A 144179-nucleotide genomic window follows, 5' to 3' on the forward strand; every position below is an offset into this window, starting at 1 on the left:
AGAATTTTCAAATTAAACGGTTCCTAAAACAGTAAGGAAAATTTAAGTAACTTTAACTAATAGAATTAATAATTGGCTACTATCCAAGAATTATCCCAAATTCCTTACCCAAAATTGAGGTTGAAACTAATTCAATCTTTGATGGAAAAATTCCACCAATTGCTTCAAGAATTTGTCAACAAAAAAAAAAAAAAAAACCAAAATGGCTAAACTTTGCTCAACTGGTGGCTTGGCTAAATAAAAGGGAAGTCTGCTCGGGTTGACTGGAGATTAGCTCACACATAGCTTGGAAAAAGAGAGGTGACTTGGACAAATAGCTTCAGCTTGCGTTGGAGAGATCTCACCTCGGGTAGCAAATGATCACGACTCGGACTTTCGAAAAATGGTTTGCGAAGGCGTGCGGCGCTCAATTATTCATGGAGCTGGGCGTTTGGAGGGGGGAGGGGCTCAATGGATGGAAAGAAGACAGATGTCCTTATGCGGCGACATGGAGTACGATGGAGGTTACAGAAACGGAGAAGAGGAACTACTTGGAGAAACTTGAACTTTATGTGCGACGGTAACTACAACTGACGTGCTCGACAGAGAGATGACAGATGGATAGAGCTTCGCGGTAGAGAGACGGATTGCACCGGCTCCTCATCGAACAACCTAGTTCAGCAACTACGTTAGGTTTTCCCCGAAGAGGAAGAAGAATGGAGAAGATAAAGGAGTTGCACACTCACCTAGGGTTCTATTTAATTAAAAATGATAATAATAATAATAATAATATAATACTTCATTATTATTATTATTAATTACTATTTTTCCTTTTTTCGTTTTACAACATAATAAATCCCACTTCTCTTTCTTCAAAAATATTTTCCACGGTATCCTTAATAAATAAATAAATAAATAATATAAAAATATACATATTTATTCATTCTCTCTCCTCTTTTAACCCTCTTCTATCTCATCACTTTCTCTTCTTAAAATATCAATATCTTTTCCTTAATAATTATATTTTAACAAAGATAATTACCTTTTCCTTTTTCTATAACAATTTTATATATATATATATATATATATATATATATATATATATATATACACACATACATACATATACATATAATTATCAAATATCTAATAAAATTTTCACTCTTCAATTTAATTAAATAAACACTAAAAAATTTAAAATTTTAATAAAAATAAGACAAATAGGTTGAGAAAATCCTCAAGTTTTGGGGCGTTACATCTAATTATCTTAACTTTCTATAAAAAATAGCATAAACATAAACCAAGCAGTACCCATATGGTCGGTCACGAGTCCTTCTTGTCGCTCATCAGCTTTCCTTTTCCCTTACTTTTGCCTGAAAAATTAAACATGGAAAGAGTGAATATAAATAATATACCCAGTAAGGGACCCACTACTGGTCCCGTTAGGTGAATTGTTAACTTACTATTAGAAGGTACCCTGAGTCATATGAGTCTGATGGTCCCGTAGGAAGACACATTAGTCATAAAGTGAACCTAATGGTACACTTAGCAGTCAATCAGTCATCAATATCAGTCGAAAAGTGGTGATTCTGAGGGTTACCGTATATGTAGGGTACACTAGCCTATTAGTCAAAGCTAACAACCACCATCAATCCAAATGAACTTATTGTAGTCAAACATAGCCCAATAATAGGCATAAATATAACATGCAAACATCATCTAACAAACTCCATAGCTACATAATCAGTCACGTAAATAATTCAACACAATCCCAATCAACTCTCACCTAAGCCTATTGATGTATTTTAATTGTCTGCATAACTGTCAATCAATCCATACAATACAACTTTAATCTTAAATCGAAGGTTTGATAGTATAATCTCTTACCTTAAAATAGAAGTAGGCTCCTTTGCAAAATTTCTTGATACAAATTAAATCACAAATTAATCTAAACAAAAGGAAAATAATTTTAATTTTAGTTAATAAAATTATCAATTATTATGCCCAAACAGTAATCCATGTTAGACATGTAAACAATCATTATACTTTTCCCAGTAAGCATTCCCAAATAACCATATGTTACATAATTAATTGCCCTTTACACATTCCACAATAGGCTTAGACCAAACTAATGCTACCTTTCATAAATTATCAGTAACTCATAATTAAGCAAATAGTTATCCATCACAATTATTTTAATAACCCTTAGGCTATGCACATAACTCCCCTTAACAATTATCATAGCAAGCCATAAGCTAAGCAAATAATTCATCTCTATTGGACACGCAGTAAACCATCAAAGTCTAATTCACAACATACCATATCGGTAATCCATAATAGACATGTAAACAATCAAGCATAGGCAATTCCCACAGTAAACATTTGCCCATAATTATCCTTTACACCTTAGCCTAATCCAATGGTTACTCTTCACAGTTTAACAGTAAGCTTAGGCTATACAGATAATTCACCAAATAGTTTCTATAATCATTCTAAATGCGTAATAAGGACTTGATTAACACTGCGGAAGAACTTTGATTTGAAAATTTTGGAGTAACAAACACTACATTAGAATTTAACAACGATTACATTTGAGATAAGTACAAAGAGAGTTCTCATAAAATAAAAATATACAAGTTGTTTCCCAAAAACAAACACAAAGGAACTATGAGGCATAATAATGAAGCCTTATCGTATAAAATTGAAAGAAAACACAAAGAAAAATAGAGAATTTGATTAACTAGAGAATTGAAAGAACTTTATCCCTCTTTTATCACGTTTTATGTCTTATCACATGATATTAAGCAAAAAGAAGTAGAACTTGGTGACAGAAAGTCAGGCGAGGAGACGCCTCTGACCAACAAGGCGATGATCACAACAAGCTAGGTGATTTGCAACACTAGCAGACAAATTTGGTTGGTGTGGATGTCAGAAAAAAGACAAAAGGACATTTGTACGATGCTGATACAACTTTATCAGAAGCATTAATGAGGCATAGAATGTCCTATCAACATTACTCTCTGCCATTAAATAAAAGCACAAACTTTAGAACAAAGGGTGTGAAATTGGATCCCAGAGAGCAACCTCACTCTATCTTCCATTCTTTCTATCTTAAGTTTTAGGTGAGAGCTTAGAACAATAGAGAGAGCTTCTTCCTCCACCATTTATCCTCATCACAACAGGTAAAAATGAGAGCCGAAGAGTATGAGAAATCATATTTTAAGGCTCGATTCATTTCTATATAGCCCATTTTGTATTTTTAATGTATTAAGTTGTAATATGTACTCTATGGCCGAGAGGCCTAAAGTTATGTTTATAATATTGATGCATTTCTTCTATCATTCTCTCATTTCTCGTTTGCTATCCATTTTCAATGCATTTAATTAATTTCTGAATGATGTAATTTGTTATTTATATTAGAGAATCTGGATGTAAGTTTTGTTTAGGTAAACGCGAAAATCAAGCCTTGTTTCTTCGAGTGAAAAGGCATCGCATTGACTATAATCACTTGACAAGTAAGAACTCGTATTTAACTAAGTGTGCGACGAAGAAATTATAGCAATAGAATCTCATCACCGAATTCATCCTTCATATAAGTTGCAGAAATGTTAACGTGTGCTGCGAAAGCACCAAAAGAATGCTTGCCTTAAATTAGAATGAAGTACTTGCGATGCGTAAAACTGATTAGATACAAATCATAGATTAACTTTACGTAGTTGGATCCCAAGAGGTGAGCAAGTTTAGTGAAGGCACTGAAAGGACGCTCGCCTTAATTCAGAAGTTAATAGATGTGTGTATCTTCATAAAATATTAATGCACAAGACATTACGATTAGCTAATTAAATATTCTTTCATGTCATGTCTGCTACATGAGTTCACATTATCATACACTCATCACCATGATCATCTTGCACCACCAATTGCACCTTAGTGCATATAATGAGGATAAAAATATTGTACATACTGTATAGAGCATACTATATAGGATTAGTCGCACTATAGATTCAATATAAACATTAATTCCCTAACTTTGACCCTAAACTTACCAGTAAACCTCTCTTTTCGCTTATACTTGGGCGATACAAAGGAAACCTTGTAATTCATGCATATCATTAGGAATTAGCAACACATGGAAAGAACGCGCACCTTTTATCACATCATTCTAGTTTAGTCACCCTTTAAGTCGCTCACTTAGAGCTTAGTATGACACATCCACAAATGATTGTTTCATAAAATAAAATCTTCAAGCAGCAGTCTTAATGCAGCCAATTCCAGTCCGGTGTTAAAGCATAGTTTTAGGACGTGATCAGAGTCTCACATCACTATAATACATCAGGCATCAACTACAACATTTATGTTGAATAAGAAATTTTGGATCAATCACAAATTATCACGTCATTTACTAAGTTAACGACGAACAAAATACAAATAATTGAATTTTGAACTAATTAAAAGTTGAGATGTGTCCTAAATTAAAATTAAAGACATAAATTGACCAATTTTGATGATGCCACATGTTTTATTATGACCATTGGATCAAGTTAATTATTTTTTGTCCAATTAAATATTATTTACTTGGGCTAAAGTTCAATTGAGATCAAAGATAATTTTAATTTAGCCCAAATGTCAAATATGACCCAAATCCGTATGGTTGAGTCCATAGGTCTAGTTCATGGACCAACCAGGCCCCAGGCCCAAGCCTATAAAGTCCACCAGAGAGCTTTATAAATAGAGGAGTTCTCTTCATTTATGAGGGATAGAAATTTTGTACTCTAAAAGGTCTAGAGAGAATTCTCCCAAAAGCCAAAAGACTTATTAACTCCTGAAGCTAACCATCCTCGAAGATTGAAGTTCCTTCAAATATACAAGATTTTTTCCAAGACTCCAGCTTCAAAGAACGTCAGGTGTTCCGCTTCTTTAAACCAAGCATAGGCATCCAACCGAGAGAATTAATGGATTAAATAGTAGAGATTGAACCTCATCGCATCAAATCAAGATAAATACAACACTAACACAAGTTCAACTCCACAAATTAAATTTCTCTGAAAATCTCGCATGAACTAATTGGCACACCTAGTGGGACCTCTCTACCTCTCATCTCGTCATCCAAATCTACAAGCAAACCAATGGCACCAAAGAAAGCTACATCCATATTGCAAGTGACGCTTACACGGGACTTGTCACCCACAGTCATTCAAAAGAGATCATCCAGAAGTAGGACCAAGGTTTTGTCATCGAGCAAAACATCATTAAGCAATTGATAGAGTCTCATAAAGCTAGGATTCTACCTCTAGCAAGTCAAAGAGGGAAGCACATCCTGACATGATCTCTATCATGATGGCTGATATAACAGTCGATGCTGCCTTGGTGGAGATGGAGAGGAAAATTAATCTTCTAATGAAGGCTATTGAGTAGAGTCAAACTCCTATTGTCAAAGTTGGTGACAAAGGAAAGAATGTGGTGTAAGAAAACCAACCACAACAACAATCAGCTCCTGTGGCTTCCCTCTCAGTTTAATAACTACATGATATGATCACGAACTCCATCAGAGCTCAGTATGGAGGCTCATTCCATACCTCTTTCATGTACTCTAAGTTATACACCAAAAGAATCGAAAACTTGAGAATGTCGTTTTAAGTACCGGCCTCTAAAATTTCAGTAGTTTAATAAAAAGGGCAACCTAAAACAACACATCACCCACTTTTCAAAACATGTGAGAACACAGGATTAAGACGAGACCAACTAGTTAAGTAGTTTGTTTGAAACTTGAAAGAAAATGCTTTAAGTGGTATACCAATCTGGAGTTGAAAGTCATTGATAGCTAGGAACAGTTGGAAAAGGAGTTCCTCAACTGCTTATATAGCATTAGGAGTGTCGTCAACATGATGAAGTTAACAAACACCAAACAGTGGAAGTGAGAGTCAGTCATCGAAAACATTAATCAGTGGAGAGCTATAAGCCTAGATTGCAAAGACAAGCCCACAGAACTGTCTACAGTGGTGATGTGTACCCTTATTGTAAAGCTAAGAAGACAGGTAGCAGAGGGAAAGATAGGAAAAAGTTTATCTATTTCCTGACTCTAATATTGTAGACATGTTAGAGCAGTTGCTAAAAGAAACAACTTATTAGCTACCAAAATGTAAATGACCAAAATAAGCAGAAAAAGTAGATGATCCTAACTACTGTAAGTACCATTGGATCATTAGTCACCCTATTGAAAAGTGTTTCGTGTTGAAGAAGGTGACTTTAAAGTTGGCTTGTAAAAAGAAGATCGAGTTGAATATTGATGAAATAGCTCAGACAAATTATGTTCTAGTTGAGATGACTTCAAGTGTTCTACCACCGACACTGCTTTATGATAAAAAAAAGTTTGATTTGATTTGGGACTTTCGAACCTATAGTTGTTTAATTCTAAGAAAAGATCGTGACGACAGACTCTCAAAACAAAGAAGAGCCTGTTGAAGATAATGGTAAAGGATGGATAGTTGTGGTTCATCAAAAAGAGATATAAACAAATTTCATTCAAATGAAGTCACACTTCCATCAAAAGCATGCAATAGGAAACATCTCACATAAAAAGAAGGAAAAAAGAAACAAGAAGATGTGGAAGCCTAAGTCTGTCTAGGAAAAAGACGAGGACTTCCTTCGACATCAACGATCGAAAACTTTGACAAAATTCCTCTAATAAAACTTCATTGATGATCATCTAGAGGGTGTACTAGAAATCACTGCATATCATGCTTTCAGCATAGTAGAAGTCGACAACAATTATGCATCTTCTGAAGAAACTAAGCAAAGGACTTCTGTCTTTAATCGTATCAAGCCTTTAACTACTCGATCTTCAGCCTTTCAAAGATTGAGTATGAGACATGAAAGAAGAAGAAAAATCAATGTCCAACGTCTATTTTCACTTGAACTTCAGCTTTCAAAAGACTAAGTATCTCCATATCAAAGAAAGATTGACCTTCAACATCTGCTTTTGATCGTCTAAAGATGCCAAGCGATCAACATGAAAGAGAGATGAAAACTTTGAAGGCAAATCCATTTCATGAAGAAAACAACGACGATAAGATTCACAATCATGTCCCATCACGCATGAAGAGGAAGTTGCATATTGATATAAATACAGAAGGTTCATTGATGGTGAAGCCAAGACTTATTATATTCACCAATTTTATAAATGAAGAATGTAAACAAATCCTTGGTGAAAATATAAGCTGTTGTATACAAAGCTCCTTATTGCAAGAACCTAAGCTGAATGGTGCTTCTAGCCCACAAGAGTTTAAATTAAGCTACATTATGACTTGATCCCTATATTATAAAGGGTACGTAAGCAGCTTAAAGGAAACTTTAAGTTCAGTCTAGTACAAAAAAAATCAAGTTGAACTACATTATAACTTGGTCCCTAAAAGAGTACGTAGGTAACTTAAAATAAATCTTTAGTTTAGTCACACACAAACAAGAGGAGTGTCATGACCACGTAAAGCATGACACTAGGCAATTGATGGTGTTCATTCTGATTAAAGAATATTAACTTAAAGTTGAAGATGTCTTGTTGGGGATAATATAACAAATCAAAGAGATGTCGCACTCGGAGCTAGGTGCTACAAAGTTAAATGCTTATAGTGTTGGGTTTTATGTCCTAAAACTCATAAATAGTAAATATAATCCATTGACCGTTGTTAATAAAGTGTTAATTTTGTCTTAACAACTTAAATCCAATAAACTAACATCTTAAGTTGTTTGATGAGTCTTGAACAGTATGTAAAGACATACAAGGATCAATGTTCGAGATCAGCTTAAAGGGTCTATAGTATATAGATAAGGCTAGGTACCTTATCCTGGTAATACTATGGATATGACTCACTTTGTATTTGATACAAATGCAATTATCCAACGCGTTTGCGTAGGTGACATCTGAGTGATGGTATCCTATGCAATGAGTTTGCATAAGATCGGACCACGAAAGAATAACCATTAAATGTAATTCTGTTAACTAGTTAGGTTTCTATTTCATTAGGGTAACCTAGGTAACTTAGTCTTAATCCTAAATGTATTATGAACTCCTATTCGCGAAAGATTGTCATTTGATTTGTACATGTGAGAGTGGCCAGATTACCAACTCAATATGCTTATCATTTTGGGGACAAGACCGAGTGGGAAGCTGGAAACATAATCACACAAGATGGAATTCACTCATTCTCAACTTTAGGGTAAGTAGATGAGTATTCCTTTAAAAGGTGTCTCGGGGACCCTTCTCTATGGCCTGAGAGAGGTTTTTGCCTATTGGTTGAACCATAAACAGGTTGTTCATTAAAGGAGCACGAGTATTTAAGGACTAGAAGTAACCTAAGGAAAAAACTGTAATTTGACCCAGCTGGTGTTACCAACACTTGTGAATGACTAACTTATTGTTATTGGTCTATATCCGTGGACACATAAATATATCAACAATGAGAAGAGTTCAATTGTGCATCTTTAGTGAACTGTACACATAGTTGACGAATATTGATTAATGTGGTTAATGAGTTTAGCCAATTAATCTCATATCATTGTAGCTTCTGATCTGTAGGTACATTAGGTCCCATTGCTAGCTCGTAAAGGGTAATGAGATTTACCTGTATTGGTTGTAATTTGAAATGTTTAAATTTACTTTGGGAATTAATATAATGTATGATCATACATCATAATCTGAAGTTTATATTTTTAATTAAACTTTATTATATAAATTTAATTTTAGATTTGGTTTAAATTAACTTATGAGAGAATAAAATATTTGAATGAGTTCAAATATTAATTTAATGTGAATTAGATTCATATTAAAACTATAAGTTAAAATTTAATGTGTATATGATACCTATTAAAACTATATGTTATGAGAGAAATTTATATTTGAGTATGATTCAATTTGGGTTAAATTAAATATAATATATTTAATTTAGAAATGAATTAATTGGAGAATTAATTAATAGTTTAATTTAATTTATTTAATTTAAGGGGTCTTTTAAAAAATATAACAAAACGGCAAAATCTTTACACTGTATACAACAATTTCGAAAATGAAAAAAGTGATTAATTGACACCTAGAGCGCGTAATATATTTGGTAAACGATCGTTTGGATTTAGCTATTCTTTCCTACACGATCGTTTAGAGTTTATTATTTAGATTTGGCTACCCAAATCTAAATGATTTTTTTTTCAAGATTTGGCTATTCTTTGGTACACGATCGTTTATATCCAATCGTTTAAATTTGGGTAGCCAATTCTATACAATTTTTTTCAAGATTTTTTGGTACACATCATTTAGATTTGGTGTACGATCGTTTAAATTTGGGTAGCCAAATCTAAACGATTTTTTCAAAATATTTTGGTACACGATCATTTATATTTGGTACACGATCGTTTAGATTTGATCTTTTAAATTTGGGTAGTTAAATCTCAACGATTATTTTTTCATGATTTTTTGGTACACGATCGTTTACATTTAGTCGATTTTGTTTCAAGATTTTTTGGTACACGATCGTCACTATCGTTTATAATTTGGTACATTATCGTTTGCATTTGATCGTTTAAATTTGGCTACCTAAATCTAAACGATTTCTTAAAATTTCTTTGGTACACGATCGTTTAGATTTGACTATCTAATATCCCAACCATTTTTTTTCACGATCTTTGATATTCGGCACACAATCTTAAACAACCAAGTAACAGTTTGAATTTTTTTTAAAAAAAATATGGTCCACGATCTTGAACAAAATAATAGTTTGAAAAAAAAAATAAAAGAAAAATTGAAGAAGAAGAGAAAAAGATAATGGGAAGGAAAAAAAATTGCAGAAGATTGGATCAAATAATAGTTTGAAAAAAAATAAAAGAAAAATTGCAGAAGAAGAGAAAAAGACGATGGAAAGGAAAACAAAAATTGAAGAAAAAAGACGATGGAAAAGAAGGGCAAACAAAAATATTTTTAAAAAATTGTAATAGAAGAAGAGAAAAAACGATGGAAAGAAAACACAGAAAAAGAAGAAAGATGATAAAAAGGAAGGGTAAACCTGAAATATTTAAAAAAAAGGCCGCTTCATGGACTTTTTCATTTTGTTACACAAGCGGTAAATATTTAACTAGTTTTTATATTTATGAAAATTAACCTCAATTAAATTTGATTTAATTAAATTAATTAAGTTAAAACTATAAGTTATACGAAAGATATTAATTTAAATATGATTTAAATGGAGGAAAATTTCCATAAATATAACAAACCACTAAAATATCTATGACCCGTGTAACAAAGACCATGAAGTTAGTCATTTTTTAAATATTTTAGATTTTCCCTTCCATATTTCTTCTCTTTTTCGCTACGATTTCTTTCTATCGTTTTTCTTCTTTTCCTTTTTTTTCTACTGCGATTTCTTTACATCGTCTTTCTTCTTTTCCTCTTCTTTTTTTATGTCGTTTATATTTGGGTTTTGTTACGTCTTTCTTCTTTCTTCTTTACCCAAATCTAAACAAACCAAATCTAAATGATCGAGAATCGTGTATAAAGAATCTTGAAAAAATCGTTTAGATTGGAGTAGCTAAATTTAAACAATCGTGTAAAAAAAATAAATGATCATGTACAAAAGAATTAAAAAAAAAAAAACTGTTTAGCCAAACCTAAATGGTCATGTAGCAAAGAATCTTGACAAAATAAATGAGCGTGTACCAAAAGAATATTGAAAAAATAAACGATCATGTTCCAAAAGAATCTTGAAAAAAATTGTTTAACCAAATTTAAACGATCATGTAGCAAATTTTTAAAAAACATCGTTTATATTTGGCTACCCAAATCTAAACTATAGCGTAATCAAATCTAAATGATCGTGGCTATTCAAATCTAAATGATCTAATCTAAATGATCGTTTAACCAAATTAAACGATTATGTAACCAAATTAAAAAATAAATTGTTTAGATTTGGTCATATCTAAACAATTGTGTACCAAATAATAACCAAATCTAAATGATCGTGTACTAAATATATTAGGTACGTTGTTGACGGTGTGGTTGCGGTGTATTTTTTGTATTTTCATTGTGGGCCTGTGGGCTTTTTTCGTATTCGAAATTATTCTATACAGTGTAAATATTTTGTCGCTTTGTTATATTTTTTAAAAAATCCCTTAAAGGAAAGATTAACTAAACATGATTTAATTAACTATTAACTTAATTAATCAACTTTCGAGTACATAAGAAGGCAGAAGAGTGCTGGGGATTTTGGCCTACTCAATTTTTTCTCCCAGTTTTCTTCTCTTTATTTTTTCCCATTTCAATTTTGGTTCCACAAACCAAATCTCAGCTCAAAGAATAGGGAGGTCTCCAAGTGGTGGTGCCCTTGATAATTTGGCGTTTGGCAGATCCAAAGTCGTCAACGACATAAGTTCCTCTTTATTTCTTCTCTCTAATTTTATCAGAAGCATGTAGCCTTTAGGTTATAGAAATTTTTAAAAATTTAGCCTTTAGGTTATAGAAATTTCTTCTCTCTAATTTCTGCCTTTTGCCTTTTGCCAATGTACTGGTATTTTGAATTCCCAATTAAATTGAGTTAAGGTATCTATTAAATTTTCCGTTGCATAAAGTTCTTATCCCTTCAATTGGTATCAGAGACATCTCAATTTTTAATTGGAAATTTTAAAAATTTGCATTGGCTTGGTGGAATCTTGCATTATGAATGTAAATTTTCAATTGAATGTTTTATGTGATTTTGGCCATAGATTTATAGTTTTTTTATATGATTAAACTTGTAAGGTTCTCTACGTTTTTGGACATTTTTAATTTTAAATCTTGTAATTTAGAGTCCAAAATTAGAGTTGGGATGTGTTTTTATGAAAAACAGTTCTAAATTCACCCAAAACGGACAACTAGAAGGCCTCAAATTCAACTGCACAGAAACGAAGATGCGAAAAAAAAAGTTACGCATCGCATCTGAAAGAAGAAGAAGAACGGCTGACATCACGATCACATCAGCTTGAGGTCAGCAAGAACTAGAGAAGCGACTGACGGATCATACACGGCGCGACTGGTGGCTTGATTGAGACTCAGATTCGGTTCACATGGTTTGGCTTCAGTCAGATGTGGTTCATGTTGGTCAGCTTCGGTTTCACACTAGTTCAGCAGGTTGGCGTGGTTCGGTTTCGATTTTCCATCTAGCGCATGGTTTAGCATCGAGTCAATTAAACTTGGTTGGGGTCGGTTCTTCCATTTTTATGTTGGTTCAAGGTTTTTGTGCCCAGTTTGAAGCTTTTTGAAGGTTTTGAGACCGGATTTGGAGCTTTGGAAGCATTTTAGGATAATTTAAAGCTTAATTATTGTAACTTTTGTTTTATTTTATCCTAAGGGTCAATTTTACAGGTTCAATTGTTATTTAAATATTTTATAGATGTCATTTAAATAAGTCTCACCTTGGGTTAAGCATGTTTATGCATTTTTATATATTATAAGTGTTTTAATGTATGGTATTAATGCATGATTATGAATTTCATGAGTTATTTAAAGTATGTTGATATTTTAAATATATGAAATTGGATAAGCATGATGCATGACGTTACTTAGTTAAATATAATTTGTTGTGTTTAAATTAATGTTTGTGTATGCTTGATTGATAAATTAATGTTTGTGTATGCTTGATTGATTTTCATGTTTTTTTAATATAAATGTTATATTAATTAAGATAAAAATCAATTTGCATTGAGCATATTACATCCATAGTTTTAATATAATTGTTATATTAATGTAATGTTTTGCTTGTCACATGGTTTTATTTAATTATAATTTTTTTAATTAAACCATAGTATGCATATTATAGGGCTAATTAATTAATTTTATAATAGTTATAAAATTTGATAATTAGAAACCGTCAACTTATAATAAAAAGTTACATGCAAACATAGGATATTATGGTTAATTTGATTTAATTTTAAATTGTTTAAAATAAAATAGACCTAAGATCACATTAATTCTAATAGGATTAGAATTAAGTCTTATTTTAGTTTAATGAAACTAAGCAGGACAAATAGGATTTAAGGTTATAAGAGAACTCCACCAGTAAAGTTCAACCAAAGACTGGGGGTACTTAAGTAGACGGTTTCTAGAACACCTCTTACCTGAGAAGTGACTTGGAACTAACGTTGAACTAACCTTATTCCTATTAGCATAAGATGTCACTAGGTAAATTAAATGGTTTGATACACCTATAAACTTTAGAGTAAAGTTTTATTATAAGAGTTATAATAAGAATAGATTTAGTTGGATTCATTTAGCCAGAATTTAGCTAAGTAAACAAACCTTAAATTAAAGAACATTTTAGTGGGAGAAAAATGGTATATATGATATATCAATTTTTAGCTCTCATGTTCTTAAGAGTTCACACGTGAGATCCATACTTGGCTCATGTCGCCTTGGACACGGCCTCCCTTCAGAAAGTGTTTGTATAGATCAATAACAAGGTGAATAAGAAAAATGTTCATAGTAGGTGGGAGAAGGACGCGTGTCATCATATCGTACAACCTCCTCCATTAGATTGCACTGTGAGATTTCTATGATCCGCCTGCATGTCGTCCTAAAGCAACCATTCCTTCTAAGGGCTTAATCATAGAAGTTGGAACAACACAAACTTCAGAAATGGATAAGGTTTCTTAGGTTAATCTTCAACAGTTGTCTTTTCTAACGGTAGCGTATTGAAGCATACCTCTGGTATCTGAAAATGGTAGGGTTACACTTATGGGATAAATTAAGTTAGTTAATGAATCCTTGATCGAACAACGATAACTAAGAACTATAGGAATAAGTGTTATTCTGGTATTAGTAATTAGCTTAGATAGTCTCAATTCATGAGAGGAGTAATCGATCACCCTTCGGTAACTGTTGCTCTAAACTTCTGAAGCATCGTTGCAAAAACTAAACCATTTGTTTGATTTTCTTTGATTGTTTGTTTTTGCTAAATTGATTGGATTATTTTTTGTAATGGGTTAAGACAAAGATAACTAATACGATCAATTGTTTGTTATTTCAGCATGTCTTTCTCATTAATTGCACAACTTGAAAATAAAAAATTAACCGATGAAAATTATGCGATGTGGAAGTCAAACCTAAATACAATTGTTTAGGCTTATGACATGTTCTTGATAAGAAGTCTAACTTATAGGGTTTATCACGTTAGTTGAGCTTAATCCCATAGTTTGGCCAATGTTTGTTGCCAATTACTCGAGAGATTAAGTAGCAAGGACATAGCAAATGCGCGCAAGAGGAAGTTTGGAGACTAACTCCACCTTGGTAATTAAACATCCATCATTTGTGTCCCGAAAGGAGAACAAGTGTGGTAACTTGGAGTTGAGAGGTTGTCACCCTTAAAAGAGAGGCAACATGAGTCTTATAAGCAATAATTTCTAAATAACTATCGCTTAATTAATCTCTATAATTTGCATCCCGAGAGGGGAGGAAGTGTGGCTTTTAAGGCACTAGGAGGTGTCTGCCTTAATTAGAAGATGATTAATTGATCTCTATCGCATCAAGACTTATCACGTAGCTTACCACGTATAATGTGGAGACCTTCCTTCATACTTTTTTAACACAAGTTAGTTCACGTTCCACTCTTATCCCACTTCTTGCCACCTTTACAGAATCTCTAGTATAGATATCAAATTTAGTACTTATACATACTTTTACTTTATACTATATAGAGTTGGTATACCGTCTAGGTGAGAAGTAAACTTTATAACTAAGATTTGATAGAAATTCCTTGTGTTCGACTTTGGACTTACCAAGAAACCTCTCTTCGCTTATGTATGGCCCTGATCGTGTACTGTCAACACGATAAAGACCATGTGACAAGGATACTAAACAAAGAGATTTCTGACCATAGAATATATTCTACGAAAGGAGTATGTGTGAGGTCTTGTCCGAAGAAAGGAAGTTCGGGTAGAGAGGATCCTTACTAAGTAGTCATTTCGAAAAGGAGTATGGGACATCCCGCAAGGGAACATGAAAAAGGTAAGAAGGCGACACAAAGAGAAATGCTTGTCTAAGTTATATCGTGTAAATGTAAGCGATGCAGTAAGAGTAAGTAGCGAGGAAGAGGCTTGTGTTGAACACCAAAAGTACCTATTCCTAAGAGAGTTTGGCGAGAAGTAGGTGTCCTGTTGACAAGAATAGACGACTTTATGAAGAAATAAATGTTTGTTGTTTCCTAAGAAGATAAAAAGGGTTAGGGACTTTAAAGAGTTTGGCTTTCCAAGTAGATAAGGTTGATGTCTCAAGGGAATGTACAATCATTGTTGGCATTTTAGCCTATGTGTCGAGTCCGAGTTGGTTGCATGGTGTGGTGAATCGGTAAAGGAGACATGTGTAAAGTGTTGAAGCGATCCTTGGATGTGAGAGGTCACTATAAAAAGGGTCAAAGGCCAAAAAGGAAAAGAGAGATTTTTCCTCAGAAGAGTTAGATTTTCGGATGAAAATGAAAAAGGGAAATTTTGAATGCTAAACAGCTGGTTGGAGGAATTGCTAAGCGAGAAGAAAAATCTAAAAGCAGAGAAGGAAGAAGTTGAGGCTGAGTATATTCGTGAGTGATAAAATAAGATTCAACGTGATTGCTAAGCTATCATTTATTGTTGTTTCTTTTATGTGATTGTTTATGAGTTATGAATGAATGTTGCGAGTAGTTCGTCCTAAACAAAATGAGTATCTTTGTAATAATGTTTGTTTTTTAGTATCCCTCATAAGTAGAATATATGTGAATCTTCCATCAAGGCTTATGAATGACTTCCATAATTAGTTAAAGATGTGTTTGTAAACTTGATACGTGAAAAAGGTATTCTGTTGATGAAAGTACCCTATCGTCGATTCTTATTGTATGATATTGTTTCTATTGAAATATTATGTAATGAAAGTAAGCCAGGCACCTAACCTTTTTGTTTACTGTTTGTAATGGTTATCTATCGAGAGAAAATGAGTTCTACCACAAGACGCTAATGTAAATCCTAGGTAACTCGCGAGATGCTGGTTGAGTGCTAATTCCAGGTCTAAACGAGGAGAGAATCCCAGGTCTAGGCAAGTTTATAATTAATGAGACGTTGATTGAATGTGAATCCCAGGTTAAGAAAGCTTAAATGTGATGGGACGCTCGTGAAAATCCCAAATAACTCGCATGACACTGGTTGAATGTGAATCCCAAGTCCAGGCAAGGGAAGAATCCTAGGTCCTGATGATGAGTTGGAACGCGTGTTAGCTTGAACACGTGGAATTTATTTGTGCTTGTGGTGATGTGTAACGTCCCAAAATAAGGTAATTTTTAATTTTAATTATCTTAAGTTTAATTTTAACCATGTTGAAATTATTTTGGGTGTTACTTGAGTTAATTGTTGAAATTGTTTGATTTTGTGGGAAGTAGGATTAATTAAATATTTTGGAAATATTTAGTTAGTTTAGAGATTTGGAATTTTTGGTGTTATGAAAGATTTGTTTTAAATGAATTGTGATTGATTAATTTATATTTGGTGAAGTTGAGAGAATTATGATTAATTATATATATGATTATATAATTAATTTAATTATGAAGTTTAGATAATTATATTATGAAGATAATATAATATTTTGAAAAGATAAAAGTGGATGTGATTGGGAAGAGAGAAATATTCGATATTATTCTTGGAATTAAGAAAAAGAAGATAAAAAGGAGATTGGATTAGTATTAAATCAAGAGAGAGAAGAATTGAGTTTTGTTTTGGGAAAAGAATAAGGAAAAAGAAAAGAAAAATAATAATAATTATATTATTACTTTTTTCCTTAAATAAGACCTCGTGAAGCATGAAGTTACTATTCACCTTCTTTATCCTCAAGAAACCCTAGTCGCCACTTTATCTTCGCCGACCCTCTCTCCGGTCGACAGTCACCATGAAGTCGAGCCTTCATTTTCCCTTTCCTTCATCGTCAGCCGTCAGTCGAGTGTCTTCAACTGTCGTCGGACGCACTTCCGTCGCAAGCTTCATCGTAGCCAGTCGTTCATGCCGCGTCGTCTTCTACCGTGCAATAGCATCGTTGATGAGCCCTCATTGGTTGTCAATCGTCGCTTGGGTCCGAGCCGTCCTATACCAAATAACAACCCTAGTCGATTCTTCATTGCACAACCAAATGTCGAGTCGAGCCGTGGAGAAACCAGATGCCCGAGCCGCTACTCCCTACAAGTCATCCTAAGCCGCATGCAAGTCATTCTCCGTCCTTGAGCTGCTCGCGCCTAGTTATTTTCTGCCTCCAACCGAGCCGTTTCCTCTAAGCCACAGGCCTAAGCCGTTTTCCCCCATCTTGCAAGCTGTCAAGCCATTTTTCCCCTCTTTTCACCTATTTTGGATTAATTTGGTATGTTTTGGGTAAGTTTTTAGTGGGTTTTGGTTAATATCCAAGAGATAGTAATTTTAGGCCGTAAATAATTTAATTTTGGATTTTTAAGATGGAATCTCCTTTAAATTGGATTATATTGTTTTGAAGGCTTGGTTAAAGTTTATTGGAGGAATTGAGAGCTTGACTTTTTCCAATTCCAATTCAACCTTATGGTAAGTTGAACTAAATGGTTTTTGGATCTTTAAACAACTGCTAAGTTATTGAACTTAATTATTTTTTTCTCCTTACCGTTTAGGATTTATTCTTGGGAAGCTTGACTATTGCTGTTAGGATTATAATTTGGTTAAGTTAATCTCTAGGTAAGAGATTCTCCCACTAGACCCTCGTACTAAAGTAGTTTGCATGTGATTTTTCTATTATGCATTGATGAGCTAAAAGGCATAATGTATAGAGATGACTGATAGTATGACTGAGTTATGTTGATGATGAATGCATGAAACATTAATATCATGATTAAGAACATTATGATTAATTTTCATGTCATGTTTATGATGTTATAATGTGCTACATGCTATGAATATGGTGTTTTGTTAACTTTATCTATTAGAGTCGAACCCACATGGGTGTCTCTCGAGATCACCACCTTTTTATGACTGTGTGGTCTGGTGAGATCACAAATCTCATGAGATTTATGTATATGAGTGGTCCGACGGGGTCACTTACAGGCCAATTGTCCTAAGTGTTTCTTTGGGTTCACTGAAGTTCAGTTTATTCTAAGTGTTCTCTCGCGATCACTGAAGACCAATTTTGTCCTAGGTGTTTCTTTGGGTTCACGAAAGACCAGAGATGTTCCAATGGGATCATTAGATTGTGTGTGTTCGGGAACGCGTCAGTTTAGAGGTTCCTCTTTACAGGACTCTAATGGAAAATTAACAAACACCTAGCGGAACTAGTAGTAGGTCCCTTACTGAGTATATGTTTATACTCACTCTTTTTATGTTTAATCTTTCAAGCAGAGTAGAGGTAAGGGCAGAGAAAAACTAGCGAATGATAAAAAGTGACCATGACATGCCACAGGGAAACTTTTTGCTTCTGCTTTTACTTTGCAGTTATGATTTCAGTTTTTTTTTTTTTTTGTATTATTTGACTATTTTCTTTAAAAATAGATAGGATCTAAATTATGAGTTTATTTTAGATTTATTTCTACATTATTTATTTATTTATGATTTTAATGAGTATTTGAGGTTTCCAGTAAAAGATAGTTTTATTTTCCATTTTCTTCAGAGAGTTTTTACTTTCCTTTAAGTAGTAATGACCTCACCTCAGTATAAAAAGTTGGGTCGTTACATGATGGTTGTTGTGATTTGATGCGATGAGAATTTTTTGTTTGTGATCTGATCTTGTTATTATTTATTATCTGAATCTCATTGTTTTTTCCAAAAAGTTTTTCTTAAACCCATCACTCATTAAGTCCATTTGACCTATGTTTTAAGTTTTCGCTCTTCAGGTTGTCAGGCGTTGAGACCATTTGAATGTTATTTCTGAGGCTGTATAGCCAAGCTAAGGAGGGAAGACAGAGTATCTCTGTAGTCTTACATGGCATGCTAGTCATGGCATCTCGTTATGCGTTCAAGGAGGCATTTGGTAAGGTTATTGCTCCTTAATGCTCAAACTTTGGTTAAGTCTTGTAAGGAAAAACCTAAGTTTTGTTTGTAATTTATTGTAAAGTGTTAAGTTAATAAAGAAAGAGAAGTTTGTACTCATTTCGCTGCATTACCTTGTATCTATCGCGTAAGTAGTTAAAAGGTGTTGTTAAGCTAAGTGTTAAAGGTGCAGCAATAAGGCTACGCTAATGAAAGTTAAAGTTGTTGTTTTTGCTGTGTTATGTTAAGAAAGCTTTGTGTTTAAACTCTGCATTGAGGTTGTAAAAGAGAAGTTATTCCACTTACTAGGCGTTCGGCGTTTACCACGTGTGTGTTGAACATTTCTACGGGTGAAAGTGTTGAATGGGTTGAGTCTGTATAATGTAAATATTTATATGGATGAAAGTGTTGAACATGTCTTAGTGACATACTTGTTAAGTTGCTTTTTGTCTAAGGATTACATATAGTTGGTTTGTAATGTTAACAATGTTTTGTCTCTGCATCAAATCATAGACTTGTACTAGTGACTTGTTAAATCTATAAATTACTGTTGTGAGCAGTAACAACCCACTAATTAGATTATGGAGATTAGTAAAGTTGCATATAAGACTTAGTTGTTCACTTAAGATCGGGTTGACAAATGTCGTCGATAGCTAGAGACGAGATTTGTTGGCTTCACATTGCCTCTTAGGCCGATAGTAGGTAGTCTGGGAGGAGGTGTGACAAAATTGCACATGACTAGTTTGAAACTTGGAAATTTAGGCCTAGGTATGCAAATGGTAGATACCAAAAGTATTGATGCAGGCACATTGAATCTGGTGTTACAGTCGCATCAGATAGAAATCTGCATACTGTAAAAAATCAGCATAAAAGCTCATATAATCAACCTAAATCCCTCTAAATCAACTTTATACAATTCAAAGGCATGTGTTTGCTCATTTTACACAACTTAGGCCATCTCAAAGTCGAAATATCAAATAAAGTTATACTTTTTCTTAAGAATATACCAAATAATAGTGTAAAAACGTGCACTTTGTGACATGAATTATTATGTTTTTCCAACTCCCTTTTCTATATCGCCCTCGAGATGGTGGACGCATTGAGTTACATGACTTGAGCCACTCTCATCCATATAAATTAAAGGACGACACTTGTGAGTAGAATTTTGTATAAAATCAAATAACAAAATATATAATCTCTCTTTATAATTAATACTATTGACCGAATAAACTAACATTTCATAGGATCACCATTGGTAACTCAACTTCAATCTTGGTGAGTAATGAACTCATGTCCTTAAGGGCATTCCTTTGTTTTGTATGGGTGAGACTAAAACGTCTGTGGTTTAAATCTCCCACACCTCTTTTTATACTAAAAAATGATCGAAGAAGAAAAAAAACCCTTTTCCATAGAAGAATCCAATAATCTGAGCTGAAATTTATGAAGGGTTTTAAAGACCATTTGTTTTTTTTTTTTTTTTTTATAAATGTGGATAACCGTAATATATGGATATTTAGAACTATATATGTCTACATCATTAATTAACCATTTATGTTTTATCGGTATATTTTGACAACTATGTTTGTTTGGTAAGATTTTTATCCAAAAATACCTAATATTTATATAATGTTTGAAAGACATTCTTATATCTATTAATTTATGATTTTAATAAATCATTCAATAACGTATCAAATTATGAATATGAATACCGAAAATACTAGTAGACAGTTCAAGATGAAGAGGATGGAATTGACCCTAAATTTAAGTTGAAAGAAAAAGATGTGTGAAGGTGTAGGATAAATGGAGTGGGGTGCGAAGGATAGGGCTAAGCATAGCAGCAATAGGCGCGAGGCAGTCGATCTATGCCTTTGCCTCTCAGTTTCTGATTCCCTTCTCTTCCATTTTCGCTCTCTCTCTCTCTCCTCTCTCCATTTCTATCTCTCAGGCAAGCTTTCTTCGATTTAATTTAATTTCCTTTTTCTTTTTGCTTCCTACTTTGAACATGCTATGAGCACAATAACAACAACGAGCTCTTTTTCTTTCATCTTCATGTTTATTTCTTGCTAGGATTTCTGAGTCGAGGAAGTAGTCTAGGGTTTCTTGATCTTTGGGTGCTCCTTTCTTTTTTTCCTTTTTGCTTCGTTTGCTTTGACATTCGTTTTTGTTAGGTTCAATTGTGAACTCTTTGTTATACTCCGAATTGGGGTTTTCTTAAATTTTCTTGTTTTCGGCTTCTGCTTTGTGATTGGTCAATTTCTCTATTGTCTGGGTTTTAAGCGTGCATTGCAATAGGACATTCGCTGTTCTCCTTCATTTAATTTAATCTCAGATAACTTTTACTTCGGAAAGCTGGGATTTTTCGTCTCTCTTTGGAATTTAAGCTGAAATTCTTTGCGTTCATTTGGAATGGACGAGTTGCTCTTGTAAGCCTCTGGAAATCTTAACTTGGGTTTCGTTCTTTTTGTTTTTTGGTTTATTTTTTTTTTTTTGCTGCAAGCAGTTTAGGATGACTGAACCATCAAAAGTTATTCACGTCCGAAATGTTGGCCATGAAATATCGGAGGTCAAGTTTCTCTCTTTATCTCCCTCTCAAGTTCAAATTCAATTTATAACTTTGAAATTTAAAATAATTTCTGCAAATGTATATTGTTGAATGAGCTGTGGTCATGCCACATGCCATGTTTGATGTCTTACGATTGTTTATTGAATTTTTCTTGGTGTGTGAAGTACTGATAACTTAGATAATGGCTGGTTCATGCTTCACTTAAGGCCAAGCCACCTTGTAAATATGATTAAACCAAGTCAACGTTTACGTTAAAAGCATTCTTATTTACTGCAATTTAATGCATACTAAAGTTCAGAACTTTTGATAGTTTTTCTTTTACACGTATCCATTTCGCCTTGACTTGGTGAAATGTACATTTTTCTACAGCACTGATAGTCTTTCTGCTCTTTTGACAAATTGGAGAAATCTTTTGTAACTCCTTTGGTTTGGACTTGTCGCCCTACTTCTGTATTAGAAAAAATTTAGGAGCACTGTATATTGTATTATACGTTTTTAATCTGCAAGAGCAATTTCATTTGTATTGTGATGCCACCAAGCATGGAATGAGAGAAATCTCCAAGAGCTCTCAACCTGTATTGTTACCAGTGTTTCCAAAGTATAGCCATGCAAGAGATTGACCCTCTATTTATAGATGCTTCAAGCCTACTTATTTAAGTTAACTAACTAACACAAATCAGCAATTTCAAAGGAATTTCTTAACTCCCCTAAGTGCTTTGAAAAGCCCCTCTTAGTATGCGATGGTGTGCACCTGAACATCTCAAAACTAACTTCCTACTCTCTTATTTAGATTTCCTAACTTTTAAGGAAGAAACACACAAATATGTTTTTAAAGATATTTATTCTTTCCCAAAAATCTCGAATAGAAGCTGTATTCTTTTAAATTCCATTTTTCGTATTTCGAAATCTATTCAATGGTGGCTCTCTATTGTGATATTGCAATTCGGTTTTTTTTTTTTTTTTTTTTTTTTTTTTTTTTTTTTTTGTATTATTAAAGAGTTAACGTATGTATCTCTGCACACCTCTCATATCTCCTGATCTTTCTTCAAAAAAATCTCTATACACTTTTTACCTTCTTGCAGAACGATTTGCTTCAGCTATTCCAGCCCTTTGGTGTCATAACTAAGCTTGTCATGCTTCGTGCTAAAAATCAGGTTTGACTTCTCTCTGATTCAGTGATATGTCTAAAATTTTCTTATATCTGAGCTAAAGTGGAGTATTTACTGTTTTGTCATTGTGTGATGAATTCAGGCACTTATGCAGATGCAAGATGTTCCCTCAGCAGTTAATGCTTTGCAGTTCTTTGCTAATCTTCAACCAAGCATTAGGTATTCTTATGCCATTAAAACTTATCCTTCCGAATTTGATGGCCTTTTTTCTGTAGGTATTATCATAATACTCAGTGGTATTAGCATGAAGAATGGAGGGTGGATCTGTAATCTGTTAAATAGTTAGGATGCTAAAAGTTGTGGGTCTTGATGTTATTCTGTAACTGAGAGTGTTCAAGTAAGTGTGCGATCTATTACCTAGGAAGGAGGACTATGGTAGAGAGAGGAGTTGCTTAGATCTCACCTTAGAGGAGAGTCTGGGATCTCTTGAATCACCCCCTTGAATTTTTAGGTTTGTTGCTCCAGTCAACAACATAAGTTCTAGGTAGTGTTTTCATTATTTGTTTATTTAGTTTTTTCAGATTAGTGTTTATTCAAGTTTATTGGCTTTTGTGTTATTTCACCAGTTTTTGGTTATATATTGGTACTCTTTTAATAAATTTTCATTTCATCAATGAAAAATTCCATGTCCTTAAGTAAGGGAGGGAACAAGATTAGATAAACTCGAAGAGAATATAGTAGAATTATATGAATCAATTGGGAGAACTTGAATCAGTTGTTTAAAGAAGGAAGGGTATGAGGTCAACTAACAAGCAGAAGAAAGATTAAGAGTATAGGGTCAACTAACAAGTACCTCGAACAATTGATTAATTTATATTAGGAACTTTGAGAGCCTATAATTAGGCTCTTTTAGTCAAACGGTTGTGGCATTTTTATCAGAATAGAATGTAGGATAAGGTGATTGGGATTAAGTTTTGTTTGTACCCTTTTGAATGGATATGGATTGGGGTTAGTGGCAGTTCCAGGTTCCTGTGGAGAGGGATTGCAGGGGAGTTCCCCCGTTGGGCTTAATTCATTCGTTATTGAATCGGGATGGAGGGATTCTCTTGTCTGAGAAGATTGGTGGTTGGTGTCCCTTTTGTTTTACTTCTCCAATATCCCCATTTTACCATTGTCTTCCTTGAAAAACACCTCAGTGGTTATTGTTCTAGCTCAGTCTGGCCCCACTTTGGGGTTCTGCTATCTATTAGAGAAATGACAATATTGTTGATCTTCTTTCATTGTTAGGGGAGTCTCAATGTTATGTGGGGAGAAGGGATGTTAACTATTGACGTAGACTCGGGTCTTTACTGCCATTCTTTTTTCCTATGTCTTGTCAACCTTTTTCCCTTGAGAGATTTAGTTTTTTCATTGACGTGAAGGATGAGAATTTCTAAGAAGGTGAAATTTTTTGTCTGGTAGGTTTTCCATAATAGGGTGAACACCTTGGACAGGGTATCAAGGAAGATGCCTAATTTGTTGGGGTTGTGGTATTTTATTGTGTACAAGGGTTGTTGAGGGTCTTGATCAAATCCTTTAGAGGTGCGACTATGCTTGTGTTGTGTGGACTGTGGACTTGTTTTTTCCTTTTAGGAGTCTGATTTTTAGTTGGCTAGATAGCACGATTGCATGAGATGATTGAGGAGTACCTTACTCATGCTTCCTTGAGGGAGAAAGGAAAGTTTCTTTGGCATGCGAGCGTGTGGGCGATTTTGTGGGGTCTTTGGGGAGAGTTAACAATAGAATCTTTAGAGGGAAGGAGTCTGAATTGGTCCCGTGTTAGATTTCATTTTCTTTCTGAGCTTTGGTTACAAAGCTGTTTTGTAATTATTCACTTAGTTTTATCAGGCTTGATTGGAGACCTTTCTTGTAGGTTGTTCCGTTTTTTTTTTTTTTTTTTTGTGGGCTTTCTTTTTTGAATGTGTTTGTATCATTTAATTTCTACTTGATGAAAGCTTGGTTATTCATAAAAAAAGAAGAAAATAGTGGGGTACTTATAATTTCCTTTCCATCCCTACCCAAAATTAATTTCAATTGGGTTGTGCATGTGGATGAATTCTAATTACCATTACCCATGGGCAAGAAAACGAGCTTTGGCCTATGGAGTAGATTTGTTCCTAGGGGAGCCCATAAAGGGTACGGGTATTTTCCAAGGTATAACAGTATGTCATCATCAGATCTCACCTTGGTCAAGGGCTTCTTGTTGCCCTTAATGGAGATTTGATGTAATAGTGGGAGTGCAGTAGTTCTCATCCTGGGTGCAATTAAGGTGGATTGATGGAAGTTGGAGATGGAGTTGCACATTGGTGAATGGTCACAATTTAGTGTTCTTTTAAGTTTTAAACTTTTAGTTATTTACAATAGGTGAAAAGTTACAAACCTCATGTGAGGGGTGAAAGGATGGAATGTAGGACAGCCAGACGCTATAATGTACCGCATCTATCCCATGGTATTGGTAGTGCTGGTGGCAAATGTGAAAGAATATCAGTTTTTTCTATTTCATATGGGATACCTGGCCTGGGCTGTTTAGTCTTTGTTCGAGAGAGGGGTAGTTGTGAATCCTTCAAAGTAGCTGCTATGGAACAATTCACTTTGAGGAATGAAATGCTGTATAGTTTTTGGCCTCAATGCAAATTACTGTGAGTTTGTTGCCAATAATGGTATCGTTACATTTCCTTTGGCTTAGCAGTTTATGAACAGACTTCAATTTGAATGAGGCTGCAGTTGTTTCCCAATTGTCATGGCCTGATAATACCAATATTTATCTGCACACTCCCTCAAATGAGGGAGGGAACCAACCACAATTTCCTAGTAGTTGCTTTATTACCTCAGGTCACATCTGATATGATTCAACATGCTGGCGCTGTGGATTGTCCCTATGGACATGAGAACCCTATCTCGATTTGTTGGGAAGATGTTTCATCTAAAACACAACTGGTGAGCATGCTTCAATTAACATGCAATTTTGGAGCGTGTGTCCTAACTTTCACCTTCATGACATGATGACTCTTTAGGGGTAGAATAAACACATTCTCTGATTGTGAAAGTACACAGTAGGAAGAGGGTTGCACCATGCTTTGCATGCGCATCTGTTAAGTAGTTAGGATACTGACATAAGTGGGGTTTATTCCAAGAATAATTGAGTGAAAAAGTAATCTCAGCTAAATATTAAGGGTGACTGCAGGAGATAGGGGGTGTCCTTTCGGCAGTTGCTTAGATATTGAGTCAGTAGGATTAGGGATCTCTACTATCATCCCATGGCAATGCCTATTTTTTCCTCTGGTAATAAATTGAGTTCTATAACTGCTTTTCATCCAAATTTAGTTTTACATGAAGCATTTGATGTTTGAATTCTTTTGTCCTTTCTTCAGGGGGAGGAATGTTTATGTCCAGTTTTCATCACATCAAGAGCTAACTACAGCAGATCAGAATGCTCAAGGACGAGGAGATGAGGTTTGTAACTATTTACCTGATTTTGAAGAAGGATAATGCCTTAGTAGTTATAATGATGGAACTCTGGAATGACCGAGGCAGGATTCGACCTCGAAAAATTTGCAATATAATGATTTTAAAGTAGGATGATGCACAGTTTTTTTTTGTTGAACACCCAGTACTCGTAATATCATATGCAGCTTTTCAGATTTGTACAAGCATGATAATTTTTTTTTTTCTTTCGGGGCGATCCTATTTCTAGCCCTTTTGGATTTTCATACTATCAATGAAATAAAGTTTGAATGTTTTTCATAAAAAAAGATCAATGTTTATTTTCAGCCTTCTATCATGCAGAAATCTCTCTTGCCTCCATGAATATGGTATTCTAAATATATTTTGGGATGATGCTTGTTGCCTTTAATCCCCTTCCTCTTTGGGTGTTTGTAGTTTATGTATTTTACCTTAGATTTGTTGAGGATTTTATTTTGATGAATTGAGTTTGGACTTACAACAATTCTCTATCCATGATCTAAAATTTATGAGATTTTAATGAAATATTCCTGGTGGGCCTGGTATATAATTTTATTTTATGGTTATTCCTATAACTTATGTGCATATTATTGGAATAAATGTCAAATTTTTTGTTGAAGACTTACTTCTACATTTGATTGTCTGACTGTAGGCATCCATTCCATTTTTTTTTTAAAATTCTGAGTATTATGTAAATGATTTAAATGGAACCTAATCAAATATGGTGATACGGGAAGCATGGTCCTAATGTCATACGCATGCACTATTATTTTTAACTCCCCATGTTAAATAATTGTTGGCAGCTTGACATGTTAGGCTTGTTAATTAGCCCACATACGAAATAGTGGAATAAAGGAAATAGTTGATTAAGTTCGTTTTGTTCAAACAGAAATCTTTTAGTATTATTAGAGGTAATGTATTTGCTACTGCTAATCAGTTACCATTACCCAACATCTTGCTGTGCGTCTTAGCCAGATTGCTGATACTCTATAATTTTAGAAGAACATGTATAATATTTTTGGATTTCTTTTTCTTCTCAATTTGTTTCCTTCTCTCTCATCCTTCTTCATGTGAATACTCTTGGTCACTCTCTGGAGCAGCCAAATCGAATACTCTTAGTCACAATCCATCACATGCTATATCCCATTACTGTGGAAGTGCTGCATCAAGTATTTTTCCCACATGGATTTGTGGAGAAGATCGTGACGTTTCAGAAGTCAGCTGGTTAGATTAAGTTCTCTCTCCTCCCCCCTTTCTCATATCATCACTTTATGCATGAATATGTTGAAATTCGGCTCTATTGGAATGTTTGCTCTTTCCTTTTTTCCCTTCTCGAGTTGAGGGTGAGCCTTTTTTTTGTGCCAGCAGTATAGGGTCCTCAAATCAAAATTAAGCCCTTCATCTAGTAGAACTGGTTGCTAAATACGTTGCTGCTTTCTACTTGAAGTGTTTATTCTTTTTAGAGTCTTCATACATGTGCATGAATATCTTAATTGCATTTATGTAGGTTTTCAGGCTCTCATTCAGTATCAAACTCGGCAATGTGCTGTTTCTGCTAGGACTGCACTACAGGTAAAATACTCTCTTTTCTGTTGGACCAGTCAGTTTGAACTTCATCCTTGTTTATTTGGCTAAACAATAGACCACTTGTGCTACTCTTGTAGGGACGTAATATATATGATGGTTGCTGTCAGCTAGACATTCAGTTCTCCAAGTAGGTTCTATAAGTAATCATGACATGCTTGTGACTTTTTCCATCTTTGCTTTATAATTAGAGATTATGGTTTCATTGTACAGTCTTGACGAATTACAGGTGAACTACAACAATGAACGTTCAAGGTTTGTAGCAAAGTGAATCTTCAATTAATTGGTTTTTTCATTATTTATTATTTATTTTTTTTATATCTTGGATTGCGTTAATACGTATATTTTTTCTTGATGTTTTTACAGGGATTTCACCAATCCTAGCCTGCCTTCTGAACCAAAAGGCCGGTCTTCTCAAGTATGTACCATCACATTTCTTATTATGTTTGCTCCTTTCCATCCTGAAATCTTAATTTCCTTATCTGGATGTGCGACAGCCTGGTTATGGTGATACGGGAGGAATGTATGCACTTCAAGCATCTGGAGCGAGACCAGGTGCTGTAGTTTTCTATCATATAATGGATATCTATATCTATATGTATATGTTACTTTGCTTGTTTATGTCTTTCATCATCATGCACCCTCTTTTTCGCAGAAGACAATATACTTATGTACACTTTTTTTTCTTCCTTTTTTTGGTTCCAGTTGGATTCTCACAGGTGTGTATTGTTCCTGTCAAACTATGGTTGAGATGATAGAAGAGTATAAGCACCTATTAGATCATTTGTCCGTTATCAGGGGTTTTTTCTTTCCTTTTGGAATAATATAGTAATCCTACACTATAATGATCGTACTTGCCATGAGATCCTTTAGCTTTGAGATCTGGGATTTTATTCTAAAGATGGATATAGTTGACCATATCAGGGAGTTCTTAAATTAATTTAAAATATAAAAATTTGTCTACAGACTCGAGCATTATAGTTGATTCCGTAATGGATCTTTTTTACTTGACTTTTAGATGGCCAATGCGGCCGCTGTTGCTGCTGCATTTGGAGGAGGTTTGCCGCCTGGTGTTAGTGGAACAAACGACAGGTGTACAGTTCTTGTGTCCAATCTGAATCCTGATGTGAGTAACATTTTTTTATTCTTTGTTACATTCCTGCTCAAGCTTTTATTATCATGGTTGTCCCCATCGTTAATTTTTCTTCTTTTCTTTTTTATTTACAGAGAATAGATGAAGACAAGCTTTTTAACCTTTTCTCCATTTACGGGAACATTGTAAGAATTAAGCTTCTCCGGAATAAACCTGATCATGCACTTGTGCAGATGGGAGATGGGTTCCAGGCAGAATTGGCTGTACACTTTTTGAAGGTTTGGTGTTATTACATTTCTCTCGTGCATGGGGGTTTATTTTCTGCTGACGTATGAGGTTTTATTTTATATTTGAGCTTAAAGAATTATGACAAGTTTAAACTATATTCATGAGACCATTCGCTAAATTGCAAGCATGAAGCAGACATATTGAGGAATAAATTACATAATAGGAATTTGAATATGTGAACGCCTATTTTGGTTTCTGCCTTTCTGGATAAGCTTCAATGTGACCCAAAAGCTTAAAACATGCAAAAGCATTGGTATATTGGTTTCTATAGTTTTATTTTTACGTTTATAAGAGTAGTATCATGGATGGAAGATTTTTGTTAGTAGTATTTGTAACAGAAAAGGGGGGAAAAACAAAATACAAATTAACAAGGGGATATAAATGCATCCCAATGAAGTAAAAAGTCGTTAAAAGTATAAATAGCAAACAAGGAAGGCAAAGAACACTAAAAGGAAGATTTAGTCTTGGTTAAATCAAAGCTTCCCCCTAAGGTAAGGGCAGAGATATTCCTTATTTTCAGCTACTTGTTTGGAAGGGTGTACTTTGTCTATTGAAGCTTTAATTTTGTTTAAGGGCTTTCGGTTTCTTGGGTGACAAGTGCATTAAGTACTTTTGAATTTTATGTAGGGAGCGATGTTGTTTGGCAAGAGATTGGAGGTCAACTTCTCAAAGCATCCTAACATTACACAAGGAGCTGATACTCATGAATATGCTAACTCGAACCTTAATCGTTTTAACCGAAATGCTGCAAAGAACTACCGCTACTGCTGCTCCCCGACAAAGATGATCCACATATCATCTCTATCTCAGGAAGTGACTGAAGAAGAGATAGTGAGTCTCCTTGAGGAGCATGGGCCGATTGTCAACAGCAAGCTCTTTGAGATGAACGGTAAGAAGCAGGCACTCATCATGTTTGACACTGAGGAGCAGGCGACTGAAGCTCTTGTTTGCAAGCATGCTAGTTTGCTTAGTGGGTCGATCATTCGCATTTCGTTTTCCCAGTTGCAGACTTTATGAGTTTAACAACGGCATTAAACAAGTAAGAAGTGATGGATTCTTAATGCTTAATTGGGGTTGAGGATTCATAATTTACGAGGATTTAAAAAAAAATGGAGATGATGGCGCATACTGTCTTAATTCGTGTAACAGTTAATTTGTCTTTGGATTTTTTTCGTGGGATTGTACTTCTTCTGCTTTGATGTTGTCTCAATTCTTCTCTTCTCATCTCTTCTCTTCTCTTGTTGCTCTTATGGAAATCATTCTTAAAACTTCTCGACGGAGTTAGATTTTCATTTTATGTTGTCAGTTTTGAAGAATAGGAAGAAAGAGGGAAAACTAACCTACCTTTTTTCAGTTGAGGATCTCCTTGTTAGGTGCAGTGCTATGTACATGTCTTGTCTTGTAATTTCTGGGAAATCAGGCCATTGGCTCTTGTAATTTCAGTTCATAGTACTCTTTTATCTCTTCTACCTAATTTATTGATGAACACTTTGTCCTTTGACAATTTTTTTGTCCAATTCTCTCCCTTAGCCTTTGACAGACAGATAAAGAAATAGCTGTTTAATGTATTTATTCTCCCTCCCTCTCCCTCTCCCTCTCTCTTTTCTCTCCCACAGTATTCTCTCTCTCATTCTCTCTTCCTTGCTTCTTCTTATCTTCTCTCTTTCTCCCACCTTATTCCCTCTCTATCCCACTTCCCCTTTGTTGTGGCTCTCTTTCTTCCTGTACTTGAATGAGCTAATATGTTAAGAGTTGAAATAATTAGCCTGAATTTAGTTCTTTAACTTTTTGGTGTTTCAGTTACTTGTTTTTACTTGTAGCATGTCAGTAACTCGTGTCTACTTGTAGCCTATTGTAACAACTCCAACTTAAATTTAGTTGAAGTCATTACTTAAATAAAACTAATATTTTTAAAATTAAAGTCATGCAAAAGTTTAGATTATTTTATAAAAGAATAAAAATGAAGGGAAGAAAACCTAAGTGTTAAAATAATTAAATAAAGGGAACTTACATAAATGTAACAAAACTGTAAACCATTTACGATCCGTACAACAAGTTCATTAAGGTAAAATTATTTTTTCAGAATTTCTTATTTGTCCTTAATCTTTTATAACGATTTTTCAAATCTAATGTTCTTCTCGATTTTTTTACGATCGTCGTTCTTTTATGTATCTTTCATTTTGATCATTCTTTGCCTTTTTCGTAATTCTCGACAACATATGCTCTCATATCCATCATCTTCAATAACATCGTTTCTCTTCTTGTCATCTTGGACAATTAAGATCGTCTATATTGCTCTGTTAATATCGTCTTATTCTTTTTTATTTGAACTATTTAGTTGATTGTAAATTTTCGTTCATAATTATATATTTCGGCGTGAAGATATAATGTTTAGAATATGTAGGTATTATTACTGTAAGACATCATGTATTTGGTTATGAAGATCGTTGAAGATTTTGATTATTTACGTCGATTTAAGAATTTATATTTTAGTATGAATGCTATTTTTATTCTTTGTTGTTTGTAAGAATTTAAAGTTTTTTCTTTCATTTTGAACTTTTAAGAATCACCGTAGGAATTGTGTATTTCATTATGAATATCGATAGTTTGAAGTTTTTCACGATATTTTTAATTGAATTACTTGATCATTTACCTCTATCAACATCATTGTTTAGCAATATACAGACGATCGTTTTGCTATATGAACATGACCGTTCATCTTTATAAACATAAAAATTTTCAATTTTTGTATGACCAGTGTCTTTAAATGATTGTGTATCAAAACCAATATGATGGTTTAAACGATCAGTGTCTTTAAACGATTGTGTATCAAATTCAATACGATGGTTTAAACAATTAGTGTCTTTAAACGATCGTCTATAACTTATTCTATACGATGATTTAATTTATTACATATGATCGCCTATTGGTGTTAAACGATTGTTTAGTATTTATTAACTTCTTTGCACGATCGTTTAGTATTCTCTTATTACATCTAAATACTTAATTATATTTTCTTTTTTTTCTAGATTAAAATGTCTATTCCTATTGTTGTTTTTTATGGAGGTCAATGGAATGACTGCAATTTTTGTGAGAATTACTCAGTGTCCGAAATTTTGGTAGATATGCGAGTCAACTTTAATTCTTTGGTTGCTTTGACATGTGAACAACTTGAATTGGATGAATAAGTAGAATTATCTATTTTACTTGATTTTGGTAAAAGTAATGTTCAAACTGTGGTGTCAATAAAGAAGAACAATGATGTTGCTGGGTATTTAGCAAAGCTAAAGATGCAACTAGTAGATATCCTTTAGTTGCCCATGTAAGTGTTAATTGTTTGGGAATGTCTTCTTCATCTAGTAGTGTACGGGAGAATGATGATATGTCACTGAATATAGGTTTTTCTTTCTTCTATTTCAAATGATGAAGTTATAAGAGACATCTCTTATTATTCTAATTTGAAGGAAAAAAGTTTGTTTTAAAACTAAAGAAGTGCTTTCGAAGTGCTTTTGCATAATAACAGTGAAGAAAAACTTTCAGTTTAGGACTACAGTATCAAATTTGAGGTCTCTTGAATTTAGATTTCTGCAAGAAGGCTGCAAATGGTATGTAAGGGCATCTCGTTATAAGAAGAGTGATTTGTGGATGCTACGAAAAATACACTTTTGACCATGATTGTTCATTGAGTACTAACCAAAGTTCTCACATGCACGCTTCTTCAGCTGTAATTGGCAATTGTTTGATAGATGATTTTAGATTCATGTCTATTAATCGTTCCATTCCTAAAGAGATTGTGCATAAGACTCGTACAAATCTTGAAATTAATATAAGTTACCAAAAAGCTTGGAGGGCGAAAGAACATATTGTAAAGATATTACATGGTGACACAGTTGAATCATATGCATTGATTCTAAGATTATTTGATAAATTGGTTGAATCTAACCCAGGTATGATCAGTTTTGTATATCAAATTTAAATTCATTTGCGGATAGATGTGGATAGACTAATATCACAGTCTATCTAGATAGACCAATATTAGCATCTTTCATATTCTTTCTATTCTTTTTTATTTGTGTTAATAGAAATGTGTTTGTAATTATTATAGGTACATGCATTGCTTTAGAAATGGATGATAGTGATCATTTCAAGTTTTGCTTTATGGCTTTTGGTGCATCAATTGAGAGGTGAAAATATTGTAGACCTATTATTTCTATTGATGGGACATTTTTTAAGTGTAAGTTTGGTGGCATCTTATTAACAGTCTCATCACAAGATGGTAACAATAAAATCTTCCCTCTTGCTTTTGCCATTGTAGATTTTAAAAATGATGTATCATGGACATTGTTTTTTTAGAAGATACGATGTAGTTTTTCAAAGCTGGCTAATTTATTCATTGTTTCTGATAGGCATCTTAGCATCCCCAAACGAGTTTTAAGAGTGTTTCTTGATGTTGAGTAATATGTGTGCACAAAACATCTTTTAAGTAACTTGAAACTCCATTTTAAGGATCCACTACTAGATAGTATTTCTTTAGTTGTGTTTATGCTTAGACTATTGAAGAATTTGAGTACCACATGAGATGCATGGAGTCTATTTGTCCAAATATCATAGATTATTTTAGTAGTGTTGGTTTTGAGAAGTGGTCTCGGGCATATTCACGTAGACAAAGGTATAGAATGATAATATCAAATTATGCAGAAAGTGTAAATTCAATGTTTAAAGATCTTAGAGAACTACCTATGGCTACGATGCTTTGTCCAATTAGGGATGTATTGCAAAAGTGGTTTTATGAACGAAGTAAAACTGCTTCTATAATGAAGAGTCATTTGACTTCCTTGGGCTGAGAACGTTCTGCGTTTAGAATATGAAAAGTCGAGAAGATTACTGGTAAGACTTTTTTTTTTTATCTCAGACAGTTAGAGATAAATTGCTATCTTTATCTACTTGATTTATCTGATCCTGTCTCAGATAGGCACTGATAGATTGATATCTATATATATCTGATGTATACAGAGATTGAAATCTATTTCTTATTATTTTATTCATTGTCCTTATTTGTATTAAGTATTAGGTTGATCCAATAAGTACGATTGAATACCAAGTAACAGATGGAAATCAATAGTTTATTATGAAGTTAAACGTGGGATATTGTAGTTGTCGAGTATGGGATGTTGAAGAAATTCCTTGTGCGCATGCTCTTGCTGTTCTACGAATGCTTAATTTAGGTACCTATTCTTATGTATATGAGTTTCATTATAGAGAAACACTATCAGCAACATACAATGGTTGTATTCAACTTGTTGGATCTCATTTTGATTGAAGAGTTGTAGATTATGTCATGAAAATATTACCTCCAGTTTTTAAACGGCAGGCTGGAAGACCAAGAAAACAAAGAATTTCATCTGTCGATGAATTTAGTAGTTCAACCAGATGTTCCAATTGTAATCGTAAAGGACATTAGGACTTGTAAGCAAGGTTTGAACAATTAATGAAAATGTGTACTCTCTCTCTTTCATTATTATGTATACATGTTTGATATTAAATTTAATGGAGAGTTAATATCGTTTAGACATTAGTGTGATACATATAAACGATGGCTTAATATTCTTCACATGTACGTTTAGGAAATCGGTTTGACTTAAGTGCATGGTGGTCCATGATATTTTACATGATCGTTTAGATTAATTGAAAAATTCGCGATCGTTTAGATATTAATGTGGTATATATAAACGATCGCTTAATATTGTTTATGTGTATTAAGAAAATCGTTTAGACTATACTAAATGATCGCTTAAAGATATATGTACGATCTTTTACATTAGTGTGATACATATAAACGATCACTTAATATTCTTCACGTTTAGAAAATCGGTTTGACTTAAGTGCATGGTAGTCCATGATATTTTACATGATTTTTTAGATTAATCGGAAAATTCGTGATCGTTTATATATTAATGTGGTATATATAAACGATCGCTTAATATTGTTTATGTGTATTAAGAAGATTGTTTAGACTTTACTAAATGATCGCTTAAAGATATATGCACGATCTTTTACATTTCTCTACACGAATGTTTTTATATCTTTATACAATTGTTTTGTGATATCTATCTAAACGAATAAAAACATTCAGTCAAAAGTTTATTATAATTTAAAAGTAAAAACTGGACATGTACATGAACCAAATATACATTTATTTACCAAAAGAATTTATTTGCCCAAAGTTCTAGTACATGTTGTTGTCTAAATAGTTTCATGTTATCCATATAGTCAGCATTTGTTAAAATGCATTCCAATAAATTTGGAACAAAAAATTCTGCAATCTAATGAACAACCTTAATGTAATATGATATTCGATCTCACTGCTGTCCAAGGGCCATATTACTAATGTTTTGAATGCACATATATTCCAATTTCAATTACCAGTGAGAGGATGGATCGTGCAAGCATTTCAAGAGCTGCATCAACAAGTTTTTGTTCCACATATTTTGGCATTGAGTCGAACAGATAGATCCTGCATTTTCTTATATCAGCTGCAACAACCAACCAGTGTTCTTTTATGTTGATGTAGTCAATCAGGTGGTTGACATCTCCCCACCCTTCTTTATCTTGGAATTCAACAACAGCTGAATTAAAATAGTAATCTAAATCTGGTTCTGTCCATAGTACTAAGTGTGTTGTACGTCCATTCAGCTTCCTTATTGTCTAATGTCAGCACATGATTATCAAAAGGTCGTTTCCTAACTATGTAGTGTTCTTTATTGATTCCAGTCTTGAAGAACAAGTAAAAAAATTTAGTCAAAATATAATTATGCAGGTTAACTTCTATAGAAAAAAATTAAAGAATAACAACTTACCATAAACGACGAATCTAGTACTGTAAAAGTATATTTGCAAAGTTGCTTGATATGCAACATTTGTTTTTTTTGCAAGTGGTACAATAATAAATCCATGGCCTACAAAAAAATTCAAATGATCGTTTAGTGAATAGAAGCGATAGTTTAAGCCATCATTTAGTAAAGACAAGTGATCGTTTACAACATTCTTTTCCTTACTAAGTGATTGTGTATTATATATAAACAATCTTTTAGTTAGATAAAGTATATTGTACTTGATCGTGTAGTTTTATATAGAAAATGAAATTTGGAAAGAATACTTACGTCTCCTAATATCCGTGTGTTTTCTTCAAGCTTTTTGAAAAATTCCTTATTTCTGGTTATGAACACTACTGTCCTCTCTTCATGAGTCATTTTTTAGATCTCTTCCAAGATAAGTATGTCTTCCACAATTTTGGATCCACTTGCCACACGGGGTCATATCTATCTACATCTCGCAATTTTACATCTGAGACATGTATTGTAGGTTGTAATATGACCTCAGTAGATGTTGTGGGTGGATTAACTTGTTGATCTTGATCAGGCACCTTTTTATCTGCTATTTTACATAGCTTCCTTCTTTTCATTGGTTTTTATTGTTCATTTATTTTCTATAATGCACAATGTTAACTAAGGAAAAAATAAAAAAAAATAATAATTGATGCAAAGTACTTCAGAGTTCTTTTATATACATACCAATATAGATTCTAAACCAATTGTAGAACTTTGTTTCTCCGTTATTGATTCGTTTTCAACTGAAGTAACTGCTTCATCATTTTTTTGAATCTCAACCTGTTGTTTTGGTCTTTCCTGTAATGTATGATATTAGACAAGTAAAAACTCTTAATTCAGAGGACTACACAGTTGTTTTGTATACATACCAATTGATATTCTTCATTTACAATTGAAATTGATGGTGACATTTCGTGAATTTGTAAAATTTGTTCCAATGAAGCTATTGCAAGATGTTTGAGAGTACTTGATGATGGTAGTATCTCACAAAGTGGAAGAGGTTGGCTCATAAATGGAAGGGTAGTAATCATTTCTGGCAGGTCTTTTTCTTTCTGACTTTGAGCATTTATATTATCCGATATATCTCTTATAGTCAATAGCAAGTCTGCATCCCTCCCATCTATGCTAATATCACTATCTGATTCCTCTTGATGTTCAAGTGAAGTAGTTTTTTGTTCCCTAAACAAAATGAGAAAAAAAATGAGAATACGAAAAAAATACAATTGTTACTTATTTAGAAAGTAAGCAATTTTCAACAATATAAAGCAGTAAACAATGAATGGAATGTTAAGCATCGGGTTTCCACGTTAAGTTCTTGAGTATGTTGTTCTTCAACGTATGGATGGTCATTGTTGATTATATCTTCTCTATTCTGATGATCATCATTTTTCTCCATATTGTTATGATTAAAATCATCATGAAGATCATCTTGGAAGTGATGAGTATTATCATTCCCTTGATTTTGATTTTGATTCTAATAAATAAATAAAAATTAAAAAAATTAAAAAAACCGATTGCTAAACGATCGTGTATATAAAAGTAAACGATGATGTATCCTATCTAAACGATCATGTAACTGTGATAAAAGATCGTTGAAATTTGATTGGCGATTGGATATTTTAGTTAAATGATCGTTTATTTAAACAACAGATAAACGAAATACTATTTGAAAACTAAAATTAAATAAAAATGAAAATAAAATTAAATGATCGTGTATGTAAAAGTAAACGATGATGTATCCTATCTAAACAATCGTTGAAATTTGATAAGTGATCGAATATTTTAGTTAGATGATCGTTTATTTAAACAACTGATAAACGAAATACTTTTTGAAAATAAAGTTTACCTGGACCAATCTCTCCAGCATGTGCTTCATTTCAGACAACTCCAATGACTGCTTTCTAATTGCGTTATCCACCTACAGACTATAGATGTTAATGTGGATAAATCCTTACGAACTTCTTTTATGTCATTTTTCAGTTTTTTGTAGGATTTTGAATGACTTTGTTGTTCTTTGTCATTGGATCCACAATGTTTCTTGTTGGTTATTGGATGCATTTCAGACTTGTCAGCTACTGTTTGTCTTTGTTTCCTTCGTGTTGACAGTTGTGGAGATGAGGTTGATTGCAAGTTATTGTTATCCAATGATTGATTGTTCATTGTATCATCAGGAGTATTGGTATCACCGCTGTTAATATCTGGCATGGATTCATCATCCTCCATTTACATGTTTCATCTCCTCGAATTCGACTCTCCATGAAACCTTTCTCTCGGGTTGATAGCTTCAGTTTAGATTGACCAACAGTCTGCAATGTTACAATCAAAGAATTGTTAATACGTTGTATATCAAACTAAGCTACCAAACATTCGTTTATAAAATAATTTGATACTCGATATGATATTCAATATAAATGATATTGCATTAAGCTAAACTATCGTATATGTTCAAATGTAAACGATTGTGCAATTATTTTAAACGATCGCTGACAAGTTTTACTTACATTTTTGGTATCGAATATGTTCTTCTGTAACATGTTGTAAGATGAGCTTGTGTACAATTCCATCTTAATATTCTAGGGATTGATCCCTTACTATTTTTCTGTGGCCAGGTGCTCACTTGTAGTTGAGAGTATATCATAAGCCCACACCTAAAACATTTAAACAAATATGTTAAAGTTTGATGTTTAGTTTGTATCTAATTGAAGTGTATAAACAAATAAAAATCACTTGAAAAGCAAGTACGTAGCTTTTGATGTTGTAGTATGCCACTGCTTTGGAACTTCTTGCCTTCTTTAACTCGTATGCTTCTTTTTTCCCTTGTAAAATTGTCTTCAAACTGTTGAGCAAACGAGTATAGAAGAAAGTTGACCAATCAAAGTTCTTAAAAACTTCATCATCAACTCTTCCCAAAATATCCATATGAAACTGCGTTTTTTATCCTTCTCGACGATCAATGTTTCAATAAAAAGGGCCAAGGCAACCTTCACAGCATCATCATCGTTTGTAAAATTAAAATTTTTGAAAATTTCCTCAACTTCCAAGCACGTTATCATTTTCTTGTTTTCTGATCTGAATAGAAGGCTTTGTAGGCACTTATTATCATAATTTTTCTCCAATTTTTCATTGGTTGGTCACAACCCGGTTATGATGTTGAATTCATCTTTGTTGGAATTTATGTCCTAAAACTCGTAGTTTGTAGTTAAATTATATTCTATTCAATAAAGTAGTTATTGAGAACTTATTAATGAAAATAGAATACTATAATCTTGAATCAAATAACTAATGTCCCGAGGCTATCTAGTGTAGACTTGAATTTTACGTAGAGACATAAATGTGGGTCAAGTTCGAGTTTATAGCTCAAATGGTCCATAGTGTATGAATAAGGTTGGACGCCTTATTTTGGGAACACTATGGATGCGACCCGCTCTGTAGTTAGTACAAACGATGTGATCCTGAATCGTTCATGTAGAGACATGGGAGTGGGGGCATCCTATGCTAAAAGTTTGCATAAGACTAGAACCATGAAATAGTCACTTTTCAGTTGTAACACCATTGACTATATAAACTGACTATTTTGATTATGATGACCTAGGTAACTTAATCTTAATCCTAAGCTAACTATGAACTTCTGTTCAACCGGTATTATCCTTAGATCTGCATAGGTGAGGGTAGCTCAATGGTGCTGGCCCAATAAGCCTCCCATTTCAGGGGTAAGATCGGGTGGATGGCTAGGAACATAGGGTTCGGGTTGGTGTCCTATTAATCCTATGTTCTTGCATCTTTCAACAAAATGAGAAATGTGTTGCTTCGGATTGCTCTTTCCATCAAATTATTGGAACTTTCAAGATTAGTACCCAATTGCCATTCGCAGGTCATTGATTTTCTTGGTATATGGCTTGGAGTACATAAAAGAAGTTTGTGGCAGTCCTCCACACTGAACTCTTATGGAGCTTGTGATCATATCCTACAACTGTTGGACTGACAAGGAGGTGATGGAGACGTACTGTTGCGTCTAGTTTTCTTGTAACAAAGCTTTTCCTTTATCGTCAGCTTTGACAACATAAGTTTTACTCGAGTCAGCAGCTTCACAATCCTTCATTTGATCTTTCAAAGCAGTGATCTCATGACCTCGCTCTTCGACGGCTTTCATTAGGAAATTTATTTTTCTCTCCATCTCTGCCATTGGTGCCTTAGTTGTTATATTTACCATCTTGAGAGACACTGCTTCAAGGTGTGGTTCTTCCTCTAATAGACTAGAACCAGAAGTAGAGTTATCGAACAAAGGATTCTCTTTGATGATGATCCCACTTTTAGGAGATTCCATCAGTTGTTCCCAACTTTTCTTTGTGAGGACAAAACTTTGTTCTTGTTCTTGCATGTCCTCTTTGAATGACTCTGAGTGACAAGTCTAGTGTAAATGTCGTTTGTGATAGTAGCTTTTAATGCAACTTTCCTTAGTGCCATTAGTTGGTTTTTTTATTTGAGTGTTGAGAGAGAGATGAGAGGTAGAGATGTCCTACTGGACATGCCAATTTTTCACATGATATTTCCAAAGAAATGTAATTCGTGGAGTTAAACTTGTACTGATATTATATTTATGTTGATTTTATGCGATGTAGTTCCATCTATAGTATTTGATCCTCTTATTCTTTCTCGATTAAATGTCTACGCTTGATTTAAGGAAGTGGAGCACATGATGTTCTTGAATTTGGAGTCTTAGAAGAAAGCTTGTATCTTCAAAGGAACTTCAATCTTCGGGGACTCTTGGAAGAATTCTCTCTAGACTTTCTAGAGTCACATTTGAGAGAATTCCATGAAAGTGGAAGAAAGTGAAGATTTACATATTCTGGTTGTGCCCTGTTTTTACAACATAGACATGATAACTTTGTGAAAAATCACTAAATGTTTATTTACTAACTTTTTGAATTTTGTAAAATATTCATTAGCATCAATATTTTATTTTAGGGGTCTTTTAAAAAATATAACAAAACGGCAAAATATTTACACTGTATAGAACAATTTCAAAAACGGAAAAAGCCCACAGGCTCACAATGGAAAATACCAAAAATGTCCTATCAACAACGCACGTACTATATTTGGTACATGATCGTTTAGATTTGGTCGTTTAAATTTGGATAGCCAAATTTAAACGATTTATTTTTTCAATTCTATCGTTTAATTTGGTACACGATCGTTTGATTTGGTTAAACTAATTTTTTCAAGATTCTTTTGGTACACGATCGTTTAGATTTGTTTACACAATCATTTATTTTTCAAGATTCTTTGGTATACGATCGTTTATTTTTTTTACACGATCATTTAGATTTGGCTACTCCAATCTAAACGATTTTTCAAGATTCTTTATACATGATCATTTAGATTTCGTTACCTTAATCTAAACGATATTAAAAAAAAAAGGAAAAGAAGAGAGACGATGGAAAGAAATCGAAACGAAAAAAAAAAGAGAAAAAGAAGAAAGACGATAGAAAGAAATCATATTTGGTTACCCAAATCTAAACGACGTAAAAAAAAAAAAAAAAGAAGAAAGACAATGGAAAGAAATCGTAGTGAAAAAAAAAAAGAGGAAATGAAGAAAGACGATAGAAGGAAATCGCAGTAAAGAGAAGAAGAAAAATGGAAGGGCAAACTTGGAATATTAAAAAAGGCTAACTTTATAGGATTTGTCACGTGGACGGTAAATATTTTAGTAGTTTGTTATATTTATGAAAATTGTCCTTAATTTTATCTTACAAAAATGATTTCCATAAAATTAACACCTCCATATTTTCCTTGACATCAATATCGTAAATAAGGGGAAAATAATGTTTTAATTACTTTCATGTTTATTTTAAATTTTTATTTATTACTTTAAATTATCATTGAGGGTATTTCTTAAAGAAAAACAATCACCGAGTGTATATTAATAACTTTGTCAAGCTAGAGTTTTCCTGGTTACATTAGAATAAATATTGGAGTCGATTTTCCTTTAAACTCACTTCAGTTCGTTAAGCATTATAGTTAGGAGTGATTAACAGTTGATCGGAGTCGGTTTTTTGACCAAACAGACTATAACCGACCTCAAATTGGTATGGAAAAATCCAAACCGCTTCTAACTGTCTTTCACAACAAAAATCGACCAACTAAAATGTTAGTCAGTCGGTTTGGCAGTATTTTCCATTTTAAATTTTTTTCTCTACTTTTTATTTTATCTTTTGACGAAAAAAACTTATCAACTTTCTTTTTTTTTTTTTTCTTTTTCTTCTTGTTGTCCCTCTCTATTTAATATTTTCACCCAAATGAAAAGCTTACTCTATTTCTTAAGAAAGTAAAAAGTAAAAGTAATCCCATAAATTTGTAATTGCTATGAAAAATGGCTAGATTTTGTTATAAATTATTATTGTAAATTTGTAATACAATTTAAGTTGAATGTGAGAAATTAAGTTTTATGATTTAACTTTAAGTAAGAGTAATCTAACTTTTAACATTTTATTGTCTTAAAAAGAGCTTTCATTTTTTTCCTTGGAAAACAAAGCTAATATAAGAGTGTCTACTTCAATCTGTTTGCATTTTGTATTATCAAATATTCAAATTTTCAAACATTACAACTTACAATAAAGAAAGAAGGATATAAACCTCACTTAGATGTCTAAACTACTAAATGCATGTTTGGGGCTATTACAATAAAGAAAGAAGCACAATATAATCCGTTCACTTAAATGTCTAAAAGTCTAAGCTATATTTGGGGCTAGAAGTGGAGTAGAGTGGGTGGGCTATAATCCTTCACTTCTTGTTTGGAGCAATGTCTAGTTTTAGTTGTAGATTAGGATTAAGATTTAAAGGGTCCATTTGGTAACATTTATGTTCCCTGTTTTCTGTTTCTTGTTCCCTGTTTCCTGTTTTTTTTTTTTTTTTCAGAACAAGAAACAGGAATGTATTTGATAACTATTTCTGTTTCTTGTTTCTTAAAAAAAAAACAGAAATAGAAAATATGTTTGGTAACTGTTTCTTGTTTCCTGTTTTTATTATTTCTTGTAGATGCTGTTCAACTCACATCTAATTCAATTATATCATTCTACACAAATAAAAAGAATAACATAAACATAAAATTGTATCTATCCTTCAAATGTTGCCCAAATTTGATTCGCAATATCATCTCTCACTCGGGTCATTTCTCGTAGATGTTGTCGATTCACATCTAATTCAATTATATCATTTTGCAAATTGGCCGACAAATTATGTGTATCTTTAACGATCATTAATTCATTGCTAAAGTCATTGAAAAGATCATCTTAACGATCATTCGATCTAATATAATTGTGAACTGTTCAACATGCTATCGGTATATATTTTTGTGTCTTGATCGGGTAAGGAGGCATTTGCTTAAAAATAGGAAATCGAGCCTTCAGCACACCAAAACAACATTCAATGACATTTCGCAGTGAAGAATGTCATTAAAGACTTCTTCTTTACCTCGAGGGCGGTGTCTCCTTTCTTTAAAATCTCGTAAATGATATCTTTGACCTCGAAATGGTGCTAAAAATCCTGGCATATTTGAATATCCTAAATCGACAAGATCGTATTGATCTGCATATAATAAAGTAAATAAAAAATTATCATAAAGTCAAATATGGAATTAAAGTTCTAAAAAACACATAATTATTTACCTCTCTTAGGCATAGGAAATTTATTCTTGGAATTCTTGATACATTCTAGAAGTATGCGAAATCATTTGCTGATCCTTCCCAACCAGACATGGCATACGTGAATAACATATCAAATGAACAAACACACAATATATTCCATGTCCTGCTAGTTTTTCTTCCACAAAACGGTATTTGTTCATTTTGAGGAATACTTGCAGCGACATGAGTGCTATCAATAACACCAATACAATCCTAAAGGATAATAAAAAACACAAATATATTTTAAAACATTATATTTCTGAAAATAAATCAAAACATTAACACATTACCTTAAAGAAAGGGTAATATTTTGAATTTGATACGATCTCCATTGGTACAGTGTCCATATTGGGTGGGCGAATAATTTCTCTACCACGCTTGCAAACTTTCTTCGAAACAAGGTTAAAAGCTAGAGAAATAGTATGGCCCGAATGTTGAAATCGTTTCCATTTAACAACTCAATCATATAATCATGTCCTCTCAGTGCAGAGGTTCTATATGATTGTTTTGAAAATTGTATCCTGTCCAAGCTCATGTAGAATAGAGTAAAAAGGATGAAGATATCATCGTCATCATCGTCAGAATCAAAATCGTCATCAGAATGATTATCTTGAATCAAGTCCATATCAATTCACCAGTATATCCCTAAATCAAACACAAAAAAGGTACAAATCCATCTGAGTACATAAAACGTAGTCATGTTAAATATATTTGGTACACGATCGTTTAGATTTGGTTATTTTTTCATTTCTATCTTTAATTTTGTTACACGATCGTTTAATTTGGTTACATTTAAATTTGGTTACACAATCGTTTAGATTTGGACCCGAATCTAAACGATTTTTTTTCAAAATATGGTACACGATCGTTTAGATTTGACTCAAAATTTGGTACACGATCGTTTAGATTTGGTTCAAAATTTGGTACACGATTGTTTAGATTTATTTTTTTAATTCTTTTGGTACACGATCGTTTGGATTTGTCTACATGATAATTTTTTTTACACGATCGTTTACTTTTTTTTACACGTTCGTTTACATTTGGCTACTTCAATCTAAATAATACACGATGAACCAAATAACAATTTAAAAAAAAGAAAAGAAAAGAAAAGAAACAAACGAAGATGAAAGAAAAGAAAATTTATGTAACTTTCCCAAACCATAATATCAAACATACAAAATCCATGTTCAAGTCTAATATTAAAAAGTAGATGACATAATCCTAAAACAATCCCTAAGTGACATCTAAAGACTATTTATGAAATCTCTCTTTCTTGAATCGGGCATGCGCAAAAATAGCTTTCTCCAAGCAAGATCTCCATGCAAGAGTTTCAATATTTTGGAATAAGTCTTTCCATCAACATCCTCCATTGTATTTAAAACGTCTAACATTCCATCAACTCTTCATGGAGATCATCTTTTTTGCTTGATGTTTGGCTCTCATCAACTTCACTAGATGTACAACCAAAAGATCTTTTCTCAATGATATCATTCTTTCTCTTTGCATTCTCCGCATATACATCTAAGAATGATGAGAAGAAACTACCAAATTCGTCTCTATTTCTTCGAACTCTTTTTTTTCTTTTTCCTTTATCATTTTCTTCAACACCAACGTTTGTGTTGCTTGCAACATCATTTTCGAGCCCGTTTCGTAATGTTCCCATTTCCCGTTTTCCGTTTCTGTTTCTAATTTTTTAAGAAACAGATGTGTTTGGTAACGTTCTTGTTTCTTGTTACTAAGATAATTAGGAAACGTTTCTGGTTTAATAAGAAATTTGTGGAAATGATAAAAAAGGGTTTCTCCTCGTTCCGTTCCTATTCTTTCCTTCCGTTTCTCCTCTTCATTCTCGGGCTTTCTTCTCTGGCGATTCTTCTTCTCTCTTTATTCTCCGTTTATTCTCCATCTCTCTTCATGCCTTGTTTCTTCTTCGTTCTCCGGTTAAAGGTATGACTCTCAATCCCTCTTTCTCTTGTTGATTTTACTGATGGATTTTTCTTTCAGATCTTTTTTTTTTTTTTTTTTTTGTTGAGAATGACCAGAGGCGTTTGTTGTATTTTTGTGTGTTTTTTTTATGGCTCTCAATCTCTCTTTCTCCTACAAGATTGTTTTCCCTTTTTGTGTTCTATGTTAAGTGAAATTGAGAAATCCATGGTTTTAAAAGGGGATGTTAGAAATCCATGGTTTTAAAAGGCTTTCAATCCCTCTTTCTCCTGATGGGTTTTTTTTTCAGATCTGTTCTTTTTTTTTTCCTGGTGTTGTGTTTCTATGTTTTTTTATGGCTCTCAATCCATAATTACTATTACGTTCTAGATGTCACAAAAATCAACTGAACAACTTTGTGTCGATGACGTTGTTGAGATTGATGGATTAAAAGGTGAGGAACCATGGTCAAATAAGAGTAAAGCTTTGTTTGTAGTCTTAATGGATGAAGAGGTTGTAAAAGGAAATCGACCAACTACAACATTTACAAAGACTAGTTGGAATTATATGAGAAGCCAACTAAATGCTAGTACAGGATATAATTATTCTCATCATCAATTGAAAAATAAGTTCAACAAATTAAGACAAATTTACAAAGACTTCAAAAAGATATTGAGTGATATGATAGAAAATGGTTGGGATCCATTATTAGGTACCATCAATCTTGAAGAAGAGCAATGGAACGAGCTTTTTAAGGTATAATAGTTGTATTTTTTTTTCCATTTCTAATCATCTATAGGCGAATAAGAGAGCTAAAAAGTTCTCATTTTCTATAGGTGAATAATCGAGCTAAAAAGTTTAGAAAAAGTGGTTACCCACATTATGAAAAGCTCATAAGGATTTTTGGAGATACTACTACAACAGGTGTAAAGCTTGCCCGTCAATAAGACTTATTTTAGATTCTGAAGATGAAAATGTCCTACATTCTTTAACCCTAGAGGTATTTGTTTCAAGAGTTAGAAAGTTCGTCAATCAACTTTCGAACACCATCTTCGGTGATGTCGCCGGCCAATCTCCGACCATTACCTCCAATGAGTCATCGACAAACTTTCGATGCCAAATTCGACAACCGTTGCCACCAATCAACCTTGAAAAATTTTAATAGAATTTTTAAGGATTAGGCCAATCTCCGGTGATCGTCATCGACCAATCTCTGACCACTACCTCCAGTGGCCCCACTAGTGAACTTCTGAAAACCAACTCTAGCGACTGTTGTCAACCAACCTTTGGTTGCTACAGATCAACCTTGAAAACTTTTAATAAAAACATTTTTAGGGTTTAGGCCAATGTCCAGTAATTGTCATTGGCCAATCTCAGACTACCACTCCGATGACTCCATCGACAAACTTTTGATAACTAACTCCGGTGACCATTGTCAACCAACCTCCCGTCGCCACTGATCAATCTTGAAATTTTTTTAATAAATACATTTTTAGTATATATATAACAAACAAAAGAATCTTGTATATATAAATACCTTTAAAAATAAAGTTTTAAAACACATTTGTATTTTTATTTTAAGAAGTTTTTATCAAAAGTGTTTAAATAAAAATGAATTTTTGAAAAAAAAATTCTAAGTCATTTAAAATACAGTTTTAGTTTAACTGTAATAATATTTTTTAAAATACACTTTCTCATGTTTCTTTTTTTCTCCTTTGAGGTTTCTTTTTCTAATTTATTATTATTATTAGGTTATCTTTTTTAAAATTATCTCTTTTTTCCTTTTTTGTTTAAAATTAATGCTTCCTTTATTTTAAGGAATAATGCTAGTATATATATAGCGTTGTATATATATCAACTAAAGTTCACATACATGCTTCTTTTAGTACTAATATATATACTTACATGCTTCTTTTAGTACTAATATATAGATATATATGGGGTATTTTCAAAAGTATAACAAAGCGGCAAAATATTTATACTGTATAGAACAATTCCAAAAACAGAAAAAGCTCACAGACTCACAATGGAAAATACCAAAAATGTCCCGTCAACAATGCGCGTAATATATTTGGTACACGATCGTTTAGATTTAGATAATCAAATCTAAACGATTTATTTTTTCAATTCTTATCGTTTAATTTGGTTACATGATCGTGTATATTTGGTTACAGTATCGTTTAGATTTGGCCGCTTAGATTTGGCTATATGATCGTTTAGATTTGGCTAGACGAAAATTTTCAAGATTCTTTTGGTACACGATCATTTATTTTTCAAGATACTTTGGTATACAATTGTTTAGATTTGGCTAAACGATTTTTTTAATTCTTTTGGTACGCGATCGTTTATTTTTTTTACACGACCGTTTAGATTTGGCTACTTCAATCTAAACGATTTTTTCAAGCTTCTTTATACACGATGTTTTAGTTTTTGTTACCATAATCTAAAAGACGTAAAAAAAATAGAAGGGAAAGAAGAAAGAAGATGGAAAGAAACGAAACGAAAAAAGAAAGAGAAAAAAATGACGATAGAAAGAAATTAGATTTGGTTACCCAAATCTAAACGACATAAGAAAAAAAGAAGAAAAGAAGAAAGACGATGAAAATAAATCGCAGTGGAAAAAAAAAAGAAGAAAGCAAGAAGGACGATAGAAAAAATTGCAACGAATGGGAGAAGAAAGACAGAAGGGCAAACTTGGAATATTTAAAAAATAGCTAACTTTATGGGATTTGTTACACAGACCGTAAATATTTTAGTAGTTTGTTATATTTATTAAAATTTATCTTTATATATATATATACACTTATTTATGTTATATGTATAGAAATCCCTAATTTAGTTTAATAACATTTTTTTTTGTTAGTCAATTTAACTAACTTGAAGATAGAAAATTATCTTTTACTTAAAACACAAAAAAATTTGTGGCCAAATAAATATAAACATTTAAAATTTTATGATATTTTTATTCATCAAATATAATTTGATAAAAAAAATTATAATTTTCTAATAATTTAATTCAAGATTAAAATACTAGTTTATTTCAATTTGAATTTAGTATATTATGATTTAAAAAAAAACATTTCCTTTTTCAAATTAGTTGAAGTGACAAAGGTTTATGATTTTTTTTTTTCAAAATCTAGAGTAAAATCTAAATATCATACAGGGGAATTGTCATGAATAGCAAAATTTTAAAACCGTTTACAAGAGGAAACAAAAACCTTAAATAGACTATAGAGAGTTTGATGAATTTTGTTATATTTTGTAAATAGTTTTTATATTTTGTTATTTTTGAAAAGGTTAATTTTCATAAATATAACAAAATACCAAAATATTTACCGTCCGTGTAACAAAATAAAAAAGCCCATGAAGCCGATAGAAATTTTTCATAAATTTCATATTTGCTCTTAATATTGCGGACAATTCGTCACTTCACTTTCTTTTTCTTCTTTGCGTTTTATTCATTTTCTCTTACAGATTTCTTTAGCTCTTTCTTCTTTTATTTTTATTTTTATTTTTATTCCAGGTTTCTTCGACTCCTCCATTCATCTTCTTTTGGGTAAATAAAATACACATTTCTTCCAAGATTTTCTTTCTTCTATTTTTATTCTTCTTTTTCTTTCTTTCTTTCTTTCTTTCGTACAGATTATCTTCCAGAATATCAAGATCATTTAAATATCACTTTGATTTGATACGATCTAAACGATCGTTTAGATTTTAAGCATTTTCTACACGATCGTGCACCATTTCTTACACGATTGCGTATCTTGATCGTTTAGAAGAAGAATTACACAAAACATTTTTCTCATTGTTGAAAAAAACTAAACGATCATGTATCATTTCCTAAACAATCGTGTATCATTTCCTACATGATCGCGTATCATGATTGCTTAGAATAAAAATTACACGAAGCATTTTTCCCATCGTTAAAAAGAAATACACGATCATGTATCATTTCCTAGACAATCGTGTATCATTTTCTGCACCATTGCGTATCATGATCATTTAGAAGAAGAATTACACGAGTGCGTGTGGTCGATTAATCGCGTGTTGACTTGACATTTTTAGTATTTCACATCGTGGGCCTGTGGGTTTTTTTCGTTTTCAAAATTATTCTATATTGTGTAAATATTTTACTGGTTTGTTATATTTAAAAAAAAACCTTTTGAAAATGTCCTTAATCATTTATATAGATAATACTAAATTTATTAAATAAACAACATAATTAATAAGATTTAATAAAATCATTTATCAACTTTTATAAAAGAGACTATATTCTAGAATTGTGTACAAGTGTATCTCACGTAGTAATAAACTAGTTTGTATATAAATCGGTGGAATGTATAGTTTGAACTATGTTTTCCAAAAATAGTATTTCATGTACCTAAATAAATGTATGACAAAATAAATAATAATACAAAAAAAAAATAACCTAAGATAATCAATATTTATTTTACAGACTACTATAATTTGGACTATAATAATTTATACCCAAATATAGATGATAATAACTTGTACTATAATACTCTATACCCAAAACACAAACTATTATAACCCACAAACTATAATAACTATAGACTATAATAATCTACTCTATACCCTAAGCGCCCGCTAAATGTATCAATTAGCACAAAAAAAAAACAACTTAAATAAAGATAAATAGTACAAATCTTAACCATATATATGAACAAATAATAGAAGTCTTGGTCAACATTAGTTCATAGTCACAAATGCAACCAAAGCATCAAACACTTCGATACGAATATTATAAGTCTTGGTTAACATTACTCAGTAGTTGGTAAATGACATCTTTGCAAAATCTAGAAGGTCTCCAACCTATTTTTTCATTATCAATAACCACTATCAAAATCCTATAAAATCAAAAACAAGAATAAAAAGAGAAAGACACCATCATTAAGAGTTTAAGATGTCAATAAGCTTACACGTTACAACTACAAAATGCACATCATTAAAAAATATGAATAAAACATTCTTTAAATATTAAAGCCTCATCCAATTTATGTTGAACTTCAAGATCTATTGGATTAAAATTTAGTCAATTTTAAATATATATGAGAGCTTCCATTGTTTTGGGAGTCGATGAGCAATGTGATAAATCAACAACACATCCTTCGGTACTAAAAGTCAACTTGAATGCTATAGTAGAAACTGAAATTGCTAAAATATCTCTAGTCATATATGACTAAGAACCTCAAATCGATCATTATTCATCTTCCACCACTATAGTATGTTGAAATCACCTTCATTCCTAACATTGGCTTCCAACAAATAAATATATGTGAGACCCTAATCGTGTCCTAAGTTATGGGATAAAGAGTTATCAACTAGAAGTGTTTCTCGCAATTTGACGCGTTGAGGCGTTTCAATCAAGCTTTAAGGAAGTTCATATGTGTTCTGGTAATAGGCGGCCTAAGATTCCTTAACCACATTCCTTATATATCAGAATTTGGACGTTGAGAGCTACGTGGCAGAAGGCAATTTGTTGAAACTAACCGTCGGATAGAAGTAATCTTTCCGACAAGAAAATTCTCACAAAAAAAGTGTATAAATTGAAGAGTTTCGGGCAAGTTTTAGAGCTTAATTAAAACTGTGAGTTAAGTAAGCACTAGAGAATTTACAAGGAATTGAGAAGGCTTTTCAAAGCTATCACATGTTTGAGGTTGACAAGGAGTTTGGGCTAAGTGTTTAGGCCAAAAGAAAATCTTATCTAAAGTGTGAGTCGTTTTTAAAATGTTTTGGGAACTAAAATAATTTTCAAATTATATTTGGACTCTCGAGTATTGATGTTTATTTAATATTGCCATTTGATTTATAAATGGGTATGCTTTAGAAAAGGATGATGATTTATGCTTGTGAAATGTTTTGGTATCCTATGCAATGAATGACTCATACTTTCTTTGTGATCTGGTATAGAAAAACACTCTATACAAGCATGGTAAGTGGTTATACTTGCTGATGAGTTGAGGCTACTCCATACAGTCATAACTCGATAATGAGAATGTATGAATGACATCTCAACCAAGATGATAGGTACATTTGTGATAAGTTGTTTATTTGTGCCTTATGATATATGTTGAAATAATTTACGCGAGGAAAAGGTGAATTTCTAAAGAAAATCTTTGTTAACTAAACATTGTGATTTCAAATGTTTGATATAACTTATGACACTATAATGGTTTTCAAATTTGAAACGCATATTTTGATAAGTCGCATTGAGCTTACAAAATGAATTTCAAGTGTATGATTTATGCATTGCATCTGTGAGAAAACCATTTATTAGAATGAAAATGTTGGAATTTATATTCTAAAACTTGTAATTTATAAATTATATTCAATAATTTGATTATTGAATTATTTATTAGTGAAATAGAATACTATTATCTTGAATCCAATAAACTAAGGTCTCAAGACTATCTTATAGACTTGAATTTATGTAGAAACATAAATGTGAATTAAGTTTGAGTTCATAGTCTAAACGGTTTATAGTATATGAATAAGGTTGAGCGCCTTATTCTGGTAACATAATGGATGCAACATGCTTTGTAGTTAATGAGTACAAACAATGTGATCTTAAAACATTCATATAAAGACATAAAAGTGAGGGCATCCTATGTAAATAATTTGCATAACACCGAACCATTAAATAGTCACTTTTATGTTATAACACCGTTGGTATTTTAAAACTGACTATTTCTTTTAATTTAATGACCTAGGTAACTTAACGTTAATCTTGAGCTAATTATGAACTCCTGTTCACACATGATTATCCTTAGATTTGGCCCTCCACCGGCCATTTTACGTGACTAGAAGGAGGCATGCTACCTAGACGCCCAATGCGTACCTCTCCGTGAGACAACGAGTTGAACGACTAGTAAGCGAAACTTCTCTTGTCAATCTCCAACGTAGAGCTCCACTTTGAACTCAGGAAATCTTTACAACTCAGTGCAGAGGAAAACACTTAAACTACCAACTTAGCTTTATTGCCTAACCTTCAACGCTTAAACTCTTTAGCATTAAGCGATAAGCACAACAAAAATACATAACCCAACACAAAGGGAAGAAAATAGAAACATAACTCCGCTTTTATTATTTCATCCAATATTTTACAATTAAATTTCTTTTCTCTTAAGTCACAAAATAAAACCTAAGATCTAAGCTCCCCGCCTTCCTTCATCCACTAGATTGCTACTCTCCATGTTAAGGTGTTCAGAAGTATAAGAAACCCTTTCTTATCCTTCTCCTTGATCGCCTAGCAATCCATCTTGAAGACAAGACTCATCCGACACACAAAACTAGGATGCATCTCTCCCTACATGTAATAACTTTAAACCATCCAAAGATAGATAACTGAATCAGCTTTCCTGTGTCACAATTCATCTTACCTTTCTTTACTTGGCCCCAATGCTTCAACACCTGGGAAACGAAAACTTAAACACGTAAGTCAAATACTTAGTGGGTGAAGATTTTGTAAAACCTTTTTGGGAATACAAGTTAAGCATAAAAACTCAGTTTCATTTCTTAAACGCGTCCTCTAACTCCTCATTTCATAAATCACAAAAATTTCACATTAGTTTCTCTTATTCCTTTCTACCAAGAACATGAATCCTCCCACTCACCAAGCCTATTGCGATTCGCTTTCACCAGCATCTTACGATTGAGCTACTGTGATGTTCATTCCATCCATAGCATCTGAGAAGTTTCCTAATTCATTTCTTGTTGCACCAGTCGTTTACATGATGCCATTCACATTATGTGCACACCACATAATCACTACTTATTTGATAGGAACAAAACTAATGGTTTGCATGTATTCATCCCAATCAGCACATAAAAAGCATGAGTTTTCTCTTTTTAAACAACAACAACAACATTGATAATAATAATGCGGAGAGATACAGAACATGTTATGCATAACTCATACTTAGAAGGAATCTATTAAGAAAATCCCCGAACGCCTCTCCTCACCTAGTACTTCTTCAACACAACTCAACTCCTTGCACTCTCTTAGCAAAACCTCCAAATAACAGCACTTCACTTAAGGTCTCCACCCCTATTTATACTAATTAATCCTTTGGACTGGTTATTTTCTTTACCTGTCAGTTCCAAATTACCATTTTACACGTGTCACCTTACCGCCTTGCTATACCATGCAACCAAATCCAAATTGGACACGTAAGCTTGAAAATCTACTCTAAATTAGATATTCCCTTGAGACACAAACCTTATCTTCTTAGGAAGCCAGACTCTTACTCACCTACTCCTTCTCGAGAAGCCAAATTATTTTTCTTGTCTTTTCCTTTCTTGCCTTCTCTTGCTCGCGATAGACCACAATCACCCACTTCTTTTCTGACTTTGCTTCGCGTTACTTCACCAGAATGCCTAACTCTCCTCGCAGTAGAACTCTTTCACCGCAACATTCTTCCTCCATCGCCTTTTTTCAAACACAACTTCCTTCCTTCGAACTTTATCTTTAAAATAATCATTCCTTTCATTTTAGAAGAATCATCCCACTCCTTGATGTCTCTCTTCTTCAATAGGATTCCCTATTTCGGATTTGAGCCTCACACTAAATAAGTGAGGGCAGCTCATTATCGTTGGTTCAATATGCCTCCCATTTTAGGGTAAGACCGGGTGGATAACGAAGACATCGGGTGCAAGATGGAATTCAATCTTGACCTTTTTAGAGTTAGTAAATAGGTTGTTCCCTTATGCACTAAATCCATGTCTTGAATAAGGGGTCCCACCCTCTCATTGGTCTGAAAGGGATTCAGTTTATAGGATGGATCTTAAACCAGTTGTTCATTAGAGGATTAGTGGTACTTAAGGAACAAGAAGTAATCTGAAGAGCAAAATAATAAATTGACCTAGTTGAGATTACAAATAACCTGTGAATGGTTAACTTACTAATCATGGTTATATCAGATGAACATAAATATATATATAGTGAGTGGAGTGCAACTACGAGACTTTAGTGGAATGACCCGTTAGTTAATGAACGTTGATTAGCTTGGTCTAAAAGAGTTTAGTTAGTTAATCTCAGACCGTTAGAGTCCATGATCTATAGGTCCACTAGATCCCTTTACTAGTTCATTATGGTAATAAAATTTAGAACATGGTGATCGAAAATTCAAAATAGTTCAAATTAATTTCGTTAAAAATATTGTTTTTTTAACGAGTTAATTTTAAGAAATAAAATATACTTAATTAAATAAGATTTCAATATCGAAAAAATCGAATAGAGATTTGAATTGATTCAATTGGATTAATCGAAATTTGATATTCTTATTTTATTAATATTAGTTACTTAGATTAATCAATATTAAATAATTAAATAATTAAATTTGAGAAATTCAATATTAAAATAAAAATCAAATTCAATTCCAAATTGAATTGTATTCTTAAAAAAAGGTGAGAATTTTTCAACTTTTCCACCTCTTCCACCAATTCTTCGATTAATTGTCAATTTCATGTAAGTTGTTTTTGCATGAAAATTCAAATACATATACATATATATATATATATATATATATATATATATTACTTAATTGAGTAATAGAAGAGAAAAATTGGAAGAGTTCATATTTTTCCATTTTCTCTAAAAACACATAAAATTGATTACCGATTCGATCCTACAGTCACGTTCTAAAGTCAGAGAGTAGTAGAGAAGACTTTTGTGGTTATCTACGGCTTGAAATCAATGAAAATGATCAAAAACAATAGGAGAATTTCAAATTCAAAGGTCAGTGTTCTTGAAATTATATTTTTACTTAATTTTCAATATCATGTTAATTAAATGAAATTGGAGTGTTCCTTCTCAATTCTCTTCCGCTGTCATGCTCGTATTTCCATCAGAAAAATGTATGATTTATGCATTGCATCAATGGTTTTACTTGTAGTATTGCCTTTATGATTCTCAATTGGATAAAATCTAAGTATTCTCTTATGTAATTTCCAATCAGAATCTACGAATTGGTAGTTAGACAATGTAATTTATATTTTATCATGAGATCCAACAATTAGTGGTAAGAGAAACTCTATACTTCTTCATAAACATGTTTTTCAAATGATTCTTCTCATTAACATGGGGAGGAAGCCAGAATGGGGATGCTAGAGAGTTAGAGACTGATGGCTGGATGGATATTGTTAACGACCCTGGATGGAGATTTGAATGACGTTTGAGGGAATTGGGAAGTTAGACACTGATATCGATTGTCGATGCCGAGTGAAGACAGAGTAGTTGCCAATGTCGAGTCCTAAACATAGTTGAAAATGGGAAGCTGGATGCCGAAGACTTGGAGATAGACAAAGGAAAGATGCGAGCCGTTGGGGGATTCTAAGAGTTAAAAAGAAAACATAAAATCAATTGATCGGTTAACTCTCAACCCATTAACTTCCTTCGGCTGACATCTGATCGATTTTATATTTACAAAAACCATCTCTGATCGACGTTACACCTTCCTCTAACTGATTTGACTTCGATTTGGTTAGGGGATTGGTTTTTGTAAACCTAAAATGTAATTAGGGGATTGGTTGTTTTAGTTTTTCGACCTAAACATGCTCACTCCTAATTACATTCATCGAATCCATTGCCATTATTATACTTAAAAAACTTTAGAAGATAAACTGGAAAAATATTGTTGTGTTACACACCTTAATTAATGATCATAGTATTAAATTGCTCTCTAGCATATTGTTGATATTTTAATCAACATTTATATGCATGTATTCATATATATGTTTATGTATATATGTATCATGTATGTATCCATTTCCATTAACAAATCCTTCAAATTAAAACCGATTTCTTCTAAAATTCTAAATCTCCCTATTAAATTTTCAAAACCCTAAAATCTTAGATGAAAATAAATCTAAATATCTAAACTTCATATCAAATGACCTTTCAAACTATCTTTATTTGGGCTCTAAATAAAATCAAGCTAATTAATTAAAGAGATATTGACACTACATGAAAAGAGGTATCTCCTGACGCACAAAATTGTCGGGAGATAAACAAAAAAGTATCGAAAAAGGATCTACCGATACATAAACGCTCGTCGGAATCGAAGTCAGGCAAAATGTGTCGAGAGTGGATCTTCTGACATACAAGATTACGACATCGGGAGATGTGGTAGGATATCCTGACACTAAATCTTGTGCGTCGGGAGATCCTATATTTTTTTTTTAAAAAAAAATACCTTCCATTTGGAAGGTATTATGTATCGATGAAGGGCCTAATTACGTGAAAAAAATTTCGGAATTAGTATTACTTTCAAAAAATTCATTCAAAGTTAAAAATTTCAAAAACTGAATCGACCTTACAATTTTTACCCGTAAACTGAAGCATAATAGAATAAAATAGGAACCAAAATGCAGATTCATCATAAAAATTTCATCATAAAATCACAAAATAAAGAAGAAACAATACAAAGTTAAATGAAAAATAAACAAACAAGAGAAATCTACCCATTTGGCCTGGTTAGTCATCGCGGTTTGCACGATTGGTGACCACTACGACATCCCCGGTGTCCTCTTTCCATTCTTCTATCTGTGAAGAAAGAGAGATCAAAAGAAGAAAAATAAGGATAAAAGGAGAAGGAAAAGGAAGAAGAGAAAAAAATGAAGAAAAGAAAATAAAAGAAAAGAGAAGGAGAAGGAGAAGGAAGAAGAGAAGAAGGGAAGGGAATGGTAGGGAAGGGAGAGAGACGTCTGACCAAAAAAGAGAAGAAAAGAAAGAACGGAGAGAATATTTGATGTTCTTGGGATTTAAAAGGATAATTCCTAATTTCGCTCAACCGTGCGTCGGCAGTTCCTCTTTATCTCCCGAAGCATTAAGTAATGTGTCGACAACTCTCTTTCATCTCCCGATCATTAAATAATGCATCAGCAGTTCTCTCACATCTCTACTCTTCAAATGGGTGCGTCAGAAGATGTCTTATCTCCCGAACGTGATCTCTCTCAATTTTATAAATCGACGTTGGGAGATCCAGATTTTCTTGTAATGTGAAACTCATTAGATAATTGATTTGTAATTACTGAAACGTTATGTGTAACTAATGTAAATTTTATATAATCAAATGGTTCCATAAAATTAACACCTTCATATTGTAAAAAGGGGAGAACAAGATGTTTTAATTACTTTCATGTTTATTTTACAATTTTATTTATTAATTTAATTTATCATTGAAGGTATTTTTTTTTTTCAAAAAGAAAAAAAAGATAAAGAATATTTATGACATTTTAGTAACTTTATAAAGCTAGGGTCTTCATTGTTGCATATAGTAAATATGGGAGTTGCTCTTTCTCTTAACCCTCTAGTGTCTTGAAGAATTTTAGAAAATAAATTGAAAAATTACATCTTAACGAGTGATCATTACATATCGATATTTCCATCAATATTTATACGTTTTCATGAGTTCAAATTTGATAATCATTATTGCTATTATATTACAAAACAATTAACAACACATAAAAAATAGACAACAAAATACAACTAATGTAAATATAATATAAAGAATATACACAACAAGCTTTTGAAAAACCATTTAAATGTTCAATTTTTTTAATCTTTAAAAATATTCATCAAACATCAAAATTTTATTTATATGTTGTCGTGTTTCCCCCATTTTTTTCTTTTCTATGAAAAGTGATTTTCATAAAATTAACATTTGATATTTTCGTAGACGACATAGAAAAGAAGGAGCAACACGATGCTTTGATTACTTTTATGTTTACTTTAAAATTTATTTATTAACTTAATTTATAGTCGAGGGTATTGTAGTAATTTAGTAACCTAGGGTTTTCATGCATAAATATTAGAGTCTTCTTCCTAACCCTCTTCAGTTGCAGTCGCCGAAGAGCTCCAAATCCTCTTTTCATTCACTTCATCGATCCCCAGATTCCGCCATGGCGACCGGAGCTGCACCGCCGCGTCAACTCTCACAGAAGGAGGCCGACATTCAGATGATGTTGGCTGCCGAAGTTCATCTTGGCACAAAAAATTGCGATTTTCAAATGGAACGATACGTTTTTAAGCGCCGAAATGATGGTATGTTTCCTTTAGATCTTCCTTGGTTTGCTGCTCCAAGTTTTGCTTTCTTTTTTTTTCCTTTTTATTGGCGATTTTTGCTTTGACTGAAATTTAAAGTTCTAATGGGCGTGTTGCTATTGTTTTTAAGTTTCTTTTTCAAGAATTTCTCGACTTTATTGTGATTGGAATCATATTTACTTTTAGTTGTGAAGTTCCAGTCTTTGGCTATTCTTCTGTTTATCTCTTTAAATTTTTCTTCATTTTCTGAGGAATTTTCTCTAAATTCTCAAAACTGCATTAAGTACTTTTGATGCTGTTTTGAGTTTTGTCGCTTAATGTTCATTAACAAGATTTCGAATGCTTTGCTTAAAAGGAGGGCTCAATGGGGATTGTCTATACAATATGTTGATGTTAGGTTATTTAAATTGTTGAGTTATGGTTGTGTATGATTTTTCTTTGTAAAAAGTCTTATTTTGTCGTTAGGAATCTACATCATTAACCTTGGTAAAACGTGGGAGAAACTTCAGCTGGCTGCAAGAGTTATTGTGGGTATTGAGAATCCTCAGGATATCATTGTTCAGTCTGCTCGACCCTATGGTCAGAGGGCTGTTTTGAAGTTTGCTCAGCACACTGGTGCTCATGCTATTGCTGGAAGGCACACTCCTGGAACATTCACCAATCAGCTTCAGACATCATTCAACGAGCCACGCCTTCTTATACTTACTGATCCTAGAACTGATCATCAGGTGTTCAATTTAGAAATCAAGAATAGTTCATGGTTTTAAATTTAGCTCCAAGAAGAATGGTGGCTTTATATTGTCAATTATGATTCGTTCATGCCTGTTCCATAGATTTATTTGTGTTTGAATTCACTTGATGCTTTTATTTATTGATGTCGCCTTGTTGATTCTGATTTGCAGCCCATTAAGGAAGCTGCACTTGGTAACATTCCCACAATAGCCTTTTGTGACACTGATTCTCCAATGCGGTATGTTGATATTGGAATCCCGGCTAACAACAAGGGGAAACATAGCATAGGATGTTTGTTCTGGCTTTTGGCAAGGATGGTCCTACAAATGCGTGGGACAATTCGTGCTGGCCACAAATGGGATGTGATGGTAAAAGATCTTATTGAACTTTTCTACTAGTACTTTAGAAACAACACCTGGACTTAGTTTTCGATTAACAATTATTTGTGGGAATTGTTTACTTGCACAGGTGGATTTGTTTTTCTATCGTGAACCTGAGGAGGCTAAGGAGCCAGAAGAGGAAGAGGCTCTTCCACCCGCAGATTTTGGCATTGCTGACTATAGTGCTGCTCCACTTGCCTCAGATCAATGGACTTCGCAAATTCCCGATGCCCAATGGGGTGCTGCAGATGCACTTCCTCCTCCAGCTGCTGTTGTACCTGCTTCCGGTGCCGAATGGGCTCCAGAGCCAGGTTGAATATAAGCTTTTGTTTCTAATTGTTTATTTGAATAGAGCTATCTGCCCTTTGATATGTTTATTCATGTAAACTTGTTTTGGTCTCTTTGTAATCCTGTTCTTTGCATTACATCGTTTTTGCATCTTATGCATCCTTGACCAGGAGTTTTAAGATGCTACTGATTAGTTATGTTGTGATTGTCTGAGGTGAACCAGAAAATGATTGTGTTTTTAGATTCAAGACTATAATTCTTAGACAATATTTGAGTCATTAAACATGGTAAGAGTGGTTTTAAATGGTTAAAAGTATTCCTGAACCCAACTAATACTTGAAACCCAACTAATGCTTGATACTTCAACAATTTAGTTCCTCCATAAAAGCAATTGATAGGTTGCTTAGTTAAGTGCTTTTGGGTTCTTTCTCAACACATCATTCTTTTATCTCTTGTAATACTTCCTATGTGTATTTGTAATCACTTTTTCACCATTGTTTTCCTTTGTCGCCAGTTGCTTTGACAGCCGATGGATGGGATGCTGCAGCACCACCTCCACCGCCGGCAGCTTCTGCGGACGGCACGGCACCTGCCTCCGCCAGTTGGTTTTGAGAGAGAAAAAGTTTAAAATTCCGTAACGACTTGTACTCAAATGGATTAATTATTATGAGTTTTCTTGTTTATTTAGGAATGACATCCGTCTTTTTTGGTTGGAAAATTTACTCGATTATTATTTTTTTTATAGTCCAGTTTTAGATTTAAAGATTGAATTTTCCGACTTACATTACATATCTAAAGGTGCAATTTTTTATTATTATTATTATTATTGGTTTTTGAGATATATAAGAAATTAAGTCCCAACAAATAATATATTAATTTTGGATTGCTTAAGGTGGCATATTTTCTTTGAAAATTTTGAAGTGAGCATAACAAGTAGAGTTAGTTAATGGTTGGTTTCTTTTTACGGGGATTTTTTAACCTGAATATTTGATGTGTGTTTTGTTGTACGGATAATGTTAGAGTTCAATTTCTCAATGGGATTGGTCCCGTGGGCATGAACATCAAACTACTTAGATGGCTTGTTTTTTCATAAATAATGCATAAAAGTTTACCATATTCTATTAATTTTTCTTTTTATTAAAAAAATAGAAATCACAACTAGGTAAATATATATATATATATATATATATATATTTATATGTAGTCTTTTCAAGAATTTCAAATTTTCATCAAAAAGTAAATTTCAAGAGATTTTAATTCTTTCGCAACTTTTTTGGATTTCGACTTTAACACAATTATAATATCAAATTCTGTGTTTTCTATTTCAGTGGATTGCTTTTTAATGCATCAGATCTTTGTTTCTAAATACTTATTAGATTTATTTGTAATATATATCATTTTATTTTTAATATATATAAGGTTTATTACATTTGGACCAAATACAAATTTAATGTTATATAATATATAAATTAAAGGATAAAATAATACATATTAAAGCATAACTTCAAATATTAATTATCTGATATAAATGAAAAAAAATACGAAGATTATCATATATTTTAAATTTCAAATATTTTAGTTTAATGTGATAAATATTTTTGAATCGAATGTCTAAATTAGAAATATATATATATATATATATATATATATATATATATATATATATATATATATATATATATATATATATATATAATACATCAACAGTTTTGGTTTTCTCCTCATCAATAGTTTTATAAGGCAAAGAGACAATAGCGGCACTTGGCATTTTCGGGTGAGAAAAGGAAGCTTCCTCTTCTGGAGGATACTCGGAGAGAATTTCCTTTCCAGTTGTAGTTCTCCAAGTAAGAGACTTGTTAATAATACGAACACTAGCCTCTTTAGCCTTTTCATTGACTCTGGCTATGAACTCGGGTTTTGATAGAAATTTGGGCCTGTTCTCCCAATCTTTCTGCTTGATATATTGATCAACATATTTGTCCTAATATTGATCGTATAGAGCTTTATCTTCGAGAGTTATTGTATTTATCTAGTTATATATATCTCCAGATCTTCTTTCCATGTCAGTTTGAGTAGGCGACAAGGATCCCTCAGACTTCTCATTTTTGTACGTCTGGAATGGATTGTTCAAAATCCACTACCATTCTCATTGAAGTAGATCTGGGAAATGGTCTCTCCCTAGTGGCTGGTTGGTATTCTGAAACACTAGAAAGTCCACTATATATTTCTCTAATTGGGGGTTGATGGGATTCTTCTTGAAATTGGACTTCGACATGCCCATCATCATATTCGGTTATTTGAGCCGTACTACTTTGCCTTGTTCTAGGGGCAGTTGCGTGCTCGATTGACCAGACCGGATTGCGAGTTAGCTCGCTCTAGTCTAAGAGCTTGGGGACCGTCATGGAAGATCGTTCTAGATTAACCTCCATTAGCATATTGTAATTTTTTGGAGATACACCTAAAGCTTTGGGAGAAGCATTGGTATACATCATTTTGTAATATAGGACATATATAACTGAGAACGGGTATGATCCATTTTTCAACTGTAACCCTTTTACTAGAACAACCAGGCATAAAACGTCGTAAATGTTCTTGCATGTCTTGAAGAGCAACTGTAAATCCAGGCTTACAAGTGAAGTAGACTGGACCATTGTCGAGGTTTGATTGAACGATTCCTAGTAAAGAACTAGAAAAGTTTAGGTGGCTTTTGTCTCTTAAGGCAACATAGATTGGTACATCCAATCCTGTCCTAAAGAGCGGTTCTATGGCTACTTGGATGCATCCTATGTGCAGATATCTATAGTTATGTCTGCGACATAGTTCAATATTTTCATTTGCAAGAAGACGGTATTCTAAAAAGTCTTCACTTACCGAAATATTATCTTCTGAAATCCTTACTACATCCTTTTCTCTAAAATTGTAGAAAGGATGAGCGTAGATTTCTTTGGGTTCAAGCCTTGGAATAGACCAATTTTGAAGTCTACTCTCAATGCGAGACAATTGATTTCCCAACCCTACTATATTTGGATAGAGTTTCTTCTAAATTCTCGGAATTTATTCCAGAATTATTTGAAGAGGAAGAAGAAGTTTCGATTACAGGTGGGTTAAGAGACAATTTTTTTTTTAGTTTAGACAACATAAGAAAAGAAGAAGAATCCCGGAATTCTAATAGTTTCTTTCTAACATAATTCTAAAAATTCTTTGTCTAGGTTAATCTTTTTTTTTTTTTTTTTATCATGGTTCATCATCATTTATATCATTCAATCCAATTTAAGAAATCGTTGTCAAAACTTCTTTTCTACATTTATATTCAAGTTGACCAAGCCATACTCGTATTCGTATGAATGATGAATATAAACATTAAGGAATAATAATGAAAACATTTCGCAAATCAGAGAGATAACCATGATGAAGAATTTTGAGAAAGAAAAGATTAGAACTGGAGAAAGAACTAAAAAAATATTATTAGAAATTAACTATCATCCTCCCCGATACAAAGAAGGAGTTTACTCCATGAAGGGAGAAAGAGGATAGAGAAGATAGACTGAAGGCTCTGATACCATTCAAGATTGAGGGACGTGCCCTTATATAGATAAATACATCTCCCACAGAGATATCATTTATCCATATAGGTTGTTACACGTGTCAACAATAATTTACAAAAGTAAAAAGATAAAAAAGTGGCCGACAAGACAGGACCCTTGTCTGGCATCTTATCTTTCTTTTTGAAAAAGTAAAAGATTACGATAAGATTTGGGTGGGACAAGACCCCCACTTATCCTTATCTTCTCGTAATCTAAAAACGTACTTAATAATGACTAAAGTACGAACAAGAAAAGCAAGATTGACAAACAAACAAAATATAATTATGCAAATTAAAGAAAAGCTGAAAAGATATGTCTGCCAATGTCTTCAAGCCTCTTTTGGTAATTTCTTCTTTAAGGAAGATGACGTCACCCAACTTTTCCTAAAAGGCCTGGATTGATCTGACCATGCGACTACTGCCGATTCTCTGGGATAGGATGCATCCAGGGACTTACTCTCGGCTTCCCTGCCATCAATTGCCTAAGCATTCTATCCTCGTTGATTATGTTGGTTGCGGTAAGAATTTCTAACCGGAAACAATCCTTGCTAACTGCACTGGCCTGCAGTTGGTCACGCCACTTCATCACCTGTCATCTCCATCACCTCTCATTCAATCGGAGATTATCCAAATCAACGATTACATTGTTAGACTGGAAAATGGAAGACAAATTTTATTTATGTATTTTTTTATAATAATTTACAATGGTAATAACCTATTTTTCATCCTAGTTGGGAATCCAAATAGGGATCAAATATTTCGAAATTGTAATAAGGATCATTTGCAAAATCGATATCATTGACAGATGAATCTGAGAGATAAGTGATGTCTTCAGGGTCATCTTGTTTGTTGTCGTCGAAATTATTGTTGACGACTGTTTCCATGACTGTCTGGAGGTCTGCTTCAGACTTTGCTCCAACAATTGACGTCATGATTGAGTTCTTTGCGAGAAGAAACTGATCTTCTTCTCGAGAGAGAGGTGAGCGTTGGTTTTAAACCATTTTGCTATTTGCTCTTCATTCAAGCGGGAATAGTCGTACTTATCCCACCATTTGACATGCAAAATCTTTCCTAAGAGAATTTGGCTCTAGATGAAAGTTGGTGACTCCAACAAAAAATCCAAGGCACTTGAAAATAAAGAGAGAATCTATACGTTAGCAAAAGTGCAGACAAATAGATGCTTGATGAAAAATGGTGGCAGGCTCGTTGGACTTCAACAGGGAAGATCTCCGGGGTTAGGCCGAAATAGCTCCGCCATTTTTGAAACCAATTTGGAAAATTAGTTTTGTAAGATTTCTTACAAAACGTAATAAACTAGGAGTGGTTGTGCGATTCGTGCCATAATACTTTGTACCAAGCTTCCATGTAGTCTCGGTACGTGTATAATTGAGGATTGAATGATTTTGAAAATTTCTGGGGAACATACATCCCTTAAGGCCAGTGGGATGATGTTAGAACCCTAAAATTTTTTAACTTGGAATAGCACTAGTAGAAAAAAGGCCTACAATGATAGTTAAATGCTGTCATTAAAGGTTTTCATGACAGTTTTTTACAATCATTGGTGCGGCAGTCATGGAAAGTATTTTATGACAGGTGTATAAAACTGTCACGAAATGTGGTTTCCATGACACATAATAACTGTCACGAATGAAATATTTTATGACAAATTATAACTGTCATTATTTAGTTATGATGACAGTTAATAACTATCACAGTTTATGTTTATGATAGAGTATAACTGTCATTGTTTATATTTCATGACAGCTTATAACTATCATGTTTACATTTTATGACAAAGGATAACTGTCATTGTTAATATTCTATGACTGATATTAAATGTCATTATTTATCATTTATGACAATTTTTAACTATCATCATTTTTCTTATCATGATTTTAATTAACTGTTGATAAAACTTTTTTTATGACAGTTTTATCTTTCAATTTAAATGTCATAGTTGTGTTTTTAGTCACTGTTTTCAACAGCCCTTTCTTATTGAATCCTGTATTTCTTGTTGCCTTGCCATTACACATACCATTACAGACCAATACAATCACACATGGAAAAACGGTGAACGCTTTAATAGAAAGAAACACACTTGGTAATATTGCTTTAATTGTTGATACATATGTGTTTTGGTACGAACAAACTATTTAAATAACTACATTTAAACAAAAAAATTTCTACCAAACCTACAAAAAAGCCTATACATCAACTAATTGGCATAAATATGGCTTCATTGCTCCAATGGATTGTGGCAAAACCTAATAAGAAAAGAAAAGGAAAAAAAAAATGATTCAACAAGACAACACATTCACCCACATAAATACATCACATTCACTTCATGATGAACAACACACTTCAACAACATAGAGCACATACACACTTCAAGAATAATAACTTCTAAGCTTAGCTAAATTCAGCCCATAAACTAAGCTAAATTACATACACACTTCAACAACACTTCATGATCAAATGGGCATACTAAAAACAACTAAAAATAAAATGATCCCATAACCCACCCATCTTCTAAAGAAAGTATCTTTTTGCAATGCTTGATCAATATTATATTGTGCCTAAAAACCAAAACATGAAATGAAACAACTTATGGGTAAAACTAAAATAATTTGCCTATTCAACCATAGCATGATTGAGTACATACCTTATAGAATGCCATAAGATTCCCTTTTTTCCTTGTTAAGACCTTTGTCAACCTAGCAAAAACAAAAATAAAAGATATTGGACTTCCACTCACCAAGTACCAAACTCCAAGTACGACCATTGGTATTAAGTGAAGTAGAATTTCATTCTAACAAAATTATACTTTCATTCACTTGATAAAGAGAGATTTTTTCATTACCATTTAAACAATATTTATATAAAAAACCAAGTAAAATCCAGAAAACCACATCACAACTATAAGAAGAGCGCAAAAACTCATCTTCCAACTACACAAAAGTATCAATCCAACGCTCAAATTTTGATGCAATTGTGCATTTGATGACATCAACAATCAATCACAAATTTGGTAAACTAAATCAGACAAACAATAAAGAGTGAAGAATATAAAGATAGATTCAATAACTAAGAGAACATACTTAATTACATGTTCCATGCAAGCTACTGTGTTATTGACGAATATGATCCTCCTAAAACTCCAATAACACATATCAAAAAATCAAAGTGAAAGGATCTATATACACAAGCAAACTACACTGCTAAAAGTAATTGCAATTGGGAGTACAACCATTTGCTTCCATCTTTTGAATCAAAGCATTTGCCTTATCTACTAGTCCCTCTCTAAAAAGGTAAAGAAATTTTTGTCTCATTTTCAAAATACACATTTGGCATCAGTTCCATACGAGAAATTCTTGCTCTTCATTTTTGCCTACCAATTAGTAAAAGAAAATGGTAATGTAAATCTAATTTTCTTGAATACAATCTTGGAGAATTCTTGTTTTAATTATTTTTTTTAATAATACCTTTTATAAACTAAGGACCCTTATCTTTAACTAACAACAAATAATGAAAGCACAAAATAAAAATAGAATAACAGACATTTTAAAACAGAAACAGAAGCTCTACTTATCAACTAACTGATTAACATCAAATATATGATGAGTATTTTTAGTAATCAAATATGACCCTGTGTTAGAGAAAAGATTGGAAATAGAAATAAAAAAAATACGGGAGGAAATTTGCCTTGATGATTCTTGATCATTCCTGCTCTAAAGATGGTCATACTCTTTCCCTAGTAGCAAAAACTATTCATGTCATTCCTTGTTATAACAAAACCATGGCAGGTTATACATACATTACGAAGCAAATATAGCATGGAGTACACTCTAGAGAATCAATGCATCTAACTACAAATTCTTCAACTTAAAGGATATCTAGCATGAAGGTTAACGATCATTACCTAAGAAATTTGAATGTAACAGGATCACTCGAATTAAACCAGAAACTTTGAAATTCTATCATAGTTCAGCATTTCTAAAAGGGTATCATTCAACTTATCTAAACCCAATCAAACCACCAAACTCAACAAAATTTCATTACTTCACGAAAAAGAATCAAACAAACAGTTTTAACCAAAACAAGAAACAACAGTTCAAGTAGAGGAACTAACAAAGAACTCACTTCTTCAGCATCACCAAAAGCTCATCCAACACAGAAGAATCCACATTAGCCAACTCAACTGAATCATTCGAGGCCGGACCAGGCCTCGAGCCAGTCCAATTAAGCTTCAATTGAAATAAAACAAAATAATAGCAATAACACTATACCAAACTGCCAAAAAAATGTGTAGCAATACAATAAAAAATAAATAAGAAACGGGAAAGAAACCCTTTTTTTCCTTCTTCTTCTCAGGGTCTTCCATTTAAAGTTTTTTGTCCTAAAAATCAAATGAACCAATCCCGTGAAGAAACCAAGCACCAATTATGGACTCTTAGGGAGGAAATCTATATCTCAAAAGATTAGCCCAAATAAATAATAAAATTGGTAAGAAAAGATAAAAACAAACAGACCATAATAACATAAAAACAATCAAAATTCTGAAACGTATCGTAAACTTATAGTAGAGATAGTTTGATCGTGCAAAATCTTTCATAAAAAATAATACTAAACCTACAAGTAATGTTATTACATTAGCACCATGGACTAAAAATAGCAAATCCAAATGTACGGGAGGATACTAACCTCCAAGATCCAAAAGGATTAACACCACTGAGAATAATATTTTACTAACCCAATATGCAAAATAACATTAATTTAACAAAATCCTACAAAATGTCAACATTTTTGTGCCCCAAATTTTTTTATCAAGTCATTCTACATTAATTTCCATTGGATCAAAAACAAAATGTATCTTCCATGATTCCCTTCTATGCTTCCTTGTTATTATCGGATTTGAATTATGGAATGAATATGCACCATAGCATATTTTAACATAAAACTCTACAGAAAAGTCAATATGATTCTTGATACACATGAATAAAGGTAATATTTGTTTAATTCAGAACTCAAACTGGACCATGGATGTTTGAAAATATGAAAAAAAATATGACCCTCTTTTTAAGTATAACATGCTTTGTTTACTCTGTCAATAAAACTATCGATATATCAATATTTCCTCCACATCATTGTTGAATAAGAAATTTTGGAACCAATCACAAATTGCCACATCATTTACTAAAATAATTTATATTTGAGATTAACTAAAAATTGGCATGTGTCCCAAATTAAATTTAAAGACAAATTGGACAATTCTAATGATGTCATGTTTGTTTATTATGACAATTGGGTCAAATTAATTATTTTGGTTCAATTAAATATTATTTAGTTAGACTAAAATTCAATTGAGCCCAAAAATAAGCTTAATTTAGCCTAAAATAAAATATGACCCAAATCCATGTGATTGAGCCCATGGGTATGGTCCATTGACCAGAACAGGCTCAAGTCCATAAAAGCCCACCAGGAAACTCTATAAATAGAGGAGTTCTCTTCATTTGTGGAGGTTGGAAATTTTTGACTCCAGAAGGTCTAGAGAGAATTCTCCCAAGAGATAGAAGCCTCCTCAACTCCTGAAGTCAACCAACCTCGAAGATTGAAACTCCGACCACCGAAGATTGAAGCTTCTTTGAAGATACAAACTTTCTTCTAAGACTCCAACTTCAAGAACACCCTCGAAGATTGAAGCTTCTTTGAAGATACAAACTTTCTTCCAAGACTCCAACTTCAAGATTGAAGCTCCTTTGAAGATACAAACTTTCTTCCAAAACTTCAACTTCAAGAACACCCTCAAAGATTGAAGCTTCTTTGAAGATACAAACTTTCTTCCAAGACTCCAACTTCAAGAACACACTCAAAGATTGAAGCTTCTTCGAAGATACAAACTTTCTTCCAAGACTTCAACTTCAAGAACACCCTCGAAGACTGAAGCTTCTTTGAAGATACAAACTTTCTTCCAAGACTCCAATTTCAAGAACACCTTCGAAGATTGAAGCTCCTTTGAAGATCCAAGCTTTCTTCCAAGTCTTCAACTTCAAGAACACCCTCGAAGATTGAAACTTCTTTAAAGATACAAGCTTTCTTCCAAGACTCCAACTTCAAGAACATCACATGCTTCGCTTCCTCAAATCAAGCGTAAGCATCCAGCCGAGAGAGAATCAGAGGATCAAATTCTAGAGATCGAACCACATCACATCGAATCAACATAAATACAACATCAACACAAGTTCAACTCCACGAATCAAATTTCTCCGAAAATCTCGTGTGAACAATCATAATTATCTGAAAATCTCAACTTGGCTTGGTTTGGATTTCTCTATAATTGCCTTTGCTGCAGAATGCAGAGACCTATTTTATTTTATGCCTTCAACTATCATATGTCCTCCTACTATGGTATAACGGTATAACTCATCAGGTGTCAAAACAAAACGTGCAGCAATTGATAAAGCATATTATGAAGATTTTAAGCTCCTAGAAGAATAAAACAAGAGATATTGACTGAAACATGCATGATTACCAAAATTGAAATGGTCATTAACAGATGTCAATTGGTTATACAAGCTATCGAGAAATTGCACAATATCCTATTTGCAAAAAACGAAGTAAAACCAAGCCATGAAACAACTAATTTTGGATCAGAACGTCTTCAGTAATCGATAATGACTGAGTGAGAAGTGCAAGTACCTTGACAGGAACTGATCGAGCCCATCTTTTCTTGACAGTAGCAGGGGCAATCTGATGTTTGTTTTTAGTTCTATAACTAGCCTCGTTGTCTCCCGACTCTCCCATTGGCTACTAGTCACATTAACTGGCCAACCACAAATTTCATTCCACTTGCCCCTCCATGCCTTTTCATTGAAAAAATGCACCGAATTCATTTCAGTTCCAAAGAGTAACATTCAGTTACAGCCTTACAGAAAAAAAAAAAAAAAAAAAAGAAAAGAAAAGAACCTCCAACGAATCAAAACACGAGCATTCACTGATATCGCACAGACCATAACACAAATACGCACGCACGCACAAACAAGTAAATAACAATCACACACATACATCCGCAATATAAACAAGCCAATTTTCAGAAGAAAAAAAAAACAAATTCAAGAACTAACATCTCATCTACTTATCAAATCAATAAAGGAAAACAACGTCCAAAAGAATATACAAAAATTTCTAGTATCACAACTTGCATCATACAAACGCGCGCTCAAAGAAGTAAATAAGAATCATGTACATACATGATTACATACATCGTAATCAAGCCAAACCAATATTCAGAAAAGAAAATGTAAAAGTGCAACAAGTAAAAGAAAATGAGGAGTGAAGAGATTGAAGGAAAGGGGAAATGGGGAATGGATTTTACCTGCTTTGGCTTGAGTTGAAGAGTTAGTTGGTGTAGAGGAGGGAAAGACGATGAGTTTTTGTTATTAGTTGGTGTAGAGGAGGGAAAGGCGATGAGTTTTTGTTATTAGTTGGTGTAGAGGAGGGAAAGACGATGAGTTTTTGTTATGAATTGCTGTGTTTAGTCAGTCTTTTCCCTGAATTTTATTTCCATTTTGTTCTCTTCTTATGATCAGTCCTTTCATCTTACATATTGAAATCATTTTTTAGATACTATAAAGAAGAAGGCTCTAGGAAGCTAATAAATGAAAGCACGTATGAACTATTGGTTTGTCTTTGAAGGCTTAAAAATTGTGGGAGAATATAGTAGTAGAGAGAAGAATTTTTACTTTAACTTACTTATAAGGCTATACAATAAATAATAATGTTAATAATAAACTTACTTCATGGCCACTTCCAATGGGGGATTTCTTCAAACTGATTCATCTACTCCACCACCATCTCTTCCTCCTTGGCTTTCCAACTCCAACGGTGTCGTAGTTACCACCAAAGCCGGAAAAGCAAATTAAAGGTAACGTTTAAGACCTGCAAGCCATCGGAATACAATAATTACTACATATGTATGCGTTGAACCGTGGGCGGAGGTGGAATCGTCGGCGGAAGTCGAATCGGGGCGAAAGTCGTACCTGGGCGGAAGTCGAACATGGGTCGAACTCGAACCTGGGCAGAAGTCGAACGGTGGCCGGAGTCGAATACTCGTCGGACGAAGAAGAAGACAGAGGGGGTTACGAAGCGCAGCGGACGTGAGACATTTGGAGTTTGAGAAATTAGGGATTTCCAGAGGACGCAAATGGGAGAAATTTTTTTGGGACTTTTTATTTTAATAAATTTGGGTATTTTTTATTTTAATAAACCCTGAACTCTTTTATGACACCTAATAACTCTCATGAAAAATAATTTTCGAAAACAATGTCTTTTCCCGTCAAAAAAGCGCATTTTGACATATTATGACAATTATTTATTCTCTCCTCTCAATTTTTCTTATATTGAAGTGTCATAGAAGACCACTTTTCTTGTAGTGTAGACAACTTTTTCCGAATTGTTTCGGTTTGGAATATGAGTGATTTCGACAGAAACAGTGTCTACTAAAATGAACTCATAGAATTGCCTTGTTTTCTTAATATCTTCCGGGAAGAAATTGAACCCATGGGGGTAAATTTGGGAGCAAATTTCTGGAATGGAAGGTCCGTCAAATTTTGGTTCGATGACTACATCTTCCAGAGTTGTTTTCGTTTGGTATCCTGTGATCGGTGGCCTTGGCATAAACACTGCTGATTCTTCAGGATAGGATGAATCCAGGAACTTACTCTCGGCTTTCCCCGCCATTAATTGCCCAAACATTCTATCCTCGTTGATTCTGTTGGTCGCAGTAAAAATTCCTGACTGGAAACAATCCTCGCTAACTGCACTGGCCTGCGGTTGGTCACGCCGCTAAATACAAATTTAATGTTATATAATATATACTTCATATTAAAATTCTGGTCTCAGATGTATATTTTACTTACTTTGTCGCATGTATTATTTGATTATTTTGCAAATATATACTTCGATATAATACTAATGATGAGATAAATCGTAAAATCCAATGAATTTAGATAAATATCATATAAATTAAAGGATAAAATAATACATATTAAAGCATAACTTCAAATATTAATTATCTGATATAAATGAAAAAAAATATGAAGATTATTATATATTTTAAATTTCAAATATTTTAGTTTAATGTGATAAATATTTTTGAATCGAAGATCTAAATTGGAAAACTATGAAATTTGGAACACCTCTAATGCTATTATGCACTAATTGTTAGGCACTTACCTATCATAGTTTTGGTCAGAAAACAATTCTAATTTCTTATACATTTGATATCGTTAAAGTTCATATCATAAGGATTGATTTATCTGTTTTATAAGTGGAGCAATACAACACTATGATCTGAACTTCCACTAACTACAATGAAACGCTAGTGTTGATCTTTTTTATATTTATTTATTTATTTAGGGTAATAACAGCGAGAATGGGAATAATGTTATGCCCATTAGATTACCTTTCAATCAAACGGAGTATTTATTTCTCAAAAGCAAACTAATAAAGCATTTGTTTTGAGTTGAGGGGACATTAGTATTAGTATGAGAGTAGCATCCACAATTTCTTAGTATGGGAGTAGCATCCACGAATTACAAGTTTTTTAAATTTTCGAGAGTAATATAGATTTAAATTACAAGTGGGATACCTCTTGTGGACTTTAAATTCGATATTCAAATTAAAAGATAGCATCAAATCAAACATGATTGGTCGTGTGTCCTAAAACGAATAGTAAACCTGAGTTCTATTCTAAAACTAATTGAAACCCGGAGAAGAAATTCATGTACCTTATTAAAAATGTCTAAATAGTATTTTGTTTAACTGAACCCTTCTTGAATCATTTTTTTTTTTTTTGGTTGATCAAGTGCTTATGTGACTTGATAGACTATGAAACCATATAATTAAGAAAAACGGGCAAAACTAAGATAGAAAAAAAGCCAAGCACCCTCTATCTAATTTCTAATTTGTTTTCACATGACATTTTAAATTGTCATTAAATCCTAATCTCATCCCTTTTCCTAGAGGAAACGTTAGACGAAAGAAAAGGCCATTTTCAAAATTAAGCTTTGATTGAAACGTTGACGCAATTTTTAGTTTCTAGAAAAAAAAAATAGTTCAATTAAAATTTCAACCTTTTTTTTTTAGGTCGGTCTTCAAATTGAAGTAAACTAAATGGTGAAAACATGTAGGTAAAACAAACTTTTGGTGGTGTAATGACGAACATCATCTTAGTCATATGACACTGCAAGGGATTTAATTGAGGCTCAAGAATTCATATTAGAAGACAAAATTGAATGCTTATTCACCTTAAAGTAGCAATGTGGGAGATTGACGAAAATTAATAGGTCAAAGTTACAGATTTTGGTGAGAAATAAAAACATAAGTTATGAATGATCTATACAAGGAAATATAAATGTGAAAGAAACATTTTCTTTTTCAATTATACCTTTAAGTTTAATCCTATGTTCCGAATCACTTTGATTTGTTGATAAATTTATTTTTCATTTCATTTTTTTAATATATATAATTATAAAAGGCACACACTCTCCTACTATTTTTTAAATTAATTCTATTAAGTTTAGTAGAATTAAAATATGCAGAATATGAAAAGTTGAATCCAAACGGTTTTTCATTTACCCACTACTTTTTTAATTAATTATACTAAAGTTAAGTGGAATTAAAGTATAGGATGTGAAGAATTGAAATTCAAATAGTTTCTCGTTTACATTTTAGAAAGTAGTTAAATATCTTATTAATTCTAATTAACAATACAAACTTAAATACTTGAAATTAAGTTGAGAAATTTTTCTAACATTTTTTTTCTACTATATAAAAAGGTTTTCTTGATTTTTTGTTACCAACATTGCTATTGAGAAATTTAGATCCATCCAATGGATTGTATAATGGGACAAGATTGGTATGTCGATCATTTAGCAAAAATATTATACATGCTAAAATAGCAACGGATGATCATGCAGGAAAAAAAGTTTTTTCTTCCACGAATACCATTAAGTCTACCAAATGTCATTGGATATCCATTCAAGTTCAAGAGAAAACAATTTCTTATTCATTTATGCTTTGCAATGAAAATTAACAAAACACAAGGACAAACAATTCCTAATGTTGGAATTTATTTTCTTGAAAAATGTGTTTTCTCATAGATTACTTTAGGTTGCTCTATCTAGAGAAATTTTAGTGAAGACAACAAAAGTTTGTATCAAGCCAATAGGTGACAATAAATTACCTTTAAATTATACAAAAAGAAAATATTGTTTATAAAAAAATCATTTTTTGATATATAAAAATCTTACATTTAAATTTTTATATTTTAATCTAATTATTATAATTTATTTTAATGTACATCTAATTCTATTACATTTTGAATTTCGAACCTTTAAATTTAGCACAATTTAAACATATACATGCAATGTTTACCATAATCTAAAGCTACGTATTAGACGTGCCATGTAACAAACTACCAATGGACAATGAGAATTTAGTTGTATATAATATCAACAATTTTACCCTCAACATGACATAGTAGTTATGTGTTCATTTTGAAGCAACAAAAGAATTTGTAGGACATAGTTAGTTTCTCGGACACATAATTAATCCCACATTTGACATTTATTTACATTACTTCTTGATAATCAATGCTGACTTTAGTCCATAAAACAAACTTTCAACTATGTTTTGACCTTCGTCGAAAAATTTCCTAGTTTAACTAATTATAATTAGAGATATCTATTTTCGCCGTAAAAGTCTTCCTCAAATAGGACGAAAACTTTTCAAATTCATTATCTTTAGCCAATAAACAACCAAATTTGAAATTTAGGTGTAATATTTATTTAATAATAAATAACTTAACCTAAGTGTGCTTATTAAACAGTCTAATGGACGAGGATTGCATCCCACTTATGTTTAAATTTAGATTATTTATGTGAATATATTTCCTAAAAAATTGATTAATTTTTAAGCTAAAATTTAACTAATTTATCCTTAATATAAAACCACTCCTAATAAACAACTTAGTGGTAAAGTTAATCACTAAAAAATTATTTTAAATAATAACTTTTAAAAATATCTATAAATATAGTAAAATATCATTAGTTATATGCAATAAATCACAATAGACCATGATATAGATATACACATATACTAATCTATCTTAGTTTTTCACAAAATTTATTGTATAAACGGTAATATTTAATTATATTTTAATTAATTTTCCAATATTTGAATAATAGTCCTTAATTATTTAACTATAAAATTTATAACTTATTGTTTAAATTAATATGATTTAAATGAATTAATTTTTCTCAAAAATAAAAATTGACAGAAAAAAATTCCAAGGGAAAACCTAATCCCCGTGAGGAAATCTTGACCCAATCCCCGAAATGAAATGGGGAGCAACGATAGAGAAGGATAATGACAGCCCGTCCATGTGGACATCTCTAGTTATGTGCAAGTGACAGATTGTTAAGATTAAAGCCATAAAATCTCCGACTTAATAATTTTGAATGCTTTTATTCAAAATTTTACATTATCCATTACTTAAAAATCCTAGGTTCTAGGTTCTTTTAACTTTAAAGACCAAAGATCCAAAAGAGGCGAGAAAATACGCAACCACACTGACGAAAATAAGCATACAATCGCTTGTATAGACAAACTCATAGAATAGTATAAACTTGTACAATTAGGAACCAAAACTTGTGACATTCAAATATGAATATCCGACTTAATGATACTCTGCAATCTCAAAAATCCGAGCTGTATTGTCAAGAGCAACAGAAACAAGATACTCAAGGTTGGCACACACCGCGAGAGATTGGATGGCATCAGAGTGCCCGGAGAAGGTTTTTACACATTCTCCAGAGAGGCTGTCCCAAATCCGTACTCTTCCATCGACACATCCAGTAGCAAGGTATCTTGATGTGCCAATCCAAGTAAGACATGTTACTCCATCCTGTCCAAAATGAAAGGAAGCTATGTTTATGCTTAAACAAGCCAAACACTACTAGTCAATTCTACTTACAGTCAACGCTAACAAAGAATTATGATCAGTGAGATCAGTGGTAAACTAGACAGTATTTTGATGGACTTGTAAACATAAATAAGTAGTCAATAGACCTCATGCTCGCATGTACTGCGTGGCGTTGATTGTCGAAGATCCCAGATAATGAGCTTTTGATCCATTCCTCCAGTTGCAGCCCATGGGGAGCTGCAGTTCAAGATTTCAAAAATCAGAAAATTTGTTAGGCTTATAGAAAAGGAAGTGTCTATAACATTTTGCACCAACTTGAACATCCTTAATAATTTAGTGACACGTCGAAGGCATTTGGTTATTCGTTTTACTACAATCTATATACTTTCCTTTTATTTCTTTAAAATGAAGTCCAGCTTCTTTATTAATAATAAATTCAAAATACAAGAGAGTTATACAGTAAGAATAATAGAGAAGTCTAGAATGGAGGGAAGAGAGAGGATCAGAAGATGCACCCAACTAAGTTGACACCCCTTAGCACCCTCATCATATCCAAAATACAATATATGATTAAGAGATGGGCAGATTAGGTTGGGTGCAAGGTGGGGAGTCTCCCCTCTTCTTACCTGGGTCTTCACCTTGGGCTAGGATTTAGGAAGCACATGTACTTTTAGTTGTGTAGAGAATCAGTATGAGATAAATATTAGATACAAGAACGATATTAAGGTCATGAAAGCACCGAAAATAACAATATAAACTACCTAAAGGTAGAGAGATGCAAAGCAATTGTAGAAATACATAATAAAACCCAGCGATACTACAAAAACACAAAGTCTGTTCTAGCAATCTGGAGGAGGATAACAACCCTGATTCTCTACAGATGCAGACATTCCATTTGAGGCAGATATCCTGTATTGAGTAATCTTTGAATTCTGAATTTGAAGAGCACCAAGTTGCTGCATTTCTTTCAGAAATGTCTACGATGTCAACCCAATCCCTTTTTCTATCATGGAAAATGCATTGGTAAAAAATGTTTACAATGTCCGAGAAGTCTTTTGTAAAGACCTTCGTAGAACCCCAGTATAACCATTACAGTGTCACAAAAAGACTTTGGTATCACCCCTTGCTCATCCACCAATTCTGTGATTAGGTTTTTTTTTCCACTTTTTTGCATTAAGAAATCTGTAAAAAAGCCTGTATTTTCATCTCCCACAGCAAGCCAATTTAGTTTACTTTTCTGTATAAAGTTTTTTTCTTCAATTCTGTAAATACATAGCAGCTTTGTTTGGATGGCTGATTTGTCGGCCAATTCCACTTCATTCAAACCCACACTTTCTGCAAGCTCATCAATGAACTCTAGCTCTCTTATCAGCCTTTCCTCTTTCTGTTTTAGATCAATCAATTGTGTAACATGCCAATTTTTAATAGCAAGTTTAACTTTACGAATCTGCTCACGAAGAATAAAACCAGCCCCAGCCGGTGCCTGGGGCGCTTTTCAAAGCTTCCTCAATGACTGTGTTGCACTTCTTATCAACAACCAACTATTACAAAATCTAAATGGGGATGGCTCCATAATACTGCACCAGCCTCTAATAATAACGGGAAATGATCAAAGAAAGTTCTTGATTTACGGGACACTCTTGGGTTTTCAAGTTCATCATCCCATTTATTATTGATAAAACATCCATCCAGCAAAAGATCTTGCAGCTGTGCCACCCTCTCTTCACCAAGTGAATCTGCTATTTCAAAGGGGAATTTCCATTATATTGGCCGAATCTATAAAGTCACTAAATTGCCTCATTCCTTTTAATGCTTCTGCCAACTGGAATCCTCTTGTAACCCATCTGGTATAAATGTCTTCTCCCAAACATCAAGCCTCTTCTCCACTTTATGTGATAGTTTGTAATTCTGGCCAAACAAGTTTCCTTTCTCTATAACCACACGGACCATAGACATCTGTAACCCAACAACACTTCTTGCACAAAGTAACACATTTTATTGAGAGGGAATAACTCCCTCTTATGGTTTCCATCATTGTGATTTTGCTTTTATCCCATACATTAAAAATGCCTTTGGATGCGCTAATTGAATCCACTGATTCCCAACCTATATCCATTGAGCTCCAGGTTGCTTTAATGAAATTTTGCGTCCAGATTTTCCATTTTGAATCTTCCATTAACCTACATCCGAGTGATGGCTTTTTATAAACTTCTTAAGAGTAGAACGTTTGGATGGGTCTTTTAGGCCTCTTGTATTCCAAGAAATGATTTTCATGAGAGAAAAATCTGAGCATATGCTTTACAATGACTTACTTATACCAACATAATTTCAGTCATTGATTATGGGCAACAATTCCTTTGGAATCTTTGCCGGCTTAATTAGGGAGGAGCAAGGAATATTGCAAAAACCACCACATTCCACTTCGGAAAGGGAAATCAAGTCCACTGCTTCAATTTCAACATTTGCTTTGTCTTCTTGAATTTGCGTTAAACCCAGAGAATCTTCGCTGCTGATAAGGAGAGCTAATTTCTTCGCTGCTGATAAGGAGAGCTAATTTCTGTATTTGAGAGCTTCTGCACTAACTCGATTGATTGGCATGGAGACCCTTATATTAAAGTGATTTTGGAGTTGAGATCTGTGAAGATTGAGTAATTAAAACAAGCAATACTGGGACGAGGAGATACTGACCTGGTATTATCCAAGATTGATTGAATTTTGGAGGCACAAGTTACCAAAAGATCTGATTTTCCCCTGATAATGAAGGCTTGCCATGGCTGATACTTTTGAGAGTCATTTTTCAAATCTTTAAAGGAACAAGTTGCAAGTGCTTCGTACTTCAGCAATGCAGTCCAAGCATTATCAAATGGAGTTTGTTTTCTAATGAATTGTTTCAACGATATTCTTGGGGAAAAAAAAAATTTCTTTCCTTTGCTTGATCTATGATTATTTGGGGTAACTTCAGTGGTGGAAGAAAAATCATCGCCAACGGGGTGAGCAACTTTGTTGGAGGGAATTTTGGAATTCTAGTGTAAGCTAGCAAAGACTGGCTCTTCATATTTCTGTTTTTTGGAAATAGTGGGGCCCACCGACTTAAAGCAACAGTTGTTTGTTTTGGGCTTGGTGAGATTAATTAAATGTGACTATTCATTTAACCGCTCCATTAATGTTGTGTCTGCACTCCTAATCGTCTCCCTCCCCTTCTCGGGCGCCAGCAACTAATCGGAAAAAATCATCATGGCTTCAAATGGGTTTCTTGCTAACTGATGAAGACCCGAAGGTGGGTTTTGGAACGTTTAGGACCGGTGGGAATCCTGTAAGGTCAATCTCTTCGTCATATAAAGTTGTTCTGATGCTAAAAGGTCTATGTGATTTTTAAAATCATCAACCACTAATTTTTTTTATCTACTTCAGCGGGGTCACCTGTTCTATGTCTCAAAAGTGCAGAAAAATATTACCTCTTATCGAGTCATTGATTTCTATCGTTGAAGGAATATAGTCACATAAGTTCCTTTTGACTTTGATTCTTGCTTCTCTACGGTTTAAGAGATTAATAGTCTCTAAGGCTATGGATTCAAGCCCCCAAAGTGATCTCCAATCACTTCAAAAGTTCTACTACAGTAATCTAAAGGAAGATTATTGGTTCTTAGCCAACCACCAAATCCTTTTGTGACAATTGGTCTACTATATTTAGTTTTATCCCATTTTTCAAATTTGAGATGAAATGAACCCATTAGCTGTCAAACTCCTTCTCCCCTAATGTGATCCTTGATTGAGCCTTGATCCAGACTAATTAGCATTTTACGAATGTTGTCTCCAACATTTTACGAATTCTCCACCAATCATCAAAAGTAAAAAGCTTAGTCACAATCCACAGCTGTTCGAAGTAAGTTGGAACTACCTCTAAATTCTTGATAACCCATTGCTTCTGGTATTCTACCTTTGGTGTACTGTATGTGTAGGGAAGCCCAGTCACTTGCTTCACTTCCTGCTGTCTTAGTGCTTGATTGACCTTCATTTGCTCAGACTTCTCTTTTAGTTCGTTGGAATAACTGAGTTTGACCTTTTCAGCATAACTCTGCTTTTCAAGCAATCTCGGAGATGGGGTCATGGGTGCATTACTTGCAAACCACTCGATGTAGTTCAGTCTTTCAATGAACTTAGCCATCATATTGGGAAATAACAACCAGCCGTGTTGCCTTTCTCTGGAGCATACCCTTAGATTGAAATGACCCCAACAAAAGGCCAGCGATCGCAACTAAGGATCCAACCTGACTTTGCTTGGAACTTCCAAATCTTCAGCCTTTCTCCGTCTATGTCGCCGAATTTGTTAAGGTAACTATCCAAAGTAGCAAACAGAATCCAACGAAGTTGGTTGTCGGAGACAGATAAGATTCTTTTGGCTTCCACATCTTATATGTGACAACTTCCTTCTTTCCAAATACAATAATGTGACTGATTTAGTTTGCAGCTGACAACTTCCATCCTAAAACTTGCTTTGTCTATATGTGACAACTTCCTTCTCCTTTCAAAATACAATAATGTAACTGATTTAGTTTGCAGCTAACAACTTCCATCCTAAAACTTGTGTCTTGTCGGAATATTCAAGATTGTGGCCAGTGGTCTAGAATTGGGGAGGAGAGAGGGGAGAGAGAAAAATACAGTGTATATGCTTTCATAAATCATAATTTCTTTTTTGAGAACTCTAACTTCTGACAGAAAATGATATAAAACAAATCACAATACCTTGGGGCCAGACCGATGCATTCAATTGAATCTGAATGGGAAACCAGAGAATTCACCACCTGTCAAAAGCAGCAAGTTTTTCGAATGAGAAACAGTAATACAAAACAGAAATCCATGGCCATAAAAAACACACATGATCCAAGCAACTAACTATATAAAAAACGCCTAAAATAATCTGTCTTCATTTCAATCTATCCATTGCATCATCAAGTACATCCAAACATCAGAAAATTGCATCCACGGTTGAAAGCAGTGTCAATTTATTTTTCTTTTTCCTAATCATTGTGGATGTCCAGACCTCAAGTAACCATACAGAACTTTCATTGACCCTGCATCATTTAGCATTACAAGTAATTGCAATAGGCCAACCCACAATGGTTAATGCATGGAAATTGGAGAGTAAGGATCTAAACTTTGTTGAAATGCTAATCAACAGGGCTACAACTGCTGGCATTTATCAAACAATTCTGGCCCAACTCCCCCAATACTAAGACAAATACAAAATATCTTACACATATCTGATATCTAGTTCGACATTGCCAACAAATAACTAAATAAAGTCTGGTAAAAGACAGAAGATTTGTCCCAAGTTCTCAATATTAAAGAAAACACAGACACATAAAGTGAGCCAGAAGCCAAAGAAAGTTCTTACAATTGTTCTGCAATGCTTCAAGAAGAAACAATTTTTAAGCTTTCAAAAATCAAGATGATAGGTCGCTTCAGCTCTATATAAACTAGTTCCCACCAAGCCATAACATATAAAAACTGATGCCATAACCGTTAACTATGTAGCTTGCACTCAACTAAACTTTAATTATTCTTCTCAATGGTTACGTAATATACTGTCTAGTTGTTCAATCAATGTCTTTCAAACAAACAGAAATCCAAAATGTGGCATAAATTGTTCATTCAAATGCAATCAACTTGAGACAAGAAAGATAAAGTGATGGGTTATATTCATTGTGAAGAACGCCCCAACAACCGCCTCTACATAACTGCTAAATAGACAGAAGAAGCTCATCTAAATAAATCGTAGAAATAACCTTTCCAGTTGCTATGTTCACAATATGAACAGAACCATCTTTTGAACCAGTAAGAGCAAGGGTTGAATCAGAAGTGAGTGCTAGAGAAGTCAATCCTTCAGTATGATAGGGATGACCTGAATAGTACAAAAATATAAAATCATCACCATTTAAAGACTAAAAGCAAGGAAAAAAACAGAAGCCAAGATAAACAAACCACTGATTCTTTATTGTTATTTTTGTGATCAGAATTTGCAAGCTCATTTCACATGGCACTCTCAAGAACAAAAAAGATGAGGTTATGTATCCAAAGCATACTCAATATTGGAAAGAAGAGGTGCAGCCTGTAGGATGGAGTTTCAAGCCCGTTTGGTCTGTAGAAAAAGATGATACAACTACAGTAGTTATGCTTAAGTTCCATTGTTATAAAGAATCTTAAGCCTAACCATGCTGAACCACTTTTTTTTTGAAAAAGGAGAATTTTCATTGGTTAATGAAATAAGAGGAAACCCCACACCTAGAGGTGATTACAAGAAAACTCTCCAATTGAAAAGGAAAAAGAATAAACAATAATGAGGGATACACAGATTTGCATAACAAAAAGTATTTGATACAACTAAATCCAAAAAACAATCAAGAGGAATTCCAGAAAAGACATCTGTTATGCGCCCCCCAAAGGATCCAGAAGAAGGATCGCACAATAGCCACCAACATATCCATTTAGAAAACCAAAAGGACGCCCCACAAATAAAGGAAGAGGTCAAAAATAGACTTAGGACATACTAGGGACCAACCAAAAGCCTCCAAAACAACATGTTAGAATTGATTTGCAAATGAGCAAATAAGTAAGCTGGAGATTTGGCAAGATGTCAACACATGAGATATCAAGATGCTAGAAAGATGCATGTAAGGTACTTCTCATTGAACCCAATCAACCGTATTTATAGCACCAGGACTAAGCTTCCAATGGAAAATTTCAATCTTCAAAGATCATTCAAGGGTAGAGGAAACTGGACCTATTACATCAACCATGACAGAGTTAACAATAAAGGTCAAAGAGGGATCTATTAGGAACCAAAATAGTATGGGATGCCTTTGTCCCACATGTGTTAGAAAGGGATGATCAATGTGGCACTTAAGTTGCTTAGCTCTTCCATCCCAATAGCTGGCTTTGGAGTGTGGTTCTCCAAGGTGCTAAGTACCTAACAAGATGAATAGGCCAGGACCAAGGCAGTCCAGACATTAGGGTTGAGCCATGGGTTCGAAACTCTCAATTTCCATTTCTGGTTCAGCAAGTTCACATCACCATGCACTAATAAGAAAACCTACATCATTCCACCAAACCTTGGCTAACATTCTCAAAGTAAATTCTCAACAAGCTCATGGTACATATTCTCCCTATCGAAAGTATTCGTTGGTATTGTAGGCTACCCTCGAAGTTGAGTTCCCTTCTTGAATGATCAAGATATTGAGAGATATTATTCTAATCGTTTGACCTAAAGGCACAGGGGCAATGCTGATTAGGAATCAAACAAATAGCCTTCAATAGATTATAGAAGTATGAAGATTACAAGGTTTTGATTTGTGAAAAACACTCTAACTAGAGGGAGTAAAAAATACAAGATCACAAAGGTTAACAAAAAAAATATATCGTATCAGAAAATCTAGTTTATTTCTTTTATAACACAGAAAGATTACAAAAGCATTTTACCATGCATGGTCTTGTCTTCACATTGTGGCACAACTTGTAAGGCTGCTCACCAATTATGGCACCATTATTGGCCGTCCATTTGCCGCCAGATTTTTTATGGGGGGCGGGGGAGTTAGCCATTACCTTTAGCTAGTGCTTAGCCTTGCCAAGAGACTCAACAGCCTCCTCACCTATATTATACATGGCCACCCGTTCTCAGATGGAAAAAGAATCTTATGGATGCATCTTATTCAAGCTTTTGCTTGGACAGCATGGAACGAATACAACAATCATCTCTTCCAATAGCTACTTTAAGCCAATTATTTTCTAGCTATGTTATGGTGTAAATGCACTTCCTTTCTAGGTTTAAATAGTCCCTCCACTCTTTTGACCGAAGAAATCTTTTGCAACCCCCAAACTCTTTTGGCGATAGAACACAAAAGAAATGGCCTTCTCTTGAAACCACCCATTGTAGAGAGCAGCCAATGAAGCTCACACACAACGCTTTTGAGAGGGTACTAAGATAAGCTAGAGCATTGACAAATCAAACTCCAACCCTTAGGAAAGGTATGGAGATGAAAAGGTGGATAGGCGATTCTTCATTTTTACTACACATCGAACAACCTTGGAAAAACTTGGAGAGAAAGACATGCAGATTCCTCCTCAAAAAACCACCTGAGATGTTTAAGAACTACTAAGGGCGATTATCCAAATTGTTTCTCCTTGGAAGAACTGGGTCTTTTGAACTTTGACCTTCCCAGATCAGTTTGGGTCTTCTTCCTCCCAACAATAATTGACAGAAAGTAGTTTAAACATGAGCAGGAAAAACGAAGGAAAAAGCAAAGACAGATTTGCCCTCAAGTTTAATCTTTTCCCATTTCACAGCTTAGAAAGAGTATTTTCTTTAGAAAAATATTTTGGCCAGAGCAATAATCTGCCTAGGGATCCAATCTTGATCCTTCAATCCATATTTACTTTTAATTATTGATCTCCATGATGAAGTGTTTCTCAAGTGAATTTCCATGCCACTTCGTCAGGGATGCAAAGTTCTTTCTGAGTTTGTCAATCCCCAAACTTCCTAGTGCTAACAAGGGAGAAACTTCTTCCACCAACTAAAAGCTCAAGGTGCAAAGCGCAATGGTCTTCTGGGCATAAGCACAAGGCACAAAAAGAAGCAAGGAATTTTTTTTTTGTGAGCACTTAAGAGAGCATAGTTAAAGTGGAAATATGAAAAGAGCCCCAAAACTTAAGAAAGTTTACATTTACACTTGGTAAATTTGATTTTGTTAGTTCATAAAAAATGAAAAACCCAAGGACCAAGGCCTTGGGCTTCACAAAGGCAGTGGGCCTTATTTTGTTTTGTTTTTTTTTTTTTTTTTTGAAAAGCACAACTTTCATGGAGAAAGTATGAAAGAATACACGGGCACAGAAAACCAAGCCCACAAAATGAAGAATCCCATATGAGAAGGGACTTCAACTGTACAAAATTAATTTCATAGAATAATTATAAAAGATCTTCGATATCCAAGCCCAATGGGAGACATGAAAGTGAACAAGAGAACATAATCCATCACTCTCCCTCTCAACACCCCTAAACACCCTACTATTTCTCTAATCCCACATCGCCAATAATATAGCACACATGCTGGCACACCAGAGAAAACAACCTTCAAATGGCGGATTGAAGAAGAACTCCTCGATCATATCTCTAACAACTCTATGATGAACACAGCTCAAGCCAATCATTTGGAATTCTAAACATTTGGAAGGGCTTTCTAAGACATTAACCACCAGCTTACTTGCTGGCTCCCTCCATCCTAGTTGTGTTCTCACAAGAAACCACAATAAATTTATCCAGGACTGCACCAACTTTTAATTGGAATTCAAAAAACCATTTTAATGAGAAAACACTACTTCCATTGAGAGAGAATGAAAGACTACACTTATTTCATTGGCATTCAAAATATTAAAGGTTAGTAGAAGGGATATTTAAGAACTGAGTTAATAAACCGGAGCACCTTCCACTTCTTAAAACAAAAGAGAAAAAATCTCCCTAATTAGATCATTTGCATCTCTCTTCCTATAACTAAGTTCCAAAGAGATAAGTTGATTTGCATAGTCGCTCGAATGTAGACCAAGGTAACTAAAGCGTCGGCAAAAGCAGCCATATTTTCCACAGATATATTTTCTTTTCCTTCAATAAACTCCACCAATTTTCCAGGTGCAACTTTATATAATTTAACAATAAAATCACCTTTCATTTCATCTTGGCAGACCGAAAAAAGGTTTTTGGTTAAAGGGTTTCTTCAACCAAATTCGAGGAATCAATAATTGCCGACTCTTCAACCATAAAATGTTTAAAGACTAAAATAAGCCACTTCAAAATATCTTAAAATAAAGAAAAAAATAAAAACAAAAGGAAATGAGGAAAGACAATCCTAGAATCCCTCAAAAGCACTCGTTCATGGGTGGTAAAGCAGAGTGGGGTACGCGCTCGAGAGATTTACGGAAGCGTGCATTGGTTGGTGTGCGGATGGCATTTGTGGCCTTGCAGAGTCAAGGCAAGCCTTGACCAGCCTTCAAACTCTCTCAATCCCAAAGGTAACACTCACAGGCATAATCCCTAGACATGGATATTTTTCTAAGGCAATCATACTTTGGAAGTAAAGGAGAAGAAGACAATTGCGGAAATATCACTTTATTGATATAAAAACCACAAATACCGTACAAGTACAAAAAGAGAGTCACACTCTCTTCACTCTACTCATGGAAAGGCAAGAATGTATGTGTCTAGACATCTCCCAAAGCACACTTATATAGGGAGGGAGGAAGTTGCTTTAGGCTAAAGACTAATAAGTGGCTTAGTGGGCGGTTACATTTCCCACGTTTTATGCTTAGCCACTTCATCCACTACCCGAATGTTTAGGGTATTCAAAGGGGTAATGAACCTTGATCTTTAATTAATTCCCTACAAAGAATAACCATTCCAAACATCCTTTGGTCCATTAGATAGGTGACGTGTCCTCCACAAGGCAATTGCCACCTGTCTCGCCCACCTCCAAGTCAGTAGGTGGTGGTGTTGCCATTGACTTGGTCTTCTGTAAGTAAGTGTCCCGACAATCAATCATTCGTCTATTGTCAATCTTCCCCTTGTGGCACCTAGCCACTAGCTAACCTCTCATGTGTGCTTAGCACGCAAGTAGGACGGCAAGCCAAAGGAAGCATGCATGCTCGCCTAGGCAGTGCCATGGGAGAACAGATAGGACAAGCACCTATATTGGAGAGCATGACGTGCAGCGCAACTGGCAGCACCAATGTGGCCACACCAACCTCCCAGCATGGCATGGGTAGTAAGCAAGCACAACGAAGGAAGCACATGCATGGGCTGGCAGAAGAGAGTCATGCCACACGTTCGTTAGGCATTGGATGTCCAATGTCACACCATTTGAAAGTCCACTTGAGTAGGTCCCACCAAGACATTTGGAAACATTTGACCAAGGCCTTTTTATGGATCACATGGAAGGAGAGAAACAAGCGACTTTTCCAAACAAAGGAAACTATTTTGATAGTTATTTCAACATTATTATCCTTCATGCTATGAATTGGTGTAAACTTTCCTCATTTTTCACTTCCTGCACCTTTCTAGCCTTATACCAATTGGAGGAATATCATGTAACTCCTTTGGTTGCAGCTTCAGTTGTTTTTTGTAGTTTAATTCATCAATAAATTTTGTTTCTTATAAAAATAAATAAATAAGAAAGTATCATTTGTAAAATTTGAAAGAATGAATCAATTTCAAGATCAAGCAAGTCTATATCACCAAAAGGGCTTTTGGTTAGCGATAAAAACTAAGTGTTGAGTTGAATTGGTAATAATTATGGGAAAGTAATTGAGGGAGTTGACATAAATAACGAAGCGAGAAATGTGAGTGTTTTAGTGAGAAATATGAGTTGATGCAAATAACAAGGTGATAAACCTCTTTAATTATTGGTGAAAGAAATGGTGAGTTGGTTTTTTTTTACCCAATCCAACTCTCCCAAATTACCCAAGTTGCCAAACATCCCCTAATCTCTTGCAGTTCGATCTCTCATACCAGCAAATTCATCCTTTATGTTATAAGAGCTTGTTATGAGCTTACATATTCAGAAGCAGTTGGAATAAGACCGCACCTAACTTTCACAAATTGGCAATTACTGGAAACTAAATTCTCGACACCTCCTAACCCATACATCATCTGTCCAATTGAAATTTTACTCCCAAATAGTAAACTACAAAAGATTGATGGTCAAGTTCCAAAATCAGTCGAAGGATTTCAACTTTAATCTCTCCTTAGTATAAAATTTCAACAAATTTATGACTTATAAGGGCTAATTTAAAATGAATCGTATGAGCAAGTTTCTAACATACCCCTCACGACATGAATATTCTCACCACTTCTTGGATTCCATATCCTCATTGTCGCATCATCAGAACCTGTGCATATAATTTTACCTGGAGCAACAAAAGCTTTTAATGACATCATGGTCATTAGAAAGAGAAAAAAAAGGCATGAGTTCAAATCCAAGCTTGGATTGTACTCCATACACAATCCACCATTAAAAAAGAGGGTAGATTTGTATATATTCTTGTTGAATTTAGATTAGATATTGATCCTTTTCATTTATTATTATTTTTGTTATTATTATTTTAATAAGAAACAAAAAATTTGATTACATAAAAGAGACTATTGCTGAAAAATACAAACTCCCGAAAGAAAAGAAAACATAATAAAAAGAAACGAAGTATAATAACCACAACAGGACCAAAATAAAGACAATAAAAATCTATGCGTGACATAGAAGTTTTACAATTGAAGCAAATATGCTGCTAAAAGAAACTCACGATCACCCTTAAATAAGAAGCACCAAAAGCTTCAACCGAGCTAGTTCAAAATGATCCAAAGGAGAAGCTTTTCATTAATTATTATATATTTTCTTTTTATAAGTAGTTTCCTTAGCAGAATTATTAGAATATGGTATAGATCACAGAATCTATTAATTAATTACTTGGAATAGGAAGAAATAAAAGAAGAAAATTAGTTCAATACCATCCGGAGTAAAATCACCACATGTAACAGTAGCACCGTGACCAGAAAATATATTAAGATAAACGCCTCTATCAGCATTCCACATCCAAGCGGTGGAATCTTCAGAACCAGCCAAAACCAAATGTCCTCTTGGATGCCACCTTACCCACTGAAATACACAATGCTAATTATTTATTTATTTTATAAAGAACCAAACAACCAATGAGAAAGAAAGTATAAAAAGCATAACAAAGGAAAGGAAAATAAATAAATAAAAAAAAAAAAAAAAAAAACCAAGTGCACAGAAAGAAGTTCCTTAAAGGAAGGGATTCCGATAAAAAACAATAAAGTATAATTATGACATCACCAATGCCTAAAAGCTACAGAGAAACATAAAATCTAACAATGAACTAAACATCACTAGGACGCTTCTCTAAACCTCAAAAGATACTATTGCTCAATGTTCCTTTTTGCCCAAAGGGCCCCACAAAGCAAGTCCAAGTAGATTGAGTAACTTTGCAACTTTAAATGTTATGATCCAAATCTTCCTCCACTATCCGATGAAGGATACAACAAAGAGGACCTATCAATGAAAGCAACTTCCTCAAAAGCCTATCAAGTATATTAACTTTTTCATGTATAGCCTCCCAAATGAAGAACTTAACCTTCTTTAAGATTTTCAACATCTAGAGAGGACAAGACCGACTTACTAGACAAAGAAAGGTTCAACAAATAACAAAACAAAGAGCTACAAGAAAAACCCCTAGAGGGGTCAAGTGTCCAAAGATTAAAATCTCTTCTCCATCATCTAAGTTCAATCTCCTCAAAATAAGAGAGCCATGATATCTGTTGTCTCTATCAAACAAATGAGAGTTGACCCAAGAGATAAAGAGCTAGATCCTTGCACAAACAACGGCATTAACCATCAAGCAATTTTTGATAAAACTCTGTGGTATAAACAAGAAAACATAGAGCAAAGAATCTATCCCCTAAAAGTATGTTGCCTTCTCATCCCCACAAAACAATAGACCAAATGAGAGAAAGAACGGAGGTTAATAGAATTATTTACCCAAGGTTTCCTACAAGTGCCTTTGACCTCACTTGATACCCACTCAACTGATGAGAACCATACTAGCTTGCTATAATCCTATACCACAGGGTAAGACACTCAAAGGAGTAATGCCACAACTGTTTGGCCAAAAAGACTTTGTCCCTAGCCTTTAGATTCCCTAATTCTATATTGCTAATGTTCTTTGGCTTTCCAACCACCTCCCAAATACTTATTATTCATGCATCTAAACCATAATATCCACAAGACTGAATGACTTGATCAAATTACTAGTTTTACCAAATATAACCATAGCTTTACCTCAATTCCCCCTCCAGGACCTTCAAGTGTGCATTTAAGATTCCCAGATGAAGTATCCCAAATTTGGATAATTCCATCAAAACTCCCCGATGCAAGTAGTTGTCCATCTGCGCTAAATGCTAAGCTAGACACGGAATCCTTGTGACCTGCAGCAGTTTTCCTTAAATAAGTTAGGAAAAGATGAACAGATATAAGATCTATGCTAATTCATAGATTTAGCCAATGCAAAGAAGGTGGAACTGGTACGTAGGAAGCATATTACAACACTTTTGGTTTTGGAAGTGAAAGGTAAAACAAAAAATATATATAACTATTCGGAGTATCATGCACATACCACTAAGCTCCTGTGCAAAATCTCCTCGGCCAATCTTCCACATAAATCCTTTGTCATCTCCACCACCTGTTGCAACTAATGTGGCATCTATTGGACTACAAACCACCGTGTAAACCTCACCTGAAAATGGATACCCCAATATAAACTTCCATTAACATGAAGAACAGATTTAAATATTCACATTAACTTTGACATATGCATGAAAAGACACCCTGCACTCAGAATATGAATCAAGGGTAAGCTTCACTTCCATTAGGAAAATTTCTTAGAGCTATTACTACATTTAGATTTAAACCTTCTTGACATGAGTAATTATAGTCATAAGTTGATTCATTAACTTAATATATGAACTTTACAAAGACAGTGAAAGAAGAAAAAGAAAGCAATATAGTATCGATATAACTAATTGGCAGTGGCACACAAAAATTAGAAACAATTAAAATAGACTCTTACCAGTATGGCCAGTAAAAGTATGAACTGAATCATCAGCCTCATCTGAAAACCAACAAATTCAATAAATGCAACAATTTACAGAGCAGAATACTCAGATAAATTTCTAAAACCTTAAAACATAATTTAGAAAGTATGAAACCAATACAATAGAAAAGTTCTTCGAGAACATGAAGCATTAAGCAGGCAAAGATTACTGGTATATAACATATCATACCAAAATATTCGTCATCAGAGCCTTCTTCATCAACAGCATCAGGAAGATCTTAAATCAACAGATAAAATGTAATAATTACAAATTAGTAACGCAAACTTCACAGGAACATAAATGCAAAATCAACAGGAGGAAAGTCAGACCTTCCTCATCAACCGGAACTTCATGGATTATGTCAGCTTCATCAAGGAAGACCTCACCGTGATCATCTTCCTCCTCGTGTGAACCTGAAATGCTCATAGGTCTCTCCGGGTACACTAAATGGAATTTCAGTCGAAGAGGGTAAAGAGTAAATGTGAGTCAAGGAAGCCATAATTTATTTTCAACGATGTTTTTCCTTCTGTTCTGTTTTGACTTTTTACATAGTGAATTATAGCCCAACCCCCAATTTCTCCACACACCTTCATGGGCCTCATTGGTTTACTTAAAATACACACACACATGACACACACATAGATATTCAACAGAAATAAGATTTTTTATTATTATTATTTAAACAGAAATCAGAATATTTCTCAGAGAAACATAATTCTTTCTTCAAGCAACCTTAACAAAAACCTTGACTCTTAAACTTTTTGTTATATCATTTATCACCGATACTATATTTAAAAAACAAAAAAATCTTGTACTTCTCTGTCATAAACTTTACAAAAAAAGGAAAGATAATTGTTTTATCCCCTAAAAAGTTGCGAGGCTTAAGTATGTCTTGCTTTTTTATAAAACTCTGCTCATATGTGATAGAACCAAACAATTAAGAAAATATACAGCAAATCAAGTAAAAAGAATATAAAATATATAAAAATATCCAAAAATCATGAGTATATCAAAATTAAGGCCTAAACTTAATGGGTACTCAAAATCATTCCAGGAAAACCTTCAAATTATCCCCCCAAAAAAATCAAACCTACCCAAAAACTCAGAATTAACGAACGGCGATGGCAGACGGCAGTGGCAGAGATCTGGATGGCGGTTGTGACTGCAGCGCGGCAGTTAGGTAGGGCGGCCGCAGTGCTCAGGTGTTGGCAGTGAACAAAACTTAGAGATAGAGAATGAAATCCGGGGAGACTTACTGGCGGCGACAACCCTGGCGAGTGGCAGACGAAAATGGCGGTAGGACTAGGCGGCGGACGTGCGGTGATCGGAGCTGGGAGCTGGGAGCGGCGGCAGACGTGTGCAACTGAGAGAGAGAGTGCGCGAGGGTTAGGTGGTTTGCGTGAACGAAGGAATGTGCAGATAAAGCCGGTTGGCGGGTTGGTTTTTTTATGATAAATTTTCACGTTGTTTTCCAACGAATTGTGGAAGGGGCGCACACCGAAATATTTTTTGATCGGTTAGATTAACGATCCAAATAACTGAAATTAATTTATTAAACCAATAAAATACGTGTTGAATTAGATTGTTGAGTTGTATTGTATTTTTTTCATTCCTAATATTTTTAAAGTTTAAAATTGTTGTACCCGTTCAACATTCAATAATTCAAAGTTTTAAACATCCATAAATTCAAACTAATTTTCTACAACTCAAAAATAAATTCAAACTAATTTTCTACAACTCAAAAGAAAAAAACTGAAAAAAAATTACGTTGTAAAGCATACAATAAACAAACATCCTTCTTCTTCTCGTGCTAAGTCTGACCATAAGGAGTTATAATTAACTCTTTTTTAATGAAGATGTTATGCTATCAGATTTTTACATCATACAATCATTTATCTTTCTAGACTATTACGATCGTTTACCATACAACCTCCTACACAATCGTTTAGTTTTCTATACAATCGTTTAATCTCTTCACAATCATTTAACTTTTTATACTATCGTTTACCATCTTACGCTATCCTTTAGGTTCAAACGATCGTTTACTTCTTACATGATCGATTAACTTTTCATACGAAAGTTTAACTTCCTACACGATCGGTTAATAAAATATTCCTAACTTTTTATTAAATAAATAATAAATAAATATATATATATATATATATATATATATATATATATAATGCAAATATATATATATTTATATATATGGTTGGGTTGAGGTTGAACCGAATTTTTCAACCCCAACCCAACCTAGGAAAAAAACCAAAATTTTCAACCTAACACCCAACCCACATTTTAAACTAACCCAACCCGACCCATATAATATTGTTTGGATAATCTAAGTTGTTCGGTTATTTTTACACCCCTAATTCAAGGTTCAACATGACATATATATATATATATATATATATATATATATATATATATATATATATATATATATATATATATATATATATATATATATATATATATATATGTTATACATTCAAATTCCATATCTACAATATTCATTCAAAATGAGGTTTACAGTTTAAGATAGAGCTTTTATGTTTAAATGTGATATAAATATTTAAAATATGAATACTGATTCATATTTGAAAGCTCGGAATTGATGAAAATGGTCAAAGTTGTGCAAACTCAAAATATTGATTTTTTACTTTAAAAAATCAAACTTTGACTTATATTCAAATGTGATTATTCATTTTGAAAAAATAAATGTGAATTCATGCTCGAAAGGTCAAAATTAGTCAAGACGGACAAAATGGTAAAAAATCAAAATATGGACTTTTGTCTTGAAAAAGTCAAAGTTTGACTTTGACTTGAATGGTCAAATGACCATAACACCCTTGGACTAAAGTTAGTGGGAAAATTCAACATTTTGTTGGATAATCCTAGTATCACTTAGTTGGACAAATGTTTACATGTGATGTAAACATTTGAGATTCTGTGGAATGAAAGGTGTCTTTCAAAGATGAAGTTTTTATATGCATGTACATGTTAGTTTTTTATAAAAATGTTGTGAAAAAACTTTTATTAACATGACTTTCGATAATTTTGGCAATTATTCATTTTAATATTTTATCCTACCTCTCTTCCTAACCAAATTGTTGGTTCCCTAATCTAAATTCCATTTATTTCTCCCTTATTTTCTTCACTTAACTGGTCCTACAACCCGATTCTAAGTGCGAATAGCATATCAACTCTAGTAGTGGTCCCAGATTCATGTTTGTGGGGAGATATCAAAGATTGGGAAAGGCTTCCAAGATATGACTTTTCTAACCCTAATTTGTTTTAATTAGGTCTTTTTAAGCATGTTAATCTCTAAAATAGTTTAAATGCAAATAGAATAATTTTTTTATCTTAATTTCGCTACGCATGTGTCTCGATTTTCCATCATATGGTATCAGAGCATGCTTAATTTTACTCATTTACATATGGTGGGTGTCTCAATTTATTTGATGAATTGTGTGATGAACTAAAATAGATATATTATGGTTTTGGCAAACTAAATTAAGCTTGTTGTTTGTAACAATTATTGTACTTAGCTGGTTTGTGGCTTAATTTATTATTGCAAAGGATTTGTAATTTTTTATTAGAGTCTTTAAAGCTGAAATTATGTTGTAATTGCTTTAATCGGGAGAGAGAAAAGCTGAAAAATTGAAGAAAATGGAGGACAAACCCAAGAAAAAGGCTTCAGACCCGATCGACTGACCCACAACCTGCTTCGTGACTCGGTTTCTCCAGCGCGTGCCACATGTCCTTCTTGCGTCAGCCCTCTTGTCGCATCCAGTTCGCGTTTAGCTCGACCTGCTTACACCCGCTCTGACCCACGTTCGTACATCTCGCATTGGATCATTTTGCCTTATGGTCCATCTTGCTTGGAGGCCCATCTCGCATTAGGCCCGTTTCTCACATAGAGATTTACTCGTGTCTGCCTGCCTATACTTGACCTGAGTTTGACCCAATTCCTTTTGATCTAAACGTCTGATGGTTTGGCATATTGGTTTGGGTTGTTTCAAGCCTAAATGTTGAGTCTTGGATCGGTTTAAGGTCTTTGGGTCGATTCAAGCAGTTTTGTTGGTTTTCCAGTCAGTTCAAGTTGTTCGAGAGCAGTTTTATGTACTCCACCGAATTATTATTGTTGAAATTTATGTCCTAAAACTCGTAGTTTGAGTTTGTAGTCATATTCTATTCAATAAAGTCGTTATTGAGAAATTGAATACTATAATCTTAAATCCAATAAACTAAGATCCCAAGGCTATTTTGAGTAAACTTGAACTTTATGTAGAGACATAAACATAGATTAAGTTCGATTAAATAGCCAAATAGTCTATAGTATATGAATAAAGGTTGGACGCCTTATTCAGAGATACTATGGATGCGACCGCTTTGTAGTTAGTACAAATGAGGTAATCCTAAATCGTTCATATAAAGACTTGAAAGTGGGGGCATCCTATGTAAAAGGTTTACATAAGATAGAACCATGAAATAGTCACTTTTACGTTATAACACCGTTTATTGTTTAAAACTGACTATCTCGATTATTGATGACCTAGGTAATTTAATCTTAATCCTGAGCTAACTATGAACTCTTGTTTCACACGAGATTATCCTTAGATCTGCATAGGTGAGGGCAACTCATTCGCATTGGCCCAATAAGCCTCCCATTCAAGGATAAGATCGGGTGGATAGTTGGAAACATAGGGTGTAAGACGGGATTCACTCCTGCCCGCTTTAAGGTTAGTAGATAAGTTGTTCCCTTAGGACTAAATCCAAGTCTTGAACAAAGGGGCCCCACCCTCTCTTAGGGATTCAGTTTATAGGTTGAACCTTAAAATCAATTGTTCAATAGTGGATCAATGGAACTTAAGGAGAAAGACGTAGTCTTGGGGGTACAATGGTATTTTTCGATTCAGCCAAGCTTACGAACAACCTGTGAAGGATTAACTTACTAATCATGGTTATATCAAATGGACACAAATATATCTATAGTGAGGGGAGTGCAACTATGAGACTTTAGTGGAATGACCAGACTTTAGTGGAATGACCTGTTCGTTAACGAATGTTGATTTGCTCGGTATAAAAGAGTTTAGCCAGTTAATCTCAGATCGTTGGAGCCCATAATCTATAGGTCCATTTGGTTCCCCTGCTAGCTTATATGGAATAAACTTAGAACAGTATGATGGAATAAGTCGAATTATTCAATTTTAGAGAGGAGAGAGAAACCAACAAGTATATGTGATATAACCATCAGTTTTTAGATTATTAATAGAGCTTTATGCTTAAATGAAATTTAAATATTAAAGATATGAATGCGGATTCATACTCAGAAGCTCGAAAAAGATGGAAATAGTTAAAGTTGTAAAAAGTTAAAATGTTGACTTTTGACTTTGAAAAGTCAAACTTTGACCGACAATATATTCAAATGTGATTTCAATCTTGAGAAAATAAATGGGGATTCATACTCGGAAGGTCAAAATTAGTCAAGATGGACAAAATTATAAAAAGTCAAAATGTTGACTTTTTGGTTTGAAAAGTCAAAGTTTGACTTTGACCAAATGATAATTTTACCCTTTTGACTAAACTTAGTGGAAAAATCCAACATTCGATTTGATAAACCTACTAACTATAGTGGGTTAGATGTTAGCAAACTATAAAGACATTAAGCCCACTAATGGTTGGTTGGTTATGTGTTGTTGGCCCATGTGTTTGCATGCACATGCAACCTTGCATGTGAATTCTCTATAAATTGGACTCTTGGGGCCTTAAGGAAAGGGCTTGGTATTTTTTTTCTTAAACAAAGTTGGGCTGCTATATTTTCTATTTGGTTTTCTAAAGTCAAAAAATTAAAACCCAACCCTTTTCCATATATTTTCTATATTCTCTCTCTCCCGGTTTCCTTCATCCAACGGGTCCCATAACTCAGTTCTGAGTCTGAAAGATAGTAGGTCCCCCTAGTGGTGGTTCAAACATCAATTGGAGCTTCGAACGTAAGTTTTTCTTAAAAAAAAACCCTATATATAATCTTATTTCGGTTTAGGGTTTATTGTTAATTAATTGCAATTAGGGTAGAATTTTGGTCTTTCTTCCGCCCTGCTCATTTAATCTCTATCAATGATTGTAACAATTTAGCTTTTAGGTATAATTTAGGAGCCAAAACCAATCCATTTTAGTGTGTTTTAATTATTTATGCATTTGATGTATGTTTTAATTAATGTTTAAATTGTATGTGCATATAGTATGTCACATAGATTTAAAATCCCATCGTAGGTTAACATGTTCATGCATTGAAAGTATGTTATAATGTTTATAATGTATAGTATGCATGTTAATTAATTAATATGATTAATTAATTATTTAATTAATTAATATGATTAATTAATTATTTAATTAATTAAGTTAATTTTAATTAAATATGATTTAATGAAATTAATTAAGGGGTATTTTAAAAAATATAACAAAGCGGCAAAATATTTACACTGCATATAACAATTTTGAAAACAGAAAAAGTTCACATGCCCACAATAAAACCATGTCGTTAACAACGAGCGTAATATATTTGTACATAATCGTTTAGATTTGGCTACTGTCAAAATCTAAACGATTTTTTTCAAGATTCCTTGTACACGATCGTTTAATTTTATTCCACGATCGTTTAAATTTGATCAATTTTTTCAAAATTCTTAGGTAAACGATCGTTTAGATTTGGCTACACGATTGTTTATTTTTTTGTATATAATCGTTTAGATTTGGAACGATTTTTTTAAAGATTCTTTGTACATTATTGTTTAAATTTGGATATTTTTGTACACGGTCGTTTAGATTTAGCTACCCAAATCTTGAACAACCAAATAACAGTTAAAAAAAATAAAAAATACATCTTTTCTATTTGATACACTATCTTGAACCAAATAACAGTTTGGAAAAAAAGAAGAAGAGAGAAAGACGATGGAAAAAAAAAAAAAATCATAGAGGAAAAGGAAAAGAAATACGATAAAAATGAAGGACAAACCTGGAATATTTTAAAAAAATGGCCACCTTCATGGACTTTTTCATTTTGTTACACGAGCTGCAAATATTTTACCAGTTTGTTATATTTATGAAAATATCTCATTAATTAATTAATTATTAATTTAATTAAAAGTTAAATAAATCAAAATCCATATTAATTATTTTGGTTATATAATGGTTATATATTGTTGTATGAATGTTATAGAATTGTTCAAAATTTTTTATAACTGTTATAAAATAGATTAGATATCTAAAATCTATAACAAAGATAAGTTACATGCTCACATAGGTTAAAAACATATCTTCTAATTTTTTCATTGAATTAGGCCAATATCTTGTAAAATTTGTTACAAGAAGCTCACCTGATTCTATCTTATTAACAAGTCAAGTAAGATGACTAAGGTTGAAGGTTCTTAAGTTGATGATTTACGAAACACCTACTACCTGGAGATCGTAATCAATTCTTAAGTCTAGTTAACCTAGTTTTATGAGCATGCGAAAGAGATGTGAGGTAATAAAATTGGTTTATCACCTAGACATCGTAGGCTAAAATCAGGTATGATGGTTATATTCAGATGTTTCACCTAGACTTAGGATTTGTTTAAGTTAGCCTAAATATGATCATTTTTTTTTCGAGTACCCTTTAAAACCATCTTAGAACACTTCAGCTAGAGAAAAATAGCATACTTTTAGCTCCAATGTCCCTAAGAGTTCACACCGTGACGTCCATACAGAGCTTTGGGTTGTGCATAAGAGCAGGGACCCTTCGGAGAATGTTTGCATGGATCAATATCAAGGTGAATAGGTGAAGTAGTTCATAGTAAGTGGGTGAGGGATATGAACATATCCCACGGTCTCTTCCATTGGGTTGTACCATGAGATTTCTATAATGCGTCTGCTTGTCTGCCTTGGAGCAACGTTCTCTTTGGAGGGCTGTAACATAGGATTTGGAACACTGCGAACTCCTTATATGGTAAGGTCTCCTTAATCAGTTTTCATATTGACTTTCCACTTTTGGAAGTATAATGATTCTTATCTCTGAGATCTAAAAATGGAGGGTTACACTTACAAGAATTACTAAGTTGTTGGTATATTCTCAATTGAAGTAGCGATAACTATGTGCTAAGCGAATATGAGATATTTAGGAGTTAGCATTTGGTTAAGATTGTCTTGGTTCAAAGTAGGAGTAATCGACTACCCTTCGAGGAGGTTATTCTAAACCTTTGAAATATCGTTGCAAAACATAATAATGATAGATATATTAATATTTTTCTAAATTAATTTGTTCTTAAAGGATTGTAGTTTTTCACTAAATAGAATATATTTTATTTTTCAGCATGAATAGCTCAATAGTACAACTCTTAGCTTCCGAGAAACTTAACGGCGATAATTATGCGACTTAGAAATCAAACCTAAATACAATACTTTTGTAGATGATTTAAGATTTGTTTTAACTAAGGAACGTCCGCAAGCCTCGACCTCAAATGCTAAACGAAATGTTCTCAAAACATATGATTGATCGGTTAAGGCCAATGAAAAGACCCATGTCTGTATTCTTGCCAACATATATGATGTTTTGGCAAAGAAACATGAATCTTTAGCCACTGCTAAAGAGATTATGGATTCATTGAGGGAAATGTTTGGTCAACCTTCATGGTCTCTCAGACATGAAGCTATTAAGCACATTTACACTAAGTGAATGAAGGAAGAGACTTCTATTAGAGAACATGTCCTGGACATGGTGATGCACTTCAATATCGCTAAAGTAAATGAGAGATCTGAAGTTGTTTAGATAAATATTTCATACTTAAAAATATTTTGTATGCTTCTTAAAAGTTGAGGAATTTAATATCTATTTTTTATATTTCAAAACAAATGTACTAAATATATTTTGAAACGAAGTGTTAATTTTTTTTCTAAGTATTCAGATTTGTTCTAATATACTTATTAACAACTTATATAAGTTAAGATCAATTGGAGTAGAATTTTTCTTTAATACTGAAATGTTTAGAATAAAAGATGAAAATGTTTCTTCTAAAACCTATATATGGTACTTAAGATTCATTCACATAAATCTCAATGCGATTGGGAGATTGGTTAAAAGTAGATTTCTAAGTTAGTTAGATGGTAACTCTTTACTTTCATGTGAGTCTTATCTTAAAAGGAATAATGACCAAAAGATATTTTACCAAAAAAGGTTTCAGAACCAAAATACCTACAGAGCTCGTACATTCGGACCTTTATGGACCAATGAATATCAAAGTTCAAGGAAGGTTTGAACATTTTATCAATTTTGTTGATGATTATTCAAGGGGTTGGTCATGTTTACATATTGCATCACAAGTATGATTCTCTTGAAAAGTTAAGAGAATATAAGATTGAAGTTGAGAATCAATTAGGTAAAACTATAAACACACTTTGATCAAATCAAGGTGGAAAGTATGTGAATTTAAGATTCCAAGACTATTTGATAGAACACAGAATCCAGTCATAAACTCTCTGCATCTAGTACGTCTAAGCTGAATGGTGTATGAGAAAGAAGAAATTGAACCTTATTAGACATGATTTACTCTATGATGAGCTTTAATCTTTGATCTTGATGATAGGGAATATCACAGAAAATGGGATGCAAAATATGATATTTATGTTTCCTTCTAGAATACACTCAAAACAATTGTGGTTATAGAGTGTTCAATATAAGAATGAAGAATGTCATAGAAACTATAAAAGCGATTGTAAGTGACAATGAAAAACCATTGCTCATATAAATGGATGATGAGAAAGAGTTATTTTTTCAACCATTAGGCAGCACTACTTCTGTCGTACAAACTATTGTTGTTGCTCCTTTAGTTGATACTCGTGTTTTGAATGATGATAACAGCTCAAGGTTTGTCCAAAAGGAGTTAACTTCTAATGTAGTCGGAAATGCTCCTTCATCACATGTTTAGAAGAATCATCCCTTAAGCTTATAGTGATCCAAATGCCGGAATCACTACCAGGAAGAAGGATAGGATAGATTATGCCAAATTAATTGCTAATATTCGTTACACATCTTCCATTAAGCCTACATTTGTAAATGAAGCTCTTAAAGACGAGATCTAGATAAATGCCATGCAAGAAGAGCTATTATGATTTCAAAGAAATAATGTGTGGACATTGGTTCCTAAACCTAGAGAAGCAAATATCATAAGAACTAAATGGATATTAAAAAATAAAACAGATGAGAAGGTATCAGTAACAAAGAACAAAGTTAGGATAGTTGCGCATGGTTATTCTCATGGTTGAAGGGGTGGATTTCGATGAAACCTTCACACATGTAGATAGACTTGAAGCTATTCGCTTCTTACTTAGCATATTGTGCATTCGAAAATTCATGCTTTATGAGATGGATGTGTTGAATAAGAAATTTTGGAACCAATTATAAATTGCCACGTCATTTACTAAAATAATTGTATTTGGGATTAACTAAAAGTTGGCATGAGTCCCAAATTAAATTTAAAGACAAATTGGATAATTCTAATGATGCCACATGTCTTTATTATGATAATTGGATCAAATTAATTATTTTATTCAATTAAATATTATTTACTTGGGCTAAAATTCAATTGAGCCAAAAAATAAGTTTAATTTAGCCCAAAATTAAATATGACCCAAATCCATGTGATTAAGCCCATGGGTATGGTCCATAGACTAGATCAAGTTCAAGTCCATAAAAGCCCGTCCACTAAGGAACTTTATAAATAGAGGAGTTCTCTTCATTTGTGGGGGTTAGAAATTTTTGACTCGAGAAGGTTTAGAGAGAATTCTCCCAAGAGTTAGAAGACTCCCCAACTCCTAAAGTTGACCACCTTAAAGATTGAAACTCCTTTGAAGATACGAACTTTCTTCCAATACTCCAACTTCAAGAACATTACGTGCTCTGATTCCTCAAATCAAGGGTAAGCATCCAGTCGAGAGAGAATCAGAGGATCAAATTCTACAGATCGAACCACATCACATCAAATCAACATAAACACAACATCAATACAAGTTCAACTCCACGAATCAAATTTCTCCAGAAATCTCGTGTGAACAGGATGTTAAAAGTGTCTTTCTAAATGAGCACTCGAATGAAGCATTATATGTTGCTCAACCTAAGGCTTTTATTAATCTTATTTATCCTCGTATGTGTATAAACTCAATAAAGCTTTATATGGACACAAGCAAGCTCCCAGATCTTGGTATGAATGTCTCACAGTCAACCTTAGTCACAAAGGGTATTCAAGTGGAGAATTGTTGATAAACACCATTCGTGTTTAAGTATTATGGATCTGGTTGTCAAGACTGGTTTGTCTAAGTCCATTTCAAATGTTGACCCTTTTTTATCCTAAGTTGATTAGGGAATTTATTGTGAACTTGCCTTCAAAGTTTAATGACCCAAGTAGCACTGATTATCATTAATACTCTTGTTCGACATGTGAAGACTCTTATTCTTTCCTCCAGCTTGGCAAATCAGTCACAAGAGTAGACATTGTTTTTATGTTCAAAGGGGGAGTAGAGTTGGCAGGTGTGGAAGATAATGATGATGTATTTTGTTATTATTTTTGTGAATTCATCAGTTGATTGACCAATACCTATTAATGATGCCTTGATTGATTGGTTATCATATTTTGTTCAAAACTATGATCTTTGAGTAGATTCTTTATAATGAAGTTCTATTATACACATATGATGGTATGGTTTGATGATTTATGATTTCTCTTGTGTTATTTTCATCTCGTGAAGCATCTGGTGGAACATAAAAAGAATTCTCCTCTTTTTGACAAAAAGGGAGAGTTTTTTTTGGTATTTTTGTAAAAAAGAATTAATGAGATTCTTTTTATTATTATTTAAAAAGATTGGTTATTGGTTTTTAAATTCAAAAACATAAAAAAGCATTATTAGAGATTTTTATTAATATCTTTTTGAGATATTTTGATGGAAGCTATATATATGGGAATCTGAAGTTTACAGATTGGTGGAGCCCGTTTATTATTCTTGAACGCAAGAAAAACTGTAGCGACGTTCTGAAGTTAGTTTCATCCTTTGTTTATGGCGTCTTTGTGATGATAGTTTGTTGAAATTATTGATAAGTAATATGAACGAAGACACAATTTACGCTAAATAGACGTTGAACTCAGGGGGAGCTTGAGATTATCTTCAAGAAGATTCATTCACAAATTCGGGGGAGTCTGAATCCTTTAGGTTCTATATTTCTTAAAAAAAGTCATTGAAATAAAAAGAAAGTTCCTCGTTGTATTGATTGTTGATTGACTTTATTGAATCTTAGTAATATTACTTATCTGAGCTAAGAAAGCTCCCCAAACGTAGGTGACATTCACCGAACTGGGTTGACAAAGCTTCCTGTGTTCTCTACGTTATTTATCTTTTTGCTCCTTTAGCTATTCCTCTAGTTGTTAACGAAAGTAACAACTATAGGAAAATTATTTCACCTTTTCATAATGCAAGGAATATAATTGCCTACAAGATAGAGAAAGATCTTCACATGGATATGATGCTTTACACACAAGCTTCGATACTTAAGTTACCAAGAATATCTACGTAGGAAGTTGAGAAATTTTGTATGGGAATGGATTAGTCAAGGTGAAGCCTCGTGGTATGGCACTACTACAAAAATTAGTTTACATGACTCTAAAAGATATCATTATCACTTTTTGTGACTCTTTTTTCAGTCCTCTAATCCATCATAAGGTAAGTGATTAGATGACTCATGAAAAATGTGTCATAATTGGTTGTTTCATGACACTTTAATTCAATCAACAATAAACATTTATCGACAATTAATATTTATCATGATATTGTTTTATATGACAAATTTACATTGTTAACAAATGTCTGAAAAGTTGGTTTTTTTTGTCAATTAAACATACACCTTGACATTCAAAAGCTATCACAAAAACATTAATGATGATACATTTACAATGTCAATAATCTATTTGTAATGATAGATATCTATTTGTCAAATGTCAAAAACCTATTTTTAATGATATGAATACCTATTTGTTTCATACGGGTTATTACACCTATGTTTTCTTCAATTTCAACACCAAATATATATACAAATATAAATACACACTTTCATACATCACAATAGAGTTTCGTTTAGACAATAATACTATAGACAACCACATGGGTAACCAAACTTTGGTGAAGCTATTTACTAATTGAGTAATTACAACTAAAATATTGGCAATACCAACAAAAATAACAAATATAAATAACTTGCTTGGTGAGTTTGTATGCTTGAATGGACTTGTGCAAAGACCTAGTTCAAGAAAATATTCACTTTAGAGACGTAAAACCAATACATAATTCACTTTTATACCTCATATGTATCATGCAACTAAGCTACAAATCAAACTTTACAAATAAAAACAATCTATAGCTTCATAATATAACCAATAGATATGCTCCAAACCAATCTTTATTAACGTAAATTAACCTTCGGATTTAAATTAGTCTTCAATACTACAAAGGTAACAAAACTTAGACATTGCATCTTTACATAAAAATCAAATAAATATGGTGTCAAATGAACCTATTTGTTTGGGGGGGGGGGGGGGGGGAAGTGAGAATACATAGTACAAAAATTAATTCATTAACCCCACAGAGGAATGCCCTTACCTTTACAAGAGCTTCAAAACTTTGTTTGAACACTTCTAAACAACCTTCCACTATTTAGTCAAATTGCTTCACAACCTTGGAGACACCATAGCTCAACTTTCAATTACCTTTAACTATGAAGAAAATATCCCACTTGCCTTTGGAATGCATATGGAAGACAAGAAGAAACTTGTTAGTGAAACTTAAAAATAGTACATCAATACCAATAGTACAATAAAATGTTCGTTGTTTCCAAATTTAATAAAAAGTTGTTACCAAAATTAAGACTAGACAATTTTAAAAAGTAAGCCTTGGTGAATGGTAGTCGAAGTGATAGAGTTTTTATTGTCAACAACAGAGCATAAATTTACTTTTTCTCTCTCATATAGTAATTTGAACCCAAAAACTTTTAACACGATTAACGATTCATATGAGTTTAGAACTCAAATAAGCAATAGAATCTAAAGTAGTAAATGACATCAATTTAATAAACATAAGAGTTCTTGCCATTTTCCATCCTCCAACCTAAATTAGAGGAACCAAACAAAAACATTTCACAAAGATTCAGTCCCCTTCTAAAAACAGGAATAACAAAGGAACATATAGGATAAAAGGTAGAACTTGCAAAGGGGAACTACCTTGGAGTAAGATAAAATAATAGTCATGATCGAGACAATTAGGACATGCTTTCACAACATTAAGAACATACTTTCAAACTCTTATCAAATCACAATAGTAGACTTAAATTTTGGAAGGGGTGTGCAAACTACTTATGACTCTTGATCCAAATTTTCTTGAATAAATGTCAACTTCCTTAAAGGCTAAACAACCAAAGACAAAATTTTGACAAATTACAATTCAATTAATTAAAAAACCTTAAATCATAATTGAGGGTGTATACAAGAGGGATATTTCTACCGAGTGCATATTGTATGCCCTAGTTTCTAGTTTTGTGTATTTACTAAATATGTATGTGAAGACATACAAGTGGATCATGTTTAAGTGATAGCCTAAATAGTCTGTAGAAGATGGATAATGTTATATACCTTATCAAGTGGATCATGTTTAAGTGATAGTCTAAATGGTATGAAGATGGATAATGTTATATACCATATCCTGGTGACACTACGAATATGACATGCTTTGTAGTTGTTACAACTGTTCTAAAGTGCTACAAATGATTTAATCCTAATAATTCATGTCGAGACATTAAGGCGGGAGTATTCTATAAAAAGAGTTTGTATAAGATCGGACCATGAAATGAGTAGTCTCTCTTATTAACACTGTTACTAGTTGAGACCATATTTCACCAAGATGCCTATAGGTGACTTGACCTGAATTCTGAATGAGTTTTCACCTCGAAAATAATAAGGGGGACTTCGTAATATTCTTGGAAAGGAATGTACACAAGCCGTGGTGTTCTTGAGAGGAATCTACAAAAGTTAGGTTTCATTTTTCCTTTCCTTCTTAATAAGCATGTTGAGTTTTAATATTTGTTTTCTCTAAATTTTGTTGTTTTTTAAATTGAAATTCATTTGCATGATGTTCATACGCTTTCGCCGTGAGAATTCAATTTCTTCAATTTCTACCAAAAAGTCCTCCATAAATCTTATCCAACACTCTAAATAAGTCCAAAACTATAAACAATAATCTTTCACATGTCAAAAAGGATCTAAAATATTTCGAGTCTAAAACAGTTCAAAGCAGGTTAATACCTATAATTGAGTCCAAAAATAAAGTTAAATCAAATTACAATTTAATCCAATTAAGTATTTATTAACCAAAATTAATAGAAACAACATAATTGAGTCCAACAGTTAATTCGAATACGCACTTCACACTTAATCCAAATTAAACCAATTCGCTTAATCGAGATGAAACATAAATTAAATTCCAATTTACATAAATTGCTGCACTCAAATTTTCAATGAAGTACAAAAAGGGATTTACTTAAATTGTCATTGAACCACAATTACTTAAATGTCCAATGTTAAACTTAATAATTCTTTTGCCAATTCTAATATAGAAAAATGTTGGATTTTAATTTGAGAGTTAGTTAACTCCGATTTAAAATGCAAGTTCTCACCATTAAATAAATTTACAATTTAACTTCCTCAAAACTCTCAACCATGAATACACATTTAGAAACTAAAGGAAACCACTATTTTCTCAACACTTACGAAATTTAACATAGCCCACTTAAGGGTTCAACTAACATCTTAATAACTTTGTAAATTGTAGTCAAAATTAGTTATGTGAGACATTACTTGTATATTAAAACTTCAAATTTCCATTCATCTTCATGATTGATCGAAAAAGTGAACGACCAAAAATTTATCTTCTTAGTTGCTTTTTAATGACAACTCATTACCAATTCATATATTGATGTTACTAAATTGCAGTTAAAAGTCCATAAATTCAAAGAAAAATATTGTTGTCTACCGAATGAGATGTTTAAAACTTAGTGACTTCGATGAAGTGTCACTATCAATAACTTTTTTTAATAATGGTTAAATGCATGCATCTGTTTTTATGACACATTTTTCACTTATCCATCAATTTTGGCTACTGTTCATGAGTCACGAAAGCCCAAATTTGTGTGTGCGTGCATGTGCGCTCATTTCTAAATCACATGTCTTTCATAAAGTCAGTTTTTAGTATTTGTTAAGCACCATAAAATGAATTATAATGTAAATTGTTTGTGGCCCAATTATTCGAGTTGTAAGTTTCTTCAACTCAAATAATTTTTTAAAACAAATCTTCAGAATGGTTATGTAACGTCCCAAAAATTAAGATAATTTATTGGGCGTTATTTTGGAATTCATTTAATGAGAATTATTTGATTTATGTGGGAATTGAAATTAATTAAATATTTGTTGGATGAATATTTAATTAATTAGAGGTTTTGGCATGTGTTGTTTGTTGAGATTTTGATTAGATAGTAAGTTAAGAGAATTAAGTAAAGTTGTGGATTTTCAGTGTTGTTGAAGTTGAATTTAATTAAATAATTATGGACGTTATTTAATTAAATTGTGGGGTGAAAAGTTTGTTGGAGATTTAATAATTATATGTATATGTGGAAATATATATATAATTATTATGTTAAAGGAAAAGATAATTATATTTGTTGAAGTATAAATATTTAAGGAAAAGATAATTGTATTTTGGAGAAAGAATATTTATTAAAGGAGAAAAAGTAAAATAATTATATTTTGGGAAAATATAATTATTTGTAAAAAGATAAATAATAATTAATTATTGTGGAAGATAATTAATTATTCTGCAGAAAGATAAATCTTGATTATGGAGTGAAGTTGTTATGGTTGGGTTAAGATAATTCATGTTGGAAGTTATAAGTGATTTATTGGAAAAGATTTGATTGATTAAATTAATTGAGAACTTAAGTTAATTTGAGATTTTGGAGGGAAAAGTTAGCTTTGGTGGAATTGTAATTAATTGAGTATATATATATGGATATATATATTTAATTAATATTATGGAAAAGTGAAGTTAATTATATGATGAAATATAATTATATTTGTTTGGAAAAGGAGATAATCCATAAGGAGAGAGATGGTTGATTTGATTGGACGAAAAATATATATATTTATTTATAAGAGAGAATAATGGTTTAAATAAATATATATTTATTATAGATTTTGGTGAGAGAAAAATAATAATAAGAAAGAAGTATTATTATTATTACTAATGGTTATAAATGCCTAAGATTAAGGAAATTATTTAGGAAAGATAATGGGAATAAAGATATATGTATATTTTTTTGGTATATATATATATATATCTTAAAAGGAAAAGGAAAAGGAAATAATAATAATAATTATTATTATTGTTATTATTTGGGTCTATAAATAGCATTAGAATGCTTAAGACGGAAATAAAGAAAAAAGAAAAAGGTTCTTTATCTTCTTCTCTAAGATAACCCTCTGCTGTCGCCTCATCAGTTGAAGTTAAAATTGGTCTCTTTCGAAACTTGAGGATTTAAAGTGATGAATTTTTCATCAAGGATAAGAGGATTTTCCAACCTCCATTTGAGTAACCTTGGTAAGCCAATGAAATTAAATTAATATTTTATTAATTTAATTTTGGATCTATTTGGGGTTTCTGTAAAGGTTCAATTGCCTAAACTTTTTAAGATTTAAATCTTGGATTTTTCCCAATCAAGGTTGAATTGGTTTCAACCCCTTTTGTTTGAGAAGTTAACTAATTTGAGAGAATTTTTGGATGTTAGCCAATTGCTAATTTCATTAATTAAGATACTAAGTTTTCCTTTTATGATTAGGATCAAGTTAATTGGAGAATTTTACTGTCAATTTGGCTAAAATCTCCAGGTAAGAGATTCTCCTACTAGACCTTCGAACTGAATTTAAGAGACCGTATGTAATTATGATTATGCATTGATGGTAGCTAAAATGCATAACTTGATGCTACTGATAATGACTGTCATTGTATTGATGTTGATGATGATGACTGAGATTATTATGTTGATGATTGATGATGATGACTGATGTTATGTTAATGACTGGTAGATTGATGTTGATGATTGTTAATGCATGATATATTAATCACATGATCAAGGACGTTAAGATTAATATTCATGCCATGTTATGATGTTATGTTGTGCTACATGCTATGGATAGGGTGTTCTGTTAACTTTGTCTATTAGAGTCGTACCTGCATGGGTGTCCTTCGGGATCACAACCTATTTAGGATTGCGTCATCCGACGGGACCGCCAGTCTAGCATGGATATTGATATGATTCGAGTGATTCGACGGGGTCCTCGCATCCCGATTGTCTTAGTGTTACCTCCGGGTTCACTACAGACCAGCATGTCCTAGGTGCTCCCTCGGGACACCGAAGACCAGATTTTCGTTCCTACGGGAGCGCATGTTGCACGTGTTCGGGAACGTACCAGAGATTGGGTACTATTTACAGGACTCTAATGGGAAGTTAACAGACACCTAGCAGGACTAGTAGTAGGTCCCTTACTGAGTATATGTTTATACTCACTCTTTCTATGTTTAACATTTCAGGCGAAGGTAAAGGTAGAGGAAAGCTGGCGAGCGACAGAGAAGGATCCGTGACATGCCATATGAGGACTCAGTTTTGCTTCCGCGTTTATGTTTTAGTGTTTTAATATTCCATTTTTAATGAAAATTTATTCTTCCCTCGTTTCAAAAAGTGTCTTTTGTCATTGTTTCTTTTTAGTAACGACCTCAGCTTAGTATAAAAAGTTGGGTCGTTACAGGTTAGGATTTTCATTTATATAAAATTTTGTCCTTTCCGAGATCTTAAAAGATTTAGTCCTTTTCGTGATTTTAGGAGATCTAGTTGTTTCCTTGATCCTTAACCTAAAATAATACAGTTTTGTGGGTCGCGTGATATATATATATATATATGGGAAATTGTATTGGGTGGCACAATAAAAATCCAATTTAGCAATATTAGCACTAACGTTTTCAATTTTGCAAATATAACAACTTTTTAATTTTGGTTGATATTTCTTATTTTACTCTTTTTATTATTCCAAAATTGTCCTTCTTTGGTGTTTTCTCTTCCTCTTTCATTTTTCTTTATTGTTCTCCTTCATTTTTCGTTTTCTTCTTCTCTTCTCTATCGTTCTTCTTCACCATTTCTCCTATTCACCTACTTCTCTTCTCCTCGCCTTCTTCTACCTCTTCTCCATTGTTCTTCTCCACCGTCCTTCTCTTCTTTCTTCAGTTTTGTTCTTTTAGATTTCTCCCTCTTCGTCGGCTTCTTTTTTTTTTTTTTTTTTTATCATCTTCTCCTCGTCTTCTCCTATTCTCCTCATTTTTTCTTCAGGGAAAACAAGAATTATGTATGTATTTCTTCCCCTTTTTTGAAGCCCTAATATTATTTCTGTAAATTGCTCATATATTATTTAATAAAATTAGGGCTAATATTAATTCTTCCTCATCTCTTTTATTTGTTCATAATATCTTTTATCGAAAGGGACTTTGTAGATCAGTTTGGTTTTATTTAGTTACGTTCGGTTCTATTTTTTTTAAATTTGTATCAGTTTTTTATATCAACGGTATGATATACTTATATTATATGTATTAGTTGACTGATATACTTACTACGTGTTTTTTATTTTTCCAAAATTATTGCAGTTCATTGTAGTTATGGTTAAATTGGCAGTAATTGTTTTTCAAAGTGGTCAATGGGATGAGCAACATTACTACGTGGATTACAAAACAAATTGTGTTTTGGTTGATGGAGCGATATCATCATTTGATTCTTTAGTGAACTTGATTCATACTGAAATTCAGGTTGAGTCATGTACTGAACTTTCAGTTTTAATTTGTTGACTATAGGCAATAATGATGTTCAACATGTTATTAAGATTGTAAACATACCATAACAACTGTATTGACAATACATAAAGTGTATCATGCTTAGTGCATCAGGTGTATTTAATTAATTGAGTGTATCAACAGTGTGTATCAACAACATATCACGTGTTTCAAACTAATAATATGTATCAATGAAGTTTTGCAAGTGATTAAGTGTATTACATCTATCAAATGTATTAGCAAACAAACAAGTGTATCAACGATATATAAAGTGTATCATTCTTAGCGCATCAAGTGTATTTAATTGATTAAGTGTATTAACAACATATCAAGTGCTTCAAACTAATAATATGTATCAACGAAGTTTAGCAAGTGATTGAGTGTATTAAATCTATCAAGTGTATCAGCAAACAATAACAAGTGTATCAACGATATATAATATGTATCAATGATATATAAAGTGTATCATTCTTAGTGCATCAAAGTGTATTTAATTGATTGAGTATATCAACAGTTGAGCAACTGTATCAACAACATATCAAGTGTATCAAACTAATAATATGTATCAATAAAGTTTAGCAAGTGATTAAGTGTATTAAATATATCGAGTGTATCAAGAAACAATAACAAGTGTATCAACGATATATAAAGTGTATCATTCTTAGTGCTTCAAGTGTATTTAATTGATTGAGTGTATCAACAACATATCAAGTGTTTTAAACTAATAATATGTATCAGTGAAGTATTAGAGAGTAAAAAAAAGTGTACAGCAGTACATCAAATCAGGTGTATCGACGGTATATATTGGTGTATCAACGGTATATATTAGTGTATCAGCCGTATATATTGGTGTATCAACCGTATATATTGGTGTATTAGTAATGACTAAAGGGTAACTTCGTAATTTCGTAATTTTAAAATGCGGGCTGGGCTTCAATTTTGCTATTTTTGCAAATGTAAAAATGATGTGCTATGGGCCTAATTTATGATACTATAATTGTCATATTTGCAAGAGCGCCTATATATTTATATATATATATTATATGAGGAAGACAAAAGTCGTGGGTGTGACTTTAAGCATTGTTTTTACTAGGTGTTTTAGAACCTATCATGGATTGCTTTGTCCACTGGATAATTATTGGAAATGACTGCCCAAATAGCAAAACTATCAAACTTTGTCCCACATGGATTAAACTTGAAGTGGGATGAGGAAATATAAACTTCTATCATTGAATGGGACTATAAACCAAGTAAGTGGTGATAGCATAACCCTGTCCCACATGCAGGCGGGCTCGAGCTTGGACTCGGGCTTGGGCAACTACGCTTGCGCGAAAGATAGGAATATAATTTTATTTCTATTTTTATTCTTTGGCAGCTAGGACACGTGTAACCTTCGTTCGTGAAATGTACGTGGCGCACATTCACGCAGTTCAAACATTCCAAACTTTTGCGAAGATCGCTTGCGTTCTATTCTTTCCGATAAACGCTCTTCTCCACGCACTGCCTCCTTCACCTCTCTATAAATTGGAGAGAACCCATTCCATCAAATCACACAATTCACTTTAATTGCCTCCTCTCTTCCTCTCCTATCGTTTTTGCCCTATGTTCTGAGCTTACATAAGCCCTTTGTTTCTATTCCCTGTACTTACGAGTGCACGTTTGTACTGGGAAGTTGTGTTAACCTTGGGGAGCAAACGACATAACGATTAGCACCACGGTCAGCTGAAATTGCTTTCAGGGCAGTGGTTCGTCACGGCACAGCAATAAATCTGATCGACCTTATCTTCTAACAATCTGAAAGCAATGATGTTGATCAAGACCTCCAAAAAAATCCTACCTGACCTGTCTAAACTTGAGCCACTTGACGGAAAGAACTACCGCCGTTTGTCCCAAAAGTAGCAACTAGACGTTGATTATGTCCTCACTACAGATCTGTCGTCCTCTGGCCCCCCAACTACCACTTCAACATCTTCTGATCCAGAATCATTTACGGGACCTCCTACTACTGTCACTGTCGCTGATCAAGTAAAGAAGAACCAAGTGATCGATCCTGAAAAATATGCAAAGGATAACAAGACCGTTCGAAGACACCTGTTAAACCATATGTCAGACCCAATGTTTGATTTGTTCGTAGTCCAAAAATCTACCAAGGACATCTGGAGCACCTTGGAATCACCGTATGGAGGAGATGATGCTGGACGAAAAAAAATATGTGGTTGGAAAATGGCTACAATTCCAAATGACTGACGACAAGCCAGTCGTGGAACAAATACATGAGTACGAGAACCTGGTGGCAAACGTCCTGTCTGAAGGCATGAAGATGTGCGAAATACTTCAAGCAAATGTCCTGCTGGAAAAGTTTCCTTCATCCTGGAATGACTACCGTAATCATCTCAAGCACAAGAAGAGGGATCTAAAGCTCCAGGAACTCATCAGTCACATGCGCACGGAAGAAGCCAACAGACTGAAAGATAAGTTAGCCTCCCAAAATTTAAATTCAGTTAATGCTAACTTAGTCAAATCGTCTTTTGTGAACAGAGACAGAACGAAGCAGGAAAAAGGGCATAAAGGGAAAAACTCAGAGAAGAGACAGTTCAAGACTACTGGGGGACAAATTAAGAAGAAAAGGCTGGTCTGCTACGTGTGCGGAAAGGAAGGGCATAAATCATACCAATGCAACTAGAGGAAAGGGAGACCAAGTCAGAAACCAACACCTCAAGCCAATCTAGCAGAACAAGACAGTGAGATCATAGCAGCCACAGTAGAGGCCAATCTGATAGAAAACAAGACGGACTGGATTCTCGATACTTGAGCCTCGAGACACTTCTGCACCAATCGTGAACTTCTCCATGACTACGAAGACACTGCCGATGGAGAATGCATGTTCATGGGAAACTCAACCACTGCAGGAGTAATCGGAAAAGGGAAGGTTATTTTAAAGTTAACTTCTGGCAAAACTTTATCTTTAAGTAATGTTCTATATGTTCTTTCCCTACGTAGGAACCTGGTGTCTGGGAGTCTGTTGAATCGGGTCGGGCTTAAAATTGTACTAGAAGGTGACAAAGTTATCCTCACCAAAAATGGAGATTTTGTTGGTAAGGGGTATCTGTCTAATGGTCTATTTGTGCTAAACACGATTTCCATGAATGCAAATGCTTCTAGTTCTGCTTACTTGATTGAATCTGCTAACTTATGGCATGGTAGACTAGAACATGTGAACTTTGCATCAATTAGAAAACTTAGACTTGAGACTCATTAATACTTCTGAGTCGCATGAAACTGGTAAATGCCCCATTTGTGTAGAAAGTAAATTCCATAAGAAGACTTTCAAACCAGTTGAATACAGAACTACTGATCTGTTAGAATTAATTCACTCGAATCTAGCCGACTTTATAACCACTACTAGTAGAGGTGGTAAAAACTACTATGTATCCTTTGTTGATGATTACTCTAGATTCACTAAGATATACCTGATAAAAACAAAAAATGAAGCTATCAGTATGTTTTTAAAATTCAAGGCATAATCTAAGAATCAGCTAGAAAAAAGGATAAAAAGATTAAGATCAGATAGAGGTGGTGTGTATTCTGATAAAACTCTTAAAGAATTTTGTGAATCAAATGGTATCATCCATGAATTTACTGCTCCTTACTCACCACAACAAAATGGCATAGCAGAACGAAAAAACAGAACTCTTAAAGAAATGATGAATGCCATGTTATTGAGCTCCGGCCTATCTAATAATATGTGGGGGGGAAGCTGTGTTGTCTGCGTGTTTTATTCTTAACAGGATTCCCCACAAAAGGCTAGACAAAACTCCATACGAACTCTGGGAAGGACATGCACCAAATCTTTCCTACCTGAAGGTCTAGGGATGCTTGGCTAAGGTACCATTTCCTGCATTGAAGAAAACTACGGTAGGATCTAAAACCTTTGATTACATTTTTATCGGGTATGCTCAAAATAGTGCTGCATATAGGTTTATGTGTTTAAATGACAAAACTATAAACGAATCTAGAGATGCAGAATTCTTTGAGCATGTTTTTCCGTTAAAACAATCATTGTATGCTCCTAGCCTATCTAAAAGAATGCATGATTCTAAAAACCCCTCAATCGTTAGTGAAACACCTGTTTCTGAAACTGTTGATACTTCAAAGCTAAGATGTGAATTAGAACTTAGGAGAAGTAAAAGATAGAGAACTGAGAAAAGTTTCGGTCCAGATTTCCTAACCACCTTCATAGTGGAAATGCGTGATGGAATTGACTGTAACTTCACAAACTTGTACTTAATAGATGAGGATCCTAAAACTTACCAAGAAGCGCTAAACTCTGTAGATTCAAGTATGTGGAAAGAGGGCATTAAAAGTGAATTGGACTCACTGGTCATGAATCATATATGGGAACTGGTGGACCTTCCTATGGGAAACAAGCCAATTAGATGTAAGTGGATCTTTAAAAGAAAAACAAAACCAAATGGATCAATAGAAAGATACAAGGCTAGATTAGTGGTAGTAGGATATACCCAAAAACAAGGTGTTGACTATTTTGACACATATTCCCCTGTAACTACGATAACCACAATTAGGGCCTTAATTGCTTTGGCCGCAATACATAACCTTCTTATTCACCAAATGGACGTAAAAACAGCCTTTTTAAATGGTGACTTAGAAGAAGAAATTTATATGACACAACCAGAAGGCTTTAAAATCTCTGAGCAAGAAAACAAAGTGTGTAAACTGAGAAAGTCCCTATACGGTCTCAAGCAAGCTCCCAAGCAGTGGTACGAAAAATTTAACAATACGTTGATAACCAATGGATTCAAAATAAATTCCTCTGACATGTGTGTTTATTCAAAGATGGTTGGAGCTGATTGCATATTAATATGTCTATATGTTGATGACATGTTAATCTTTGGAACAAACATGGAGTTAATAAGTGATACTAAGATTTTCCTCTCGTCACACTTTGAAATGAAAGACCTGGGAGAAGCAGACGTAATCCTAGGTGTTAAAATCAGGAAAAACAAAACCAGTTTGTCTCTATGTCAATCTCATTACGTAGAGAAAATACTAAACAAGTTTGATTCCTTTGATGTTTCTCCTGTGAGAACTCCATTTGACGCTAGTAAACATCTTAAGAAGAATAAAGGAGATAGTGTGTCTCAACCCGAATATGCAAAGATCATAGGTAGTGTGATGTATTTAATGAATTACACTAGACCAGATATTGCATATGCTGTCAGTATATTAAGTAGATATACACACAATCCTAATAGATACCACTGGGATACCTTACGCCATCTGTTGAGATATCTTAAAGGGATGATAGATTACTGTCTACACTTCAACAAATTTCCTGTCGCACTAGAAGGATATTGTGATGCAAACTGGGTTACAGATAATGATGAGGTTAACTCTACTAGTGGGTATGTATTTTTACTCAGAGGTGGAGCTATATCTTGGAAGTCTACAAAACAGACTTGTATAGCCAGATCCACGATGGAATTCGAGTTCATAGCACTAGAGTTGGCAGGACAGGAGGCTGAGTGGATCAAAAATCTAGTAGAAGATGTACCATTATGTGGGACATCTGTACCTGTGTCCATACTGTGATTCGCAAGCTGCGATATGTACTGCCAAGAACAGTGTTATAATGGTAAGAGTAGACACATACGTCTTAGGCATGCAGTAGTAAAACAACTGCTAAAGGAAGGAACCATCTCCTTGGAATTTGTTCGATCTTAGAAGAACTTGGCTGATCCTTTAACCAAAGGACTAACAAGGAAAATTGTATTAGATTCCTTTGTGAACATGGGCCTGAAGCCCTTTGGAAATCCATAGCACTTGATAAATGGGTGGTTTATTGCGATAGACTTGATGGTCCATAGCCCCTTATTGGGTGGTCTGTTGCGATAAACTTGATGGTCCATAGCCCATCGTGTGGACAATCCTTAAATGGACTAGATGGATGATCCAAAACCTGTGAGTCCATAATCGGTATGGACAATGAAGTCTCCATAGCTCTTTTTGAGTGGTTTGACTTGACGAACTTGATGGAACATATAACATGACAGTAAAGGTGGGGCCGCCTTCTATGAAAGAGTTTAAAGGTCTCTTTCTAGAGCTCTCACAACGACCCGAGGTTCGTTCTATGTGCATGACCAAAAAGGCACAAATTTATATTGCAGAAACAAAGACTTTTCCTAAAGATAGAGCGTGTCGTAAGGGGTTTCAACCAAGTGTTACAAGGAGTTCAAGATATAATTCACTCCCTCTAAACAAGGTTGTTGCCTTACTTCACTACGCATCAATTCAAATCTCCGGATATTGTTGTGCCTAAGCTTAATATCTCCTCTAAGCTCAGAACAAATCTCATTCTTCCTCACTTACTCGAAAACTTTGCTATAGCAGTAATTTGTGGGGAATTATTAGAAATGACTTATTTGGGCTTCGCCCAAATAGGAAAACTATCAAACTTTGTCCCACATGGATAAAACTTGAAGTGGGATGAGGAAGTATAAACTTCTATCATTGAATGGGACTACAAACCAAGTAAGTGGTGATACCATAACCCTGTCCCACACGCGCGCCGCCGCCGTCCGTTCGATCGGACGGGCGGGCGGGCTCGGGCAACCGCGCTTGCGCGAAAGATAGGAATATAATTTTATTTCTATTTTTATTCTTTGGCAGCTAGGACACGTGTAACCTTCGTTCGTGAAAAGTACGTGGCGCACATTCACGCAGTTCAAACGTTCCAAACTTTTACGAAGATCGCTCGCGTCCTATTCTTCCCGATAAACGCTCTCCTCCACGCACTGCCTCCTTCACCCCTCTATAAATTGGAGAGAACCCATTCCATCAAATCACACAATTCACTTCAATCGCCTCCTTTCTTCCTCTCATATCGTCTTCGCCCTGTGTTCTAAGCTTACATAAGCCCTTTGTTTCTATTCCCTGTACTTACGAGTGCACGTTCATACTGAAAAGCTGTGTTAACCTTGGAGAGCAAACGTCATAACGATTAGCACCACGGTCAGCCGAAATTGCTTTCAGGGCAGTGGTTCGTCACGACACAACAATAAATCTGATCGACCTTATCTTCTAACATACTCCACCGTTGGTAAAATCTTTTCCTATTCCTTTGAATGAAAATATTTGGTTTTATCTCTGGTCTTTGGCTTCGTCGGTGACTTTAAAGAGTATTATTGCAGAATTAAAAAGAAGAAGGGTGTTGGTATGTTCTTTGTTTCTTACGAGTTGTTCAACAAAAAGTTCTTATTCGCAGTATGTGGTGTTCAACATCTTGTTACTGGCATTGAGACTACTACATTGAGAATATTCGTATGAGTTAGGGGGAGCCTAACATTAGAAGATATCTCAAGGAGTCTAATTGAGGAGGAGCTTGAATATCGAGATACAGGGGAGAACCGCGCGACAAATGGTTTAAAGGGAGCTTAAACTTTTATCTTGTGAAAGTTGTGTAATACAAGATAGTTATTATTGATAAGTTATGTACTTGTTAAGCTCTTGAATCTTTGTGAACTATCTTCTCATTCGGGCATATGGCCTCCTAGATGTAGATGTGATTACACCATACTGGGTTACCAATCTGCTTGTGCTCTTTCTTTTCATACTTTTACATTGTGCTGTTTACTTTGTTAATAGATTTAGTGCTATCTTAATCCTTCAGGTTAACAAAGTTCTTTTTTCAATTGGTATCAGATTGAGTTGACTACTGGTCCATTAAGTCTTAAATGGAGTCGATTAGGGAAGGTGAATCAACAACTCGCACTCCAATTTTATATAGAACAAATTAGTCATATTGGAAAGCTCAGATGATTGCCTTTCTCAAATCTATTGATAGGAAAACTTGGAATGTTGTTGTGACTGGATGGTCTCCTCCTCAAGTTACTGAAAATAATCGAGTTGTCAATCCAAAACTAGAAAATGACTGGCGTAGTGGTAGAAGATGAAGCTTCTTTAGAGGACTCGCGAGCCTTGAATACTATCTTCAGTGGAGTGGATAGGAACATATTCAACTTGATCATACTTGCGTTTTAGCTAAGGAAGCTTAGGATATACTTATTATTGCGCATGAAGGAACCTATAAAGTAAAAATATCACATTTGCAGATTCTAACCTTGAAATTTGAGTCCCTCAAGATGACGGAAGAAGAAACTATAACAAATTTTCATATTCGTATATTAGACATTGCAAACGAGTCTTTTTCTCTTGGTGAAGAAAATATATGAAGAAAGTTGGTTCAAAAGATCCTCAATTCATGAACAAAACGTTTTAGTATAAAGGTAACAACTATTGAGGAAGCAAATGATATCACTGTTCACACGAGATTTCAGGAGAAATGTAATTCGTAGAATTGAGCTTTGTATATTGAATTATATATTTTTGTAGATACAATCTCTAATATTTACTCCTTTGATTCTTTCTCTCGCATACAAATTAAGACTTAGAAGTTTTTTATCTTCGATCTTCAGAAAGTTGTAGTTGCAAGTCAATTTGAGCTTCAACTTCTGGAATTCTAGGAAATTTTGATCTTCCAAGTCTTCAATCTTTCAGAAGATGATGATCTCGAGGTTGATAAAAACTTACACGTCTTGAGAGCTTTTTGAAGTTTGTTTTCAATTCTCTAGAGCTTCAATTCTTCCATCAATCAAGGATCTCCAAATGAATGACAAATGTCTTTATTTATAGAGAATTTCCATGGGTTTTAGGTGGGCTTAGGCCCATTTGCTTCTTGAGCTTGGGCTTGTGGCCATTTGCTTCTTGAGCTTGGGCTTGTGGCCATTTGCTTCCTGGACTTGGACCCATTTGTCTAACGGCTTGGGCTTGGGCCCATTTGCTTAGTGGGCTCGGACTCAGGTCCACTTGTTTGGTGGGTTCAGGTTCATTATTTCTTTTGCTCAATTTTTCCTTAGGGGCTTGAACTGGGTTGGTTACGAGAAACTTGATTACCCAAATCAAATCAAATTGTAATCATTACAATTTTGCTATGATAATGTGGCGCAATTTAATTGGCCAAAATTTCTTGTTCAACAAATGCCCCTTTTTTAGATTCCTTCACATGTATGAGGGGGTGAATCTAAAAAACAATAAGCTGAAAAACCAAAAATACAAGTGACATTGTTCTTGATTTTTACTCCAGTCAATATTTCAAATTAATCACACTATGATTTGACATAAGTTTGATTAAAATGTTATATGAAGAAGTTTGGAATATAACCCAATGTCAATTCTGCAGAGACTTTTGAATTTAATTCAATTTAATTTAAATCATTTAGAATATTGTCAAGAAATAAATTTGAATGAAATTGATATTTTTTTTAATTTCCTTTGAGAATTGAGATTTAAAATTGATAAAATTGGAATATTGTCAACTCATCAAAATATGATTTTAAGTCAAAGGTTTTTTTTTTTTTTTTTACATAATCTCCTAATTTAAATTTTTAACAAAACTTGATACTCAAATAATCCCAAACTTAAAATTTGAAAAGTTTGCCATTTTTTTTACAAACAAATAAAAAGGTATGCATGAGGAAGTTATTTGTGAGAGGAAGTTGTAAAAAAAAAAGCATGAGTTAGAGGAGAAATTTCCTCCAACAAAAAACCAAAATGATTTGAGGATTTTTTTTTTAAAATTTATGTTGCTTCAATCCTAGCTAGAATTAATTAGGAGAATTGTTTGAGATTTGCTTAATCAAACTCAATCTCAACTCCTGACTCAATATCAACAATTTTGTTTGAGAAGTTTGGTTGAGATTTGCCACCTTCCATGCTATAAATAGAGAAAACACTTCCTTTCCTACCATTTTTTTTTTATTCTTCTCTACCTTTTTCTTTTTTTTTTGCTTCATATTTAGGAGAACAGGGTTGGTGGAAAAGCAAATATGATTAAATTAATTAGTTTTCTTTCTTTCAATTTTTTACTTTTACTTTTTTTCTTTTATATTCTAGAAAAAAAACTCTTTTATTCCTTTATTCTATTTAGTTTTTTTTTTGTATATATATATATATATTCTTTTTCTTTCTTTGTTTGGTTTTGTTTTTTTTTCAATTCTGATGGATTTTTTCTTTCCATTTTTTCACGTTTTTTTCATTTTTTTTTTCAATTTCTTTCTTTCTTTCTTTCTTTTCTTTTTTCTTTCTTTTCCATTTCTTATTTTTTTTTCCTTTTCTGTACTTTTTTCTTTTTTCTCTTTCTTTTTAATTACGTTTCATTTTCTAACCTTTTATTTCACTCATTTTTTCTTTTTTTTTTTTTTTAACGTTTTTTATTTTCTTTTTTTAACTAATTTTTTCTTCTTCTTTTTAATTACTTTTCTTTTCCTAACTTTTTTTTTTCTGGTTTTCCTTTTTCACTCATTCTTTTTTTTTTCTACTAAGTTATCCCATTTTTTTCAATAAGAGTGACCCTACCTAGGGTGTTAAAAGGAAAACATGAGCAAGGTACTAAAAGGCAAACATGAGCAAGTGCTTGATGAGGACCCTCTCCAATAATAACTTCTAATGGAAATCGATATTATGTTAGCTTTATTGACAACTTTAGCAAATTTACTTGGCTTTTTCCTATTGCTTACAAATATGATGTTCCATCTATTGTTCAAAAATTTGTTCCTCTCATTGAAAATCAAATATCTCAAAAATTAAAAAAAATTCGATCAAATGGTGGTGGTGAATTTTGGAACACCACTTTACAATCCTTTTTTGATTCCAAAGGTATTTTTCACCAAAAATCATGTCCTTACACTCCTGAACAAAACGGTATAGCCGAACGTAAACATCGTCACATAGTTGAAACTGCAATATCTCTAATTTTCTATTCCTCTGTTCCTCTTGAATTTTGGCCTTACGCCTTCTCCACTGCAGTATTTCTTATTAATCGAATGCCCTCTTCCTCACTTAAAATGTTATCACCATTTGAAATGCTTTTTGGTTATACTCCTGATTTGCATCATTTAAAAGTTTTTGGATGTGCATGTTACCCCCTTCTCATTCTCAAGCCTTACACCAAACACAAACTTGAACCAAAAACCACCCAACATGTATTTTTAGGCTATCCTCATAACTTCAAAGGCTATATTTGTTACAATCCATTAACCAAACAAACCATAGTTTCACGACATGTTATCTTTCATGAAACAATCTTTCCCTATGCAAATTCCACCAACTCTTCTCCATCTCAATCCCTATCCATCTATGATCCAAGTATACTACTCACCTTACTAAACATTCCACAACATACACCCTTAAATTCTGTTCTCATTCCCAATATCCAATCTGCACCTATTCACCCTCCCATTGTTGACATTACTTGCTCATCTTTTATGGATACTAATGCCACTTGTCAGTCTTTGAATGTTTCATCTATAGTCGATACAGGAAATGAGATAAATGCTACCACAATTAACTTACCTGATCCACCTCCTCCTCGGAATACTCATGCTATGCAAACTCGAGCAAAATCAGATATTTTTAAGCCAAAGGCCTTTCACATTACAACTGCTCTCCCAACTCCCACATCATATACAGAAGCCTCCAAATATCCATAATGGCGAACTGCGATGCATGAGGAATTCAATGCTCTTCAAGCATAAGGTACCTGGTTCCTAGTACCTCGACTTCCATCTATGAATGTTGTTGGCTGTAAATGGGTTTTTCGAATAAAACATAATCCGGCACTATTGCTCGTCACAAGGTCTGACTGGTTGCTAAAGGTTATCATCAGGTACAAGGTTTTTATTTTGATGAAACATTTAGTCCTGTTGTTAAGAAACCTACCATACGCATCATTCTTGCTCTTGCTGCTCAATACAATTGGTCCTTAACCCAGTTAGATGTCAAAAATGCCTTTTTTCATGGTATTCTTTAGGAAACAGTGTACATGGCTCAACCTACTGGCTTCCAAGACAAAACATGTCCCAATAATATTGTGTGTCTCCTCTACAAGAGTCTTTATGGTCTCAAACAGGCCCTTCGCGCTGCATTTGAACGCTTTACATCTTATTTATTCACTTTGGGTTTTGTTGCGTCTACAGCTGATCTCTCATTATTCATTCGATCAGTCGGATCTTCTCTCACTTACTTACTTTTGTATGTAGATGACATCATTGTCACTTAACCTGACTATTTATACATTTCTGTTCTTAAAAAACAATTGGCCATAGAATTCAAAATATCCAACCTTGGTCCTTTAAAGTACTTTCTTGGTCTCGAAATCCAATCCTCCATTGATGGCATATTTGTTAACTAAGTTAAATATCTCAATGATCTCCTCTACACATCGGGAATGACCTCTGCCAAATCTTGTATCACACCAATGTCTACTTCTTTTGATCTTTATACAATTGCACCACCATTTGATGATCCATCACTTTATCGCAGACTCCAAGAATTAACTTCAACGACCACTTTCTCAAGCCCAATTTCGGATTCAAGACAACTTTAGCGACCAACTCTGACATACAATTTTGGGTTCTGACAATCACTACGATGACAACCAATTTTGACGATCAATTCCATGCTTGAACAACCACTTCAACGACAACTTCAACCAATTTTGGGCTTAAAAAATCATTCTAATGAAAACTTCGACAACCAATTTCGAGCTCGAACAATCACTCTTATGGAAATTCAGATGACCAATTTTGAGCTCCAACAATCACTTTGATGACAATTCTAATGGCCAGTTATAGGCTCTGACAATCACTCTGATGATAATTTCGACGACCAATTTTGATGATCAATTCGAGCTCCGTAAATCACTCTGATGACACCTCCGACAACTAATTTCAAGCTTCGATGATAACTCTAGTTACCAGTATCTTCACCCAACTAACTCTGACGATCCATTACTGGTGTGGCTTCCATCTCCGACAACCAATTTCGAACTTTGACAGCCACCTCTGCATGACCAACTTCGACGACCAATTTTGGTCTCTATTTTTTTGTGCACATTCAACTCGTACATTTTATGACTATTAAAGTATTGTAGGGTTGTTATTATAAAAATAATTGTACTTGTCTACTTTAAGAGCAATAGTTATATGTAAGTAAATCCACATGTCAAATGATTATTAAAAATTTAGAAAAGTATGTAGGTAGAAAAATGTTGTAAAAAAAATTTAAGAAAAACCAAACAAAAACAAAGATAACAAATTACAAAAAGAAAATCCTAATATAAAGATTTGTTTTTTAGAGCATTTTCTAACATGAAACGATGAAAAATGGAGGTATGCTTTTTTAATAATTCTCCAAATTTAGAGGAATTGAAAGTGAAATTGTTGGAAGAAAATAGTGATAGTGCATTGAAGGGTAAGATGAATAGAAAGATTCCATGAATAAAAATTAATAATAGAGGAAAAATACAGAGCTACAACAAGAAGAATATGAAGGGAAATTTATGGAGAAAAGTTTTTATTTCTCGTTGGTTTCTCATTTTATTTAACCATATTCCTGAATAAAAATGCAGTTGCTTAAGTGTTGTTCTTGTTCATCACAAAAAAGAAAAAAGAAAAATCTAAAAAAGAATTTTTTTTTTTTTTTTTTTTTTTTATAAAAATTGCAATGCACCAAAAACAATGACTTCTCCAGTCATATAAACTATTAAGCCATATGAACTCTAGGCACAATTCAACGGTACAAACAACTTCTTAAGGTTTTAGTTTGATAGTTTAAAATGATAATTATAGGTGAAATGAAAGACTAAGATGTTAGATATATTTAAATAATACGTATAAAGTAAGAGCTATGTATGTAAATTAGTAATTTATTACATTGGTTATTTTATTTTATTGGACCTATTATGTGATCTATTTAATTATAAGGTTTCAGGATTTTTAATTGAGTATGGACTAAATGGGTAGAAGCCTATTCCTAAATTGATTAGGATTTAATGAGGATCCTAATTAAACTAGTATATCAAGAACCTTAGGACTATGGTCCTTGATATACCAAAAACAATAAACACTCAGTCTTTCTTTTATTCCATCAAGAGAAAGATCCCACTAAAGGCATTCATGATTTTGGTTGAGGAAGACAATAGTTATTTTATAGCCATCAGTTTATAGTTATCATCAATTCAAGGAGATGGGTTCTGGTATGTAACTTATTCTTGACAATAGAATTTGGTTGTAACTTATCCTTGACAATTTGGCAGGAATGATATTGGGTTAATCTATGATATAGATTTAAAGTATTTATTCTAACAAGTGGTATCAAAGCATGAATTTCATGTTCAATTGTTGGAATTTGTTTGTTTTCGATTGGATTTTTTATTCAAGATTTGATTAAACATATTGTAGTTTTAAGTTTAATTGATCTTGATTCAAGTTTTAATTAATCGTGTTGTAGTTTCAAATTTGATTAATCATATTGTGATTTTAAGTTTAATTATTCTAGATTCAATATTTGATTAACATATTGTGGTTTTAAAGATTTGATTAATCATATCATGGTTTTAAGTTTAATCATTATTCTAGATTCAAGATTTGATTAATCGTATTGGGTTTTTAAGTTTATTTAGTACAGATTGAAATATTTGATTAATTAATCTTGTTATGAATTCAAGTTTAATTGATAATGTTGTTAATTCAAGATGAATAAGTTCAAGATTAATTGATCATCTTGTGGATTAAACTTGAATGATGATTTTTTTCTTTTTTTGATATTCATCATGTTTATGTTGCATTAATTTTATTCTAATGTATCCAATCATTGAGTGAACTTTGGTAAAGATTATTTGGTATTCTTCCTCCATTATTTTTTGCAATAATAAAATTATTATTGTGTCTTATATTTTAGATTTAATTAGTCAAAATAGCATGTTGGCAAAGTAACCTCTGTTATCTAAATTAGTTTAATTCTAAAATATAGGATGTGCATATTCATTGATTTATGTGAATAATTATTAGCCTAAAGGAAGATAATTATTTGGCCAAATTATGAGTATGTGACAATTATAAGGATTGCTCACGTGAAAAATAGTCGATCTAAAGAAAGGCTAATTTTTTAACAGAGTTTACCGCTAGTATTTTGATTACTACGTTGAGAGTACCATTTAAAGTTGATGTCTCTACCCAAAAGTTGAACATCAATGTTGTGTTAGGTATCTTGTAAAAGGGGTCCACCATATATGTTAAATTATTTTGTCATATTTTATTTTATGACATCTATTAATTGTGAGTACATAATTTATTTGCTTGTTCTTTGTTCAGTTGGTCTTGCTCAAATATTTAGTAATCTGAGTTCAATCCCTAAGCTGAATGGATCAAATTTTAAGATTTGGAAGGAAAGTCTGAAAATACTTCTCGGATGTATGGATTTGGACCTTGCATTATGGACGAATAAACGTGCTTTTACTAAGGAACAACCGAATATAGCTAATATTGAGAAGTGGGAACGATCAAATCGCATGTATCTGATGATTATTAATTCAAGGAGATGGATTCTGATATGTAACTTATTCTTGACAATAGAAGTATGTAACTCATTCTTAATAATTTGATATGAATGATCTTGAGTTAATCTATTATATAGATTTAAAGTATTTATTGTAACATAAAAATCATTTGGTTTAGCATTTCTTAAATAGCTAATCATTATTAATATTAGCCATTTTTTCCGTTAGTCAAAGGCCCATATCTGCGGAAAGAAGAATTTAAAAAGAGATCTACATCAACATTTTGTCACCAAACTTGCATTTGATTAATTTTAAAAAGTATAAAAACAATGTATATATTCACATTGAAAACACTACTTGAGTTTGATTTTGTAAGCAAGTAATCTCTACCACATGTAAAACAATTCACACGTCAAATTTTCTCTTCAATTGACAGAACAAAGACATATTGATAAGAGAAAATGATCAAAGCATTATTTCAAACTACATGCAAAAGTCTTCATCAATGCAGAATCTCTTGAATACTTCTCTTCTTCCACAAAAACTTTCAGCAAGCAGAATCGAACAAGACTTAAACAAAAACGACACTACAAGAAAACCTCTATTATGACAGTTGGTTCCATCTCAAATTGAAAGGATGGAACAAATAATTGTCATCAAATGTTAAAAAGCGGGATTTTGGCGGGAAAAGACGGTAATCTCGGAATGCCCAAATACATGACAATTATTTGCTATCATAGTATGTAAAGGCATTAAAAAAATTAATTAAATATTTTTTTATTAAAATAAAAAATAAAGAAAAGGTAAAATCTCTCCCTCACGCAAAACCCTCACGCACACTCCCCTTTCCTTCTTCAAAATTCCTCATGTTCCCGTCTCCTCCCTCAATGCTGCCATCGACCGTCTCCTCCCCCTCCCATCTCCTCCCTCAAGCAAAACCCTCACGCACACTCTCCTTCCCATCTGTGGTGACCGGCTTTTTTCTCGGACGACGGTTTATTGCAAGGTATTGTATAGACATTTTTCCTTTCTTCCTTCCTTTGGCCTCTACTCTGGCAAGAAAGTTTGGTCTCATAGATGCTGATTTTCTACTTCTAGCTGATCTATTTTATCTTTCAATCTCATAATTTGCTCTTCTATCTTCAGAACTTTTTTCTTTAAATTCATAAGCTTTGATTTTGTTTATTTCTTTAAATTCTCCCATGGTCTGGCTTCCCGATGCACTACGCCATTTTCTAAACAACCCCATTTTACTAGAGCTTGAATTGAAATTGGGAAAAATTTTGAAGGAGTGATAGCTGGGGAGCGTAATGTTCTCCAAAAAAAAAAAAGGAAAACCACATGTATTTATGTTTTAGCTTCCTATTATGTATCACTAGCGAGTGAAGTTCTACTTTCAGATAACAAGGTCTTGAGAATACATTTTCTTGTTTGTAATTGTTAATTTTTCTAATGTAAATTGGGAAAAAAACTTTTTATATTTTCTTAGCACGATGTTAGATCAATGTCATTTTCTTGTTTTAGGTTCAAAAGAATTTCATGTCAATGCATAAAATTGGAAGTTGGAAGTGCAAGATTATGTATGATAGGTGATTGATTGGAACTTAATTTGTATATTATGATTTTGTGAAATATATTATTGGCTATATGATGAAGCATTTTGGTAGCTTACAATGTGTTTGATGAAATGCCTCAATGAAGGCATTTGGTTGATTTTTAATTGATTTTTGTTTGTTTGAATTAGAAAATCAAGGTCAATGGAGATTTCATGGCTATGTGAGGATGATATGCTATTGTGGATTTTCTTTAACATTTGTTGTGGATTTTCTTTGATGTCTGGCTATTACTTTAGTTTTGAGGACATTCATTCCCTTGCTATGATTTTTAGTGTTTTTATCCTCTAATGTGTATAATTTTCATGGTATATCATATGTATTTAAGGTAGAAATTCTGAACATCTCTTGCTAAGGTAGAATTAATAGATTTCAAGTAGTTCTTAGCATACATATGATACTCTTAAAACTCAAGTAGTTCTTAGCATACATATGATACTCTTAAAACTGCAAAGCTTAAAATAGTGTAACTAAAAACTCTAAAGGGGCATTTTCCTACAAAATGTGGTCAATTTTTGGATGTTGTAATGCTTCATTCAATGTTATTAATTACGTTAGTCATGTTTGAATGGTTTTTTTATTTTGTGCTTCTTTTTTTAGTGCACACTACAAGAAATCTGGCCTTTAATGTCGGTTTAAAACTGACATTAAAGGCCTTTAATGTCACTTGGCGACCGACATCTTTGCAAGCGTTATTAAAGGCCTTTAATGTCGGTTGGGCTTTAATGTCGGTTTATAACCGACATTAAAGTTGTTTACTCAAAGATGTCGTTTATAACCGACATAGAAGGTCTTTAATGTCGGTTCATCTTTAATGTCGGTTATAAACCGACATTAAAGCTATTTTTAATGTCGTTTTTAGACCGACATTAAAGATGTCTTTAATGTCGCTTATGCTACATCTTTAATGTCGTTTTTCCACCGACATTAAAGAGGACTTTAATTTTTGAACCGACATTAAAGACACATTTATTGTCGTTTTTAAACCGACATTAAAGACACATTTAATGTCGTTTTTAAATCCACGTTAAAGATACATTTAATGTCGTATTTATAATAGTTTTTATGACGGCAAAACCGATATTATTTGAGTCGAATTACGTCCGAAAATGTTCATCATCGTATATTGTAAAAAATAAAAAAAATGGCTTACACACTGACTATAATGCCTACTACTCAATGCCTTATAACTAGTTCACCTGCAATGCACACAATAATACCTAAAATTCCAGCATACACTTCCATATAGAACTACAACAAATACACATCATCCAACACCTACATATAATCACATATCAATAAACCCAACTATATTCAACATTATAAGTCCAACTAATCCAAATCCTCCAATATATCCATAATCACACATATCAAACAACACATCCTGCCATCCATGGCAAACCAATAATAAACACCTACAATGCATAAGATCCAACACTAAAATACAAGCACACTTTTCCACACTTCCATATAGTACTACAGTAAATACGATCATCCAACACCTAAAATATCAACACACCTTTCCACCCTTCTACATAGTACTAAAACAAATAAAATTATCCAACTCCTAATCACATATTTAAATAAACAACCAACAACTGTAAGTGAAAACTCAAAAATATAAAGATAATATATAAGATCGTGATTAATAAACAATGTATATGTAACAATAGAAAGTTCCTTCACTAACTAAAGTATATGTACAAACTATCTAACAAACCGACATTAGTACGGGACCACTTGCCCTTCAAAAAACTATAGGACTGTCCGTCCCTACAAAAACTTAACTCGACCAACTACTAACCTAACTACAAAAATCAACTACTAACCTTACTACAAAAATCAACTACTAACCTTACTACAAAAATCAACTACTAACCTTACTACAAAAATCAACTACTAACTTAACTCGACCAAAAAACACATTTAAAAGCTTACACAAATTTGCTAACAAAAGCTGCCCATTCAGTTCGAATCTCATCAATCTCCTCTTGCCTATATGCATTTTTGGTATTGAACTACACACAAAGAGAAAGATATGGAAAGTATGAGTTTAAATCATAAATTGTAATATGTAAAAAGTTAAAGTAGAAACTTACAAGATTAGTAATAGAAGTACTAGAATTATGCACAATCTCATGTATGTACTTTTGCACGTAGTACCCACACCCTACAGAATCCAATTGACGAGGGCACTGCATGTATATAAATTGAAACAAATTAATCTTATGTTTCATAAAAAATAATTACATGTAAATGCAAATTACCTTTACAGGTCTCCATTTTGGAGTTGATCGATAGCGTTGTAGATCGTGTTTCGCTTGCCATGTCTTCAACCCTCTAAATAGTTTGAAACATTAAAAGACAAGAAAGTTAAATAGGAAGTAATAAAGTGAATACACTTACACATTTATGATTCCATGAGTGTCTTCATTGACTTTACTTCGAAGAGAGTCCAAAACATAAACGCAATTTTCACGAAGATCAATAACATGCAACATCCAATGAAAACTACAATAAACAACATCTTCAATGTGAGTACACATTTAAGCTCAATGGAAATTTATTAATGTGTTTCTCTTCTTTATTTACCCGGTATTATATGGAATTAGCACTTTCTGTTCCAAGTTAACTGCTTCTAGCTGGTTGGCTAAATTTTTGGATCGAAGATCACGATCTTTGATATGTAACGATATTTTTGATTGGTCAATGACAAAAAAATTCCTTGCACAGTCACATTTATCCTAAAGACATCTAAGTAAAAGCAACTATAGTTAAAATATCAGCAAACTAACTACAACAGTGGTATTGGAGATAAAGATGAGTATAAGTTGTCTACTTACGTAATATACGCTAGTATACACATATAGCTGATTTCAACCATGCCGCAGGAATGCAACAAATCTTCACGAGCTAAATAAACAAATTTGTCACTTCCAAATATTAGCTCGTTCATTGGGATGCGAATCATGTCTACATCCTTCATGTTGTTCACAGCATGTCTATTTAAAAGCTTAATAATCCCGTTAACGTCAGTATAATTTGAAGGGTATACGACATCCTTCCTAGTTGAATGCTCCTATCACAACCAAGGTTCTAAATTCAAAATACATATACAAATAAAATCAAAACTTAAATAGTAAAAAAAGATACACACTTGTTTGTCATTGATCGTAGAAACAAGTCGACGAGGCCATTCTATAATGTTACCCAATGCTTGATTTAAAGTCTCTATCTTTCCCTTCACTGGATTGGGTATAGTCAAATTTTCTCCCATAACCATGTCTACTAGAACTTTAACAATGGGACATCCAATGTTATCCTCAACTATTGTGGCTACTGCAACAATATTATTAATGGATCCTATAGACAATTGGCATGGTGTTCCCTTTACAAATACTAAAAGCATAGTTAAGAACAATCGATCCTATATCGTTAAAAAACTAAAAGTGACAACAAAGTCAATTACCTCCACTCCTTTGTTGGTAGGTGTGTCCTCATCGGCATCAAGATCTATATTAATACTTCCAATGGATGACCTCGAGTGATTACTTCTCTTCTTGTCACTTTTGCATCTCGAGTCATCCTCTTCTTTATGACACATTTTCTCCTTCCCTTTTACTGTGTTGAAATATTGTGATTGAGAGACGAAAGCACCCACGCCTCTTACACGTCCACCGTGCTCCTTGGAACCCAATGCGTCAATCAAGATGTCCTCATTTTTATTTGTTGCAACTAATTCATCCTATAAAACAATACAAGTATAAAACAATTCATCATCAGTTAGGTTAACAAAAGATTATATATTGTAATCATAAGTATACTTACAATCTGAGAGGCACAATCTCGAGTAGCATCATCAAAATAATCATTATTTTTTCCTTTCCGTGCTTCTTTCCAAAGAGTTGAACGATAGGAAACATCATGCGTTATTTTCTACAACAAAGATAGATATTTAATTAACAACAACATATTAAGATAAATTCTTCAATTTAATTAGAAATACTCACTAGTTCATCGGCAAGATTAGCATATCCCTTACGTGACATGTGGTGATTGTATACGCATTTCGACTTTCTTTTCCTTTGAATACGACTATAATCCTGTACAACGTATTAGTTTGTAGGTAGATATCAAAACAAAATTAAAGTGAAAATTTAAACTTATTTACCTTCCATTCTTCACTTAGTCTAGCATCCACAAACGATTCCCAATCTTCTTGTTTTATATGAGAATAGATTTTGGGAGGAAACTGCAAGAGTGATGGTTGATCCTTAGACGGAAGTATATACTTCTGAGTTAACGTGGTCTTGAACGTTCGACACTTTCTTGATGCAGACATAAGTATAGAATGTTTAGCATTGGGTTATAAATCGAACGACATCTACACAAAAAAAAAAAAGAAAAGCTTAGTTAAGCTTAGTTAAACTTAGAGTGTAAAGCAAACTACATTATATAAAAAACATAATAATAGAACTCATACCGATATACAATCATAGAATTTATCTTTTAGCTCATTCGGAACTTCTTTCCAAGAGTTGTATGTGATAGGAATCTGTTGTCAAACACACACACCAATGTAACTTGCATTTTCTTAGACGTGGCTCCAACAGGTTGTCCGTGTTCATTAAATTGAATGGGCAACTTTTGCCCAGAATTTCTCACTAAGGCCAACTCAGACATAGTAGTTGGCCCACGTGGAACAAATGATTTCTTTCTTACTTCTGGAAGCATTTCTCTTTCATCCTCACTGCTATCCTCCATCTATGAATCTGCAAAAAACGGAAATACATTAATAAGCAAAGTCAACATACATAAGCATAACAATTATGTTACGAACTTAAACATACATACATTATAAAGCAAAGTAATGACATACCATAAATATAGCAGTTATATTACGAACTTTAAACATAAATACATTATAAAGCAAAGTAATAAGATACCATAAGCATATCAATTATATTACGAACTCTAAAATTAAATACATTATAAAGCAAAGTAATGACATACCCTTCTCTACCCATCTACCTTCACAATCATGTCTAATATAAGTTAAATTTGTATCATCAGTCTCATTAGGTGTATCAACATTGGGCATCCTTTTAATGGTTTCATAACCACACTCTTGAAGCATATCTCCTATTTCATCTTCAAAGAAATCTTCTTCAATAGTTCTTTGTGAAGATGTTAAAACCACCGACCATTCAGGATTTGCAGAATCTTGGACATAGAATACTTGTTTTGCTTGAGTGGCTAAAATAAATGAGTCTGATTTATGTCCAATACGTTTGAGATCAACGATGGTAAACCCAAGCTCGTCCACTTTGACTCCACTTCTATTGTTAACCCAATCACACTTAAATAAAATAAAAGATAATTGATGGTAATCAATCTCCCATATCTCTCGTATTACACCATAAAATGTCATATCTGACATGACAGAGTTTTTGTCCTTAGAACTAGAGACTTGCATCGTAGTAGCGGTTATACTAACTCCACTATTTTGAACTCTCCTAATATCATCACGCCTTTTTGTGTGATAGTAATAACCATTAATTATGTAACCAGAATAAGTGGCCACATCTGGAGAAGGTCCGTGAGCTATCCATCTTAAAGAAGGCGTGATAGAATTTTTAGGTACTTTGAGAGCAAGTGCAACCTACACAATATATTGGATTTAGTTAGATCAAAAACAAACATAAAAGAGTATGATTGTAGTGATTACCCGTGTGGACAGCCAGCGACTGAATGAGCGATTATGCTCTTCTTGAATCCATTTTTTACTTCGAGCTTTACCAGAGCTAAGCTTACGCAAACTCTCCATATGTTGTCTGTCATAAATAACAAGTTATTAAGTAATTACATAAACAACTTATATAGAATGAGAATAGATAGGATTTAGCACGTACTCGACGTATGGTAGAACATCATTTACATTCTGAATGACATAAAGATGAGCTTGATCTAACTGCTCCTTACTCGGTCTGATAAAAGAAGAAGCTGATAATGCTCTATCCATGTTTGAATTCTTTTTTATTATAGATGAGTTAAGTCCAATAGAACTAACTCCAGCAATAAATTCAGAACAGAACTCTATAGCCTCTTCAACAATATAATTTTCTACCATACATCCTTCTGGACGATTTCTATTTCGCACGCAAGTTTTTAGGACTTTCATATATCGTTCAAAAGGATACATCCACCTTAGATGAACAGGTCCACAAAACTCAATTTCTCTTACGAGATGCACTACAAGGTGTACCATTATAGTGAAAAATGATGGTGGAAAATACTTCTCCAATAGACATAAAAGTGACAACTACATCTTCTTGCATTCCTTTCAATTGTGATGTATCAATTGTCTTCTTACATATAGCATTAAAGAAGAAGCATAACCGAATAATTGCAAGTCTTACATGTTTCGGTAGAATACCACGAATTGCCACAGGTAGCAATTGTTGCATAAGAACGTGATGGTCATGCGACTTAAGTCCATACAGTTTCAAATCTGTGAGTGACACTAAACTTTGAATGTTCGATGAATAGCCTTCTGGTACTTTCAGTTCAGATAGTGTCTTACAAAAACTTAACTTCTCTGCTCGAGATAATGTATAACATGCCGGGGGTAAAAAGATCTTTTTCTCCCCTACTTGAGGGGCTAGCTCTGATCTAATGTTCAATTCAACCAAATCTAATCGACTTTTTACTCCATCTTTGGTTTTACCGGGAATATGAAGCAATGTGCCAATGAGATTTGCACAGACATTCTTTTCAATGTGCATCACGTCTAAACAATGTTGCACATCAAGAAACTTCCAATATTCTAATTAAAAAAAAATAGATTTTTTCTTCCAATAAGTTCCTGAAGAACTCATTTCATTGTTCTTTTCGTTCATAGTCCTCTTACCAAATGAGTGTTTGTACTTACTTGTTTGTATGAAAATTTCTTCCCCACTCAATGGTTCTGGAGCCAATTCTAATTCTTGTGCACCATTGAAAACTTTCTTTTGTTTCCTATATGGATGATGACGTGGTAGAAATTTGCGATGCCCAATATATGCCATCTTCCTTCCTTTTGGCAAATAAATTGATGAAGTTTTCTCCCCACAAATTGGACATGCATGATATCCTTTGACTGTACAACCACACAAGTTACTATACGCAGGAAAATCATTAATGGTCCATAATAAAATAGCCTTTAGCCTGAAACATTGATCTTGATATGCATCGTAATATTCCACCCCATCATGCCAAAGTATTTTCAAATCATCAACTAACGGAGCTAAATAAACATCTATTTCATTTCCCGGTTGTTTGGGACCAGATATTAGTGCGGTCAACATCAAAAATTTTCGCTTCATACACAACCATGGAGGTAAGTTGTATGTCACTAACATAACTGGCCAACAACTATATCTACTGCTAAGATCTCCATGCTGATTTACCCCATCTGTGGAAAGAGCAAGACGTAGATTTCTAGGTTCTGACCCAAACTCTGGCCATAAATTGTCTATTTTTTTCCATGATAATGCATCTTTTCGATGTTGTAATAGATCATTCACTTCTCTTTTTCTGCCATGCCACGTCAATAATTTTGATGTTTCTTTGCTTCGAAACATTCTTTCAAATCTTGGAATTGGAGAGAAATACCACATGACTTTCACTGGAACATTCTTAACCTCCTTCTTTGAATTTTTAGGAATCTTCCATCTTGACATACCACAAGAGGGGCATACATTTGCATCAGACAGTTCTTTCCTAAACAAGCAACAATCATTCCTACAGGCATGAATCTTCTCGTACTTCATTCCAAGAGTACACAAATTTTTTTTTGCTTCATAAGTAGAAGTAGGGCATTCGTTGGGAGTAGGTAAGATGTCAGAAATTAATTGTAATAACTCGGTGAAACTCTTATCACTCCATCCAAATTTAGCTTTCAAATTATATAACTTTATCAATGCAGATATTTTGGTAAAATTCGTACAATTAGGATATAATGGTTTCTTGGCATCATCTACTAGTTCCTCAAAATTTTCTGACTTGTCATTAAAATAATTATGTGCAGCCTCAAACATTCCAATTGTGTCATCAACATCATCCTCGTCAATTTCTTCTTTTACACTACTAAAGACACTTTTATTGTTTCTCTTTATTGGTAGTGATTCACCATGAAAAAACCATTCTTGATAACTCTGATCGATGCCGTTAAAAAACAAGTGATCTCTAATTGTATTCACATCTAAAGTTTTTGCATTCACACACTTTAAACAAGGACAGGCCATGACATTCGACGTCTTTGAATGCTTCAACCCATTTTTAATAAACATCTCAACCCCATAAGCATACTCAGATGACGTTCTATTCTTTTGCATCCACGACTTCTCCATATTATATAAGATGCAGTTTAATCTAAAAAAAAAATTGACAAAACAACGAAATTAAGTAAACTTAAACTGAATCCATATTCCAAAAACTAACAAGTTCTATATAACCCTAAACCTTATTCTCTGTATTCCAATCAGGTTTCGAACTATAATCATGTAAAATGAAAAGACAAAAAATAATAACAAAAGATATATCTATTAGAAGCAAATTTAGTTCTACATATCCTCAGGCATACTTAAGTTCTACATACTTCCATAGGAAAGAGTGGTAACTGAAATTAATGTTGAGCATACATGAAAAATTTCTGTCAAAAGTTTGCATTAACTTGTTACACTATGTTCTGAAATCAAGAAAGACAATACACAATCAAGAGCAGAGTGAATAAGAATAAGGATTTAAGTAGTTCAGCTGCATATGGTCTGCATCCACAGTGCAATTAGATCTACACCTCCACTATTACAAAATTTTTGAAGATCAATTACACTAATGTAAATCCTCTTGACTTTGTTACTTCTATTGCATAACTAATTTACGAAGCTAGAACGCACCAGCTCACCAAAAAATACCAGACTAGTTGCTTTATCAAAAGAAAAATCATTGTTGGTTATACACAAGTCTCCAATCGGTTCTAGTGACCATATAGTTTGTGTCCCTTCACTCCTTTTGTTTATTCTTACAAGAATACACTTTCTAAGTCTCAAGTTAAGCTTGACTTTCATGTTAATATGCATTTGCTGCACTAAAAAATACTGATCTAAAGGATCATTTGATCGAGCTTAAATAATTATCCGATTAAATTCCTTTTTAGAAATGAGATTTTTATGAACACCTTGACTGTCCCATCCAATTTCAAAGGTACGAAGTAAGACAAAAATTTTCTGATATGCTAAAGGGTATTACTCAAATCTAAAAGTCTCTACATTCCTACTTTATTGCCGATTTTATAAGAATTTCACATAAATACAACAGTGTTATAGCTTTATTTTCTCCATTCATTTTTCCGCCTAAGTTAAGCTAATTCTAAATAGTTTTTTGATTCCTTTCTATGAACCCAGTAGAAAGTAAGAACTTCTAGTTTGGCGAAGATTTTAACATAGCACAACTTCTCTAACCTGGTTGCCTATCTGTCACTACACCTCATCTACCAAATACAAGAAGCTTGTACTAAACGCAACTCCAGCCATTTCATCCTATTCACAGCATTATTGTAATTAATTTATGCTTTTCAAGATTCGTCGACGCCAATAAAGCCCGCACAAATCTTCCAACGCCTTGAGAACTTTCCCTTGTCCAAGAATCCATAATCTTACCCACGTTAATAACTTTATTCCCAGTTTTACACCAAGCTTTCACGATACATTACTTTCTCTTCAGCTACGATACACTCAGTTCATGAGATCAAAAAATACAACAAACAATAATAACAATAAAGTACAATTTAAAGAACAGCCATTTCATCCTTATTTACAGCAATCTAAATCGAAATCAAAAAACATGCTAAAAACCCGAAATTAAAAAAATCGCGACCACTTGAAAGAAGATGGAAATTTTACTGTCGTTGCTGTGAATGTGAGAGGGAGAATGAGAATGTGAGAGGAAGACGCGGACGACCGGACGAGTTTCTTTAGAAGGAGAGAAATGCGACTGAATTTGATTCCAAGGGTGGGCGAACAGAACAACAATCGTGGTGGCGATAGAAATGGTGGCGGCGATAAAAACGGTGGCAGCGATAAAAATGGTGGCGTCGATCGGAGAAGAAATGGAGGGGAGTCGTTCGGAGAAGACGAGGGAGATGGTCGAATAGATTTGGAGAAATCGCGTTGATCTTCGTATAGCAGACGGTCGAAAAGGGTAAAGTAAGAGAGAGAATGTTATTTTTTCACAAAACAAAATTATTTTAAAAAAATTAAATGGACCTTTAATGTCGGTGGAAAACCGACATTAAAGTGTCTAATTTTTTCACAAAATAAAAATATTAAAATTGAAATTTAAATGGACCTTTAATGTCGGTTCTCAAAATGGTGGACCTTTAATGTCGTTTTAAAACCGACATTAAAGCTTAGTCTTTAATGTCGGTGGAAAACCGACATTAAAGGTCCGCCTTTTCAAAACCGACAGTAATGTTCTTTTTTCATTTTTCCCAAGCGACATTAAAGCCTATATTTCTTCTAGTGGCATTATCATTCAATGTTTTGTGCTTGGTATTGAATATATTCTTTTTCAAGAAGTTGTTCGAGGGAAGGGTTGAGAAAGGTGAAAAATTAATTATGGAAGATATATGCCTTAGTAAAACTTTAAGTTTTGTAATATATATTTTCTATTTGATTTGAGTTGAGGAAATGAGTGATTTTGTCTTACTTAAAAGAGGTACGAAGGTGGCTGGGACATTGCCAATCGAAATTACTAGTCTGTAAGTTTTGTTAACATAATTTTGTTTTACTATTTATGATTGGCATATTTTGCCTTGAATTCTGCTATTCAATACAATTTCTTGTAATTAGTTTTTGTTGTATGCTAGTAAGATATATCATTTGGAGTGGTTAGAAAATCTTTGGAGCGTTGTATTACATTGTCCTAAATTTATGTTATTGGGTTTTAGCGTTTTAGTTGAATTTAATTAGGTTTTTGGATTCATCGGTTTGGATAGCATGCTTCTTGGGGTATTGGGACATTTGGATCTTTGATGTAGAAAGTTGGGACATTAGTTATAAAAAGTGATAAAAGTTTCTGTGAGTAGTTTTGGGTTGCTATTATTTGGAAGTTGACTAATAATGTTTTAAGATTGAAATGGAATATTATTGAGTATTAACAATGTCTAATAGAATGCGTGTTTTTTTTTCAGCTGTAATGATTTTCAAGCACAAGGTTGGGTGGTAGATATCAGCTTTTGACTCATTTCTTAAGGTAATACTAACCATTATCTGCACTTAAACAATGTGTTGATGGTGAAACCTTCCTATTCAATTTTTTTTTTCCAATAGTATTTTTTAGTTATGCACATAATATCATAGTAGGATTGACATTATTGTTTCCTTCTCCTTTTACAATATCATAGTAACTTGACAACGACCACCATTTTTCATGTTGGTTCCAGTACTCCTTGGCACACATTGTTTCCTTCTGCAGTTGATCTCTTGCTTCATCTCTATCTTCATATGTTATCTGCAATAGAAGAAGTAAGCTCTTCACTTTCTCTTTGTTCTTAATACTTTCTTCATTTGCTTCCATGTGGTGGAATGTTATGGATCAAATATTTTTTTGTTTGCTTCATTTGTTTTCTTCATTTGCTTCTCATTTTGTTCGTTTTTCGATCTCGGTTTATTGTTTTTGGATTTGATTGAGTGAGGTTTCATTTGTTTCTTGGTTGCTTTCTTCAAATTACCTTGATAAATTCACCGCATCTATAACTATTAGCCTAGTTGTAGGGTTGTCATTTGTAAACGTAAATGTTTTGTGGAAGTGTTTGTGTGCTGTGTTGTTGAAGTGAATATGTTGTATTGTTGAATCAACTTTGTTTCCTTTTATTTTCTTACTAGGTTTTGCCAGAATCTATTGGAGCAGCGAAGCCATATTTGCGGCAATTCATTGATGCATAGGTATTTTTGTAGGTTTGGTAGGAAAATTTCTGGTTTAAATGTAGTTATTTAAATAGCTTGTTCGTAACAAACCATGTATGTACAACACTTAAAGCGATATTATAAACTGTATGTTTCTTTATATTAAAGCGTTCACCGTTTCTTTCCATATGTGATTGTATTGGTCTATGTGATGGCAGGGCAATATGAAAAACAGGATTCAATAAAAAATAGTGCAAGAAAAAAGTGACTAAAAACAAAATTATGACATTTTTAAATGTAAAAAAAAAACTGTCATCGAAAAAGTTTTATTGACAGTTAATTAATGTCATGGAAAGTGAAATGATGACAGTTAATAAATGTCATAAAAGACAAATAATGACATTTAATATTTGTCATACAATATTAACAATGACAGTTATTCGCTGTCATAAAATGTAAACAATGACAGTTATCCGATGACATAAAATATAAACAATGATAATTACTAACTGTCATCGAAAATAAATAATGACAGTTATAATCTGTCATAAGATATTGAACTCGTGACATTTATTCTATGTCATGAAAAACCACATTTCGTGACAGTTTGAAAAACTGTTATAAAATACTTTCCATGACTGCCGCATCAATGACTGCAAAAAACATTCACGAAAGCTTTTAATGACAGCATTTAACTGTCATCGTAGGGCATTTTTCTACTAGTGCGAAAAATTAAGGTAGATAAGAAAAAGACTACATTGATGACTTCATAGTTTTGGCTATATACAACCTACATCCAATTCAAGATCTGCCATGGCATGGAGGTCTTTACTCAAGGTTCTTGAAGCACAAATTTCATCAGTAACAAAAATTTCATCCCTCTCTTTTCCTGTCCTTGAAGATTAAAAAAGTGTTTCCAACTCTCTTTCTTGTCCCTTCTTTTTCTCTTGTGATTACAAAGATAAATGATAAGTAACAGAATATTCAACTAATTCCCATCCTACACAATATTTGTTACATTGCGTGAAAAACGAGTGGTCCCCGAGGACTTTGGAGTTTCTTATTCTTCACTAACTCACCGCTTTCCAGATTTGTAATTTGCTTAACAATTTGTCAACCCAAATTTGGATTTTTTTTTTCATTGACATTTTATTACTATCTATGCAAAAAAAAGTAAAAATACATTTTGTTTAAAAAAAAAAAAATCTTTTTATCAGTGTTTATATATAACCTAATTTTGTTTGGTTTATCGTATAAAAAAAATGTTTATACTTAATTCAAAAGGACTATTAAACACTATGAATTAATTTCACAATGAAACACATATATTTTGATTTTTTATAAATTATATATTTTTTGAAATTAGTCGCATGTTTATCTTCAAACTATTTATTTCTTTTAGAAATTTGAAATTATTAAAATTAAAACTAGAAAATTAATTTTTCATATTAATTGTTTGTAAACAATTTTATTTTAGAAGCAAAAAATCTTGATATGTAAATTCATAATAAAAAAATTACAATGGATCTCCAAAAACAAAACATAATAATAGTATTTTTTTCTAAATAATCTAATAATAAAAAGGGATACTTGCAAAAAAGGTAAGATAAGTTATAATAATTAAGTCCATAGCACACGAATTTATTATTTACAAAAATGGCAAAAAAAAGCCCAACCCACATATACAAAATGTAAAATGTCACAAATGTGTGATCGTTACTGATATACATTTGTTACACTCGATATACCTAATATCCTTTGATACATTTAATACTCTTTGATACTCTTTGGTATACTTTATATACATTTGACACTTATTGATAACCTTTGGACCTTGATACACTTGATGCACCATGATACTCTTTCATCCACTCGATACCCTTTGATACACCTGAAACACCTTAACACACCTAATACTCCTTGTTACACTCGATTATTCTTAATACACTTGATACCCTTTAGGCCTTGATAAACTTAAGGGCTTCACCGATGAGTTTGATACACTTAATGCACTGCTAATAAATTTGTTATATATGCTTCATTGGTACACTCAACAAATTAGTTACGCTTAATGCACTTGATATGTTTGATACACCTAGAGTACTTCAGATACACTTAATATTCTTCACTGATACATTTGATATGCTTAAAGTCCTACTTATACACTTGATATAGTATTGATATACACATTTAAACTTTTGATAGACTCGATAATGATTCACTTTACTGATACGTTGATATCCTTTAATAATATATTGTTGATATACTTGATAATGGTACACTGAGTTATATCATTCATATACTTAATAAAATTTGAAAAAAAATAAAAATTAGATAAAAAGTATATCAACCAACTAATACATATAATATGAGTACATTAGTACAATACCGATATACAAATAATTGATACAATGTAAAACCAAAACAAAACCAGTGTAAAAAAAATAAAACAAAATCATTTGAAATCAAATTCAACCCAGAATATCAAGATTAAGACAGGAAGAACAAATCGTTTTTCCAGTTAGGAAATGATGATTAGGGCCTTAAAAATTGAGAGAAGAAATAAGGGATGATTAGGCACTACAAGAAAAGTGACTTTCCATGACACTTCTAAAGAAAAAAAATGAGAGGAGAGAAGAAACAATTGTCATAATTTGTGAAAATGCGCTTTTTTGGCGGAAAAAGACGTTGTTTTCGGATATTATTTTTGGTATCATAAAAGGGTATAGGATTTTTTAATATAATTTATTAAAATAAAAAAATCCCAATTTTATTAAAAAAACATCAAATCCCTAATTTTTCTCTTCATCTTCAATCCCATTCGTGCATCCATCCCAACTCGTTCGATTCTTCTGCCGACGGTCGACCACTATTCTTTCGATTCTTCCGCAGTCGCAAAGCCACCGACGTCGACCACTACTCTTCCGATGCTTTCGCAAACACAAAGCCGCCGATGCTGACCAGTACTCTTTGGATTCTTCCGCGGACGCCAAGCCGTCGACGCCGACCACTAGTCTCCCGATTCTTCCGTGGACGCCAAGCCACCGATGCCCGATTCTTTCGCGGACGTCAAGCCGTCGACGCCCGATTCTTCCGTGAACGCATCGTCGATGCACGATTCTTCCGCCGACACCCGACCAGTCTTCCGATTCTTCCGCCGATGCCAAGCCCAGTCTTCCGCCGACACCCGACCAGTCTAGTGTTCCGCTGACGCCTGACCAGTCCAATCCTTCACTGCGTACCCAGGTTCTAATCCATTTCTTTTTATACCGATACATATTTCTCTCTATAATAGACATTTTTATTGTGTTACAACTCTATTTATTTGTTACTATGTTTTTCTCTTGTATTTTCTTTTGGAAAATTTTTGATTTGGCTAAACAAATAAATTTTATTAAAAGAACAACATATAAAATTTAAATTTTAAAAAGAAAAAAAATAATTATCAGACAATACCTAAATAATTTGAATGAAAATGAAGATCTTATTCTTATACTAAATTGCTAAAACTATTTTAACTCTTCCTGTAGAACATAGTATAATAATGTAAGATGTCAAACTAAATTGTTTTTGTGTCTCTATCGTTTTTTCTTTTATTTTCTTTCTTTCACAATCATTAGAAACTAAATATATATAAAGGACTGTAAAATATAAGAATGAAATGTTTTTTTTTAATGTTTTTAATTTGTTTAATTTGTAACAATGAAATATTAGTAGAATATCATAGCATATATTATAGAGATAGTTATAAATATAACAATTATATTCAAAACATTGATTTATAACAACAATTTAAGAAAAATATCAATATTTACAATCTTTACAATTTTTTAAAAATGTTTTCATATACTTTGTCATTACTAAAATAATATTTGGA

General features: G+C 33.2%; 5 protein-coding genes across 8 annotated transcripts; 4 read left to right on the top strand and 1 right to left on the bottom strand.

Annotated features, from left to right (window-relative positions):
- Nucleotides 1-20759: 20759 nt before the first annotated feature.
- Nucleotides 20760-30636, top strand: LOC103501302 (polypyrimidine tract-binding protein homolog 3). Of its 3 annotated transcripts, XM_008464842.3 has the most exons (15): nt 20760-20926; nt 21482-21544; nt 22627-22698; nt 22796-22872; nt 26064-26145; nt 27255-27378; nt 27662-27726; nt 27819-27868; nt 27952-27993; nt 28105-28156; nt 28236-28293; nt 28444-28457; nt 28757-28864; nt 28966-29109; nt 29747-30636. In XM_008464842.3, exons 2-15 carry the CDS (start codon nt 21488-21490, stop codon nt 30134-30136), a joined length of 1335 nt encoding a protein of 444 aa, XP_008463064.1. In that variant the 5' UTR covers nt 20760-20926; nt 21482-21487; the 3' UTR covers nt 30137-30636. The 3 variants fall into 3 exon arrangements, with proteins under 3 accessions (XP_008463064.1, XP_050937922.1, XP_050937923.1); XM_051081965.1 differs by lacking the exon at nt 21482-21544 and having other exon boundaries at nt 20799-20926; XM_051081966.1 differs by lacking the exons at nt 20760-20926; nt 21482-21544; nt 22627-22698; nt 22796-22872 and adding an exon at nt 24662-25629.
- Nucleotides 30637-45998: 15362 nt separating this feature from the next.
- On the top strand, nt 45999-46555 carry LOC127148681 (L10-interacting MYB domain-containing protein-like). The gene is made up of 2 exons (XM_051082877.1): nt 45999-46364; nt 46445-46555. The coding sequence occupies exons 1-2, from the start codon at nt 45999-46001 to the stop codon at nt 46553-46555; spliced, it is 477 nt and encodes a 158-aa protein (XP_050938834.1).
- Nucleotides 46556-58430: 11875 nt separating this feature from the next.
- Nucleotides 58431-60841, top strand: LOC103501303 (40S ribosomal protein SA-like). The gene is made up of 5 exons (XM_008464843.3): nt 58431-58671; nt 59137-59399; nt 59574-59771; nt 59872-60094; nt 60586-60841. The coding sequence occupies exons 1-5, from the start codon at nt 58530-58532 to the stop codon at nt 60681-60683; spliced, it is 924 nt and encodes a 307-aa protein (XP_008463065.1). The 5' UTR covers nt 58431-58529; the 3' UTR covers nt 60684-60841.
- Nucleotides 60842-76284: 15443 nt separating this feature from the next.
- On the bottom strand, nt 76285-92769 carry LOC103501304 (uncharacterized). 2 transcript variants are annotated; one of them, XM_008464844.3, is made up of 12 exons: nt 92432-92767; nt 91667-91780; nt 91527-91574; nt 91313-91354; nt 90860-90979; nt 90526-90671; nt 89178-89325; nt 88499-88582; nt 82423-82538; nt 81380-81438; nt 76783-76873; nt 76285-76618 (listed from the first exon to the last, which is right to left on the bottom strand). In XM_008464844.3, the coding sequence occupies exons 2-12, from the start codon at nt 91761-91763 to the stop codon at nt 76391-76393; spliced, it is 1179 nt and encodes a 392-aa protein (XP_008463066.1). In that variant the 5' UTR covers nt 91764-91780; nt 92432-92767; the 3' UTR covers nt 76285-76390. The 2 variants fall into 2 exon arrangements, with proteins under 2 accessions (XP_008463066.1, XP_008463068.1); XM_008464846.3 differs by lacking the exon at nt 88499-88582 and having other exon boundaries at nt 92432-92769.
- A 20802-nt stretch (nt 92770-113571) lies between these two features.
- On the top strand, nt 113572-114591 carry LOC107991967 (uncharacterized). The gene is made up of 2 exons (XM_017047480.2): nt 113572-113960; nt 114333-114591. Exons 1-2 carry the CDS (start codon nt 113572-113574, stop codon nt 114589-114591), a joined length of 648 nt encoding a protein of 215 aa, XP_016902969.2.
- Nucleotides 114592-144179: the final 29588 nt, after the last annotated feature.

This window comes from Cucumis melo, chromosome 3 (genome assembly GCF_025177605.1).
Source record: "Cucumis melo cultivar AY chromosome 3, USDA_Cmelo_AY_1.0, whole genome shotgun sequence".
Classification (NCBI taxonomy): domain Eukaryota; kingdom Viridiplantae; phylum Streptophyta; class Magnoliopsida; order Cucurbitales; family Cucurbitaceae; genus Cucumis; species Cucumis melo.

What these genes read in the sequence shown, in the direction of transcription:
- LOC103501303 (XM_008464843.3), top strand. Translation starts at nt 58,530, where the DNA reads ATGGCGACCGGAGCTGCACCGCCGCGTCAACTCTCACAGAAGGAGGCC. An exon ending in TTTTAAGCGCCGAAATGATG is followed by an intron (nt 58,672 to 59,136) that starts GTATGTTTCCTT and finishes TTTTGTCGTTAG; the next exon opens with GAATCTACATCATTAACCTT. An exon ending in ATCCTAGAACTGATCATCAG is followed by an intron (nt 59,400 to 59,573) that starts GTGTTCAATTTA and finishes TCTGATTTGCAG; the next exon opens with CCCATTAAGGAAGCTGCACT.
- LOC103501304 (XM_008464844.3), bottom strand. Translation starts at nt 91,763, where the DNA reads ATGAGCATTTCAGGTTCACACGAGGAGGAAGATGATCACGGTGAGGTC. An exon ending in TACTTTTACTGGCCATACTG is followed by an intron (nt 90,980 to 91,312) that starts GTAAGAGTCTAT and finishes ATCCATTTTCAG; the next exon opens with GTGAGGTTTACACGGTGGTT. An exon ending in TGCATCGGTCTGGCCCCAAG is followed by an intron (nt 76,874 to 81,379) that starts GTATTGTGATTT and finishes CTTGAACTGCAG; the next exon opens with CTCCCCATGGGCTGCAACTG.
- LOC107991967 (XM_017047480.2), top strand. Translation starts at nt 113,572, where the DNA reads ATGACTGACGACAAGCCAGTCGTGGAACAAATACATGAGTACGAGAAC. An exon ending in GGACAAATTAAGAAGAAAAG is followed by an intron (nt 113,961 to 114,332) that starts GCTGGTCTGCTA and finishes TTCCCTACGTAG; the next exon opens with GAACCTGGTGTCTGGGAGTC.
- LOC103501302 (XM_008464842.3), top strand. Translation starts at nt 21,488, where the DNA reads ATGACTGAACCATCAAAAGTTATTCACGTCCGAAATGTTGGCCATGAA. An exon ending in TGTCCAATCTGAATCCTGAT is followed by an intron (nt 28,865 to 28,965) that starts GTGAGTAACATT and finishes TTTTATTTACAG; the next exon opens with AGAATAGATGAAGACAAGCT. An exon ending in TGGCTGTACACTTTTTGAAG is followed by an intron (nt 29,110 to 29,746) that starts GTTTGGTGTTAT and finishes AATTTTATGTAG; the next exon opens with GGAGCGATGTTGTTTGGCAA.
- LOC127148681 (XM_051082877.1), top strand. Translation starts at nt 45,999, where the DNA reads ATGTCACAAAAATCAACTGAACAACTTTGTGTCGATGACGTTGTTGAG. An exon ending in AATGGAACGAGCTTTTTAAG is followed by an intron (nt 46,365 to 46,444) that starts GTATAATAGTTG and finishes CATTTTCTATAG; the next exon opens with GTGAATAATCGAGCTAAAAA.